Raw genomic sequence first — 144,179 nt, forward strand, 5'->3', positions numbered from 1 at the left:
ACAGGCCATGCCCCATTTTCATATAGACCCCTAATAATTTCATTAATCTCTTATCCATGGTCAAACAATGCAATGCACAAAGTCTCAAGTTTCTCACCTTAACTATGGATTCTATTGTTGCCAAATCCAAATGGTTTTGAGAATAATGACTTCTAGGGTTAACTCTTAAAGCCTTATCATTAGTATATTATATTTTCCTACTTCCCTTTGTGTAGCGCTGTTGAGTGTTGAAATGACCTATTTTTTGGCTGATTTTTGTTGTTTTTGAGAGTTGAATGGTTGATTTTATGAGATGATTGATTGGTTTGGAAGTGTTTTGAGAGTGTTTGGATAGGTTGGAATAGTTTTATTAAGCTCATGATGTTTATTAGTAGAGATGTGAAGTTCAGATGATGTTCTGATATGTTTTGATTGGTCCTAATTGGTTCTATTGAGCTTTTGTTTTGTTTTGTTTTGTTCTATTTTCTCTCTGTAAGAAGGGATGGAGTATTGATTAAAAGGGTTTGAGATTGTTTGAAATATTATTGAATAGTTTTTTATGGTTTGGAATGGTTTTGGTATGAGTTATGTGGTTCTGATGCTTTTTGTTGACCTTTTGTAACTCTCTGGTGAGCTTCTGATGAGCCTCTATAGACCTTCTGTATGCTTCTGTATGTGTTCTGATGGATGAGAGTGTAGCTTGGAAAAGTTTTCTAGCCTTGGAAAGAGGTGAATACAAGTGCAAAAGAGCTAAAAGAAGTGAAAGAAGTAGCTGCTGAAGACTTAAGTAAAGACTGGAGTGAAGTGACAGTGGTGAGCTACGAAAGGACACTGTAGTGGCTCTGGTGCCTCTTCATATCAGACACGCCTCTTGGGAGGGGTATCCACGACCTAAGAATGATTATTTTGAGTGATTATTGAGTGATGGTAGTGAGGATATGATGTATTATTGATGGAGAGAGAGAGAGAGAGTCAGAGATAGTCAAATCTATCAAAACAGAGTGATTGTATATGAGAGATTGAGAGAGAAGACTATGAAGATATTGAAGATAAATACTATGTGATGTATTTCCATTCAAAGATGGTGTATTACTTTTCTTTCTTTGTTCTATTGATGGATTTTATGAAGATATTGAAGAATATGGTTGATTCTATCAAATCTGTGGGAGATCTACATGATGTTGCATGAAGATTTGTGGTGTCTGGTGTTCTTTTCTTCATTGTGATCATATAAAACCTAAAAAAAAAGCTTTTTGATATTACAAGATAGATTTTCTTGTAAGATAATTCCCTTTTCCTTGGTGTTCCTCTTGGGGCTCCATGTTTTTGGTGCGCAGTTGGGGAAACTTGCCATCAACAAGCACCAGAAGAGGCTAAAAATGAAAAAAATGGCATTGCCAAGAAGAGAAGAATTCAATGGATGTTTGTAAAGTTCCTTCTTCCACTGAAGAGTTGGAATTTCTCATAATCAAAGCCACTTTCCACAAGAAGTTCATCCCACAATGGCAGAAACACATCACCATCATGATGCATGCTCTATGTGGTGGATAGTTTCCTCTTCCTGTTGAAGCAGCAGAAACTTGCATCTTGGTGGCAAACTGTTTGGGAATATACTGAAGAGCAGAAACAGAGAGAATGACCATCCATGGAAGATTTGGCATTCATTGAGAATTTTCCAGACATCATCAAGTGGGAGATTGTGAAGAAGCTTCAGGAGTCTTGGTCTGTGGAGGTTCACGAAGACAATAAGGAAAAGAGTTGGAATTTATTCGTGGATGCTCAACAGCAAGATACGTGGGATGCTTGGTGTTCTGACAATATTTTGTTTGTTCAATTAGCAACCCACTGGAAGTTGGTAGACAGAGTGTTTTTCACAACATACACTGTTGAAACCATCAAAATCTGGCATTACTATGATGATGGCACCACCACAATGCTCAGACGTATGCATTTTGACACCTTTAGAACCGAATACCTTCCTCTATGCAGTGGCATGAAAGCACCGACGTTGAAAAGGAAGAAGTATAAGAAATGTTGGTAAGAGAGTCCTCCATAGACCGAAGCCTTCTGTTAACCCTCTGTGGAGCACTAACAACATAGTGGAGCCAACCCCCTGATGAATGACGCAATAAAGAGGCAAGCGTTAGGACGAGTCCAGAGGTACGTGAGAAGAGAGAAAGCAAAAATTAAAGCTGAGAACGAGCTCGCAGCAAAAGCCGCCTTTGATGCCCTTGCGGAACTCTTTACAAAAGTCCCAATGGCACATCAAGCCTTTCCTCCTCCTGCTGGAGGTCCACTTCCAAGCCAGATCCGTCCTGGAAATGTTGATGATAGGCCAGCGAATATAGTCCCGTTGCCAGGTTTTAAGGGAGAGTACAATGAAGATCCTGATCTTCATGTAGCAGAGTTTATGGTAGCATGTGTGGTTAACAATGCCAGAACCCCTGAGCGTTGGTTAGCAATATTCCCCACCACTTTCAAGGGCGCGGCGTTTTAGTGATATGAGAGACAAGCAGCATGAACTTTTGGCACATGGGACGACCTAAAGTTGGCATTCCTCACTAAATTCAGGCGTGAAGGTTTTGAAGAGCGGATGCGAGAGGAATTTATGAACCTAAGTCAGTCCTCTGGAGAAAGAGTAGAAGCTTATGTCTCACGAGTGGAATCCATCCTGAAGAGATTGACTAACCATAATCTAGATGATGGCATTTAGAAGGGGGTGTTTCTTAGAGGATTACAACCAGAAGTCCGTAAGTTTGTGGAGCTGCAAAGACCAGCCACACTGCAAGCTGCAACAGAAGGTGCAAGATTGTAGGATGAAGTGGAAGCTAGATTGGCGATGAATCCAGGAAGAGAAATCCTACCTCCTCTAATGCCAGGAATGATGTACCTACCAAATGCAGTCTCAGGGACAGTCTCCTACCCCTACCAACAGATGCCTCCAGTATCACAGTACAGTGCACCAAATCCACAGTGGCCACAATCCATGCCTCAAATGATGGTTCAACCACAACAACAATGGTCCCAACCAATTTCCCCAATGCCAAATCAGCAACAATAGTGGAACCCTACCAACTGGAGCCAACAGCCAATAGTTCAAACAGGAGCTCTGAATCAGAATCAGAACAGAGACCCCTCTGCACCAACCCAACCTGTTTATGCAGTGATTGCAGAGACTCCTCAAAACCCTACTGCTAGTACCTCAGGAGCAGAAAGCTTGAAGGATTATTTATCCAACTCAGGTTGCAAATATCACAAAGGAGTTGATGGATGTGATTATAGAGTAGCTATAGATGCTGAAAGTGAATACCGGCAGCATATCCAATGTGGCAGGAGCAGGAAGAGATGTGATGCCGTTAAATACTTGGTGTGGTAAGTGTCATCAAGCAAGCCATTTAGCCACTAAATGTACATGAAAACCAACCATTCCTGGAGCTTTCTGTTCCTACTATTTACGGAAGAACCATACAGAGGATATTTGCTCTCTGAAGGAGATGCATGATAGGAGAAGGAAGGAAGAAGACGCAAGATTCAACTTGCTAGAATCCAAAATGCCAACACAGGATATTGGACCTAGAGAGTTTGGTCCTAATTTTGGACCCAGAAGGTTTCCCTCTCAAAGTTACAGAGGAAGACAATCTGGCGGTGGTCAGAGATTAGAAGTAGAGTGTTATAGATGCGGAGAAAAGGGACACATTTCACCAAATTGTCCAAATCCCAGAAGGTCAGTGGATTACAAGCCCTTATGCATTCGATGCAAAGGAGAAGGCCACACTGCAAAAGACTGTCCAAGCCCAGCCCTAGTGAAAAACAGTGCTACTGATAGTCCGGCCAAGGCCCAAGAGCCTACCTCCAATTTAGTGGAATTGGAAGTTGCTGCCATCATGCGTGCAAAGAAGAAGGAACTACCTATCCAGAAAGAAAATCATCCTCCTACCAGAACAGTAAAGTTCAATCTTTCACCAGAAGAACAGAACAGAACAGAGCGTGACAGTGCCGTACAGAGCACCATAGTGCCACAGAGAGTCACAGAAACAGTTCCAGAGATAGGACTAGAGGTCCAGGATATAGAAGAGGAGGAAGTGTCACAAGTGGCATAAGAAGTCCCCGTGATGCCCCTGTTGGAAGAAAGAAGGAAAATGAAAATGGGTATCGCCCCATTTCCTAGCCGGTTAGAGAAGCCAGTGGATCCTATTAAGGAATACGATCTGGTCAGAGATCTGGATACCTTTAAACCAAACCTCACATTTCGACAATTATTGATGTTGTCTCCCAGTTACCGAAAAAGGTTCAAAAGTATACTGACAAGAAGACGTGGATCAAGGATTGCTCCCTCAACAACAACAAAGTCCAACAAAGCTCCAGAGCCTGTAAAAGAAGTGGATATGGCTAACGCCTTCCTAGATCCGGGTACCCCAGAGACTGGCATGTGGATAGAAGGCTACTTCATTGCAAATGCATTGATTGATGGTGGTTCATCAGTGAACATTATGACGGATGTGACAATGAAGGATCTAGGCCTACAAGATGTGCAACCAACCCAATGGCTCATCAGACTGGTGGATGAGAGTAGAATCAAGCCTTTGGGCATTCTCCCATATGTGAAGACTACAGTGGCTAGAAAATATTATTGGCTAACCTATCTGGTGGTGAAGCCAAACTCTTATGGTACATTCTACCCTCTGTTACTGGGAAGACCATAGCTTTTTGAAGCCAGAGTAAGAACGGATTGGTTCAAAGGAACCTTGACCTTGGATAGAGGACCCAACAAAGTGGTGCTGAAGTTATATGGTGCTCAAAAAGGACATGGATCCACCTCCTTGGAATTATCTTCGGATTCCCCTAATGAGGCTACAGATGGAACATCAGCAGACAAAGATGCTATCAAACAAATCCTTCCCAAGAAAACAGTGGCACGTTCCTTAACAGTCGATATTGTAAGCCAACTCCCTCAAGATGCAAAGCCATTATCAATGGGTGAATACTTCCTGCCTGAACCAGGAACGATTTTTGAAATCACCTGTGACAGTGAGATAGAAGCATGGATGTACTGCTCTCCCTGTTACATGGCAACAGCAGAGCCAAAGACAGAGACAGAGCCAGAGACAGAGCCAGAGCCAGAGCTAGAGACACAGACACAGACAGAGATAGAAGAGGATGGAGATGATATGGAAGAAGAAGGTTATGAAAGCGAGACGAAAGAGTCTATCCCACCCAAAGAGGATATATATGAAGAAGAAGTTCCAGAAGCATCAGAAGCAGACGAGCTCATGCTGTGGGATAGAATGGCGATGGTACCATTTGGTCTGGTAAATGGATCTTCTCCAAAATCTTTATAAGAAATGGTTAAAGAAGAATCAGCCGTCTTTCAGCAGTGGCTCATGCCGCCCTCACCCACCTTTGCCAAGAAAAGATGATGATGATGCACTATGCCAACAAGCACCAGTCTCACGATTCCAATCGGCATCATAGGGTCCCTGTTATGTGATGTTCCTGGACGTTCCATCAGAAGATGAGTCTTCAAGCCAAGAGGTAATTAATCGTGAAACCAAACCCGAAACGGCTCTAATCCCAATTCAACATCTCAAGAGGCAACCTAAGTCTCCACCAAAAGAAGAATTTGGTTCTAGTGGGACATCAGATGAGGACACCACCCCCTTGAAGGAGTCAGATCTGTATCCAGAAGCAGTTCGTGGGACCTTCATCCGTGAGGTAGAAGGAGAAAGGCAGTTAACTTTTGTGGATGTAGATGGCACTGAACGCCACTTGAAGGTGGATAGCAGCCTCCCAGAAGAGGAGTTATCAACCTTGTACAACTTGTTGAAAGAGAATTTGGACATGTTTGCGTGGTCCTACAAAGACCTAAAGGAGATTGATCCCACAATATGTCAGCATCATATTGATTTGGAGCCTGATGCTAAGCCAGTACGGCAACGACAGAGGCAAATGAACCCGAATTATTCCACATTGGTAAAAGCAGAGCTGCTGAAGCTTCTGGAAGCCGATTTCATCTATCCAGTGGCAAATAGTGAATGGGTCTCACCCATCGTGGTTGTACCCAAGAAGAATGGCAAGCTTCGTATATGTGTGGATTTCCGCAAGTTGAATTCCAAGACGAAGAAGGATCACTTTCCTATCCCTTTCACAGACCAACTGTTGGACACAGTGGCAGGACATGAGCTTTATTCCCTTTTGGATGGATTCGGCGGATACAACCAAGTGCAGATATCAGAAGAAGACTAATCCAAAATAACCTTCACCACAGAATGGGGGACCTACGCTTATCGAGTGATGCCATTTGGGTTCTGCAATGCCCCTGTTACCTTCCAGTGAGTCATGATGGCTGCATTCCAAAATCATCTACATGACTTTATTAAGGTATATTTGGATTACTTTTGTGTCTATAGTTTGATCCGTGAACATTAGGGACACCTGGAACAATGCTTTGATCGATGCCGGGAGTATGGGATTTCCCTCAACCCCAACAAATGTATCTTTGGGGTCTCTTCTGGAGTTCTGTTGGGCCACATTGTCTCTGCACAAGGGATATTAACAGACCCTGCAAATATCGAAAAGATCGCAGCTCTAACAGCACCCACCAACCTCAAATAGCTGAGGGGATTCCTAGGCCATGTGGGTTACTACAGAAGGTTCATAGCCCATTTTGCTTCATGATGATGGCTCCTGACCTACTATCAACCAGGTATCCATAACCCCTAGGACTTTGCCTAAGATGGGTCATCTTCCATCTCCATCCACGCTCCTGGGCATATCCAAGAGACCCCTGTACATCCGGTGTACCGACGGGGGTAACCTCTCTCGGAGTGGCACTCAAAGGGGTGCCACCAAAAGGGGTGCCACCTGCTGACGGTTGCGCAAAAGCCGGAGTAACTGGAGTCGATGTCCCCATAGGTGTGAAAAATCCTGGAGGTGACGCAGCTCCAGCTGAACGACGAGACGGAGATACCACATCCATGTCTCCACAGCAGCACCCCCTGATCCCGATGCAGTCTCTCTCTCTCTGGCCCAAGTCGTGAGCGTCGAGATCGTCTGCTCGAAGCTGAAGCATCTGATCGGGCTGAAGCAGATCTAGCAGAGCACCCTGACGAAGAACGAGATAGCTCCTGGTCTGCCATCTCTCTGAATCTCGCGAGCTGGTCTGGAGACATGCATGCCATCATGTTCTGAAACTCCTCATCGCTCATCCCTCGACTCATCTTGAAAATGCCACCTGCACAGATAAAAAATGGTGTTAGAATAATCAATTTAAACTATACAAAGCACAGTAATATAGATCATTTTTGAAAAATCCCTCTTAAAATGCATATCTTATGTACCTTTATGGAAGATTGTCCCGGTCTGCCATCTCTCTGAATCTCGCGAGCTGGTCTGGAGACATGCGTGCCATCATATTCTGAAACTCCTCATCGCTCATCCCTCGACTCATCCTGAAAATGTCACCTGCACAGATAAAAAATGGTGTTAGAATAATCAATTTAAACTATACAAAGCATAGTAATATAGATCATTTTTGAAAAATCCCTCTTAAAATGCATATCTTATGTACCTTTATGGAAGATCTAAACAACGAATTGAGTAATACAATTCTCCAAGAATGAAGTATTCTATGGTCCCACGTTAATCTCCTAACACAACTCTGCATACACTGGAAGGTCGATAGACATGTCACCACAAAAGAACGAGTCTGCCTCGTTCTCAAAAAATTCTTGGACTACTGTATTTCCAACATTGTTAGCCGATGCGGGCTCCAAGCTTGCGGTGGCCTCCACCCCTTGTAATATCAACCCCTCTATTTGCATATTATCTTCATCTATGCCCAGAACATCGCTTTGATAATATACTCTTGCACTTCGAGGAGTTGAAGGTATAACATACCACCATCGAGGTTGTCGGGGGTTTGGATAGAAGATTACCTGTTCACAAACACGTTCAAAGTGAGTTCAAACCATTGTGACCTAAACCATGTCGTATTACAATTAGCAAGCAAATGACTCTATGCACCTATTCACAATGGGCCGGCAACACAAAGGTGTCACGGAAATCCATCCATTTTTTTTCGGAATCTATTTCGAGAAATCCAGATGGACCTCGTCGAACTGTTGCTCCAACTCCTCCAAGTACCACTTTAAACCACTGCACATCGAATAGTATCATGGAGAAGCTACGGTAATCCACCGTAATAATACTTTGCAAGTTCCCAAAATACTCCATCTCATCCACAACCGTGTTCGGATCCGTTGCTCGTCGCTGGCTCTCTTGCTCAAACCTTGCCATGACACCACAGTCCATTATGGAGCGCATTTTGTCAATACGCTCCACGCGAAAATGCCGTCCGCGCGACCACGCTGCATTATATATTTTATACTATACATTGAAATACTCAAATTAGATGTCGCATATAAAATTTAGATATGACATATTCTAAACCCCTCATCACCTTTGGACTACATCCCCTCGAGAACTCCCACTCCTCCATTGAGACCTCTGTCCCTTCACTGGATGCTAAGGTCAAGGCTCCATGCAACCATCGTGTTGACATAAACTGTGGCATCTCCTCCATGCCTTCGGGATATCGAATCAATCGATGATGCATACTACGTCGGAATTCAGCTCACGCTTCCTCTCGATCTTGCCTTACAATTTGGTACTTGGCGAGCCACGTCTCCATGGAGGCATGGTGCAACATACAAAACCGATTCACCTTCTCTTCCATTGAGGCATCCATTCTTTTTTCTATCCCATTTCCAACCACCACATCTCCAGTCAGTCTATCATCGTCCTTCAGCATCCATAGCATTTCATTGTCTGGTTCCACCGTTGGTAGCCATTGTGAGATATGCACTAACACCTCTGACACCAACCAAAATTCCGCCATGCTACCTTCTGGACGAGTTCGTTGTCACACAAAGCCTTTCAGGGTTTTCATGAAGCGCTCCAGGAAGAACATCCATTGCGTATGGACAGGTCCAGCAATCTCCACTTCGTCCACAAGATACACAAGAAGGTGGACTTGTATCGTGAGCATGCTAGTGGGCAAGTATTTCTCAAGGAGACAGACCATATCCACTACTCCCCGCCTTGCAGATTCAATAGAGGATATCTTAATCTCTTTCTGTGAGATCCATTGCACCAAAGTCGACAACTTGTAAATGGCCCTACGAATTTCTAGAGTAAGGCATCCTGCGATCGCGATAGGACAAACTGCCACAAATGAGAAAGCATTATGAATAATGGCCACTTTTCAAATTGCAAAATGCCCACGCTAATTACAATCCATTCTGTTCACAAACCTGACATATCTTATGCCATCATGGGATTTTAGCCCCGACAATTGGTCATCTTTAGAAAATGCAGACCTAAGAGAACGCATCATACCCATCGGAATGCGGATAGACTTGATTACTTGCTTCACAATGCACTCTTCTTTGGTGGACAAAACCCAAGGAGCACAAGGAAGTTGCACTCCCCCTTCAGCACTTGACTACGGCCAAAGCGCCTCCATCTTACCTACCTCCTTCAAATCCATTCGTGACCCTATAGTGTCTCTCTTTCCTGTGATGTGGTCCCATAGCAAGCTGCCCACATTCTTGAAAATATGCGTGGGATCCAACAAGTGGTTGACCTGTAAGTGGGTCCCATATGGCAACTCGTAGAAAACTGAGAACTGTCGCATTCCATTTGGATGTGATTCCGCGTTTACCATTTTTAGCTCATACCAGCTTGCAGCATTCATACGTGTTGGAGGTCGTCCAAGAAAACCTTCCCTGAGTTCATGATCCTCCGGAAAGAAAGCAGCGTGTCCTTGATATACACCTTCGGGAGTTTAACTGTGGCCCACACAATGAACATGCATGATAACCTGAGGTAACCAGACCTGTAAGGCGAGCCACGACCTAGTGAATACTTGATTGAATGAAATAAAATATAGATATTACCAGCGAGAATGGAGGTCTGCTCACCTAATCACTCTCCCAATCCAGGAAAGTCATGCATCGTCCACATGAGAATGGCTCGAATGTTGGCTAACCGCCGACCATCGCGCCTGCTCATATCTTGCACAGTGACCCCCTCCTCCCACAAAATCTTAAGCTCATCGACTAATGGACGAAGATACACGTCTATATTTTTTATTTTGTAACGGCCCGGGACGAGCAAGCTAAGGATGAGATGTCCTTTCTTCGTAGAAAGCCATGGAGGGATGTTGTAGTTGACAAGCACTATAGGCTACACACTGTAAGAAGTCAAGCGCAGACCGAATGGGTTCACACCATCCATGGCAAGATCGAGCCGAAGATTCCTTGGCTCTCGCACAAAGCCTGGGAAGGTAGAGTCAATGTGGCTCCATGCGCGCGAATCCACTGATATTTGTTGAACTCCATCCGTGGACCTATTCTGCACATGCCACGTTGTCAAGCTTGCCATGCCAGACGTGCGAAACATGTGGTTTATGTAGGGGATGAGCGGAAAGTGTCTGACAACTTTTTGAGGGATGGTTTGCCCTTGCAAGTCCTGTCGATACCTGTGAGCACCACACTTTGGACATATCTCCATAGTCTCGTATTCATCTTGAAACAGCATGCAGTCGTTGATACATGCATGGATGTTATTGTAGTCCATGCCAAGCTTCCGTAAAACATGTTGTGCATCATCACGAGACTCAGGCATGGTATTTGCAGGTGGTAATATATGATATTTCAATAACCTGAAAAAAATCATAAAACACCTTGAAAAAGCACAAATGTTTGCAATAATATCGTTTAAAAAAAATTCAATGAAGCCTATGTGCAAGGTACCTGAATAACTCAGTTACACTCATATCGCTCCAACCGTATTTTGCTTGCACACTTAAGAGTGCAAGCAATGTCTTCAACCGAGATACTCATCACCCATCATATAATGGTATGGATGCTTCCTCTCTAAGCGGGTCAGATGTCTCAACATCCATGGGAATCAATGCATCGATCATTGCCTCCATCTCAGGCTCCAAGATTGTAGGTAGGTTGTCTGTCTCCTCTGGCATTGATGGTATAGATGGGCCTTGTGAGTGGTGGATTGGCTCCTACAATCCATCCATCGCACATCCATGAACTCTTCTAATTGGCCGCAAAGTGTGCACTCCCCCTTGGGTCGAGACATCACCCCCCTGGATAGAAAATTTGCCAACAAGACCCAATCTTATTGTATATGGTTTTCAATTAGCTTGCGAGTACAATGCATGATTAATATTAACTTCAAATTACCATTTTTTGAAAATCCGCAATCGCCTGATCAATGATCTTAGATTGAAACTTGCCAAATCATCATACGTGGTCTATAGACAATCGATGTTTTTGTCTGATTGCCAACTTGCATTGAGAGCAAGGACATGGGGCACACTGATTAAGATACGTCTCGCGATCTTGAACAATAAGACCTTCTTCGTTTTCCATCTTATCTACATTATAGCAAACGAGGCTTAAATGGATAGCTTTATGGAGATGTACGTGAAGTTGTAAGTTGACCATAAATCTTGCATTGTATATAGTAGTTGAGAGATTTTTTGATGTTATATCTCGGGCTTGTATCATGCTCAAGGATTTGTTTGTCCCGGTAGATAATTATTCATTATTGTAAAAAACTGCACCAGAGGGCTTTGAGTATAAGTAATCCATTTATGAGCATCATTGAGGATCTCTTAGTCTAATAATAAATCAATCTCAACAAAAAACATCTTAGAAATGTGGTTTTTTTGTCCTAGGATCGCGTATTAAAATTAATGCCATCTATGAAATTTATCAACTATAGTAATAAAATTTATTTCAATCAATTCTACTCATAGTCATAAGACTCGAGAGAAAATATCCTATACTCAATTTAAGGGATTCTTCTTCTATAACAATACTTTTGGGTTCATTTTGATGAAGTACCGTAATGACCATTAGCTAGGGTATCATTTTCTTTTAGTCCTTCCGTTGACTAGTTGGCATGATTTCTAATTTTTTATGCCTATAAAGTTAATACAAAAACAATGAATTATGCATATCACAATTAGATCCCCTGCTTGGACATTATGAAAGACATGACCAATTTTAAGCCATCTTAAAGAGTCACCAATGTACGTGGCCCATGGCAAAGCACATTGCATACCATTATCGATAAGTCTATTATCGTGCATCTTAAATCTCCTAATTATACTTTATAAATGGTATGACTAATTTTTAGCCCCCTTAAGGAGTCGATGTAATGGTACCCATAAAAAAAGTAAAGTGGATGCCATTACCATAATCATGGATATGCTATCATTCCAACATATGTTATCTTTCTCTTTCTCTCCCTCTCCCTCCCTCTCTTTCTCTTTCTCTCGTATTTCCTCTCCCTCTCACAATATATCTTAACACTCTCCAAAAGCAAAAGGGAGAGGGAGAGAGAGAATGCACTCTCCCTCCCTCTCCCTCTCCCTCTCTTTCTCTTTCTCTTTCTCTCCCTCTCTCATTTCCTTCCCCTCCCTCTCCCTCTCTTTCTCTCTCTCTCTCCCTCTCCCTCTCTTTCTCTCTTTCTCTCTCATTTCCTCTCCTAAACAAGCAAAAAAGAAAGTGATTCAAACATTAAACAAGCAAGAGGGAGAGTGAGAGAGAGAATGCACTCTCCCTCCCTCTCCCTCTCCCTCTCTTTCTCTTTCTCTCCCTCTCTCATTTCCTTCCCCTCCCTCTCCCTCTCCCTCTCTTTCTCTCCCTCTCTTTCTCTCTTTCTCTCTCATTTCCTAAACAAGTAAAAAATAAAGTGATTTAAACATTAAACAAGCAAAATGGAGAGGGAGAGAGACAATGCACTCTCCCTCTCTTTCTCTTTCTCTCCCTCTCTCATTTCCTTCCCCTCCCTCTCCCTCTCCCTCTCTTTCTCTCTCATTTTCTCTCCTAAACAAGCAAAAAATAAAGTGATTTAAACATTAAACAAGCAAAAGGGAGAGGGAGAGAGAGAATGCACTCTCCCTCCCTCTCCCTCTCTTTCTCTTTCTCTCCCTCCCTCATTTTCTCCCCCTCCCTCTCCCTCTCCCTCTCTTTCTCTTTCTCTTTCTCTTTCTCTTTCTCTCCCTCTCTCTCCCTCTCCCTCTCTTTCTCTCTTACTCTCTCGTTTCCTCTCCTAAACAAGCAAAAAAGAAAGTGATTTAAACATTAAACAAGCAAAAGGGAGAGGGAGAGAGAGAATGCACTCTCTCTCTCCCTTGTCAAGATTGTGGGAGAGAAGGAAGGAGTCTCACTTGTAGCTTTCTTGCTTGCACAATGGGGGAATACACACAAGGGTGGAGGCTGAAAACAGTTTTTCTCTTCTCTTAGTTGTGTAAGCCAAAAGAACTCTCATACAAAGAAATAGAAGAACCCTATATATGGGTCTCAAACCAAACTCAACTAACTAAGGTGGCATACTAACTGAGCCACGAACTAGAGTAGATAAGGATAGCTATCATGTAGCTATTATTCATGGGCGGTGTACCAACCGCGTCTGCAACTGACAAGTCGGTGACATAAATACACAACGGTCACCCTGGCATATCACGAGTGGAGCTCGATATCTCAACACTCCCCCTCGAGCTCAATCCCAATTCCTGCACACCAAGCAGGTCTCTGAACTTGCGCAGCTTCTCTGCGCCCAATGCCTTCGTGAATATGTCAGCTACCTGATCCTCTGTGCTGACATAAACTAGATCAATAAGACCTAGTAAAACCCTCTCTCGCACATAGTGATAATGCACCTCAATGTGCTTTGTTCTAGCATGATAGACTGGGTTATTTGCCAAGTGTATACTACTCATGTTGTCACAATAAATGACAACTGGCCCATCTGTAGACTGATGCATATCATAAAGTAGCTTGTGCAACCAAGCTACCTCACATGCAGCCATTGCTGCACCCCTGTACTTAGCCTCTGTGCTCAACAAGGCAACTGTAGGCTGTTTCTTGCTGCTCCAAGTGACTGCAGCACTCCCAAAAGAGAACACATATCCACTGGTAGATCGTCTATCAGAAATACTACCAGCCCAATCAGCATCAGTGTATCCATGCAACTGTATCTGAACCCCAGTCTCATAAAATAGTCCATACTGCAATGTGGACTTCACATACCTGAGTATGCGTCTAGCCGCATCCAAATGTGGTTTCCTTGGAGCCTGCATAAACTGACTTACCAATCCAACAGCATAGCTCAAATCTGGCCTGGTAATAGTCATATAAATCAAGCTTCCTACTATGCATCTGTACATAGTAGGGTCTTCCAGAAGCTCACCTGCATCTGTGCTCAGCTTCACATTCTGTTCCAAAGGAACTGAAATAGGCTTACAGCCTGTCATCCCATATTTGGACAGCATGTCCAATCCACACTGCCTCTGCAAGAACTGTATCCCACTTGGTGATCTAATCACCTCAATGCCCAAGAAATAACGCAGCTCTCCAAAATCCTTCATCTCAAACTTCTGCTTCAATAGCATTTTCACATGAAGGTTATCTTCATCACTGTCACCTGTCATAATCAAATCATCAACATAAATGACAAGTAGCATAATACCTTTCTCTGTTTTTCTCACATAAAGTGAGAAATCTGCCTTGGAAATCTAAAAGCCAATAGTGACAAGATACTGTCCTATCTTGTCAGACCATGCTCTAGGTGCTTGCTTCAAGCCATACAAAGCTTTCTTCAACCTGCAAACAAACTCAGGATGAACAGCATGCACATAACCTGGTGGCTGCTCCATATAGACCTCTTCTTGCAAATCACCATGCAAGAAGGCATTCTTTACATCCATCTGATGTAAAGACCATCCCTTTGATGCAGCCATAGCAATGACTGCTCTTACGGTTGCCATCCTTGCAACCGGACTGAATGTTTCTTCATAGTCAATGCTATATGTTTGTGCATACCCCTTGACTACTAATCTTGCCTTGTATCTGTTCATAGAACCATCAGCATTGTGCTTCACCTTATAAACCCACTTATAGCCAATTGCATTCTTACCTTTAGGCAAAGGTACCAATTCCCATGTAGCGTTTGCTTCCAAGGCATCCATTTCTTCATCCATGGCTTTCTCCCATTTTTATTTTCCCATGGCTTGCTCAAAAGAAGTGGGTTCTGGTTCCTGTATCACCTTGACCATATATGCATAGTGAATGGCTGTAAATCCATCATATTTCAGCCTATCCATAGGATACCTAACTCTGGTAGACCTGCGCAAAGTGGGTTCACTCCCAGGTGCTCTCAAAACATCCCTAGTCTTCCTTACTCCAGGTGTAACAATAGAAGGAATACCCAACTCATCATCAATGCTCTGTTCTGAGCCACTGGATTCACCATCCACATAAGAGTGACCTGCATTCACATCAAACATGGGTTGATCAACCTTCTCTTTTCCTTTTCGTGATACCTGCATACCACTATCTGCATTACTTTGAGAAGATTCTCCTGATCTCAATCTGCCTGTCCATGGCAAAGAATGTGAACCACTGCTAGAGGACGCTCCAGGTCCACTAATATTTTGTGATTGCTGCTGTGAATTCTGTGCAGCATTACCATTTTGTGCATCTACATCATCAATCACATTTACTGGTTTATACCAGCTACTCATCTCATCAAAAAAAACATCTCTGCTCACTGTAAACTTACGAGTAGAAGGGTTATAGCATCTATACCCTTTTTGCTGCAGAGAGTAACCAATAAAGATGCACTTCTCAGCTTTTGGATCCAACTTGGATCTCAGCTCATCTGGCACATGTACATAGGCAATGCAACCAAAAATTTTCAAATGAGAAATATCTGGTTTCCTACCAGTATACCTCTCCTCTGGAGTCATTCCATGTATTGCTGCAGTGGGAGTCCTGTTCATTATGTAGACTGCTGTAGCAACTGCTTCAGCCCAATAAAAATCTGGCAAGTCTTTTTCATTGAGCATGGCACGAGATACCTCTCCAATATGCCTATTTTTCCTTTCTGCAATTCCATTTTGTTGTGGGGTATAACTGCATGAATATTGCTGCTTTATGCCATGCTCCTACAAGAACTTTGCAAACTCATTTGAGAGGTACTCTCCCCCTCCATCTGACCTCAGGCATTTTATTTGCAGACCTGTTTCTTTTTCAGCCATAGCTTTAAGGGTTTTGAAATGCCCAAAAACTTCACTTTTCTTTTTCATAAAATACACCCAAACTTTTCTGCTATAGTCATCAATAAAAGTGACAAAATAATGACAGCCTCCAAGAGATGCAGCTTTAGTAGTCCACACATCAGAGTGGATTAATTCCAATGGCTTCTCACTCTCTTGAACATGTCTAGGAAATGGTTTCCTTGCCTGTTTTCCAAACTGACAGGCTTCACATACCTTATGCATTTCTGCAACCTTGAATTTTGGCAATCCTGCAACAATATTTTGGGCCTGCATTGATTTAAGTCGCTGTACATTAACATGACCAATGCGTTTATGCCAGATATCAATATCTGCAACTACACCGGTCCCATGTGCAAACATTGCTGCACTCAATTCAGACATGTCTGCATCCAACGTAAACATTCTGCCCTTCTTATTTCCTTTTGCTATCAAGCGACCTTTATTTTTCATATCCTTAACAAAGCATCCATGAGGATTAAATCTGACCTGCAAGCCCTGCTCAACCATTTGACCGACAGAAACCAGATTCTTGGTGATATTCGGGACATGAAATACATCGGACAGGTATTTCTTTTTCCCATCCTGCATAGACAAGGGAATTTTTCCAATCTGCACAATAGGATGTGCAGTATCATCACCAGTCTCCACAAATCCTGGTTTTTCCATTTTCCTTGCATCCTCCATCCATTCTGCATGACCTGTCATGTGGTTTGATGCACCTGAGTCAACATACCATACACCATTGCTTTCTTCTGCACTTGTCACAGAATTGTTCATGTGCTGCACCATGAAAAAATGCTCATTTCTGTCATCACCTTGTCTGCTAGAAGATGCATAATTCCCTTGTTGCAGTTTTCCATTCATGATGTCATTCTGCTTTTTATAGCAGTCTTTAGCCATATGACCCATTTTACCACAGTAGTAGCATTCAACATTACTATTTGCATTTTGACCTCTTTGCCATCCACCACGACCTCTTTGGCTCCCCCTGTCTCTAGAGTTACCACATCCTCCTCCATAGGACTGGTTTTCTTGAGTTTGCTACATATTCTGATTTCTACCACGGCCTCCAAATCGGCCTCCTCTACCTCTGCCTCTACCTCTTCCAGCATTTGAGTAGAAGACAACTTCTTTTGAAGTTCCTCCTGAAGAAGATGCACCACCATTTCTCTGCTCCTCAAAAATTAGAAGAGCAATCAACTCCTCAAAATCAGGAAATCTTTCACGGACGGAAATGGATGTCCGAAACTGTGCATAATCCTTTCCTAGACCATTCAAGGTCACAGAAACTAAATCATCATCTTCCACTGGCGACCCAATGGAAGCAAGTGCATCTGCAATCTTCTTCACCTTCATGTGGTAGTCATTGATGCTTATACTTTCTCTTTGCACGTTATGCAACTCTTGCTTGAGCTGCATTTTCTTGGCTTGCGTATTTGTGCTATACATTTTTGACAAAGTATCCCATGCCTCCTTTGGCGTACTTGCATCCTGAATATGCACAATCATAGAGTCTGAAATACTGATAGACAGCCAGTACATAACTTTCCTGGCTCTCTCATGCCATGCTTTGAATGCTTGCATTTGCTGTTGATTGGGAACATCAGGAAGAACTGGTTCTTCTTGATTTCCTGCAACAAATTCCCAATATCCTTTTCCCATAAGGAAATTCGTCATTCTAAACTTCCATGCTTGGAAGTTGTTCTTGTCAAGCTTTTCAGTGACAATCTGTGAAAGTGAATCAGACGCCATTACAGAACACTGCAAAAAATTTTGTCACTGCAAAAAACACAGCTTCACCCTCACAAGGGCAAATCTGCAAAACTGGCGAAAGTGGTATTTGACCACACAGTCACTTCCTAGTTACAATTTTGCATCAACAGGCAACAGGGATGATTCTGTAACTCCCAATGTCTCTGCGCACAAGCATACGATGCAATTTCTACAGAAACTTTTCACCGACCTGTAGAACAGTGGCTGCACAACATAAAACTGGGCCTTTTCCTGAGTGCGTGCAGAAAACTTCCGCCTCCAAAACAGGCCCCGAAATGGCCTCAAATCAAAAAAACAGGGTCGCCAAGAGCTAAAGCTCTTACCCGCAGCATATACTGCCCTCTTGCTTCACCGTGAAGGGCGTCTCAACCTGAGACAATGCACTCCTGCACTTTCCGGCTGTGCTACCTGCAGAGATCTGCTCCCAAAACAGAAAATGAAAGCAACACTACTCCTCTTACCAGAACACCGCGAGCTTGGCTTGCTTTCTTGAGCTCCTTACCACGAACAAGGCTCTGATACCATGTCAAGATTGTGGGAGAGAAGGAAGGAGTCTCACTTGTAGCTTTCTTGCTTGCACAATGGGGGAATACACACAAGGGTGGAGGCTGAAAACAGTTTTTCTCTTCTCTTAGTTGTGTAAGCCAAAAGAACTCTCATACAAAGAAATAGAAGAACCCTTGTTAGATATGATCAATGCCCCACCCTCATTAGGTGCTACCAATGATCCATGGTGCTCAAAGTTGTAAGGCCCCCATTATGAGGAGAAGCCAAATGTGAGCCCGGACATTGGTTGAATCCTGACTTGTATATCAGATGAGGTCTATGTGACCGGATGGCAAAAAGGTGACTGTTGTGGGTCTAAACTTTGGGTTAGACGGAGTGGTTAAGCTGGTAGCAACTCGAGGCACATTGCATTGAGTTGCGTGGTAAGGGAGTTAAAAGGGGCCCCTATTGTGGGGTCCGGGGGCCGCGGAAGCGGCCCCTGGCTGGGGGGTCCCAGGGGGGCCAGCGGCCCCCCTGGCGGGGGTCCGGGGGCAGCGCCCCCGGCCCGATGGTAAAGGGAATATTCCCTGGAATATTCCCTGGCCGACTAGTGGAGGCTCATATGGTAGGTCGGTCAGCAGGCCGACCTAACGACCTTCGCGGGCTATAAAAGCTAAACCCCTTCGCAGCCATCTCACACTCATCTTTCACCCAGTCAGAGTTGTTGTTCCAGCTAGCCTTAAGCTCTTCACCTATCTTCTGTCTAGATCGCCATCTAAGCTTCATTCATTGGAAGCGCACGGGTGGACAGAGCCATCTTTGTATCAGTTGTTTGGAGTTAAAGAATTTTACTGATTCTCCTCTTATCTGTTGTGTACTCTCTATCTCTTTCTCAGATTCTGTTCGCTGCGCCGTGTAATATTTTACATGGTATCAGAGCCCAGGGGGCTCTAGAGATCGGAGAGCGTGCAAGAGGCAAAGGCTTCAACAGCAAAGAGAAACGATGTCGACTCCGGGAAGCAGTTCTGGCGCATCAGGAAGCGGTGCAGGAGGTGGTGCTGCTGTACCGGCTATTCAAACACTGAGGATTCGTCCACCAACCTTCAGCGAAGGCAAGTTAGATGGTACAAACTACACCTTGTGGAAGTTCAAAATTACTACTATCCTTGATTCTTATGAGCTTCTGGAGACTGTGCTGGGGACTGACGCAGAACCACAGCCTACCCCCGACCCATCAAATCCTAGTGTGATGATTCCTCCGAATGCAGATCTTCTACGAGCTTGGAAACGAAGGAATGCAGATGCATTGTGTGCCTTAGTTACAAGCTGTTCTGACAGTGTTTTGACTCTGATTCAGCATACAACCAAAGCGTCAGAGGCTTGGAATGTACTAAGGAGTCAGTATGAAACACGAAACCAAACAAGGATTCAAAACTTGGAGAATCAACTAGCAGCGGAGAAGTTTGCTGAAGGAGAGACGGTTGAAGCATTCATCACTCGGATTAAGAATCTGCGCGACCAGATGGCTGGCGCTGGGATACAAAAGACTAGCGAAGAGCTAGCTCGGAGGTGTCTTCGGATTTGTCCACAAAAGTTTGATGGACTAGTAACTGCCCTTAATACTCAGGTGAGACCTCAAGCTTTGACTTTTGAGGAGTTTTGTGCATTATTAATGGAGGAGGAGTTAAGGCTGAAAGCCCGAGAAGGAAGCAACAATGGAGATGCTGCATTCTCTGCCAATGCAAAAGGCAAAGGTGTTTCCTCCACCAAAAATGATGGTGACAAAAAGAAAAAGGGCGGCAAGAAGAAGTTTCAAGGAGAGTGCTTCTACTGTAAGAAGAAAGGACATGCAATTGCAGATTGTCGTGTCAAGAAGGCAGATGAAAAGAATGGTACCCTTAAAACTAAAGGGAAAGAGACAGCCAATACGGCTGAAGCAGAGTTGGAATTATTCATGGCGACCATTGAGGAAGTGTGCTCCTCGGCGCAAGAAGAATCTACCACTGACTCTTGGGTGTTGGATAGTGGGGCCTCCCGTCACATGACCAACAAGAAAGGTCTATACAGTTCTATGCAGCCTCTACAAGAATCCATCACTGTGACGGTTGGAAATGATGCTAAATGCCCTGCTGCGGGCACAGGTACTATTTCTTTTGTTGCTGCAAATGGTGAAGTCAAAAAGCTTTCAAATGTGTTGTATGTTCCCGAAATCAGGAGAAATCTCTTATCAGTTGCTGCCATAACTGATCTTGGTCATGAAGTGAGGTTCAAGAAGACAGGTGCAGAAATTATTGATAGTGCTGGCACAATTGTTGGCAAAGGAGAAAGAAGGAACAACCTGTATGAGCTAAGTGCTCTTACAGCCACCGCTGGAGTGGGCACAAGTAAGCTTTGGCATGAAAGGTTTGGACACATCGGATTTGTAGTATTGAAGGAGATGCAAAAGCAAGGTATGGTTGCTCACCTACCTACAATAACTGAATTGAAGGAACCATGTGAAGCTTGTATGATGGGCAAGCAACAGAGAAAGGCATTTCCACAAGAAAGCAAGAATAGAGCACATGCTCCTCTAGAGTTGGTGCATGCTGACTTGTGTGGTAAGATGCCTACACAGGCCTTGGGGGGATCTTCTTATTTTATGTTGATTGTCGACGACTACAGTAGGAAGATGTGGGTGTACTTCCTTCGTGATAAGGCTCAAGCTTTTGGTAAGTTTAAAGAATGGCTAATACTTGTTGAGAATGAAACAGGGAAAAGTGTGAAGAAATTTAGAACAGATGGTGGTGGTGAGTTCAACTCAAAGGAGTTTGAAGGCTTTTGCAAGAGCAAAGGGATCAAGCGTCAATTGACGACGCCTCACACACCTCAGCAGAATGGTGTTGTGGAACGCAGGAATCGTACCATTGTGGAGATGGCAAGATGCATGCTAAAGGGCAAGGGATTGCCTAACCATTTTTGGGCTGAAGCTGTTAATACTGCAGTCTACATTCTAAATCGGAGCTACACAAAGGCTCTCAAGGGAAAAACACCTCATGAGGCTTACACTGGTAAGAAACCATCTGTTTCACATTTCAGAATTTTTGGATGTGAATGTTATGCACATGTTCCAGATGAGAAGAGAAACAAGTTACAACCAAAAAGCAGAAAATGTATCTTCTTGGGTTATAGTGATGAGCAGAAGGCTTACAAGTTATATGACCAAGAGGCAAAGAAGATCATCGCGAGCCGTGATGTGGTGTTCAAGGAGGAGCCGCATACAGTGGAGGAGGAGAAGGCAAGGTCTTCCACTTTATCATCAAGCGAAGAAGTAGTCCACTATGAACCTGTCCCGAGAGCTATCCCTATCCTTAAGGAGGAGGAAGCATCATCTTCAGATGATGAGGAAAAAGTTCACCAACCTGACATCACCCCACCGGAAAAGCCATTGCCGCGCTGGGTGAAGCAGCTCTATGACCACAATAATCCTATGCCTGCATCTGTTGAGGAGAAGGCAGACGGACCAAGGAGGTCTCAGAGAATAGAGGAGCAAAGGAGGGCTTCTGCTCACATAGTCAACATGGCCTTGATGGTTGAGATTATGAGAGAAGTAAAGGAGCCAACTGACTTAGAAGAAGCACTTGCAGATCCATCATGGAAGGCTGCTATGCAGGCGGAGTATGACAGCATAATGAAGAATGACACTTGGGAGCTAGTGGATCGGCCAGCAAAGCGGAAGATTATTGGCACCAAGTGGATCTGGAAGGTAAAGTACAAGGCTGATGGTACCTTAGAAAAGTACAAAGCTAGACTGGTTGCCCAAGGATTTTCACAAGTTGAAGGGTTTGATTTTCAAGAGTCATTTGCCCCAACTGCCAGAATGACCACTATTCGCACGGTACTTGCAGTGGCTGCCCACAAGAAGTGGCCAGTGTACCAAATGGATGTTAAGTCAGCGTTCTTAAATGGTGACCTCAAGGAGGAGGTGTACGTGGCTCAGCCACCAGGGTTTGAGGCCCCCCATTCTGAGAACAAAGTGTGTAAACTAAAGAAGGCATTGTATGGGCTGAAACAAGCCCCCAGAGCATGGTACCAGCGGATAGATAGGTTCTTTTTAAACCTAAACTTCAAAAGATGTGCCTCAGATGCTAACTTGTATGTTTACAGGGATGGTAAAAAGTCTGTAGTGATTGTCCTATATGTGGACGACCTTCTTATTACAGGTGACTATGAAGATATGATCAACCAAACTCGAAAGGCTTTGAGTTTTGAGTTTGAAATGACAGACTTGGGCTTGCTGCACTATTGTTTGGGGATTGAAGTCTGGCAAGAGCCAGGAAAGATCTTCATCTCTCAGAAGAAGTATGCATGGGAGATCTTGAAGGCATTTGGCATGACCGAGTGCAAGGAGATAGCTACACCTATGGAGGTGAATGTAAAGTTATCCGTTGAGGATACATCAGCACTAGCAGACATTGGGAGGTATAGGAGGTTGGTCGGCAGTCTAATCTACTTGTGTAACACCAGACCAGATATCAGTTTTGCTGTTGGTGTTTTGAGCAGGTTCTCAAACAAACCTCATGAGAGTCATTGGAATGCTGGGATGCGGGTGCTCAGATACTTGAAGAAAACTCTTGACTATGGTATCACATACAGTTTCGGAACTTCTCTTGTGGGGAACTGTGACTCAGATTGGGCAGGAGACATTGATTCCAGGAAGTCAGTTTCTGGTTATTGTTTCTCTTTGGGTTCAGGAATTTTCTCTTGGATTAGTAAGAAGCAACCAACAGTGGCATTGTCTTCTACCGAAGCAGAGTACAAGGCAGCTTGTTTTGCTGCATGTGAGGCCGTATGGTTGAGAAGGATTCTATGGCATATGGGAGTGCAGGATGAAGAACCAACTGTGCTGAGATGTGACAATCAGAGTTGCATCGCCATTGCCAAAAATCCAGTGTTTCATGCACGCACCAAACATATAGAGATCCAGTATCACTATGTGCGTGATTTGATGGAGGATGGGATAGTGGAATTGGTCTACTGTCCAACAGAGGAGAATGGAGCAGATATCTTCACCAAAGCACTTACGAAGGATCTGCTTCAAGTTCATCTTCAGAGACTCGGCATTGGGCCGAGGAGATAGTTCACCTATGGGTGGACATTGAGGGGGGGTGTTAGATATGATCAATGCCCCACCCTCATTAGGTGCTACCAATGATCCATGGTGCTCAAAGTTATAAGGCCCCCATTATGAGGAGAAGCCAAATGTGAGCCCGGACATTGGTTGAATCCTGACTTGTATATCAAATGAGGTCTATGTGACCGGATGGCAAAAAGGTGACTGTTGTGGGTCTAAACTTTGGGTTAGACGGAGTGGTTAAGCTGGTAGCAACTCGAGGCACATTGCATTGAGTTGCGTGGTAAGGGAGTTAAAAGGGGCCCCTATTGTGGAATATTCCCTGGCCGACTAGTGGAGGCTCATATGGTAGGTCGGTCAGCAGGCCGACCTAACGACCTTCGCGGGCTATAAAAGCTAAACCCCTTCGCAGCCATCTCACACTCATCTTTCACCCAGTCAGAGTTGTTGTTCCAGCTAGCCTTAAGCTCTTCACCTATCTTCTGTCTAGATCGCCATCTAAGCTTCATTCATTGGAAGCGCACGGGTGGACAGAGCCATCTTTGTATCAGTTGTTTGGAGTTAAAGAATTTTACTGATTCTCCTCTTATCTGTTGTGTACTCTCTATCTCTTTCTCAGATTCTGTTCGCTGCGCCGTGTAATATTTTACAACCCTATATATGGGTCTCAAACCAAACTCAACTAACTAAGGTGGCATACTAACTGAGCCACGAACTAGAGTAGATAAGGATAGCTATCATGTAGCTATTATTCATGGGCGGTGTACCAACCGCGTCTGCAACTGACAAGTCGGTGACATAAATACACAACGGTCACCCTGGCATATCACGAGTGGAGCTCGATATCTCAACATCCCTCCCTCTCCCTCTCTTTCTCTTTCTCTCCCTCTCCCTCCCTCTACCTCTCTTTCTCTCTCATTTCCTCTCCTAAACAAGCAAAAGAGAGTGATTTAAACCTTAAACAAGCAAAAGAAAGAGAGAGGGAGACTCACCGATGAGATATGGCGAGCGTGGGGCGGCTCCTCTTTGTGATGACGGCTCCTCCTCTCCTTCGCGAACAACGGCGGCGGCGGCGGCAAGTTTTCTTCCTCTCCTTCTCTCACGACGGTCGCTCTCTCCCTCGCTCTCGCTCTCAAAACTCACAAGCCGCAAACCGAAATGAAAACCGCGCTTGGTTTCGGCCGCTTTTTTTCCCTGTGGAATAGCGACACTATTAGCGATGCCAATAGCGGCGACACTATCTGCCGTCGCTAATCGGCGCCGCTTCTAGCTCAAATCCTTGTAGTGCTAGCTTCTACCAACTTAGCTTTCAACTTAGAGATTTCAGCTTTCTGAGTATCTACGAGCTTAGTCTGCTGCTCCATTTGTATACAAAGGTCAGAGAATTTCTCCTGAGTAGAGGCTAACTCAGTAGTGGCCTTATTGAGTTCCTCCTTAGACTGCTGAACTTTATCATAAAATGAAGAATATAATTGCTGGATACAAGCAGTCATTGAAAGTTCAATAGAACTCTGGATATCCTTGCACAGGAATGGAATAGTATCTCCTGTTACCAGGCAATGAACAGAAGGAATATTAAGGTCGAGCATCCCATCTCTATGGGCTCTGAAAAGATTTGGTGTCTGAAGGAATGCAAGCAAGCTACTGCAAGACTGGGCAGGAATTGTCATTGGAACTGGAGGAACAGGCATTGAATCAGCCATCCTCTTGAGGCGTTTTCTCTGAATGACCAGGGGAGGAGGAGAATCATCATCCTATATTATCACTTCATCTTCTTCATTATGAGGCAGAGAAGGAACTTCTGGAGGATCAACTAGAGGTAAAGTAACTTCCTTTGCAGGGGTAGCATGTAGCAAGAAGACATAAAGGACCCAAATGTAACATTAGTCACATTTCCTCGAGTAGCTCGGATAAAATGGTGATCCATCTTGGAGAGGAGGTAGGTACTCCAATCAATGGTGATGCCTTTCAAAATCATTCGTGAAGCTGTAAACAACTCCTTGGAAAGATAATGAGATGGGGATTTTGCAGGCATGAACCTGTCCTGAAGGATTTGGCATATATGTTTCCATAAGGGATTGGAAATCATGGAAACACCCACTCCTGATATGGTAATGACCTTCTTCGGATCAAGAGCATCTTGAGTCTGCTTCTGCAACAGCTTCAAAATATCATCATTGGTAAATAACTGTCTGGCAGCAGGGACAGACTCCCCACGATATGGCAGATCAAGAGCCTTGCCTAGACTCTTCGGTGTCAGAAGAACAGTTGTGCCACAAAATGGACCAGACCTCTTGCTGTAAGAGGTTAGAAACTCGTCACAAAGGGAAGGATCATCTGGAACCAGCGGGAAAGAAAGGCTAACGAACTTGGACAAGCCCGCTTTAGCGACAACGTCCGAATCCAGTAATAAATAATAATCATGGACAGCCAAAGGAACATACTGAATCGGGGGAGGAGTACGAGAGGGCGCCATTCAGATGGTTACACACACACCACAAACACAGACAATCAAAGAGAATGCCTGCAAAGCAACAGACAAAAACCAAGGATAAGATATCAAGCAGGGTGATAAAATGTGACTCGACCAACTATCCCCAAGCAAACCACAACCTAGAAAAAATTCGACATGATCTCTACACATATGCGACCGAAAGCTTCATGCTATGCAACATGCAAACATCCAAATCCTCGTATCAGGCTATAAAGAAAAAACTACACACCATACCCTTAACCATAACAAAGAAACTGAACCAAAACATAACAACAACCCACACATATCAAGACCACAACTTTGATACTCAGGTTTGACCATGGAGACAACTCCGAAGACTTCGCATACCCATCCCACAAAACGAGTTCATTAAAAAGGAAAAATAAGTGTAGTGAGGGGGAATTAATTTAATGAAATGTTCATTTTAATAAATTATTAAGAAATGGGTGAATTTTTTTTAAGTGATAAACCTTATCAAGAAAACGGCGGTTCCTTCTTAAAATTTTAATTACCAATTATTAGAGTGAAGTAGTACATTAATCTGAATCCTGGACTTCGATACCCAGACTGAGTCTCTAAATGCAAACTCATTTATTAAAAAATAAGGTGATGTGGAGCGTTTTTTTGCCAGCGCGTGCTCTTGTGACGGCTGGTTCATTTTAATTAAAAATATTAAAGTGCCTCTTAAGCGCACTTAGCACGTGCTAAGTGAACGACGGGTTAATTTTAGTTAAAAAATGGTGTGTTTAGCACGAGCGCGTGTGCCATGGTGGTGTTAATGGTTCATTTTAAAAATTAACCGTGAATTTTGGGGTAGCGAAAATAAATAAAAGGAAAAAAATACCTAGAAGTGGGTGTATGTGTATGCAATAAACGCACACTTCTCAATCCCAAATGGAGGTCAGCAATCCAAAAAGAACCAAGGTATCTGGATTTTTCTAGAATTTTTAGTTTGTGTTTTGAATTAAAGATGTTTTTGTATGAATTGAGCATTTAATGAAATATATTTACCATAAAATATTCATAAAATAAAATGACACATCATTTTCAGCTGAGAAAATATTTCAAAAATAAGTAAAAAATTTAATGGAATTTTTTTGCAATTAAATTGGAATTTTTACCATTTTTAATGAATTGTTTCTCATTTTGTGGGTATTTTAAAAGAATTTTTAATTTTAAAGTGGTCTGATTTTTTTTTCTTAAATTTGCAGTTTAGAAAAATATGGCAATTTACTGCAAAAAGATTGGGAATTTTCAAGATTTTTTTGTAAATTTTTTTAAATTTTCAGTGATTTTTAATGATTTTTTTGTAATTTTGCAATGTAGTTTGAAGGTTTTCGGGTATTGGAATTAAAAATCCGGGAATATACCTAGGAATAGACTGCATGTTAGCTGCGTGTGAACAGTCGGCTGCACACCACCTCACGGACCAGCTGACGCGCGTCCCCGCGCGTGAACATCCGCGAACAGACTCCTGCACCCGCACACGAACACAACCACACGTTCATGTGTCAAGGGGCTGAGAAGAGGTACCGGCAGGTTTTGCGCGGTGTGGCAAGTTTCGGTGGGTGAAAGGGGGGCTTATGGGGGGTTTCTCCTGGTGGGTTTCTACGGGGGGGAACAGGGGCTTATGAGGAGATTTCTGCGGGTGTCTGCGTGGGACTAGGGACTGGGGACTAGGGACACGTGTGGTGGGTTTTGGCGGGTGGGACGGGTTTGGTGGGTTTTGGTAGGTGGGACGGGTTTGGTGGGTTCGGGGGGGGCTTGCAGGGGGGTGGAATGGGATTGTGTGACTTTGATGATGAGGGGAGGAGGGTGATGGCTCGCATGAGAGAGTTGTGCCAACAAGTTTTTCGGCACAACATCTTGGATCATTGGAAGAACATATCGGAAGGGAGCAAGAACTACATAGTAGCATCCTTGCACGAGGAGTTTCCGGTGCCACTCGCAGTAGATAGATTCTCTACGGGCTGGATGATGGATTGCATGCGTGCATACATGTCACATAGACGATCCGACACACGCAAGGCAATCAAGAGTGGGGCTGCAAAGCCCGAGTGGTTAGATGCAGATGACTGGCGCCGACTGAGGGAGGAGACTACAGATTCTCCAGGATGTTGGAGTCAACAGCGGGAGGCGACGAGAGCACGACTCGAGGCCGAAGTGGTTCATCATCTTGGGAGTGGCGGCCACAGGATATATTTGGAGGACTTTGTAAGTTTCTCTTTTGTTTTGCTTGTTTTTTTTTTGAAATATTCTTTGTACTGACAATCATGTTTCTAACAGTTAGCATTTTGTTTTCTTTGCAGCACTCCATTACAAATCGCGATCCGTAAGGCCTTGAGACTCGATATGTAGAGACGCATGGTCTCAATACATTGATCGACCGATTGTATAGACGCGGCGGCCCTGTAAGTCACTCATCTTTCTTGTCCGTAGTTACCATGAGATATTTGAATGCATTATTGTATGGTGGATTGATATGTTGTTTCTTTTTCTGCAGAATCCGTTCGATGCTCCTTTGTGGTGGGACGAGCTTTCCGGGGACGAGGATTTATAGCTCGCCCTTGGATCCTTGGAGCTCACACACCTTTAGTTTTTAGTCGCCTGATCTATGTAGACATTTTCTATATATTAGTGATATCCTTTCATGATTGTACCAATCGCATTTTATGCGATCATGTATTTATTTCATGTATCAGTTTTATGATTTCAGTATACATTCTTTTTGTTTGCAAGTGCTTTGTATGCAGTAGTGTAGAAACTATTTTGTATGGCTCTCATAGCTGCCCTACCACAAAAATTTTTTTCCCCTGTTACTGTCGCTATTTCCGTCGCAAATTTACTGCTTGCATCGCTATTGGCCTCACTATATGCGTCGCAAATTTATTGATTGCGTCGCTATTTGCGTTGCTATATGCGTCACATTTGCGAAACGCAAAAAGCGACGCATATAGCGACGCCAATAGCGAAGTTTCTATGGCATCGTCAATAACGACACTTTTTGCGACGACGGGGGAAAATTTTGTTGTTTGTATTTTCGTCGCTTTAAACGTCGGTATAAGGTCTATATCTTGTAGTGTAGGTCTCAAGCGGTTGCTGTAATGGAGGAGAGGGATAAGCTATAGAAGGAGAGTCAAGAGATGAAGGAGGAGATAGCTGCCCAAGCAGAGAAGTTGAACTCCACCACAACTATTTTAGACCAGAGCAATGCTCAAATCCAACAACTCAAAGATCAGTTGGCTCAATCTCGGTCTAATACGCAGAGTCCTGTGCAGCCAGTTTCTCTTTTATCCCCTGCAGACTTGGCAGCTCTTCAAAGATAGGCTACCTTATGTCCCTTATTCCAGGCCAAGGTGGAAAGATTGCAATCTCGTATGGATTTGTTATGGTTTTCTTTTGAGCAGTATCAAGAATATGTTCAACCAGATCATTCCTTTTTTGTCCATTATCAACAACAGAAGTTGGCCTTCTATATAAAGCTTTCCACGATGGATTTACCTATTCCAGAGGATGGATGGAGTGGAGCCTGGTCATCAGATTTGCTGATCGAAGTCATGAGGATGGTTTTTGAAGACTCTATCACTCCAGATATGATGCTTATGTCCTACATGTATTTGAGGGGTGATTTACTGATTCCCAATGAGGAAGATCTGGCTTGGTATGTCGGCGATGTGGTATTGCAAGCTTCTTTGTATGTCCGACATTTGGAGTTGAGGATTGATGAGATGTTCCAGGGATATTTTTCCAAGGTGACTGAGTGTCCTGAGTTTTCGTGGCACACTATGGTTGATTCTGTAGCAGTATTCTCAGTCTGCAGATCCTTCTGTGCGCTTAACTACTCATTTTACTTGGTACCTGGCGTATATGCATAGGCATTCTCATAATGATTCAAAGCTTATTCCAAAGTTGTGCATGAATGTCAATGTGAGCATTGATTCCCAGCAACTGGATGTATTGTACTTTCATACCCTCTGTTTGCCTAGCAGATACATTGTCCTGTTGGAAAGGATGTGCTGCCTTCAGTTTTTTCAGAATCCTCCCAAGACATTTGTAGATGAATCCTTATCCATGGATCATTTTCGAAATCACCAATCTTTCAAGAGGGATCATCTTCATTGATACCTTTGCCATGTATGGTGGATGATTTTTAATGATAAATCTCTCTTTTTGGAGGAGTCATTCAGATGGTTGTGTTGTGTGTAGTGTTTGTGTTGTGGGTTAATGTATGTGATAAGATCGTGCTGGTTGCCTATTCGATTTGCTTTTGTGCGAGCTACATTTTTGGAGAATTGTGGTGATGGTGTTGCTGCTTGGATAGTTGAAGATGATGATGCAGAAGAAGAAGAAACCTCTTATATCCTTTACAAGCTTGTTGTGATTTCCAGTTTGATAAGAAGTGTTAATGTATAAAGGGTTTCCTTTCGTTGTATTTTTTATATCAGATACAGGTGATAAGTTGGGGTCGTGGTTGGATGGACTGTTTTTAAAGATTTATTGAAGATCAAAGTTGAGCTTTTGAATGAACTTGTATTCCCTTTTTCCTAGGTCGCGAGGATGCTTCCTTATTAAGTGGGGGGATATGTTGAGTGTTGAAATGACATATTTTTTCGCTGATTTTTGTTATTTTTGAGAGCTGAATGGTTGATTTTATGAGATGATTGATTGGTTTGGAAGTTTTTTGAGAGTGTTTGGATAGGTTGGAATAGTTTTATTAAGCTCATGATATTTATTAGTAGAGATATGAAGTTCTGATGATGTTTTGATATGTTTTGATTGGTCCTGATTGGTTCTGTTTTGTTCTGTTTTCTCTCTGTAAGGAGGGATGGAGTATTGATTAAAAGGGTTTGAGATTGTTTGGAATCTTATTGAATAGTTTTTGATGGTTTGGAATGGTTTTGGTATGAGTTATGTGGTTCTGATGCTTTCTGTTGACCTTCTGTAACTCTCTGGTGAGCTTCTGATGAGCCTCTGTAGACCTTCTGTATGTGTTCTGATGGATGAGAGTGTAGCTTGGAAAAGTTTTCTAGCCTTGGAAAGAGGTGAATACAAGTGCAAAAGATCTAAAAGAAGTGAAAGAAGTAGCTGATGAAGACTTAAGTAAAGTATGGAGTGAAGTGACAGTGGTGAGCTACGAAAGGACACTGTAGTGGCTCTGGTGCCTCTTCATATCAGACATACCTCTTGGGAGGGGTATCCATGACCTAAGAAGGATTATTTTGAGTGATTATTGAGTGATAGTAGTGAGGATATGATGTATTATTGATGGAGAGAGAGAGAGAGAGTCAGAGATAGTCAAATCTATCAAAACAGAGTGATTGTATATGAGAGATTGAGAGAGAAGACTATGAAGATATTGAAGATGAATACTATGTGATGTATTTCCATTCAAAGATGGTGTATTCCTTTGCTTTCTTTATTCTATTGATGGATTTTATGAAGATATTGAAGAATATGGTTGATTCTATCAAATCCGTGGGAGATCTGCTGTCAAGATTGTGGGAGAGAAGGAAGGAGTCTCACTTGAAGCTTTCTTGCTTGCACAATGGGGGAATACACACAAGGGTGGAGGCTGAAAACAGTTTTCCTCTTCTTAGTTGTGGAAGCCAAAAGAACTCACATACAAAGAAAATAGGAGAACCCTTTACATGGGTCTCAAACCAAACTCAACTAACTAAGGTGGCATACTAACTGAGCCACGAACTAGAGTAGATAAGGATAGCTATCATGTAGCTATTATTCATGGGCGGTGTACCAACCGCGTCTGCAACTGACAAGTCGGTGACATAAATACACAACGGTCACCCTGGCGTATCACGAGTGGAGCTCGATATCTCAACATCTGCATGATGCTGCATGAAGATTTGTGGTGCCTGGTGTTCTTTTCTTCATTGTGATCATATAAAACCTAATAAAAAAGCTTGTTGATGTTACAAGATAGATTTTCTTGTAAGAGAATTCCCTTTTCCTTGGTGTTCCTCTTGGGGCTCCAAGCGCTCCAAATAGTTAAATTTTCAGCCAATACATCAGTATTTTTATCCTCACCCAACTCCTCTATAGTTTTAGCACTTTCCAAAATAGCACATGTTTCCCATAATTAGCATTTTTGCCTTGCAAACGGAGGTCTTTTTCCATCCATAGCAGTATAGTGTTTGCTGAATCACTAAGAAACTATCATTTTCTATTTACAATGTCAATACTTTCATCATGAAACTCACTCTTTTCAATTCCAAGCATGTCCCAAGGGTAAACTCCACCCAAGGTATCCCAAACAATGAGCAAGCTAGAATGAGTGAGGAAAAGGATGAGGGATATCACTTTTTTTTTCTATAAAGATAGTTCAATACACAATGTGATAAAACTATAGGTCAAGTGTAGTGAAGAACTTTCTCCATGTCATCATTCACCTTGTGAGTATGCAATGAGGAAGGAAAAGTTAGCACATGTAGTTCCATGATTAGTATCCATGTGAGATTAGAGACACAAGTACAATCGAGAAACACTTGAAGAAGTTAAATTTACAAAAATATATCCGAAGTTCTTTCTTTCCCACTTCAAACCCAAGGGCATACACAATACAAAATAATATCATTGTCTTTTATGCTCTCATCATCTAGAAAAAATTATCTTTTATGACAATGCTCCTTCGTTCTCTTATTCTAAGGTAGATATTGGATCATATTCCTTGATATAGTCTCCACATATGGTACTAAAACACTTGAGAAAGGTGCACAGCAAAGGTGTCCACACCACATTGTCACAATGCCAAAATAAATAATCAAAGAACAAGTTAAACTATATAACTTAAAAGCAATATCACTTGTGCTCAAAACCAAACAAAATATCCAAAGAGTGTTTCATTTGCTATCTAATTGTGCTTGAATGATACCAAAGAGGAACTAGCATTTATGCTTTGAATTTCTTTGAATTGTGCTTGATTGGAAGGTAGCATCCTTGCAAAACCTACTACACTAGTGATTGAATCCATGTAAAGGGAGTTCCATCTCTATAGGAGACAAGATCCTCCAAGGGGGATACTAAGTGTGTTGTCTTGTTTTTCCTCCTTAATGTGCAACCAAATCTTTTGAGACCTTCCATATCAAGAGTCCTAAACTTCATAACTATTCAGAATAGCAAATGATGCTTGGCCATAGAGGCCAGATGAATGCCCATAGAGGCTAGATCTATGTCCTGAAGAGACTAGAACATAGAAAAATTATGTATGCTGTAGGAGGAGATGTTCAGAATCCCACATGCACAGTGAGGAGAGTGGTACTATCCAAAAAGCTATAAAGGCATGTACTTGGTTGACACTCATAACAAGATATACGATACAATCACTTTGATTCACTAAAGATTGTGTTTATGAATCCAATCTAATCTATCTTGGAACCTAATTCACTTGACTTTCAATTTCTCATTCTAATCATGTATTGTATGTTTGATTTCCGTCCACCATAGCTAACTAGCTCTAGATCTGTGTTTCTCAACATGGTATCAAAGCCATGGCTGAGCTAGGTAGCTAGTCGTGTGATTTCTTCTTTGGAAGCTCTACAATTTGTCTCTCCTTCATCATTCTCCTTGTACAAGTCAACTTCATTCCAATCTCTAAAGCTATCCAATATCAAGTGTGTTTGAGGTGAAGAAGCTCAAGAAAGGGGTTTGCAACTCTCTGGGGACCAGAACAAAAGGATTGCGATTGATTGTGCTGTTCTGAAGAATCGATCTATTTTACTGCTAGATGAAGTTACTAGTGCCTTAGATGCCGAGTCCGAGAAGGTGGTCCAAGATGCCCGTGATCGTTTGATGAGAGGGAGGACCATTGTTGTGGTTGCACATCGGCTTTCGACCATACACAGTGCTGACTCTATTGCTTTCGACCATACGCAGTGGGCAGGCTGTAGAGCATGGGAGCACCATGATCAGAACAAAAGAAATCCATATCTACACCTAGAGCAAGATAGCCCGTCTCCACTGTTGACAAAATTTTCAGCACTGTTGCAGGAGTAGATTTTGTAGACCACTTCCATTCTTTACCACCATTGTGGAACAATGGAGGCCCGGGGTGATAACGACAGCTATCGTCGGCATTATTGTTCGGACCAAAGGTGGCATTACATCCGATTCTTTGACAACGCTGCTGCTGCCCATCAGACACCATAAGCACCTAATCAGTAAAGTAGAAGGCATGCATTCCAAGCTTGTCAGCTTGCAACAACATGGAAACAGACATCCAGCGAGGTCTACTCAGAGGTAAATTCAGAGCCATGCTGTCGTTGGACCTTTTACAGCAGGTTCGTTGGTCTGGTCTGCCATGGTCGCAATCGCAGTGCTGGTCTGGTCTGCCATCGTCGCAATTGCAGTGCTCGTCTGGACCTTTTACAAGTTCGTCAAGCCCAGAAAAGAAGTTGTACTATTCTCTACAAGTGGAGCCGTTTAACGATTATCTTTTGCTGACGGAGATATCCTCACCGCTCCAGCTCAGCTCCAGCGCGGCATTCAACACAGCTCCCATATTGGATACAGTCAATCATCAGCAAGATCAACTGGAATAAATCTTTTTTGTAATTAAAGGCTTATCTCGTTTTAAGCTATAAAGCCTTTCATAAACCCTGTTCACACTCGTATTCTCAAACTGGTTCTATCCAATCCCATAAATTATTCTGTAAGGAGTTACACACTGCTGAGAAATAAAAACTTGGTAAGACCTCTCCATATCTTGGACATATAGAAGCTGTAATGGATCCCCTAAAAAATGTTCAGAAAAACCATGTGCTAAATCACACCAAAAGTCACAAAGTTCAACTAAAGCGCTGCAATGCCTATAAAATCCTAAATCCTATGATCTATGTACCAGTTCAACTCATGTATGCTAAGAAGCGTCTAACAAGTCAAGGGAATGTACCCACTTATATGCATCTCAAATTCACTGAGAAAGAAGATCAAAAGGACATCACCAAAAGAATGCCAAAGAAGCATGAAGAAGAAGATATTTTTTGCTGCTACAAACAAAATGTTGTGAAAAAAATTCCCATAGTGGATCTGCTTCCCATAGTGGATGTAACAAACCCTATAAAAAATATAAAGTTTCAAGCCTTAACTTGACCAGGCTGCCAAAGAGCTAGTCTCCTAGTCCATGTCATCATGAAGGGGGGGCAAAAGCTAGCAAGGGTAGAGACTCATCATTTGAGGGGGGGGTCTAAAGAGGCTAGAAGATAGACAAGTGATGTATGTTGTAGTAGGAGATGTTCAAAATCCCATATGCACAGTGAGGAGAGTAGTACCATCCAAAAAGCTATAAAGGCATGTACTTGGTGGACACTCATAACAAGATATATGGTACAATCAATTTGAGTCACTCAAGATTGTGTTTATGAGTCCAAGCCAGTCTATCTTGGAACCTAATTCACTTGAGTTACAATTTTTCATTCTAATCATGTATCGTATGTTTGATTTCCATCCACCATAGCTAACTAACTCTAGATCCGTATTTCTCTAGAGTAACGTCAATTAATATATCCAGTCAGCGCATTTATATCCAAACATTGAGCTAAAACATGAGCACAGAGGAATTGGGCAATATCAATCGGTGGTTAAGCCCACTAGTAGTAATGATGAGTTCAACACCAAAAGACAATACCTAAGCTTTGGTGATTTCAAGCACCTAGGCTTTCCACATACACTAATCTTATTCTTAGAATTTATGCACTTGATTCTTCTTAAAAGTACTCTTGATGAAATCTTAATACTAACATGTATCTAAGCTTTGGTGATTTCAAACACCTAGACTTTCCACATACACTAATCTTATTCTTAGAATTTATGCACTTGATCCTTCTTAAAAGTACACATGCTTAAATCATAATACTAACATATACTGATAGGTTGATGCTTGCAGGCTTGGGTGGAAAAAATGGCTTCTCCATAGCATCATAAGTCATATGAGTAGAGACCTTCTTAATCTCAAGAGCACAATACTATTCACAATCACACAATGGAAGCATAATATCTTCTACATTCAAATCATTGTACAAGCTTGCGGTCAAGTTCAACACTATGGCATTAGGAAACAACCTACATTGACACAATCCATCTCTAGGGACTATGTGGATGGGAAGGATACTAGTGCATCTACTTGTATATGGTCCAAATGGTGGATGGGAAGTGTACCATCATGACAACAATAGCCCAACATCATCTACCATGATACTTGCACAAGTCTTTTAAAATTCCAACAACCCTATCGATCATGATAGCAACAATTAAACACTCCCTTGACATCTAGAATACTTTTGCATCCTCCATCCTACAACACTAGTATAACCCTATGAATTAGGGTTTCCACATATAAATTTTTAAAAAATCCATAAATAGTTATATTACATGAACAAACCAATCTACATTGCTTGACACCTTAGCCCCTAATGTATACATCTAAGCTTCACAATAGTATCTACATTCCAAACTATAGGCTATTTCTACTAAAACAATTGCCTATCTATCCATGCATCATTCAATCAATGCCACCATCTTGGCAATCTCTCAAGGCAAGGGTACAAGGCACATAACAGACCAGAAGAAGTGGTGCACATAGAGCTAGTGGACATCTAATGTTTGTGCCACACATCAACATCACTAGAAATAGCCCAAGTGAGTATATGCCTCATATCTCTCTTTTGGAGCTTCAATTTCCCTTTTCCTTGAACTTGTCCTTCCTAGATCAGGACCATAGTTATATACAAATTTAGACCACTTAGTTAATGTGACTTGTTACAAGCCTTGACTTATTCTTTGATGTATTCTTGCTTGGGAGATAGGTCTTACCAAAAATCACTTCTTGGGTCAATATTAGTTTGCAAAGATGGATCAACCTTCACATTCCTAGTCCACTCATTTCCTTTATCCTTTGCGACTCTTTCCAAGAGCTTTTATAAAACTAGAACCACTTGTAGTCATCTTAACCTCTTTGACGAAAAGCTTATTTACCCAAGATAGTGTAAACTCCCAAAAATAGCCTGCATTGCCACAAGCTAAATCATGTATAGTGAATATCAACATGTGTGAGGTAGCGATCCTCTATTATAAACAAAAAGATTCAACCTGCTTCAACAACAATATCAGTGGTATTGGAGGAAGTGAGAAGACATGAGAATATATAGACATTGGACTTGAATCCAAATGCCTCATGAACACAACTTGATACATTATGGCGCTTCAAACAAAGAGAGTTGCATTGTCTTCTTGTGCAATGACTTAATCCACATCGTTTCTAGGACACATCGTAACATAATAGATGATGGTAAGGCCTCTATCTTTTGATTCATGCAAGCTTTGAGATAGCTTAATACATGGACAACAGACACTTCAATTTTTCAATATAAAGAAAACAATTGAAATGCATGTTCAAATGATAGATCGTAGAGCTTATCCATCTAGCAAGATAGACATGTTGAGATAGATGTTACACATGGTAGACATGAGTATGCAATAGATATTGCCATGAAGAAATCCTTCTTCCTGATGGAGTCTATAAATTAAGGAGCAAATACAACTCCTAATGGACTTTGCTCTAAACTAGACCTCATCTCTTATAGCTCTTCCGCAAGCATGCAACTCTACTCCTAAGTAGATCAAAGTTGCTTAAGTGATTGGCAGTGGCCAACAATCAAATTTCTTCATACTAGAGCAAATGCAAATGTGTCTAACATTGAAAAAGTGGTCACGATATTGAAAACCACACAATATGGGGGTAAATAGAATGAGCAAGTAAAAGTTTTCATGGTCACCCCAAGATTGCCTTGCATGTAAAAATACTACTTTCGATCAATTGGATGTGCCTCATGAAGGATCCACAAAATATTATCTATGATGTATTAGTTCTTGCACCTCCACAAACTATAATATCCACAAAATATTATGTAAGACACCACACAAAATAGCAGCTTTTTTTTGCTAGAATTATCCTTTCATAAACAACACCTATCTCGAAGGTGTCCTCGGCTCATGCTAATAATGAGAGGTCTAGTGGGTGGTAGGGTGTAGTGTGAGGTTGGAGAGGGTGCACGACATGTGATTTCTCAATGTTTTGGAAATATTGACACATCAATCAGAACAAAACCACATCGTTTAGCAGACACCAACATCCCGCAAAGTAGCCCGCACTGATGCGGGTTGTTTTGGATGCATGATGTGAAATATACCAAGTTGGCCTGTAAACGGAGCTGATGTTGGAGCTACTAACCATCACCACATTTGTGTATGCTTAGATATTGAAGAAACGAATTATGTGCATGCTATACAACAATGGTAAAATTGGTCATGCAATTGAGAGGGAGTTTCCAGATCTTCAAATGTGGCTTACTTGGTGAGAAGTTCATGCAATAAATTGGAGAAAATGGTTATTGACTCATGAGGAAAATGGCCCATTTCTATATTCTAGCAAAACAAATCACTCTAGTATGAGAGTGGTTGTTGGGTATACAAAGCACTTGACTCTGTATACCCTCACCATGGATGTGTTGTAAACTGTAAGGTAATTTTCCTTCGCATAAAATTTTTAAGAGCTATGTAATGAGGCAAAGATTGGATGCTTTTAATTATACTATATTCTAGCTTCAATCCTCAAGAAATGAAAGCCACAATGATAAACTATTTCATACTAGAGAGGCATTTTATGTTTTTCTAATTATACCCAATGTGTAAGTTTTTACTCATGTAAATTAATCTATGATTTTGTCTTTACCTTATAAAATTTTAGTCTCTTAAGGATAGTGCAAGCATTACAAATTTGTTGGTGTTAATTAAGAGTCACTTATAGGAGCAACGGTCTTACTTAGCAACTTTTGATCATTCTATCTAAGTACTAGATCACAGACTTGAGTGAAATCATAGCAGCATTTTGTTGAATATATGCTTGTTCTTTGGTTATGCTCATGGAATGGGAATACCCATTCCACCTTGCTATTGAGAATACACTCTTCAAGCACTTTCTTTATATCCATCACAGTGTCAATATCAAAGTGTAGCTTATAATTTAGCTTTTTACTCATTTTCTTCCTCAAGTATAGGTATTTGAGTATCACCCATAGGGTAAATCATCCAAAGAGCTATTAATGCCTTCTCTTTCATGTGACCAATCAAGATCCTTCTTTAAGGCAATTAACAATGTTTGAAACATAGATTGCTTGTTGATCCAATTTAGCTCAACAATAATGGATGAGCACAACTATAATGTCTAGTAAAATAAAAATTTTGGGTTATTTAAGGTTTTTGTTGGCTTTGGGCCATCATATCTCCCATCCTCTTTCTTTTTTCAAATACATCCTCCATTACAAGCTCAACATAGGCTAAAAATCGAAGCATTAGGTTGCTCGTGATTTCTACATGTCACTCTTTTTGCAATCCCTATAGTTTCTCCATCCCTCTTTCTCTTATCCTCCAAAATTACATTTGTGTTTTGCAACTTCGCCAAATAAGCATATATTGTGAAGGAATCAAGTGTGGCAACTCCCATCCTATCATGCCACAAATACTTGTACTTACACTAGTTAATTCACTCATTGATACTTTTCCCTTCTTGGCTGTATGCATCATATGAGACCATATTTGAGCTTTTCAAACAACCATAACATTTCCAATGACATTCTCTATTTGCAATCCCAGCTTGCTAGCATGCATTACTGTGCATGCATTTTTCGATAGCTAATTCATTTAACATTTTTTACATTCCTCCTTTCCCAAAGTTCAAAGTAAGAGGAAGACCTATTTCTTTCACATGAATTTCTCCATCCTTCCAAGAGATTAAATCCCTCTCTAGTGCATCTCCATACATTCACTATCATGATGTTGTGGTATTACACATCCATTGGTGAAGAACTGGGAAGGATGAAACCTTGTTAGGATCTCAATGTGCTTTAGACAACATCATTAGACTCTTTTTTGTTGTTTACATATTTGCATGTCCATGTGACCTATCATCTAGGTATTCTTTTTTGCTCAATGTGTTTGAAACCTATCCCAATTTGTTGTAACCTAGGGTAGTACTTGTGGCATTATATTTTGGTGTGCTTGTCTGAATTCCTTTGCATGATTGTTTGTCTTTGTGTATTTGTACATGCGTGCTTTTGAAAAAGATAAAAAAGACACCAAAGAATTTCTCAACGAGTGTGTGACAATGTGTCTATAATGAGATTGAGACTTAAAAAAAAAAGAATCCAAGACCTTGCTATGGGAACAAGGTCTTTTCCATGTGCTTTTGCTCAAGACAGTGTAAATAAGATTAAATCCAAGTTCGTGCAAGTGATTCAAGTGTGAGAACCATAAAATTGTCAAGTGGATTAAGTTGGAAGATTAAACTAATCATTGCCATTGATTAAGAAGAAAATGAATTATTTTTTTCAAAGTTAATCATACTAATATAATGCTACAATCCCTCCTAAAAGTTGTATCACCTCTCACCATGTTTTATTAGATTCAACTTATCGATGGCACTTGTGACTCCTTGATGGGAAAATTGGCCATAATAAAGAAATAGGAATTCTACATTAAGCATAATGTAGAATTACAAATAGTAATTCTACATCAAGTGGATTAAGTTGGAAGATTAAACTAATCATTGCCATTGATTAAGAAGAAAAGGAATTAGCTTTCTCAAAGCCAACCATAGTAATACAATGCTACAATCCCTCGTGAAAGTTATATCACCTCTCACCATGTTTTATTAGATTCAACTTATCGATGGCACTTGTGACTCCTTGATGGGAAAATTGTCCATAACAAAGAAATAGTAATTCTACATTAGATGAAAGGGAAGGGTAAGATATCTCAATTAAGGTTTTCTAACTATTAGATCAGAGACATGTAAGGATTCTCTAGTCAATACCTACTCAGTCTATGCTTATCTAGCAAAGACTCATAATACTAAAGTCATTGCAAAAGAAAAGTAGACAAAAAATTATGATTCTCCAAGTTCTTGAAAGAGATTGGGTGAGCAATATTCTCCTCCTGCAAGATCAAATCCTAAGAAATATATGGAGGATGTGTATAAGAAAGGGATAAGGTAGGAACCTAAACCTAATAAACACTCGAGTTACAAGCTTCATTTGGACATTGACTCTACAATTGATTTGAAAAGAGTTTTGGAGGAGAGGATTTTGAATATAAGGTGGAGTTTACTCTAGATGAGATATTGGGTATCACCAAGAGAGAATTCCATGAAGATATCATTGATATCATGATGAAGATGAAGAGGCAAGTGATCGAGAGTGTAGAAGGGCTTGTCACGTAGGGTATAAAGATTGAGGAGATAGATGAGAATAGTGATTAGTGAGAAATAGAAAAACGATGTATTTTGTAAGAAGAGATGTCTTGAATCCCATATGCATAGTGAGGAGAGTGGAACAACCCAACTACTATAAAGCATTGTACTTTCACAATGATAAATGCAATATCATGATGCTTTCCTCTTTCGGTTAGTGTCATTGTCATTGTCACTCCAATACACAAGATTTTCATTATGACTCCAATCTTTCATCTTGGAACCTAATTCACTTATGTAACAGTTTTTTACTCACACTGTCCATGTCAATATGAATTTAGTCTTCATCTTCCAACCTCCATAGCTCCTTCTATGCTCTAGATCTGACATCCTATCATGGTATCGAGCTCACGTGAGCATGGTCAGCTCCTCACTCTGCTTCTCGAGCTCCCTTTCACTTATGCCCACCTTGGTATTAGCTCAAGTCTTCATTTCCTACTCTAGCTTCACCTTCACCTTCACTAGAGCTTTCATGGGGCTGCCATAGCCAATAGCATCCTATCTGCTTGGAGACCCTAGATCTAGCCAAAGAAGAGGAGATAGCTCATACCTTGAACAAAGAAAATCTTCTCTACTCACCACACTTCAAGCCAACACATGAAACCATGACATTGGCCTTTTCCTTGCTCGGCATTATGCATTTCCCAAGTTACTGCTCAAAATTGCGCCGATTCTAGTCCGTACACAAATTTGTCTACTGCACTATACGATTTACCCTGTGAGTATAGGGATTTCAAAGCTCACTGTGTGAGACTACTCCCCATGCAATATCTCTTGCAATGGTCAACTCCTTGAGCTACACGAGCTAAAAAGATAGCCGCTTGTCAAAACCCTAAAAGAAGAAGCCATAGCCATTGACCTTCAAGGCCATAAACACTTCATTTTCCACTTCATTCCAACACACAGAAGCCACGTCAAATTAGTTTCCAGCAAGAGAAATTCTAAAAAAGAAAATTTGGATCATCAAGCATCAACTATTAAGCTCAACATTGAGTCTTTAAGGCACAATCAAGGCATAGGATCTCTTGATACTCCATTAGTGCTTCCTAGCACTTGGATCATAAGTTCACTCAAGAGAAATTCATTTTTGATCCCATCTCAGCTACTTATTTTAATGCCCTAATTGATCAAATATCTTGTAAGTCTTAACCCCCTTGTAAAAGGATGGACACTGCTTGAGTACGCTTGTGGTAAGACCTCCTTCAAAATGAGTGAACTTGAGTAAATAACTAAATTTAATGGTGAAGGCTTTCATGCCTAGAAGGAAGAGACCATGTACCACCTCATGAGGAAAGACATCTACAATCCTTGCACAGTAGCTCCACCAAAAACCAATGAATGGAAGAAGATGAATAGCAAGGCACTAGTCATCATTGCCTAGGGACTAAGTGATGATGTGCTACATTATATCTTCACATCAAAGAATTCAAAGGTAAAAGTAAAATTACTCATGCAAATTTATAAACAGGATATTAAAGATAGTGCTCCCATGACCATACACATTACCAAGTTCAAGAGCCTAAAAACCCAGCTTGCAACTCTTAAGAAGAATATTGATGAAGATGAAGCAATAGCCGTACTATTTGCAAGTGTAAATAAGGATCCATATGAGAATCTTGTGTCTACCCTAAGTAATGTTCCAAGTCAGTCACTTAAAGATATTGAGCACTCACTACTTGATACAGAAAGTAGAAATAAAAGCAAGGATGCAAAGGAACACACCACCAACAGTAGTCTCTTGTAAACCAAGGGCACTTATGGAACAAAAGGCCGTGGTCAAGGACTCAACACCAACAAAAACAAGGATTAGATTATATGTCATTACTGTGGCCAGACTGGCCATATAGTCAATGAATGTTTCCACAAGAAGAGGTTTCATTTATGTTAGATCAAGAGTAGTATAGAGGGCTGATTTACTTCATCCAAAAGAGAAAAGAGGGTTTTTTTAATGCAAAAAATAGTGCATGGAGTTGATTTACTTTAGCCAAAAGAGAATAGGAATATTCTCATGCAATCTAGAGTGTAGAGGATTAATTTATTTCAACAAAGGGAGTTATGTGTTGTTCATTTACAACAAGAGTTGTTTTTTCTAGAGAAAGAGAATGAAGTTAGAGTGTAGATGAAGTACAAGATAGTTGAAAAGAAAGTGAAGACCATTTTTAGACCACTACCTTTTGACAATGATGAGTACATGAAGAGGGTTAAAATGTAGCCAAATCTCAAGAATCCAAAGCACATTGGGCATAAATTTAGTGTAGAGACATTGGGAGAGCTGAAGAGTGGGAATGAGTAGTTCTTAATTCCTGTAGAGAGAGAGAGGTTTGAGGAGATATTGATGAGACATGGATGGGATTTTTCCTTCTCTTTTCTTGAAATTGGGTTTGTAGATCCAAGGATTGTGGCACCTATGGTGATCTTTACCATTCCTCAAATACCTTGGAATCTACATCCTATTTTAATGCATAGATCCCACATGTCAAAGTTGATTGAGGTATTGAATGAGAAGATTAGAATGAGAATAAATGAGCCATCTTCTACAAACCACATATTTAGGAATTTGGGAATTTTCATAAATTTTGGGAATTCCTAATGTGATTAATATTTGGAAACGTGGTCAAATCTTATCCCCGTACTTGAAGGTTAAATTTTCCCCAGATACTATATAAGCAATCCCCCTAAGTCCCGATTTAGCTAGTTGGTCAAATATTTACTCCTTATTTGAAAGTGGAACTTGAAAGATTCCCAAATTCTCTAATATGATGTTTGTAGCACCTTATTCTAACCAATGGTTTACTATACCTAAGAAGAATGAAGCACTTACACTCATACATGACACTGGGTCGATAAATAGAGTAACTACATGCACTATGGGAGCATTGCTAGTTGTGGATGAGTTTTCTGAGGCTTTTGTAGGATTCATAATCTATTCTCTATCATATCTCTACTTAGCGTATGTCTAGTTTTAGCTAGCATTGGAGAGCAAACATATGATGATGATGGAGCCTCCTTTTTGGGCCTTGTCAAGATGTGCACTTTACCTTAGGGGCCTACAAATTTTGTAGCTCATATGATGGACACCATGAATTGTCCTTAGAAATTTCATCCCTCAACTTACTATGCTATTCTTCTTAATTGATGTGTTGATTAAGGGTTGTGTAAAAGAAGAAAAAGATGAGACATTGGATAATCAAGTTTGTAGGTACTTTGTTACAACACTCATTGCACATGAGACCTAAGTTCCAGAATCAAAGTTTGAACCACAAATATGAGGGGTATCACATATACAAATCTTTTTACTCTTTACTTAGAAGATAATATACGTCGATATTATCTAACATGCTAGAAAATATTTGCAAAAATTTCTACAATGTTGAGTTCTAATGAAGCAATGTTGATATAGAATGATGTCTATGTCAATATTATAATATTTTGAACAATTTTGTCACAAACTATAACAAAATGCTAGCCAAGTAACTTCTTAACAAGTGTGTTTTGGAAAAAACCATTGAAAACAAAAGGCCATGTGATTTCATATCGGAATGAATTTAGGACTTGTGATTTTCAAAAGACTTTTTTCTATGGTGATAACACCTTTTTAGAACTTCTAACTAAAGGATGATATAACAAAAACATGTTACAACTAACACTTTTCCCTAGTGGATGGAGTTTTGATCAATAGAATTGCTATGATTTTCATTGTTTACATTGTAGCTTGATTTCTTCCCTTCTTCACTTTCTTCCAGAAAGAGATAGTTTTAGTATAGCTCTCACTACAACAGAAACGAGGCATAGACGTGCATGTTAGACGTACAAAGTCGGGCGCGTCTATCATTGCATCTATATGTGCGTGTAAAAGAGCATGTAAATAGACGCGAATTTTGTGTCTATATATCCACGTAAATAGACGCCAATATAGACGCGCCACCAAACACACAATTATTTAACCACCTAAATTTGGACTTAATATAATAAAAAAACCAAAGTTAATAATTATTTAACCACCTGAAATTGATTCTTGAGTATGCACGTGTGCGCATGATAAAAACCATGGAATTAAGAATACACATTGAATCATTGAATAAAAAAACCAAAGTTAATAAATATTTTTGTATTGCTCTCTAATGAAGGGCAGTTCCTCCAGTTGACAAGCCTAATATAAGTAATTAGCGACAAGCGACAGAAACCTTATTATACAATTAGTAGCAAGAATTGCAATATGTATCTCGTAATTTCTCTACTTGAAGATGATAAAAAATACTTCCTTTTTATTATGGAAAATTCAATTTAGCTTTAAACTTGACTATTGATTCTTGAGTATGCATGTGTGCACATGATAAAAACCATAGAATTAAGAATACACATTGAATCATTAAACAAATTAAGTATGCTATAGTGAATGATCCATCTCATCTTCAATGAGATCAGCCCTTGCTAAACTATCTACTTCTAGGTCTATGTTACCAAGAGGTAACGAAATAAATAAGTCTATTCCAATATCAGATGTGTTGCTATATTACTCAAAAACTTCATCAATATCATCGACAATCACATTATTGTCTTCTTCTGTGTTTCCTTGAACATCCTTGCGAGGTTAATCTTGTACTATATCACATATATCATCCATTATGGTGTCATTGTGTATATCATCATTAATTGTTGGATTGTCATCTGCTATCTCCATGTCAGTAATATTACCATATATTGGTTTTGAACGATTAGATATAGGGATGACATACCACCATCGGTTATTGTTTACCATTAGATGATACACAACCTGTATTTGAAAAACAAAAGCAAGAAACTTAAATACTTATTATATTGTGTATATGTATCACATGTATACATATTAAAAATTTAGCTTTTGCATATATACCTGCTCGCATTGTTGAGGTAGTACTAATGTGTCATTCTTGTTTTGGTGAAATTTTGTAGAGTCAATGATTACAAAACCACTTGGATGACGTCTGATTGTGCAATGCTCACCATTTGTTACCACTTCTTTAAACCACTTCACATCCAGTACATATATAAATAATCCTCTAAAGTCAAGCTTCAAAATATCTTGGATCAAGCCACAATAACCTTCCATGGTATCATTGGCATCCTCGAAGTGACCAAGGACACCACAATCTTGGGTATTTCTCTTTTCATCTATACGTTGAGTTCGAAGATGTTTACCCTCACACCAAATAGCATTGAATAATGTGCACTAGTAATAAAAGATAAAAGATCAAACATGTCAATTATTTATATAAAATATAACTTATAGAAACAAATTAATTGATAGTATGTCTCACCTTTGATAAGCAACCTCGTGCGTATTCCCACTCTTCTTGAGATATATTAATTTCCTCCTCTTTTTCCATTCTCTCCATTTCCTCATGTAACCAATCTATATCAATATGACATGGGAGCGCATTTAGATGATTTGGAAATGAGACATTACGTCCATATTTGGTACGAAATGCTTGTCTTTGGATTTTTCTTCTTGCCCTTGCTTCATTATATAGTGTCACCCATTTTCTCATTACATCACTATTGTACACACAAAAACTATTTAACTTACGAAGTTCTTCTTTTGTTAGCACTTTACTCATTCCTTTTCCTTGAGGCATTATAGAGGTCATCCTCAAGTCTTCATAATCTTTCCATAGGCGTGGTTGAGAGGGGTCCACTTCAGCAAGATATTTAGAGATATAACCAAGGGATGATTGCACTAACCAACCCTCAGCCATGCTTCCCTTAGGCTATGCTTTATGCCTCACAAAATCTTTCAAGGTTTTCATAAAGCGCTCAAGAAATAACATCCACCTTGCATGAACTACCCCACAAAGTGTGATCTCATCAATCAAATGTACGAGTAAATGTAATTGAGTAGTCAAAATGGATCGAGGAAAAAATTTCTCCACCAAACAAACCACCTCAACAGATAATACTCGAGCATCTTGCAATGTGTTTGGATCAATTTCCTTCGAGCTCACATATCTGTCAGGATGTATTGGAGAATTGTTTATTTTTGTGTAGAAATTCAAATATATATAATGAAAAAATACAATGTATACACACCTCACAAGCTCTCCCATCTTGTAAATGATATCACATACATCTTTGGATACACAATGGGATATGCTAGTAGGAAGTACGAACTGAATGTAAATAATACTCATAGATCAAATGATTAGTTGAGGAAAAAGTCATCATACCCCAAAGTTTACACATAGTTACTCCACTAATTACTATATTCATGGTTAGAGATACCCTTACTTGAATCATTTTGTGCCAATCGTGGGACTTCAAACCATATAGTTGCTCCACACCTCTTTCTTTTTCTTTATGAAGGCTTCCTTGAGACATCTCATACATCCTGTGGATGTTCGAAAGCTACATATTTGTTCCTTCACTATTTTTTCCTCGTTCTTTGACAACATCCAAGGTGCATGGGGTAGCTCAATCTTTCCTCTGGGTCCAATGCATGGCCAGGCTCGTCTCATGTGACCAATGTTATGTAAATCCTCCCTTACATTGACTGAATCATGAGTCCCTATCAAGTGATCCCATAATGTAGATACAACATTTTTGAATATGTGCATGGGGTCCAACAGGTGATTGATCTTGAGTTCAGTCCAGTACGGAAGACGAAAAAATATAGAGAACCTAACAAACAAACAATATATTATGTAAACAATTCATCATTCTAAATACTTTCAAGTCAATCAAGAGAAATGCACTTCTTACCGACTCATGCTGAGTGGAGGGTGGCTGTCGGCATTAATCCATCTCTCCTTTCAATCTCGAATGGTTAGAGATTGTGGAGTCATTCCATTAGTAGGGAGAACATATTTGGGATGGTCAATAGGAAGAAATCGATGATGATTGTCGAAGATATCCTTCTTTAAACATGCCGGCCTAGAGGAAACTAGAGAGGGACCGCAAAAAAGACATGCATGATATCCTGATGTGGTTAAACCTGAACAAACAAGTGAATTAATAAAATGAAATTGATTCAAGTCTTGAATTTCAAATATAGAGTTATATACATGTACCTGAACACTCTCCATATCCTGAAAAGTCATGCATGGTCCACAACAACATGGTCTTCAATGTGAAATCTCTAGAGGATGCAGATGCACTTGTATCTTGCACCTCATTACCTTCCCATAACATTTCTAACTCTTTAATCAAAGGCTCTAAGTAAATGCCCATGTTTTTTACCTTGTGCTTTCCAAGAATCAGAAGGGATAACATTACATGTCCCTTTTTAATTGCCATGGATGGAGGAATATTATAGTTCACCAATACCACTATCCATACACTGTATGATGTGCTTTTGATGCCAAATGGATTGATTCCATCCATACCTAAACCAAATGTCAAATTTTTTGGCTCTTCTTTGAAAACGGGCTACAAATTATCTATATGTTACCATGTCGGTGTGTTTGCTGGGATCCTTTATTTTCTATCACTTGAATGATGACTAGCATTCCATGATATGAGCTTTCCAATAGACTTCCACTTGAACATAAGTTTTATACGTGGAAAAATTGGAAAATGTCGCAAAACCTTACGAGGCACATCCATTGACTTCATGTCCACTTTGTATCTTGATTCGCCACAAACAGGACACTCTTGTGCGAACTCATGAATCCCATGAAATAAGACACAATCATTGACACATGCATGGATCTTGACATAATCGAGGTCTCCCAGAGATGTCAAGTAATGTCTTGCTTGCTCTCTCTTAGTTGGCAATTTGTTTCCTTTTGGAAGCATTTGTGATAATAACCTACATAGATTTTTAAAAGTGAGTTAAAAAACCAACAACATATATTTTTGTGTGATTTCAAAATAGAACAATTAATATTATGATTCATAAGCCAAACTGAATTGATACCTACTTCAATAACGCATCCAAACTGACAATACTCCATCCATAAATTGTTTGCAAGTTAAGTATCTCGAGGGACGCATGAAGAACGGAGTACGTACAACCTTCATACAACGGAGAAGATGATGCTACGTATAGTGGATCATCTAGCTTCGTAGAGTGACCTTCTCCCTGAACCGGTTGTGAAAATAGATGGTGTACCATGTTGTCCAAAATCTCAGCCTCTACGACTTGATGGGGCATTTCATGAGGGCTACTATCATGGTCGTGAGTCTCCACTCTTCTTGAAGACTCTGTCTCCTCGCGTCGACCTTTTGCAGCCTCTCGACGCTCGGGAGGGAGCATATGAGGATGTGGCATCGCATCCTACTCAACCACAAAAGAAAGTTTCATGTACGTTGATATATATTGAGTAACATAGACTAGCAATCTTAGTGTTTAAAAAAAACAATGAATACTGGTGATTTTTCCCAGTCCCATTCTCCATACAAGCTAAGGTGTGACATTGCAATTCGACGTGCTCAAAAAATACACCCTCGACAACGATCACATATGCATTTCATTTTTCATCGTAGCCATGCATCTCGATTATGAAGACGTAATGTTTCATCCTCACTTGAGGATGTGCTCGTTGACTCATCAACATGCACCGTACTAGGTGATGACGACGACATGATTAAACCTAATTTATGACAACATCAAAATATTTGTCATTCATATGTTTACATAAAAACTTCAAGCTAGCGTATTAATTATTCTAAGATCTCAATTTTAAATACACAAAACTCATCATAAATAAATTAAAACTTATGATAAGAATTCACTATCAAAACTTATCTTAAAAACAAAAAATTATGATAAAGCCTAAATGCGTGTCTATATCTGTGTTTACGTACACGTCTAAATTAGCATCTATTTGTGCGTCTATGTTCGCGTCTATATGTGCGTTTACATAAACCTTAGACGTGCATGTGCACGCCAAAATAGATGCACACGTCAAAATTCAAACCATACTTAAATCATTTCTTTTCAAACTGTGCTTTCCTTTCCTACATTTTTTGCGGTTCTGAGGCTCGAGTTTAGCAGACATGCAGTCTCTTCATGCCTCTCCTAGTCTCTTCATACCTCACCTCCTCATGACTCACCTCTTCTTTCATTTCAAACACACAAGAAGGGAAAAAGGAAAGCCAAGGAGAGGAAGAAAGAGAGAACAAGAGAGAGGATAACAAGAGAAAGGAGAAGCAGCAAGCAAGCAAGCAAGTATCAAGGGAGGGTAACTTACCAAGGAGAGGAAGAAGGAGAAGGAAGAAGCACCACCACCTGCCACACCAAACACCCAATGTGAGTCTCTCTCTCTCTCTCTCTCTCTCTCTCTCTCTCTCTCTCTTTGTGTCTCTCTCTTTCTCTCTCTGCTCTGTCTGTGTATTAGGATTTCTGATTCCATTATGTATTTCATTTTGTAAATCATGAATGGTGGTGTCAAGGGACTGAAATTAGCCGACTGAGTGCATTTGTTAGCATGTCTACATTTCAGTGTAGACAAAGGTATAGACGCAAAGAAATGTTTTCTCTCATTGTGTCTGAGGCCGTGTCTCAAAGCACGTGTATTCTGCATCGGAGACGCGAGAATACACGCGCTCTGCACAGAGGCTTTGACTTCAGAGTCGTGTCTCCTGGCGCGTGTGCTCTGTAGTCTACACACAATGATACACGCGCGCGCCAGAGCATTGACCTAGAATACGCGTCTGACAGCGCGTCTATACTGTATCTCAAATGCGGATATAGACGCGCTCTGGACAGAGGGTTAACTTTAGGGACGCGTCTGAGAGCGTGTCTATCCTGCAATTTAGACGCGATCATACACGCACTAGCTCTCCTAGCTCTGATAAAAATTAATATATTTTTGCAATGATGAATGTGACCAATCCCATGTTTGTGTTTATCAGTTTTCTTGTTTATGAGAAGCATTAGCACTTAAGTTTTATGCTCAATGTCTAAAGAAAGCTCTTTGAAAATTTTTAGGTGTGGATAAAGGTAATATATGATTTTTTATATGTAAACAAATTTGTATTTTTCCTGTGTTTTTTTGCAGATGTCGCATCCTGGTTCATCTAGTAATGACCCAGATTTCGATCGCATGAATGATACATTGGCCTCGTTTGACATGGGGGTCAATGCATTTTTTGGAGGTTTTCCTAGTAGGGAAGACTTCATGGGAGAGATCACCAGACACCTTGGCTGCTCTCCCACAGCAGATGAGGTGTTCAGTGTCATGTCTGAAACGCCTCTGACGTTTTTCCCTGGCACTACTTCCCAAACTCCAATTGCAGGTACTCCACATGCAGCACCTTTACATGTATCGACTGAAGCACAAGCGTCAGCTAACACACGTGCATTTGCAGAAGCACGTGCATCCAGCGAGGTAGAGGGTAGTTGACAGAGAGGGAGGAGGGAGAGTCGAGGGGGAGGACGAGCTGGGGGTTGCCTAGGAGGTAGCGAGTGATCATCCTCACTAGTAGATCACGCAAAGGAGCCTGTACACTAGTACTATAGAGTTACATATACTGGTGTCATCTTCCATGATGATGAAGGAAGGGATGTAATGACGTACATGAGGAGCGTCGTGCATGCAATGTATAAAGATTGTTTCGTCTACTTCAAAAATCAGAAAAGCGGCTTGTGGCAGGAGGTGTTGAGGGCAGTCCATAGGAGGTATCCAAATCCTGAGGGTCAACGATTCTCGAATGATTGAGGACGCACAAAAGTGAGGGATTTGCTTCACAACAAAAGATCCCACCTCATGACACGCGCCAAAGACTCAATGCGGAGGCAGGAGGAGGGGCGTGGAGCCTATAGCCAACCACCTATGTGCCACCGCATAGAGTGGAAGAAAGCCAAGAAGAAAGCAGCAGAGAAAGTGAAGAGTCACTAGCATGAGAGGCGCAATGGATCCAAATAGAAACCATGGGATCGTCGCATTACGGATCGGGCGGGAGAGAGTCATGGGAGGTAGAGTTTGTAAGTATATTTTGATTTCTAGTATTTTAAAATTTATATTTCTTTCAATTCTTTATATAATTTATTCTAATACATTGTGTCTCATAATTGTTTGTATATATCATGATAGTTTTGTAGACTACTATCGTTGGTAGGATACCTACTCCTAGAGAGGTAGGTTACCATCGAGGCCATAACCGCACAGCCACATGGCTTCACTTCTATGAGGAGGGTCTCATCACTGAGGACCAATACAATCAGGCTATGAGGATTTGACAGCCAGAGGAGATATGCGTTTTTTACTTTTCTATTAAAAGTATATCTAATTATAACTTTTTCTCCACCATGTCTACGTAAGCAACCTTGATCTTTTGTGTGTAGGCGAACCCGGATGTGGAGCATAGCAAGGAGGGATAGTGACGCTAGTATCCATGGTGGTGCTAGCGAAGATGTTTCTTCTTCAGATTCGTAGAGGAGCACCATGCCTCCTCTATGGCCTTGTTTTCTTGTATATGTATTATCCATCTTTAAGCCTACTGCTTGTGGCCACACTTTAGGTCACAAGCACTTAAACTCCCCATGTAAATGCTTTTGATCTATAATGAATACATGGACTTTTATTTTCAATTCTCGTGCTTTTAGATCCATTGTCTTTTTTTCCAAATGCACAATCTGATGTATGGGAGGGGAAAATTAAATATTTTTTAAAAAGGATATTTAAAAAAGAAATTATTTTTTTTAAAAAAATGAGATTTTTTGTTTTCCGTTCGCATTTATGGGTGTTTGAAAAAGTGCGCCTACGGGCGTGTCTATATGCCCGGCTAATTGCCACATAGACGTGCTGGTAGATGCACAGAATAAATTAAATAAATAACCAATTTGGTTTTTTATGTGCTTGTATTCATGTGTGTATATGTGTGTCTATTGCGTGTCTATTTTTGCGTGTAAATTCGTTCATACATGCAATTATAGATGCGACACTGTAGATGGGCGGATACTAGACGCACCCGTAAGATTTTCTCTATATTTAAAATCGCGTCTAAAAGTGCGTCTATGAGGCCTTTTTGTTGTAGAGTCTTAACAAAGTTCAAGTGAATAGAGGTGTTTGCTCTTGAACACCTTCAAAGGAGCATTGAGTGAAAAAAATTGGGACTAGCAAGAAACTATTTTGCGTAAGCAAATTTTATGCTTGCATAATGGGTTTGGATACATGAGAATATTGGGAATATGCAAATGGTAATCTATGCCCATTCAATAAGGTCTAAGTAGATGGATTTATAAATCAGTCCAACAAAATTGTTTTTATAAATTGGCATAGATTACCACTTACATTCTCATCTATCCAAGACCTCCTAATTACACACATGCGACCAGGTGGGCTTAAAGCTATACACCTTTTTAGATGTATAATGATAAATGTGCCAACGTCCCTACCTCCAAGAATGGCATTCTTGGCTGTGTCACAAAAATGTTGCACCACTGAAGGTATCTCATTCAACTCTAATTAGGGATATTGTTGGGAAAACTCTCCTAGCATACCGTTCAGTATCACACTGCAAGGTGGGGGGACTCTTTATCTTCTTATTAGTAGATGACAATGGTGGATCGCCATTTGGCTGATAGGCTGTACACATAATGACAAGGTGGGGGGTTCTTTATCTTCTTATTGGTAGATGACAATGGTGGGTTGCCATGTGGTTGATGATAGGCTGCACATATGACAAAGAGCAGACGAATAGGCTTTTAGATTTGGAACCCAACATCAAAATTGAGAGAGAGAGAGAGAGAGAGAGAGAGAGAGAGAGAGCGCAATCCTACATAATTGCTAGTTTTAAAGCAATTATGTAAGTGAGAGGTATACATAAAGTGAAATTGTAGCTAGATTGGCAATATGAATATATGCAGAGCTAGTGATCATACCAGAATAATTGGAAACACGTCCCACATTCCATAATTGTCAATAGCATCCACATCACGCACAACAAACTCTAGACCACTTACTATATAGAAAGTTCACACTATGACTAGGAAGAATAGCAACCAAACTAGGAAGAATGTAGAATTTTCTAGTTATAACTAGATAATTTTGTCATCACGAATCTCTTCTAAGTAGTAAATCCCTTTTTCTAGATAGTATCTAGAAAGTTGAAGCCTTATCTAGTAACATTATCTAGTAAGTTATTGTATATGTAGTAATAATATCAACATAACTAGGAAATTTTTGTTTTCACTAGTCATAACTAGCAAGTACTATCATCTAACTAGGAAATTATGGATAGTCTTTCAAGTTAACGTAGACTCACGATTTTTCTAGGTAAAACTAGTAAATAAATATTAGTTTATTTGAAATTTACATTTGTATATTACTCACTTATGAGCTAAGCTTTCGATTCCACACTTATGGCTATACTCACTAGTTTGTGTAGCCTATGCTTAGTCTAGCCTATCCATAGTTTATATCTAGCCTAGCTTATACATTAGGCTTAGGATAAGCACATGCTAGGTTAGGCATTGGCTCAATAATATAAAATAGGAACATTATATGCTATGCATAAGAATAAAACTTATATCTGGCATTTTCTAGGCACAAGGTAACCATAGAATAGAATAGGGTTGTGTTAGGTGTTGGCTCCTAGCATATGTTTACCCTATGTCCAAACTCTTCATAGAATATGCTTAGACTATGTATGCACATAGGATTGGCTTATAGTATGCCTAGTATTTGCCTATCTTGCCATATGTGTACCCTATGCCTACCCCTTGTGTATTTATGTTAGAAATACCTATGTCTAGCCACTCTATAGCCCCTATCAATTTGTCTGTATGAGGAGCCTATGCATATACCTTGCCTATATCACTAATCGAATCTAAACCTAAGCCTAAGCTTAAGCTCTATCTTACTGCGAGCCTAGCCCTAACACTAACCTTTAATGTAGTATAAGCCTAGTATATATTGAGTCTAATTCTAATTTAAGGTAAAGAATATAGAGAGTAAGATAGGCTTATACATCATGTGTTACTTCTATAAAAATAAGTAGTATTTAGTCATTTTGTGGATTCTCATTAATTTTGGCCTATTTGTAGTACAATTCTAACTTTTTATATGTGTGATGATCATATTGTGCTAAACAAAGGATAGTAGGCAATTAATTTGTTTTACTTTTGGTGAGCAAATAACTAGACAAGTATAGAGATGTAATGATTGTAATATTGATCACTAGTGAAGTGCAATGTGAAATTATTACTATTATGGAGATTGTTATCACATAAAGCTATTTATATGCTTTAGCTTTAAAGCGATTGTACTCATCTATTTAGAGTGCATTGTTGTCTCTATTTTCTTTTATGTTATTCATATTCATTATTAATTGTAATTATAATATTAAAAATAAAATATTAGAGCTAAGTTGAGGCTTATGTTAGAACTAATCATTTCGAGTGCGATTGAGTCATCCTCATTTACACTGTTTGCTAGTTATAATATGCTTTTGTAATTAATTTAGCTCAATTTTCCATTGCAATCATCACTCTGATACCATCGAGTTGATTCTTACACATGGTCTATGATCATAACAACAAAGTAATGGTTGAAGTATTGGTGTAGTGAACCACTAAAATATTACACCACATACTTCATAGATTATCTTAAGGGACTGAGAATTAGCAAGATTAGTTGAAGAAGTTGATATCTCACTTGTGCACAAGTAATTAGCTTATTAACGAGTGGAGTGTTGTCCCCATTGCATCGAGTAGCATTTTTCCCACTTGGCTATAGGTTGAGGTGTACATGGCATCTCCCCTACATCATAAGTACCTACATGAGTCTCATCTTGCAACATATCTACAAGCTATCAATATTGTATGGGTATATATTTGCATCAACCATGGCTATGCATGAGCATTCACCACATTGGTTAGTACCCTTGAACCACACTATCTTTTCCCTCTTCATCATGCGGACCACACATTGCCTTTTTTACCCAACCACTTAAGCACCTTAGTCCACTCAACTACTATGTAGATAGACCACATGATTGTTTAGCCACATTGGAGAACTCGATCACTTGAAGCACATCGTCCTAACTACTTGGAGCACTTTGGCTACATGTTTAATCAGACAAAAATTCAAGCACACTCTTCCACGTGCACATACTCAATCACATAGTCACATAGTTGCACTTTATTTCAACTAACTTTACCATCTCCACTCTCTTACCCTTGATCACGAGGCACCCTCTAACCACATTGAGAACTTCATTTTTTTATGACAATAACCTCACTCAACAATTTAGGCCACATTAGGCACTCATGAATCACTCTAGGTAGCATTAGCACATGATTATATAATACTTAGACACTATAACACCATCACACTCTACTACTTAGTGCTCATAGCATAGTGATGTGGATGGTTTTGGGAATGGGAATGGGAATGGGGATGTCGACTAGAATTTCCCTCCTTTGTCACCATCAAAGAAGGCTCTTATAAGTGGATGGGATTGGGATGTGGGTTGGTTTGAGGATAAGCTAGGCCTAGGATGGCAAGCTAGAAAATGGCCATCCCATGTCATTATGGCTCATAGCATTTTGCTAAAAGAACACCTTATCCATTCGATTACTTAGACGTATTGAAGCAGATAATTACCTTATGCATTTAGGTAATATATAAGGCCAAATTTGCACGATTCTTAGACAAGAGTGCAAATACTTTCACACATTGTAGATGCATTTGTACACACACTTTCAAGTACCTTAGGATAAGAACTAGGGTACAAGGTCTTTGGGGAAATTTGTACATGTGTGAGAGTAAGATGCAATACATTAGTCCACTTGTACATATCGTTTCTGGAGAAATTGAAGTGCGAGTGTGGACACACAAGTACATTTGTATAGAACATCTAGTATGCATTGTGTAGAACATACTTTTATTTTATTTGAATTCTTCTTCAAGCTTCTATGTGGTTCTTTGAATATGAATTAGCTCTCTTATAGATTAGGAACCCTTCACATTAGCAAATCTTATAGGAAAAAGGATAGTATGCAATGTATTGATTTTGGTGGGGATTAGAAGAATAAGGGTATATAGCACATGAAAGACACTGTGGAAGAAGAGGTTTTACTAATGGCTAGTAGGGTTTTGCATGTTTTCTACCTAATTAGCTATGAAGCCAAAGAAGCTTTGTAAGACCTCCATTGAGGCAGCATGATGCATATAGATATCATCAAGATAAGGTTTCTTAAAAAGGACATCTGTGTTGGTGTTGCCTAGCTCTATGTGTATTCAAAGTGTGTTGCACTCGCAAAAGGAAAAGAAGTGTTTGACAAGTTCCGAGTACCAAACAAAGTCTCTTGAAGTGCCTTGATCACTAGAGATAGGCAAGCATGGACATGCTGTCGAAGCTTTGAGATGTTTTGGTAACATCTCAGAGGTGAGTGTCTACAAATTTGGTCACCCATACTTGCTGGGGCTTATTTAGTCACTTTTGGTTGCATCTTCAAGGCATGTGGATGCATAGAAGTGGCATAGAAGGGCTAATAAATACACATGATATAGTAGTTATGGCATTGTATTGGTAGATATGTGCGTTGAACTTAGCTTGCTTGAAAAAGCACAAGAAGTGTTTAATAAACTTGTATCAAAGAAGGGAGAAAATATACATACCAAGGTACACAAGCTGGGGCTTATTTAGTCACTTTTGGTTGCATCTTCAACGCATGTGGATGCATAGAAGTGGCATAGAAGGGCTAAGAAATACACATGATATAGTAGTTGTGGCATTGTATTGGTAGATATGTGCGTTGAACTTAGCTTGCTTGCAAAAGCACAAGAAGTGTTTAATAAGCTACCAACTCAAAATTTAGTCAGCTTACTAACCAAGCCGATGAAAGCCAAAGTTGGAGGCTTTGATCATATATTACATGACTCTTTACATATTGGAGGGATTTTGGAGCACTAAATATTGGAGGGATTTTGGAGCACTAATTAATGGTGCCAGGTTACCATCATTGATCTAGACAAGTTGGCTAAAAAAGATCATTCACTGTGGAGGTTGAGGCATAAACATGAGTCAACACTTGGTCACTCAATTCTCACCAACTGTTGAACTCCATTGCTAGCCCCTTTTCCTCTATACATGCTTCTTCAGCAATACATCTATAATATTTTTACTTGACAAATGTCACAGAGCATATCAGGCTCTAATACCATGAAGAAACTGTAAGCAAGAAGGGAATAGAGACGGAGCAAATAGAGATGGAGCTAGATGCGCTCATCCTCTTCCATTGTTCTCCAACAATTCTTCTATCTTCACAGTCTCACACACTACTAATAAGATGACTAGGTTATACAACCAAACCATAGTTAACTAATACAAGTTAGTTTACCTCCAAGATTTTCAAGATTTTCTCACCTTTTGAGGCCTTCGGACAAGGTTTAGGAGGTCTCTTTCTCTGCATCTAGTCAGCAAGAGGGTGAAGGTAGGCTTGGAGAATTTATTGTTGATCAAATAGTCACTTCACTTGCTCTCTTCTTAGTGCTTCCTCAAGTTACCTAATTCTTGGCTACCCAAAAGACCTTACAGACAAACCCTCCCTCCAGAGTTTCTCTGGAGATAGCGACCTTACAGACAAACCCTCCCTCGAGAGTTTCTGACCTCTTGGCAAGAAGCATCAAGCGAAGACAGCCCCAACATCTGGATCACGCTCTCGCAGAATGGAGTCGACTACCTCAAGGACGCGATGCTTGACCAGGTTTTGTAGAGCTCCATCCCCCTTTCACTCCCAAACGTTATCAAATCCGTCGGATTCCCTTTTGGCGGACAGATGCACATCGCCATCATGAATGTCACCCTCATTTGGCTCGTTGTGCGTGAGCCTGTCATCTCCCTTGGCAATACCAGTGTGGCCGTGTGGGCCTCTAATGTCCAAGTTGACTTGACTCTGGATTGGAGATACTCGTATAGCAACACATGGCTTCCTCAACCCTTTTCCGATGCAGGTCAAGTTGACATCCAAGTGCTTGGGATGCAGGCAAGGGTCTCAACAAATATCAAAGAGGAAGGAGGATCATTGCAATTCACCATTCCTCAATGTCAGACTTACATTCAAGATCTGAATGTGCAATTGCATGGTGATAGTTCCTGGTTTTACCAATGGTATGATATGTCAACCATTTTTTGACCTGTTTTCTGTAGCTGTTTCTTCAAACAGGGAAATGTACTTTTTTCTAGTTACATATATTAGCTTACATTTTACGGATCTCCCATATTTATGTCCTTATGTAGCTGAAGTACTTATAGCTACTACAGTGGGTTTGTGGCTAACTCTCTAAATAGGCATGCAAGGTGAATGAACATCGAGACATTTGGTGCATAAGACTAAAGTCAAAGATCTAAGATCCAAGTGAGTTGTCATATCAAGGGCTTTGGCCTTATCAGGGTTAGTCAGTGACAATAGAAGCAGTTGGATGCAAGAGTAAATGCAAATACATTATTGAGTTTGGCAGCTGAATTTTTAAAGATTATGTCGGGTATGTCATTTGTATTCAATCCAGGGTATAAGGTGAGCCTGCCATGATGGGAGATGCCATGAGTTCCATCCTATTATTAAATCTCTTAGATTATTTAGTCTGGCACCTGAAGTGGTAGTCACATTGGACACTTCAGTTTTTAAGTCGGTTTAGGCATTTTGGGTGGCAACAAGGCCAATCCTAATAGAGGCAGGAGCCACAACAACAGATTTTAGTAAGCTACATGATTGAGAGGATTCAGTTAGATGCAGTTAGATTGTTGTAGGTTTAAGTTGGTTGGGCATCCGTATTTTATATCATTCTTTAATGATTCTTGTAGATTATTCAGTAAGGTAGCTAAAATGATGGTTTTTTTGCATGCAGTTTGTTTTGTATTTTTCACTCTGGACTCATATTGGACCTATGTTCTTGCAAAAACTGTTCTACTTATTGAGCTATGTTAATATAAGTGAGCTTTTGGTGTGAACTCGATGGAGAAGGTAGGCATCTAGTGGGTAGCATCATATCATGATGTGGGATACATTTTACTTCCATTGTTAATCTCCTTTGGTCATAGGAGAATTTGTATACTATGGACTTGGGTGTACTCTTGTTTGGCATAATGGAGTACCTAGATGGGTTGATTGTTCAGGATTGTTGGATTGCTTTAGTTTCTATGGGTGCTGAGTTGGTGGGTTGGCACAGCATAGTCTGGAAGTGCAAGGACAACAGTTGAGCGCCCAAGCACAAGGGCCACCTAGAAGAACATCCCCAGGCGCAACAAGAGGCCAGGACACTCTGATGTCTGGCAAGCCCTTGGTCAACTCACATTTGGGGATATCCTGAAATACTTGTAAGCTTCTTCGATGCACTACTGTTGCATTTTATGATCCTTGTAGTGCATTATGACAATTTTGAAGAGCCCCTCTCATGCATTTTTCTAGGACACTCTGATGTCTGGCAAGCCCTTTGTCAACTCACACTTTGATGTCTGGCAAGCCCTTGGTCAACTCACATTTGGGGATATCCTGAAATACTTGTAAGCTTCTTCGATGCACTACTGTTGCATTTTATGATCCTTGTAGTGCATTATGACAATTTTGAAGAGCCCCTTTCATGCATTTTTCTAGAACTAGCAACTTCTCACATTTGGGGATATCCTAAAATCCTTGTAAGCTTCTTTGGTGCACTCCTGATGCATTTGTGATCCTTGTAGTGCATCATGACAATTTTGGAGAAGAGCATTTCTCATGCATTTTGTAGAATTACCAATTGCCTTGAATGAAATAATGCCTAGAGGCATTGGAGGTCTCTAATAAGCATAGAAGAGGGGACATCGATTCACACCGAAAATCATGCAAAAGATATGTAAGCAAGGTCATTCACCTTCTTATGTGCAACCAGATGGTGCAAAGCTGTAGAGCAAGAAGGATGTAGTTCCTCCGGTGCTGCCATCTTCATCAGCCTAAATTGGTGCAATGTCATTCTTGTGATATCATTGTCATCCACAATATGAAAAATAGTCATTCAAAAAAGGCATTGCAATGCTATGTTTTGCAAAAACTTAGTTTGGTAGTAGACCTCACTATGTGGCTCTTACTCAAGTCTATTCTTATAATTCCTCTACAGACAAGGGAGTTGAACCAAAAGTAATGATAGTTTCGAATGAGTCAAGCACTCCTTCATACTCATGTAAGGGCTTTCGTTTGTTAAGTGTCAACTTAGATGGTCATTATTTAGCAGTTGGTGATTGGAATAGCAATCTTCATGTATATGATCTATAGTCCGATCAGATTGTAAACTTCAAGGTAAACAATGGTTGATCAAATGTGTTTATTTTTTCTGTAAGCATCATAGTTAGACTTAAAGGTGCTAGGAAGACACTACTTAAAAACATTATTTGACAGGTGGTTGGTGATATTGTACTGGAACTTGTGGTAATACTTGGCATGAAGCCCATGATGCAGGGATTCTTACTCTGAGCTTTGGAGTTGTGGCCCTCATGGGTGCTAACATTAATGCCATTCAAATTCCCCTTTTGGAATTTGGTGCTAGAGACTGTCTTGTACATATATATGATGTTTTCAGCTATTGTGACTTGTACATTCATAGTCTATCATTCCTTTGTTAACATCGTGGTCATTTAATTCACTTTCAAAGTTCATGTTTTGGAGGTAGATATATTTTTTGTCTTATGCTATTGAAGAGTTTGTCTTATAGAGTACTTCTTTGAGCACGCTTGATTTTTGAATTTAGGAACTTTGATGTCATCGAGACATGAGATGATCATTCAGCTTCAATCAGCGCAGCCAAATTTGCTTGTGGTGGTTTCAATTTGCTGAGCCCTAGTGCGGACAAGTATGGCTTCCTCCTAAAGTCATGGTTTTTACTTTGAATTTTTAGATTCTCAAGTCTATTTTGTTTTGGCTCAACTGTAAAACCACTTACCTGTAGATCAGTGGTGTTTTGCAACATAGAGGCAACAACAATGGGCATCAAGAGTACACATTATCATCAAGAAATGGCTTCTCGTGGCATAGTTTATGATATGAATATTGATCCATACAACAAGATAGCAGTAATTGTTGGACAGGTTGGAAGTTCTTTTCATGGAAGGTTACCACAAGTTTTATATTGAAACATGATTGGCTAATATGTTAAGTTATTTGTCTTGTATAGTTTCAGGATAAGAAGCTGAATATGCTCAATCTTGCTAGTGGGAAGTCTGTAAGATGCTTCAAACCAGAAGGAGAAGTTGGTGAGCCCATAAAAGTATGAACAATGAATTCCTTGTTTTCACCTGCTCAATTTACTGCTGTCTGATGGTGTAAAGAACAGGGAAAAAAAGGTATGTGTGTTTTGATGTTTTACAAATGGTGCATAAGATCAAATTGATGTTGTTTTCACAAGGATTTCTACTCTCTTCAAATAAGAAAGCTCAATATAATAAGGATTGAACCTTGTTCTTCTTAAGGTTGACCACTTGAAGATAATTGGCAAAGCCACATCTCTTTATATCTCACTTTTTCTGTCTGTAGATTTGCTACTTTTGATCTTTAAGACATTGGGTTTGTGTACAATATTTGTCATCATAGTTTCCGATGTCTTTTGCCCCTTTCTGTGGTAGGTTCGCATTGATCCTAGTGGGTCATAAGTAGTTTGATCACATTCTTATAAGAGCATGCACATGTATGACATATCAAGTGGAAGCATTCTATCCCTGGGGCAAGGTCATGCTGAAGTAATAACAGGGATAGCTTTCATGCCTGATTGCAAGAGGCTAATATTGATAAGTTTAAGGTGGCCTTTAGAGTTGTATATATGCTGACCTTGGCTTCTTTACTATAACTTTTTCACTTGGTGATGCTAATTTATGGTTTTCAAAGAGTTCAATGGAGAGAGTTGCATCTTTGTTTAGAGGCTTCCTAATCTTCTGACTAAGATGATGTGGAAGTGCTGTAGTTCTGACTCAAAAGGGCAACTAAACAATACTTCTTTAAACCCCTTGAGACGTGACAAGTCTCAGACACAAGAGTTGGATGCTTTTGGTACTCTTGTTACTACTAGACCTCGGTTTGCAAGCAATACAACTCCTGCATTTAAGTTTAGTGTGTCCCTCTTGCCGCATTGGGCACAGGCCAAGGTTGCAGAGACCATTCTAGAAAATGATAAGGGTGAATCAGAAGATTTAAGTTTTTGTTATTTTGAATCAATATGGGAGGCCAAAGTTTGTAGTGCAACATGTTTTTGAAATATTGACATCAACATATACGTTAATAGGAATAAATATGGAAACTCCAGCTGAATTTTTATTTGGTGCCCAAGAAAACATCTTGCTTCAGCTGGATTTCCATATGATGGTTTAGTTTGCCTCTGGGATTTCAAGTCTGCAGCATTGATAGCCAAAGTCAGAGCAACAACTATATCCATGCCAAAAAGTGGGATTCATGTTGCTTCAGATGGAAGTTTTTTTGTTACAGTAGGTGCTATTCACTTGAAACATTGGACTATCAGGTCAAATGCAGGACATCAATGATCTGGAATAGGCTCAGGTCTTGTCCTAGATGGGAGAAATGTTCATCTTGGTAGTTTGTGTGAAAATTCTTTTGCGGTAGTAACATCTTGAGAAGATTCACGAGATGGAGATGTCCATTTGCAACATCACACAAGCTTGGTAAGTTTTATTTTGAGATAGCATTAGTGAGTCCTTACATTGAGAAGAAACTTAAAGCTGTTAGGTGTAAAGTGCTTCATTTATGATAATACATTAGTCAAGTTTCTCTTCAATCACTATTTTTACATCAAATATTTTGGTTCTTCCAGTTGTTGTATATGTTGATCATAGTTTCTTTGTTTGGGATATTGAGAACTTTTCAAAGGTTAGGACCTCTATTCCATTATTGTTCAGGCCTATGCTTCTTAGAAGTTGTTAAGTTCTCTATTGAGTGGAAGATTAATGGTATCTGTAGCCTCTTTAACACTGTCTCTTTTGTGACCTTGGGAGGGTTTGTAGTGCTATTAAAGAACTTGTAAGTAACAACTTAAAAATGCTTGGGACATTAGAGGACATATTTGAATGCATTGCATGTATCCTCTTTGTCATAGGTTAGATCTGGCATGATACATAGCATGTATCACTTCTCTATTGCTGAAGTATTTTTGAAAAAGGCCATGGTAGTTATGCATCGTAGTTCAAAAGAATCATACTCTATCCTTTGATATGGTCATGTGGGGAATCTCCCCTAGCACACTCTACCCCCCTCCCTTGTTGCTTATAAGCACATATCCCACTCATGTGCTGATGAGTCACCTCCTTTCTTGAAGGAAACAGGGAGTGGAAAGAAATCACCTCATATTTAGACCTAATCCCACCCTCCCGACTGATCAATGCCAAGTTTGGATTAGTTTTGGGTTGCATGAAAGTGTATCTTCCATGTTGGGTTGTTTTTCACCCATTTTGGGTTGTTTGGGGGCAGATCTGAAGGATAACTTAGTTGTGAGTAAGGGATAGGTGCTGAAGCTCTAGGATAGCAGGGCAACTTGATGTTGAGCAGATTCTAGGACTGCAAATGACTGGATGCCCTAAAAATGAGGTTATTGACAAGTGTTGGTGCAGAAATTAGGGTTTCAGACAATAGAACCCTAATAACCAGCAAGTGACCTTATTTTTTATCTTTGAAACAACAGAGGTTGCTGTTACAACACTTTCTTGGTAGCATATTGAATTTCTCTCTCTCCTCTACTATGTTCTGCCCCATCTTAGCAAATCTGAAGATATTCAACATTGTTTTGCTGAAATCAGGCCTTATTATTGCTGTAATTAGGGTTTTTTCTGTTGTCTCAAGAAGTGCACCATTGAATATTGGCCATTCTCAGTTTTGCTCACATGTTTGAAGGTGGACAACTCTTATATGCTCTTGGAGGTTTGGCAACAATGATGGGTCAGTGGCTTCTTTTGCTTGGCTGGCAAGCATTGGAGAAATATAATCTTCAAGTTGCACTTAGTGTACAGTGGCTCATGGTGCAAAAACAAGTTATAATAAAAGATATAGTCATTGGAAGATTAAGCCTAGATAATGTTAATGTAGTAGAATAGAGACAATTTGGATTTCTGTAATATTCCCAACCGTGAATATTGACTTCCCGCACACTGCATAAACCTTGTACCAAGATTATCCCACATATTGGATATACCGGCAGTTTAATGTGTAACCTGCACATGAGAAATCGAGACCATTCGCATTGGCAAAGCAAGCCGAGGTTCAAAATCGAAATTCTCGCGTAAACACCCTCTTGGGAGGGGCAATTTGAATATTCAAGGCAAATTTTTTTTACTTTAATCCCTTTTCCCCAGCCGATGCATGGCTGGAGAAGAGGGAGTGTGGGGGAATGGGTTATGAAGGAGTCGTGGCCTGCATGGGAGGGGGGGGGAACCCATGCAAGGGGCCACATGTGTGGAGGCCTTCTCTTCCCCCCCCTAGGCCTATAAAAACCCCCTCCCCAGTAAGTCTGGGAGGGAGGAGTAGCGTGAGAGGAGGAAGTGACGGTGCTGTGAGAGGGAAGAAGGGACGTTGCTGTTCCGCCGTTTGGGGAAAGGAGGGAGACCAGGGCTGCCATCGCCGCCGAGCAGGAAGCCGCCAGCCGCCACAGTCCGCCGCCATCCTTGCCTTCTTCACGACCCCTTCCCAATCATTGGTACCCCCCCCCCCTCGACGTTGCTGCAGGCCCCAGAAGCTTCTTAGAAGCTTCTTAAGAAGCTTCTAAGGATTAAGGCCATAGGCTTTGATCCTATGCGACTTCTCGGTTTTTGAATCCGGTTAGGGAAATTCCTATTCCCAAGCGAGGAGAAGATATCGATCTCCTAGCTGTCTCGAAAAGCGAGAGTAAAGGAGTCCGTAACCACGACTACAATGGCTCCCAAGAAGTTGCAAGGTGCGGCTGCGGGAGGTTCATCTCCAAGCATTCAAGTGGATATCTCCCCGAGCCCACAGACCCAGGTTTTTATGATTTCGATTCTACGCGAAAGTAATGCATTAGGTATGATAACTCTTACGGGGTAGAAAGCACCTATGCATGTTCAAATTTATCAAGCCGAATAAAAAGGAAATTGAGGAAAATTTGTCTATTATCTCGTGACATGAAATGGAGTTATTAGTAATTTCAATATGATGAACATGAGTTGTCTTTCCATCTTACGACTTAGTATTATGTTGCCTTATCATGCATTTCAAAGAACGAGCCTAGAACACCTACCGCCTATCGTTATAAGGCGAAGTTTTAAGTGTATTTTTTTTGACTAGACATGGGAAGAATAAGCTTATGTCGCAATTTAGGGAAAATCTTTATTGTAATGGTTCATGGCGAAAAATTGTTAACACCCGTAGGAGGTTATCCGAAAAGTAATGGTGGCGTATCACAAATTGAATCTAGGGATTGGCATGTGGCATGTGCTTGCAAGAAAGAATATACCAACACTAACTCTACAATAATCTCAATTAACTACGTTGTAGTTATGTAAGGGTTGCATGTTGCACTTTCATCGTGCATAAAAATTCATTCATCAAGTGTTGCCTTTGGGAAAGGTTGTAGGATTTAAACAAGCATGAGATTCTAAAGTGAAGATAACAAGGTAGCAGACATGATTATTTGAAGTAAGGCCTAGTAGGTCCTAAGAAAGTTGGTATCCAACTTATCATGTATTTTTTTACTTACCAATAAAAGATAGAGTGAGTCGCATGTTTACATGTATTGTGGTAGTCGAAGCCATTTTTCTTCTTTAGATCTAGTTTATTATCTCTAGGAAGGATTCATCCTTGTCGCGAGACAAGCATAGTGAATTACCCAAATCACCTAGCCACAAAGGATTCGTATGGGCACGGTTCAGTCAATACGATAGATACCCCAAACACTAACTAGGGGTTAGCACGTTAAGGATTCGGCCAAGTTTTCCCATTGTCGCTAAATCGGAACCTTCAAACCCAATAGTCCTAACCATATTCCCAAAATGTTAAGCTAATGGGATGCTCATGTAAACAATAATCTAGGATTCCTACCTTAAGGACCAAGCGTTTAAAATGATGAAACTCGAATTGAGTTGGAACCCTAGGACTAAACATTGTCGATTTAGTGAAATTAAGGATGGGGTGGGTAAAAAGACACCCTAAACCCTCCTTCTCGTCTGAAGTTAATTCTGTGACCTGAATACGCCATTCATTAGGCGAAATGATCTCTTGGAATGGAGGCAACACTTGTGCAATAAGTTGCAACGTCACTTAGCCTTGCGGGTTGATCGTAAGAAGTTTTGCCATTCCTTGGAATAAGGTTGGCAAGTTCTTGCACAAGTTTAACTTGCAAGGGGAAAGGGTAGTCATCCTCTTGCTCTATCCTCATTAGGGAAAATTTGCCAAGTTAAGGGGAAGCTAGGTATTTGCTTGGACGCAAATGATTAGTCAATAAACTAAAGCGACATGGTCGCCGGAATCTACCATTAACAAAACCTAAAAGTATTGACAGGGTATGACCCTAACCCAAAGACGATAGGAATCTTGCCATGTTGCAATTGATTCCGGATCGAATGCGGGATGCATTCGGAGAGAAGGAGTCACTCCTTAACAATTTGCCAGCTAAACGTCCACGGGAATTGATTGTGCTTGTAACAATTTAGAAAGCACTGTTTGCATTGTTTGTTCAAGGAACTAAAGGATGAAAGATATATAAATGCTTCAGGTTGAAGGCCTGAAGGGAGTGGCAGCTCAGTTACCCCCGACTGCCTGCCTGACCCTAACCAAGGGGGTTGTTGACCGCGCCGGGAACGTGACTGAACCCGCCGTGTGAGGTCTTTTCGTTGAGCTCTACTTGGAGCAGGAGGACGCTTGGGTGCCAGGGGGGGCTCTGGCCGTAAATCCCTCGCCTTCCGGGTCCTGCACAAGAGGCTAACGTGACTCGGGATTGGATCTCGAGGCCCGCATACTAGTCTACGGGCAGAAGCTTGGAATAGTGATCCCTAGCAGATTACTGGATAGCCTTCGGGCGGAATATAGACAAGCCTACGGGCGGAACTCCTTGTATTTCAAAGATAAAAGGATAAAATGATAATAAAGAAGTTGTTTGACATTGTTTTCTTTATGTCCTGTGATAAGATTACGTGAAGGAACCAGTGCTTAACAGGGCTAATCAAAGAAGCTGTTTGTTATATGTCAAATTAATGTGGTAGGTAATTACATAACTAAAACAAACCGAGGAAAGTGCGGAGGATGGACCATGGGTCCGTCCTATGGATGGGTGGTCCCGGTTAGCCGGGAACTTTTCTCAAAATCTTCGACGAACAGAGGGATGATCATCATCGCCGAAACAAATAACGAGAACGATGACTTAGAATTACCTATTACCCGATTCACGCTGTTTTAGGGGAATGGAATGGGACTATGCCTTATGGCAGAGAGGTCGAGCCTTGCATCCCTCTCGTTTCCCATTCTCCTTGAACCAAGTGCAGCGTGAATCCGCTTCGGACCTGGCGTTTCTGCGTAAAGTAGTTCGCTCGGGTCTGACGCTAGTTGCTGCTAGTTAATGACCAAACAGGAAAAACCTTAATTCCGGTCGATCCTAGGTGGGAAACGGCCAGGACACTTCTGCTACGTGGCAGACGCGGGGAGACCTAGATTGCAAAACCCGTAACATTCCATGGGAGTGCCGGGTGGAGCTCTCTAGACAGCCTTTCCGATGGACTGCCAAGACGTGTCCTAGAGGATTCTAGTGGACACGTTACAGTTGGTATCAGAGCCGACCAACAACGGAATTATTTTCATGAGATTTCATTAAAAATGAAGTAAAGAAATTGTTGCTGTCCAAACATTTCCTCATCTTCAATACTGTCTTGCAGAATTACGAAGCGTGGAACAAGTTTTTGGTGTTTCGGATCATGTTTATGACTGCAATGCATTCTCCGCATTATAGGCAGAGAATTGAAATGATGAACATCCTGGAGCAGATTTATAATCCATCACCTTTATATATAGAACGAAGGTGGACTGGGTCATCAGGAATCTACTACATAGCTGCCCACCGGTTCGCTTATCTACAAACCAACCTGAAGAGGATCAAGTGGTTGGAAGATTTGAAAGTCGTGAAGTTGTTCATTTTTGTGGAAGCTCACGTAAATTCGACTTTGCATATTCGAGGTCGGAGAGCTGAATTGAACTCATATGTATATGAGGAAGTAACCCATGTAATTCCAGCTGATAGGATTAAGGTATTGGGCCACCATGGGAAGTATGGATTCCAGCGGAAAGGATATCCTGAGCTTCCAATGAGTTATCGATTCCTAAAGATTCATGACCCAAAACCCTACTATTACACAGTTCCTGTAGACAAATCCAATACAATGTTGTTCTCCCCAAACTAAATGTAATGATTGGATTATCATCACACGAGATGTTGTATAAGGCTACGCCATGTAAATATAAATAAGGATTTCTTTTATCAATAGCCGATTGTGTATCAGGGTTGTTACGGAAATTAAGTAGCTTCATGATTTACGAGATAGATGAATTAAAGATAAGCTAATGTCAATTATCATACAATAATGTTAAGAAAACTTTTACCCAGGCACAACCCCAGGTACAGGGTCCAAATTCGCCCCCTACATCAAGTACTACTGTGATCCAGGAGAAGAAGTTCCTCCTCAAACAGATAAAGCCACCCGAGTTTGACGGGAGAGGCAGATTCGTCCAGTCGGATGCTGAGATTTGGATTGAATCTATGGAGGACTACTTCGAAGCAGCTGGTACTGCACCTACCAATCAGGCCATGCTCGCCAAATTAAAACTCACCGGTGAAGCCAGACTATGGTGGAAACAATGGTGCAGGGATCAAGGGATTTCAGAGGGGTCCGTTACCTGGGAGAAGTTAAAGCAAGCCGTGCAAGGCAGATATTTGCCACCTGCATATCGTACACAGAAAATGAATGAGTTCTATGAGCTAAAACAGTTAGGACTCACCCTTGACGCATACTACTCTAAGTTTGTCTCACTGTTAAAGTATGCGCCACAAATGGACACGACACAGTAGGTGTCCAAATTTTGCGCAGGCTTAAATCCACCTGTAAATACTCGTCTCGAATCTATGCGACCATCAGATCTTCAGGATGCACTCATTCGAGCGGCACCTATAATTTAGGAAGTGCAAGCTAAACCAAGGGGTATTAAGAATTGGTCTTATAGCGACCCGAACAGAGGGGCATTCAGACCCCAAGTTAAGAGAGTTCAAGGCCACAATCAGGGACAAAGGAAGAAAGTAAGGACAAATAACGTCAACAACTTTGTTCCTACTCACAATAATGGCCGAAACCTCCGATGTTTCCACTGCAATGAACTCGGTCACTTCAAAAGGCAATGTCCCAAGCTTAGCGAAGGACTCCGTCAAGGTGCAGGCCGCGGTCAGGGAGCCGCCACCCGTGGTAGAGGAAGAGCTGCCTGCATTACCAATAGGCAAAGATGTGAAGAAGAAGAAGAGGAAAATCCGACTATGGAAGTAGAATTTGGAAGAGCGACGGTCCATGCCGCTTTACACAAGAAGGGGCCGAATCGCCAGTTCTCGGTGATTCAAACACCGTCGGACTATCAAGGTAAAGGTTTCAAAACCTTGATTGATTGTGGCAGTACACATTCCTTTATCTCACCAGCGTGTGCTAAGAGATTAGGAATAGCCACAGTAGAAGCACCTACCCTACTTGTGGAATTGGCAAACGGTCGTGAGGTAACTTGTACTAGGCAAACTGCTAAGGAGGAGTTCTATCTGGGAGGAAAGAAAACCTCAGTCAAATTCAGAGTCATGAATTTAGGTATCCATGAGTGCCTACTCGGGATGGATTGGCTTAAGCCTAATGACGCTCACATCCACTGTGGAAAGGGTCAAGTTTCCTTTCGAAACTCTGAAAGAGAGTTTGTTACAACTCAAGGTGAGGCAGGAGTGCCAAAGATCCAGTTAGCCAAAGTATCGCGGATCATAAAAGGGGTTAGGAAAGGATTACCTGTTTACTTGATCAAACTCAACAAGTTAGATCAAAAGCAAGAGTCTCATGAGGGACCCTCTTGGCTAAAAGAATACGCTGACGTATTCCCTGAGGAATTAACTGAACTTCCACCTCCAAGAGAAGTTGATCATGAAATAAGGCTATTACCTAGAGCTGTGCCAATTGCAAAGAGACCTTATAGAATGTCCATTCCGGAAGCTATTGAGTTGAAGGAACAACTCAAGCAACTGTTAAACCAAGGCTACATCCGGCCTAGCAACTCACCATGGGGAGCTCCAGTACTATTCCAGAAAAAGAAAGATGGGACACTTCGACTATGTATTGATTACCGTGGGTTGAATCAATCAACAGTCAAGAACAAGTATCCTATTCCTAGAATAGATGAGCTTCTTGACCGCCTTCAAGGTGCAAAGATCTTCTCCAAAATTGATCTCAGGTCAGGTTACTATCAAATCAGGATCAAGGACGAAGATATTCCAAAAACGGCCTTCAATACAAGATATGGGCACTTTGAATTCTTGGTTATGTCATTCGGGCTTACAAATGCACCTGCCACCTTCAATAGATTAATGCAGGATATTTTTAGACCATATCTTGATGACTTCGTGCTTGTCTTCTTCGATGACACTTTAGTTTATTCTAAACAGGAAGAAGATCATGAACCTCAACTTCGGATTGTCCTTGAGACAATGAGGTCTCATAAGCTATATGCAAAAATGAAGAAGTGTGCATTCTTCAAACGTCAGATTGAATATCTAGGATTCATAGTATCATCAGAAGGAATATCAGTAGACCCAGCCAAAGTCAGAGATGTGCTTGAATGGCCAATACCAGTATCCGTCAAAGACATACGTAGTTTTCTTGGCTTGACAGGATGGTATAGGGTCTTTATCAAAAACTATGCTTTGATTGCAGCACCTCTTACCGACTTATTAAAGAAGCAGACTTCTATTACATGGTCAACTCCCGAGCAAAATAGCTTCGACCAATTGAAGCAATGTTTGGTATCAGTACCTATTCTGAAACTTCCTGACCTCAATAAGGAGTTTGAGGTAGTAACTGATGCCAGCATTCTTGCCTTGGGGTGTGTTCTTATGCAGGAAGGTCATCCAGTAGCATATTCTTCAAGGAAATTGAAGAGTCATGAAAGGAATTATGCCACGCATGATCTGGAGTTATTAGCTGTCATCCATGCTCTAAAGCTTTGGAGACACTACCTGTTGGGTAACAAGTTTACTCTAGTAACCGATCATAAGAGTCTCAAATGGATTTTTACCCAGAACGAGCTCAACATGAGGCAACGTCGATGGATTGAAGTATTGGAGAAGTATGATTTTGAAATCAAGTATCGACCAGGGAAAGAGAATGTAGTTGCCGATGCACTCAGTCGCAAGGCATTCCTAAACTCCCTAATCTTGCAGAATCCATCAACGGCCAGATCTCTGGCTACAAAGGTATCTATGCCAAGCAACCCTATACTCGAACTAGCTAGAGAGGAGGCATGCCATGACTTAGCCTACCAAGCAATGATAAAAGAAATATCTACCAAGGATCAGAATCTGAAGTTACAGGCCAAGTATCATGAATTTTCTATTGACAATGGACTTATTTACTACAGAACAAGGTTATGTATACCAACAAGCCAGTCACTTAAGCAAAAGATATTATGGGAAGCTCATGATTCCCCTTTCGCAGGACATCCTGGCTATGCAAAAACTCTTAATGCAGTTAGGAAGAGCTATCATTGGGAGAGGCTCAAAGGTGACGTCCTCAAATATGTCACCGAATGTTTGTCTTGCCAACGTATCAAGGCCGAACATGTCTTGATGCCAGGAAAATTGCAACCACTTGACATTCCCCAAATGAAATGGGAATTCATCAGTATGGATTTTGTGGTGGGCTTACCCCAAGTCCAAGGAGGATACAACTCCATTATGGTTGTAGTTGACATGCTTACTAAGGTTGCACACCTGATTCCAGTAAAGACAAACTATAAAGCCTCCGACATTGCTAGAGTGTTTATCAAAGAAATATTTAAGCTACATGGGTTACCTAGAAGGATCATTAGCGATCGAGATTCTCTTTTCACCTCACACTTCTGGAGAGCTATCTTTGAAGCTATTGGAACTCAACTCTGTTTTAGCACTGCCTACCATCCCCAAACGGATGGACAAACAGAGCGAGTAAATCAAATCATTGAGGATATGCTTAGGGCTTACTGCTGTCGAGAGCCGAAGAGATGGATTCAGTTCTTGCCGTTAGTAGAATTTGCCTACAATGCTTCTTACCAGCAGAGCATTCAAATGACCCCTTTTCAGGCATTGTATGGTCATGATTGTCGAAGTCCCCTAAATTTTTCTGATCCTACCCTAAGGGTGGAAGCTTCAAGACAAATGTTGGAGGACATGGATGACCAAATAAGGTCAATAAGACAAGACATACAAGCAGCCAAAGATAGACAAAAGGCATATGCGGATTTGAAACGCCAAGAGAGGGTCTTCGGAGAAGGAGACATGGTTTTCATTCGTGTACGCCCAAAAAGGAGTTCTCTATCTCTAGGTGAATGCAAGAAGCTAAGTCCAAGGTATTGTGGTCTGTATAAAATCCTCAAATGCCTGGGACCCAATGCTTATAAATTGCAACTTCCGGATAACCTAAAAGTTCACAATGTATTCCATATTAGTCTCCTAAAAAAATATGTGCCCAACCCAAATCATGTACTTGATGACCAACAAATTGTAATGCCTAGTCAAGGAGTCCTTGAACTAAGACCGGAAAAGATTTTAGATGTCAGGGAGAGACAGTTAAGATCTAGAACCTTGAAAGAATGCCTCGTCCAGTGGAAAGATTATCCCGAAGAGGATGCTACCTGGATGGATGAAAGCTCTCTCAATCTTCAATATCCCCAGTTTATCTCGAGATGAGGACATCTCGATTCTTCTAAGGGGGAGAGAATGTAATATTCCCAACCGTGAATATTGACTTCCCGCACACTGCGTAAACCTTGTACCAAGGTTATCCCACATATTGGATTTACCGGCAGTTTAATGTGTAACCTGCACGTGAGAAATCGAGACCATTCGCATTGGCAAAGCAAGCCGAGGTTCAAAATCGAAATTCCCACGTAAACACCCTCTTGGGAGGGGCAATTTGAATATTCAAGGCAAATTTTTTTTACTTTAATCCCTTTTCCCCAGCCGATGCATGGCTGGAGAAGAGGGAGTGTGGGGGAATGGGTTATGAAGGAGTCGTGGCCTGCATGGGAGGGGGGGGGAACCCATGCAAGGGGCCACGTGTGTGGAGGCATTCTCTTCCCCCCCCTAGGCCTATAAAAACCCCCTCCCCAGTAAGTCTGGGAGGGAGGAGTAGCGTGAGAGGAGGAAGCGACGGTGCTGTGAGAGGGAAGAAGGGACGCTGCTGTTCCGCCGTTTGGGGAAAGGAGGGAGACCAGGGCTGCCATCGCCGCCGAGCAGGAAGCCGCCAGCCGCCACAGTCCGCCGCCATCCTTGCCTTCTTCACGACCCCTTCCCAATCATTGGTACCCCCCCCCCCTCGATGTTGCTGCAGGCCCCAAAAGCTTCTTAGAAGCTTCTTAAGAAGCTTCTAAGGATTAAGGCCATAGGCCTTGATCCTATGCGACTTCTCGGTTTTTGAATCCGATTAGGGAAATTCCTATTCCCAAGCGAGGAGAAGATATCGATCTCCTAGCCGTCTCGAAAAGCGAGAGTAAAGGAGTCCGTAACCACGACTACAATGGCTCCCAAGAAGTTGCAAGGCGCGGCTGCGGGAGGTTTATCTCCAAGCATTCAAGTGGATATCTCCCCGAGCCCACAGACCCAGGTTTTTATGATTTCGATTCTACGCGAAAGTAATGCATTAGGTATGATAACTCTTACGGGATAGAAAGCACCTATGCATGTTCAAATTTATCAAGCCGAATAAAAAGGAAATTGAGGAAAATTTGTCTATTATCTCGTGACATGAAATGGAGTTATTAGTAATTTCAATATGATGAACGTGAGTTGTCTTTCCATCTTACGACTTAGTATTATGTTGCCTTATCATGCATTTCAAAGAACGAGCCTAGAACACCGCCTATCGTTATAAGGCGAAGTTTTAAGTGTATTTTTTTTTACTAGACATGGGAAGAATAAGCTTATGTCGCAATTTAGGGAAAATCTTTATTGTAATGGTTCATGGCGAAAAATTGTTAACACCCGTAGGAGGTTATCCGAAAAGTAATGGTGGCGCATCACAAATTGAATCTAGGGATTGGCATGTGGCATGTGCTTGCAAGAAAGAATATACCAACACTAACTCTACAATAATCTCAATTAACTACGTTGTAGTTATGTAAGGGTTGCATGTTGCACTTTCATCGTGCATAAAAATTCATTCATCAAGTGTTGCCTTTGGGAAAGGTTGTAGGATTTAAACAAGCATGAGATTCTAAAGTGAAGATAACAAGGTAGCAGACATGATTATTTGAAGTAAGGCCTAGTAGGTCCTAAGAAAGTTGGTATCCAACTTATCATGTATTTTTTTACTTACCAATAAAAGATAGAGTGAGTCGCATGTTTACATGTATTGTGGTAGTCGAAGCCATTTTTCTTCTTTAGATCTAGTTTATTATCTCTAGGAAGGATTCATCCTTGTCGCGAGACAAGCATAGTGAATTACCCAAATCACCTAGCCACAAAGGATTCGTATGGGCACGGTTCAGTCAATACGATAGATACCCCAAACACTAACTAGGGGTTAGCACGTTAAGGATTCGGCCAAGTTTTCCCATTGTCGCTAAATCGGAACCTTCAAACCCAATAGTCCTAACCATATTCCCAAAATGTTAAGCTAATGGGATGCTCATGTAAACAATAATCTAGGATTCCTACCTTAAGGACCAAGCATTGAAAATGATGAAACTCGAATTGAGTTGGAACCCTAGGACTAAACATTGTCGATTTAGTGAAATTAAGGATGGGGTGGGTAAAAAGACACCCTAAACCCTCCTTCTCGTCTGAAGTTAATTCCGTGACCTGAATACGCCATTCATTAGGCGAAATGATCTCTTGGAATGGAGGCAACACTTGTGCAATAAGTTGCAACGTCACTTAGCCTTGCGGGTTGATCGTAAGAAGTTTTGCCATTCCTTGGAATAAGGTTGGCAAGTTCTTGCGCAAGTTTAACTTGCAAGGGGAAAGGGTAGTCATCCTCTTGCTCTATCCTCATTAGGGAAAATTTGCCAAGTTAAGGGGAAGCTAGGTATTTGCTTGGACGCAAATGATTAGTCAATAAACTAAAGCGACATGGTCACCGGAATCTACCATTAACAAAACCTAAAAGTATTGACAGGGTATGACCCTAACCCAAAGACGATAGGAATCTTGCCATGTTGCAATTGATTCCGGATCGAATGCGGGATGCATTCGGAGAGAAGGAGTCACTCCTTAACAGTTTGCCAGCTAAACGTCCACGGGAATTGATTGTGCTTGTAACAATTTAGAAAGCACTGTTTGCATTGTTTGTTCAAGGAACTAAAGGATGAAAGATATATAAATGCTTCAGGTTGAAGGCCTGAAGGGAGTGGCAGCTCAGTTACCCCCGACTGCCTGCCTGACCCTAACCAAGGGGGTTGTTGACCGCGCCGGGAACGTGGACCGAACCCGCCGTGTGAGGTCTTTCCGTTGAGCTCTACTTGGAGTAGGAGGACGCTTGGGTGCCAGGGGGGGCTTTGGCCGTAAATCCCTCGCCTTTCGGGTCCTGCACAAGAGGCTAACGTGACTCGGGATTGGATCTCGAGGCCCGCATACTAGTCTACGGGTAGAAGCTTGGAATAGTGATCCCTAGCGGATTATTGGATAGCCTTCGGGCGGAATATAGACAAGCCTACGGGCGGAACTCCTTGTATTTCAAAGATGAAAGGATAAAATGATAATAAAGAAGTTGTTTGACATTGTTTTCTTTATGTCCTGTGATAAGATTACGTGAAGGAACCAGTGCTTAACAGGGCTAATCAAAGAAGCTGTTTGTTATATGTCAAATTAATGTGGTAGGTAATTACATAACTAAAACAAACCGAGGAAAGTGCGGAGGATGGACCATGGGTCCGTCCTATGGATGGGTGGTCCCGGTTAGCCGGGAACTTTTCTCAAAATCTTCGACGAACAGAGGGATGATCATCATCGCCGAAACAAATAACGAGAACGATGACTTAGAATTACCTATTACCCGATTCACGCTGTTTTAGGGGAACGGAATGGGACTATGCCTTATGGCAGAGAGGTCGAGCCTTGCATCCCTCTCGTTTCCCATTCTCCTTGAACCAAGTGCAGCGTGAATCCGTTTCGGACCTGGCGTTTTTGCGTAAAGTAGTTCGCTCGGGTCTGACGCTAGTTGCTGCTAGTTAACAACCAAACAGGAAAAACCTTAATTCCGGTCGATCCTAGGTGGGAAACGGCCAGGACACTTCCGCTACGTGGCAGACGCGGGGAGACCTAGATTGCAAAACCCGTAACATTCCATGGGAGTGCCGGGTGGAGTTCTTCAGACAGCCTTTCCGATGGACTGCCAAGACGTGTCCTAGAGGATTCTAGTGGACACGTTACAATTTCACATTATAGTTTGCTACTTAATTGGAAAAAATTCTATTATTCACTTTTACTTTATTAAAATCACTTTTTAAATAAAGTATTTTTCTATTTATTTATATAAAAAATATTAAAATGACATTCTATGAGATTTGATTATGTCATTATATGCCTCCTATATGCTAAGTTTATATGATAAAGTTACTACATAAATGTGATATGTTATAATTTCTTATATGGTAACTTTTTCGATGAAGTTACTATATAGATACTGTCTATTTCTGAAGTTACTATATAGTAATTTTTTAAATAAAGTTACTATATAAATAGCTATGATAATAAACTTCCTATATAGTAAGTTAACCAAAAAAAGCTTTCTATATGGTAAGTTAACTAGAAAAATGTTTCTATATTGGAAACTATGTTTCTAGATTGGCAATCTAGTAAAGTTTGATTTTTCCTATGTTAGACTCTTTCTAGTTATGTGGAAATCTAACTAGCAAAATCTCTTTTTTTTCCTATATAGTAAGTGGTTTAGAGTTTCTTGTGACGGATCAAAATTGAGATAGAGAGAGAATCCAGCCTGGGGCCTGGGGAGGTGTCGGAGATGGCAATGGACTCGGTACTGATGAGGAGGGTGGTCGGGGAGGCGCCGACTACGATCGTCATAAGGAGATCATAAGATTATATTGTCGGGGGACTGGGGAGCGGGGGTTTCTTTTGCTTTCTTCTTAGCGTTGCTCCATTATTTAATCCGGGAACTCGCGCAAGGAATCCACCACCCTTTCTTAGCATTCATTGCAAAGTTCGGGCCACTTTATGTCTCTCTCAGCACACGGCACGCCAGTCATAGATGAACAACCCAAGATTTTAATGTGAAGGGTCATACTTAGTTAGTACTACTAGGCAACCCGAAATTTTCAATTTGAATTTTGAAGGGTACTACAACCTTTAAAGGCTTCTAAGACCTCATTAATTGATGGCTCAAATAAGAGGTAAAGTTCCAATAAAAAACTATATAGAATGGTGAACTCCCTAAGGGGTATAATAAGCATCCAAGTCTATGTTTCAAGCAATGTTGATGTAACGTCTAGGTATGGGTAGGTGTTCAAATCAACTATTAGTAAAGGACTCAATTCCCAAATCAATACACGTTTTTTGCAAGCTGGTAGGAGTTCAGGGAAAATTTCATTTGTGAATATCCAATCCAACTATATTAGAGAAAGCCAAACATGAAATTAGTCAAAATAACACTTTGTATATGAGATCTCCCTTGGGATATATACCCATGACTAGCATTAGCATGCTCTAGGAAGTTAACAATAGAGGGTGATAAACATTGGTAGTATGCTCAAATGAATACATGGATGAGCATGAATGGTCTATGGATTGATAGATTATGTCCTTATAATTATAGCACTTAGACTGACCTACAGTAAGCTTAGCCAATTGAAGCTAAATCATGAGATCAAAGTAGACGTATTGCGACTAGATACACAAATGAATTAGATTAGACCCCTTTCTTGGCACACACGGCATGAGAAAGCCACAATACTAGAGAGACATTTCCTTCAACTTCTTGACCAAGAAGATGGGCACTTAGTTATCACATGGGCTACATATAACTATTGGGAATGTCTACATCTTAACACATCATCTAAGAATTGAAATTAGAAAATGGGAAAATATGGAGGCAGAGGATTTCATGTGCCAACTTTGTGATAGAGAGCCAGAGCTAGAGGAGCATATATATGTTAGTATACAACATGTTATGATATTTAAGGCAAATACCACTATCTCTTTTGTGAGGCTTTTGGTTCTTTGTGATAGCTAATGTAATTTGAGGATCAAAGATGTTTAGGATTATTTATTTTAGAGCTTTTGAAATGCAGAGTTGTATTCTTTAGGATACACTACAATAGAATCAAACCAAAGATGAGGGATCGTGATGTGGATTTAGACGTGCATCAACATTTGCATGGAGAATCCCATTCAACCCTCTAGAACTAGTGAGGCTCTAGAACCCAAAAAAACACACATATATTTGCAACAAGTTATCTCTACACTTAAATTTTTATGAATGTGAACTTAGAATTAGGCATTTAAAACATGTACTTTCATGCAAATAACTCTGCATAATAAATGATCACACAACTATGCAATCTAGCATGACAACACAAACTAAAATAAAATATGCCACCTTCTTTTCGTTTCAAATCCATATTTTTCTTTTGAGTGAAACATGGCGAGAGAAGGGCCGAGAGAGCACTGTGTGATAGATGAGATACATGACAAGACTATGAGCTCTTATGTGAGAGATATTATGGTTGAGATGTTTGATGGAGAGAGGACATTTGACTCCTCACCTCCTATTCTTCTCCACACACATAAAGATGAGTTCATTTTTAAAATCCTTCCCTCCCCTCTTCATTTCTCTTTATTGTGTGCTTATTTTTCTTCTTCCTATTTCTCTTCTTTGTTAAAGGAGGTGATCCCTATATTTTTGAAAAGAGGTAAGGCATGCTCAATTTTAAACAATGTAGGTTCATCTTGAGGCATAAACTCTTCTCCTTTTGCTTTACTCTCTTTATATTAGATCTATTTTTTGTGTCTTACTATTATAGTTGGTTTAATCTATTTTTTATTAGCATGATATTAAAAGAGGTCTCCTCTAGGATGTAGGCACCACATGTCCTAAAGCATAAGAAAATGCATGAAGTCTACAGAGATTTAGTCAAATGCTCACTTTCGCACATCCATACATGCGATTTTGGACCTCTATGTTCAAATAACTCTAAGTATAATACAGATCACTAGCGAGTAGGAACACCTCTTTCTATAGTCAAGACAAGGAGAGTGTCACAGAATATATAAAAGCATGGGTACATTGTAGATGAAATGCAAACATACATGTGTGACACCATGTTTGTGAAAAAAGAACTATTGCAAGCTATGTGGATATTAGCTTAGTTAACTTCAAATATAATTAGATATACTTTGAAAGTGTTTGTAGAAAGTTCTAAGCTCTAATTATTCTCATTTTCCAAATTTTTAACTATGCCATTTTATTTGTGTATGTAGGCACACAAAGGGCAACAATGAGAGAGGAGAAAGAAAGAGAATAACAATGAAGATTGGATCATGAGTACCTCAAACCTTTTGGTTCTAGGAGTTGTGTATATGCATGCACGAATACAAGAGTAGATGTAATGTTGAGTAATGTATGTGTGTAGAGAGGTGTGTATAAGTATATAAAGAAGGAGCAAAGATAAGTAGTATGTGACATGTGACTATGTACGTACTATGTGTATGAGTACATATGTACATGTGGCTAATGTTTCTATATGTATCCCATAACTTATAAATATTGTGAAAAAGTTAATATATTTCTTTCAGTATTTGTTTCACATGAATAGCGAAAGAGCCTTCGAAATCTCGATATACCTCTGAAATGTTGGCAAATAAAAACATTTGGAGTTATAACTCAACCTACTCGAGTTTCAAAAAAAAATCTAAAAAAATAAAAGTATAGCCATTTGGTGACATATAGCCACTAAAATAATCTATGAAAGGGAATATCCCATACATGTAGGTGACTAGCACCTCATCATATACACAAATAGAGCACCCCTTAGGTGATTTCTATGGCTCCTATGGCAGCTCTCCTACACATCAGGGATTGGCCCCAAGATGTGTTGTCTCAAACATAAAGAACAAACGTGACAAAATCCTCTCATGATATGTATAACAATCTAGGAGATAGATTTATTCCCTGACACAAATGTACCCAAATATTTCTATACTACCTTATAGCAAAGAAACCTCACATCCTAAGAATAGGTTACAACCACCATACACGTGCTATGTATCTAGGAGTTTTACTTTTTATACCATGCTCAAGTTCATATGCAACATGTATGAAACATTGTGCTAAAAAAATTTCAACTATAAATCAACCATGTGTCATGCAAAAATATCATTTTCATGATCTCATTTCTTTAATGTTATGCTACGTTTCAAAGGGACAGTACTAGGCTAACCCATGCTACAATTCCTCTTTAAGCTTAAATAAATCAAAGCCTGAATGCCATAATGTGCAATGAAACTAGAACTCATTCCACTACAAGATATAGACCTTATATCGACGTTTAAAGCGACGAAAATACAAACAATAAAATTTTCCCCCGTCGTCGCAAAAAGCGTCGTTATTGACGATGCCATAGAAACATCGCTATTGGCGTCGCTATATGCGTCGCATTTGCATCGCTATATGTGTCGCATTTGAAATAGCGACACAACCAGAGAATTTGTGACGCGCATAGCGAGGCAAATAGCGACGCGAGCAGTAAATTTACGACGCAAATAGTGACGGTAATAGGGAAAAAAGAATTTGTGGCAGGGCAGCTATGAGAGCCATACAAAATAGTTTCTGCACTACTGCATACAAAGCGCTTGCAAACAAAAAGAATGTATACTGAAATCATAAAACTTATACATGAAATAAATACATGATCGCATAAAATGCGATTGGTACAATCATGAAAGGATATCACTAATACATAGAAAATGTCTACATAGATCAGGCGACTAAAAACTAAAGGTGTGTGAGCTCCAAGGACCCAAGGGCGAGCTAGAAATCCTCGTCCCTTGAAAGCTCGTCCCGCCGCAAAGGAGCATCGAACAGATTCTGCAGAAAAAGAAACAACATATCAATCCACCATACAATAATGCATTCAAATATCTCATGGTAACTACGGACAAGAAAGATGAGTGACTTACACGGCCACCGCGTCTATACAATCGGTCGATCAATGCATTGAGACCTTGCCTCTCTGCATATCGAGTCTCAAGGCCTTATGGATCGCGATTTGTAATGGAGTGCTGCAAAGAAAAAAAAATGCTAACTGTTAGAAACATAATTGTTAGTACAAAGAATATTTTAAAAAAACAAATAAGCAAAACAAAAGAGAAACTTACAAAGTCCTCCAAATATATCCTGTGGCCGCCACTCCCAAGATGATGGACCACTCCGGCCTCAAGTCGTGCCCTCGCCACCTCCCGCTTCTGCTGACTCCAACGTCCTGGCAAATCTATAGCCTCCTCCCTTAGTTGGCGCCAGTCGTCTGCATCTAACCACTCGGGCTTTGCAGCCCCAATCTTGATTGCCTTGCGTGCGTCGGATCGTCTATGTGACATGTATGCACGCATGCAATCCATCATCCAGCCCGTAGAGAATCTATCTACTGCGGCTAGCACCGGCAACTCCTCATGCAAGGATGCTACTATGTAGTCCTTGCTCCCCTCCGGTATGTTCTTCCAATGATCCAGGATGTTGTGTCGAAAAAATTGTTGGCACAACTCCCTCATGCGAGCCATCACCCTCCTCCCCTCATCATTCATGATGATGGCTCCTGACCTACTATCAACTAGGTATCCATAACCCCTAGGAGTCTACCTAAGATGGGTCCTCTCCCATCTCCGTCCATGCTCCTGGGCATATCCAGGAGACCCCTGTACATCCGGTGTACCGACGGGGGTAACCTCTCTCGGAGTAGCACTCAAAGGGGTGCCACCTGCTGACGGCTGCGCAAAAGTCGGAGTAACTGGAGTAGACGTCCCCACAGGTGTGACAAATCCTAGAGGTGATGCAGCTCTAGCTGAACGATGAGACGGAGACACCACATCCGTGTCTCCACAGCAGCACATCCCCTCGAGAACTCCCACTTCTCCATTGAGACCTCTGTCCCTTCGCTGGATGCTGCGGTCAAGGCTCCATGCAACCATCGTGTTGACATAAACCGCGGCATCTCCTCCATGCCTTCGGGATATCGAATCGGTCGATGATGCGTACTGCGTCGAAATTCAGCTCGCGCTTCCTCTCGATCTTGCATTGCAATCTGGTACTTGGCGAGCCACGTCTCCATGGAGGCATGGTACAACATACAAAAGCGATTCATCTTCTCTTCCATTGATGTATCCATTCTTTTTTCTACCCCATTTCCAACCACCACATCTCCAGTCAGTCTATCATCGTCCTTCAGCGTCCATAGCATTTCATTGTCTGGTTCCACCGTTGGTAGCCATTGTGAGATATGCATTAACCCCTCTGACACCAACCAACCTTCCGCCATGCTACCTTCTGGACGAGCTCGTTGTTGCACAAAGCCTTTCAGGGTTTTCATGAAGCGCTCCAGGAAGAACATCCATCGCATATGGACAAGTCCAACAATCTCCACTTCGTCCACAAGATGCACAAGAAGGTGAACTTGTATCTTGAGCATGCTAGTGGGCAGGTATTTCTCAAAGAGACAGACCGTCTCGACTGCTCCCCGCCTTGCGGATTCAATAGAGGACGTCTTAATCTCTTTCTGTGAGATCCATTGCACCAAAGTTGACAACTTGTTAATGGCCCCGTGAATTTCTAGAGTAAGGCATCCTGCGATCGCGATCGGTAGGACAAACTACCACAAATGAGAAAGCATTATGAATAATGGCCACTTTCCAAAGTGCAAAATGCCCACGCTAATTACAATCCATTCTGTTCACAAACCTGACATATCTTATGCCAATCATGGGATTTTAGCCCCAACAATTGGTCATCTTTAGAAAATGTGGACCTGAGAGAATGCATCATACCCGTCGGAGTGCGGATAGACTTGATTACTTGCTTCACAATGCACTCTTCTTTGGTAGACAAAACCCAAGGAGTGCGAGGAAGCTGCACTCCCCCTTCAGCACTCGACTGCGGCCAGAGCACCTCCAGCTTACCTACCTCCTTCAAATCCATTCGTGACCCTATAGTGTCTCTCTTTCTTGTGATGTGGTCCCATAGCAAGCTGCCCACATTCTTGAAAATATGCATGGGATCCAACAAGTGGTTGACCTGTAAGTGGGTCCAATATGGCAACTCGTAGAAAACTGAGAACCGTGGCATTTCATTTGGATGTGATTCCGGGTTTACCATTTGCAGCTCGTACCAGCTTGCAGCGTTCATACGTGCTAGAGGTCATCCAAGAAAACCTTCCCTGAGTTCATGATCCTCCGGCAAGAAAGCGGCGTGTCCTTGATATACCATCTTCTTCATGGTTTGTGACCTTCGGGAGTCTAACTGAGGCCCACACAATGGACATGCATGATAACCTCAGGTAACCAGACTTGTAAGGCGAGCCATGACCTAGTGAATACTTGATTGAATGAAATAAAATATAGATATTACCAGCGAGAATGGAGGTCTGCTCACCTGAGCACTCTCCCAATCCTGGAAAGTCATGCATCATCCACATGAGAATGGCTCGAATGTTGGCTGACCGCCGACCATCCCGTCTGCTCATATCTTGCACAGTGACCCCCTCCTCCCACAAAATCTTAAGCTCATCGACTAATGGACGAAGATACACATCCATATTTTTTACTTTGTAGCGGCCCGAGATGAGCAAGCTAAGGATGAGATGTCCTTTCTTCGTAGAAAGCCATGGAGGGATGTTGTAGTTGACAAGCAATATAGGCCACACACTGTAAGAAGTCGAGTGCAGACCGAATGGGTTTACACCATCCATGGCGAGACCGAGCCGAAGATTCCTTGGCTCTCACACAAAGCCTGGGAAGGTAGAGTCAATGTGGCTCCATGCACGCGAATCCACTAATATTCGTTGAACTCCATCCGTGGACCTATTCTGCACATGCTACGTTGTCAAGCTTGCCATGCCAGACGTGCGAAACATGTGGTTTATGCGGGGGATGAGCGGAAAGTGTCTGAGAACTTTTTGAGGGATGGTTTTCCCTTGCAAGTCCTGTTGATACTTGTGAGCACCACACTTTGGACATGTCTCCATAGTCTCGTATTCATCTCGAAACAGTATGCAGTCGTTGATACATGCATGGATGTTATTGTAGTCCATGCCAAGCTTCCGTAAAACATGTCGTGCATCATCACGAGACTCAGGCATGGTATTTGCAGGTGGTAATATATGATATTTCAATAACCTGAAAAAAATCATAAAACACCTTGAAAAAGCACAAATGTTTGCAATAATACTGTAAAAAAAAAAATCAATGAAGCCTATGTGCAAGGTACCTGAATAACTCAGTCACACTCGATCGCTCCAACCGTATTTTACTTGCACACTTAAGAGTGCAAGCAATGTCTTCAACCGAGATACTCGGCACCCATCATATAATGGTATGGATGCTTCCTCTCTAAGCGGGTCAGATGTCTCAACATCCATGGGAATCAATGTATCGATCATTGCCTCCATCTCAGGCTCCAAGATTGTAGGTAGGTCGGGAAGGTTGTCTGTCTCCTCTGGCATTGATGGTATAGATGGGCCTTGTGAGTGGTGGATTGGCTCCTGCAATCCATCCATCGCACGTCCACGAACTCTTCTAATTGGCCGCAAAGGGTGCACTCCCCCTTGGGTCGAGACATCACCCCCCTGGATAGAAAATTTGCCAACAAGACCCTATCTTATTGTGTATGGTTTTCAATTAGCTTGCGAGTACAATGCATGATTAATCTTAACTTCAAATTACCGTTTGCTGAAAATCCACAATCGCTTGATCATTGGTCTCAGATTGAAACTCGCCAAATCGTCGTACATGTTCTATAGACAATCGTCGTTTTCGTCTAATTGCCAACTTGCATTGAGAGCAAGGACATGGGACACGCTGATTAAGATACGTCTCGCGGTCTTGAACAATAAGACCTTCTTCGTTTTCCATCTTATCTACATTACAGCAAACGAGGCTTAAATGGATAGCTTTATGGAGATGTACGTCAAGATGCAAGTTGACCATAAATCTTGTATTGTACATAGTAGTTGAGAGATTTTTCGATGTTACATCTTGGCCTTGTATCATGCTCAAGGATTTGTTTGTCCCGGTAGATAATTATTCGTTATTGTAAAAAACTGCACTAGAGGGCTTTGAGTATAAGTAATCCATTTATGAGCATCATTAAGGATCTCTTAGTCTAATAATAAATCAGTCTCAACAAAAAGCATCTTAGAAATGTTGTTTTTTTGTCCTAGGATCGTGTATTAAAATTAATGCCATCTATGAAATTTATCAACTATAGTAATAAAATTTATTTCGATCAATTCTACTCATAGTCATAAGACCTGAGAGAAAATATCCTATACTCAATTTAAGGGATTCTTATTCTATAACAATACTTTTGGGTTCATTTTGATGAAGTACCGTAATGACCATTAGCTATGGTATCATTTTCTTTTAGTCCTTCCGTTGACTAGTTGGCATGATTTCTAATTTGTTATGCCTATAAAGTTAATACAAAAACAATGAATTATGCATATCACAATTAGATCCCCTACTTGGACATTATGAAGGACATGACAAATTTTAAGCCATCTTAAAGAGTCACCAATGTACATGGCCCATGGCAAAGCACATTGCATACCATTATCGATAAGTCTATTATCTTAAATTTCCTTCCCCTCCCTCTCCCTCTCTTTCTCTCCCTCTCTCTCCCTCTCCCTCTCTTTCTCTCTTTCTCTCTTTCTCTCTCATTTCCTCTCCTAAACAAGCAAAAAAGAAAGTGATTCAAACATTAAACAAGCAAGAGGGAGAGTGAGAGAGAGAATGCACTCTCCCTCCCTCTCCCTCTCCCTCTCCCTCTCCCTCTCCCTCTCTTTCTCTCCCTCTCTATCTCTCTTTCTCTCTCATTTCCTAAAAAAGTAAAAAAAAAGTGATTTAAACATTAAACAAGCAAAAGGGAGAGGGAGAGAGACAATGAACTCTCCCTCTCTTTCTCTTTCTCTCCCTCTCTTATTTCCTTCCCCTCCCTCTCCCTCTCCCTCTCTTTCTGTCCCTCTCTTTCTCTCTCATTTCCTCTCCTAAACAAGCAAAAAAAAAAGTGATTTAAACATTAAACAAGCAAAAGGGAGAGGGAGAGAGAGAATGCACTCTCCCTCCCTCTCCCTCTCTTTCTCTTTCTCTCCCTCTCTCATTTCCTCCCCCTCCCTCTCCCTCTCCCTCTCTTTCTCTTTCTCTTTCTCTTTCTCTTTCTCTTTCTCTTTCTCTCTCTCCCTCTCCCTCTCCCTCTCCCTCTCTTTCTCTCTTACTCTCTCGTTTCCTCTCCTAAACAAGCAAAAAAGAAAGTGATTTAAAAATTAAACAAGCAAAAGGGAGAGGGAGAGAGAGAATTCACTCTCCCTCTCCCTCTCCCTCCCTCTCCCTCTCTTACTCTTTCTCTCCCTCTCTCATTTCCTCCGCCTCCCTCTCCCTCTCCCTCTCCCTCTCCCTCTCTTTCTCTTTCTCTCCCTCTCTCTCCCTCTCCCTCTCTTTCTCTTTCTCTCCCTCTCTCTCCCTCTCCCTCTCTTTCTCTTTCATTTCCTCTCCTAAACAAGCAAAAGAGAGTGATTTAAACCTTAAACAAGCAAAAGAAAGAGAGAGGGAGACTCACCGATGAGATATGGCGAGCGTGGGGCGGCTCCTCTTTGCGATGAAGGCTCCTCCTCTCCTTCGCGAACAAGGGCGGCGGCGGCAAGTCTTCTTCCTCTCCTTCTCTCACGACGGTCGCTCTCTCCCTCGCTCTTGCTCTCAAAACTCACAATGGAGCAAACGCGAAATGAAAACCGCGCTCGGTAGCGACGGAAAGAGCGATGCCGCTATCCGCCGTCACTAATCGGCGTCGCTACTAGCTCAAATCCTTGTAGTGTTCAAGTTTTCTCTCTTTTCAATCCTTTTTCTCCTACCATTTAGGTTTGCTTTCGCACATAGGTGTAAAAGGGTTTCGTCATCTTTTTGTATAAATAAGCAATAAATATGTACATTTCACACATAAATGGAGGTAGGCTGAGACAAATCCTCATGCCCTACCCTCATTATACATCCACATACACTCTTTTAATTTTTGGTAACTTTTTGCACATTAAAACTAATGTTTGCACAAAATATCATTTTAAATAAAAATTAGGGCATTGAAAAAATGGTGCCCTCCTTCATTCACTGAAGTTTTAGGGATCTTGGCTCTCTTAAGCATAATTAGCATGTAAGTTACCAAATAACTTGTTCAACCCCATCACATTGACACTATTTGGAAGTGGTTTTCATCCAAAAAGAGGGGCAAAACAACTTCAGATTCACAATCCAACTAGGTGAGTGACTTCCTAGCATCGAAAACTATTACCCTGACATCTATCAGTTACTTTTTGGCTTCCACATCAAGTAGTTGGTTTATAATACCAAACCTTGTGGCCATTAAATGGGGGGGTTAAATGAACTCTAATTGATGAACTGATAGTTGCCTTGGATTCTTGGTGTCAAAATGCACCTAGAAAACTCTAGCTCCTTGATCCATGATCGACATATTTTTCACCAAAAGCACCACTTTTATGAATCTCATGCCACTTTTGTACTTTAAATTTTTCCTGAAAATTACCTCCCATTGGTGACTACTGAATAGAGAAACTTAACCCGTTGAATCCATGAACCGATCTATACACACATAGAAAACATAAAGAGCATCAAGTTGCTACAAGTAAAATATATAACATGGCACAACACATCTCTCGCCCCACCCCTTGAAACAATTCAGGCACGAATTCCACAAGGGATAGGCCAAGAATAAGCTAACAAAGAAGTCAAAACCTAGTTTCTAACCAATTATTCCAACACAGACTAGCTAAAAGAGCTATCAAAGAGGTCATCCTAATAAGTGGTGGTCTATGACCTATCTACTTGACCTAGAACAACTAGACTAGGAACTCCTACTAGCTGAGTACTTCTATAGCTTGTCTTATTTATATTTATTTTCTTTTAGCACAAGCTTTAATCTTCATTATTTTGGACTCGAAAGTGTAAAAAGGGGAGAGCTGAGCAAATTATGACCCACGAAGAATAGGACATTGGTCTCAGCCAATCTCGGTACCCAATAACCTACCAAGCTCTCGCGAGGAAACACGATTTTTCTTTTTGTTCTCACTCAGTTTTATTTTCCCTCCAAGTATACTTATTTCCTTATTAGAAAAATGCTAGCCCTAGGAAGACAAGGCATTGGTACCAAGTTTGGACTCATTCCCAAGAACTTACCTAGCATTTGCAAGGCAATGAATATCAACCCTTTCAAAATTTTCTTTATTTGAATTTCTTATTTTAGGGAGCTAGAGTCAATTTTTACACACATCCATACTCTACATATTTCAGATATATTTATTTATTTTCTCTTTTATTTATTAGGATTCCCTAACTACCTCATAACATAGATTCTTAGAACCACCTTCCTAGTAGGCTTGAAGGACGGGTTACTAGGATTACCCTCTAAAACAACTCTTTACATGCCGGAAATGTCTTCACAAGAGGCAAAAAATTGCTCAAACCTTCCAAAAAATACCTAATCTAATTGTGGGACTTTATGCCTTGACTACTAGTCTTGAGTAAAAGAAAGAAAATCCTCCACCAACACATATACATTTAGATAAATAGATAAAGGAGGAATAACACCTAGACTTGGCCACAAGAAGCTTCTATGCAGTAAGAGGCTCCCTCTAGGCACTTCTTCAGACTTGTCTGGTGCAATGCTAAAACCAAAAAACATCAAATGCATCTACACTAAACAGACACATGGCCCTCTTAGCCTAAAAATATAAAACATTTCTCGATAAAAGAAATGGTTATGTTGGCTGAATGAAATATAACAATAGAGCATACTACTTAATAATCTACCCTACTGAAAGCAAACCCTTGGTCCCCATGTAAACCCTACTAAAGCATAAAGTTGGACCAAGGGGATGGGCTACCTAGCCCTATACTAAATGCATAAAATTATTAGTTAAGTCTCTTGCATAAAGGTCAAGGGGAGTTTGACAAATATTTTGTTGAACAATACGATGCATCCATGAAAGAATAAGTAGATGGTCAATCACTACATGGCTCATAATTTGTACTAACCATCGATGGACAAAACATGAAATGTCAGCAACCTTGGGCTGATATCAAAAGGCAATTATAAAAGCCTTGCAAGACCATAATTGAGAAAGATATCCTCAACAAAGGCATAATTAGCCAAGGATTCTACAAAGCGATTCCAATGGCAGAGAATTAGTTGGCAAGTAAGTTCCTCAAAGATCTCAAACATGTCCATGGCTACACGATGGTACATCCATAGAATGGGATCTCTCACACTATAGGTCTTACTCAATTGGTTGATCACTAACTGCGAGTTGCCTTTCATCAATAACTAGTGAATAGCTAGAAGAGATGTAGAGCCATTCTTTCCTATATGAACAATCTTATAAGGGCCATCCCACTTGGGCTCTAACTTGCCAATGAATAGCTGATGATAGGTATCGTAATATAGGACCAATAGACCCTTGGCAAATTTATACTTATCATGAAGCATTTTCATCCCCTTCTTCCCTACTTCGTGATGTAAAAATGCTTATAATCTTACAATCTCATCAACATGTGCAAGAGAAGTGAAACTTTCTTACAATTCTTTCTCTTCACCCAAAGAATGTTTTAGAGCAAACCTCTTGGCAAGTAGCTCAATTTCCAAAGGTAAAACACACTCTTTTCCATATACTAATTTGAAAGCCATTTGGCATGTAGCTCTTTTAAACATCATATTATAAGCCCAGACAACCACATATAACTTTTTATCCCAATCACACTCTCGTGATGCTATACGGACATAGTGTGAAAAAGCATGGAATGCATCATCATCCTAATTATTTATTGATCTAGAGAGTCAATGTGATTTGAGTCATTAGTACTAGTGTGTTGCATGTATTATCCAAAAATACTAAATTTTTGGACAATTTTAGCCTATTTTTGATATTATTTATTGTAAAAATCCACAAATTTTAGAAATGCTTCTAGATTATGATGGCATGCAAAAAGCAAGTTGCTTTTTCAGCCAATTATGGGATTTTCATTTTTAAAAAAATCACTAAAAACTGCAGTTTGTAGTGGAAGAAGAAGAAGGAGTGATCTGGGAGATTTGTGATCAAGTGTCCTCGAGTTTTACCCCCCTTTCGGTGCCAACGGAGCCATCAAATTTGGGTTCCAAGCAACAGAGAAGGAGCTGTAATTTTGATGCATGTTTTGTTCTACGAAGAAGCTCCAGGAGATCTAATGCCTAGACATTGCTTCTGAGTAGTGCAAGGATTCCAGGTTCTTTCAATACATATGGATTCAATTCATTCTGCTTTGTCTTTATCATGTTTACCTCTTGTGTATTATTTATCTTCTCTTTCATTTCCTATCTCTACTTCCTTCTACCTCTAATCCCCGGTGGATTCGACCTTTCGACAAAAACTAATCTAGAGCTAAATCGGCTACGGTGGATGCAAGTCAAACACACGATACATTGTTAGAATGAGGAATAATAACTCAAGTGAATTAGGTTCCAAGATAGATTAGCTTGGACTCATAAACACAGTCTTGAGTGACTCAAATTGACACTACCACTACAGTGAAATGAGGGTCGAGTACATGCTTATATATCTTTTTTGGATAGTACCACTATTTCTTACTGTGCTTATGGGATTTCTGACATCTCTTCCTAGAGCATAAGTCTTTGTCTATCTCTCATACAATGCCTCTTATGGGTAGTCTCTTTTAGGCATACACCCAACCTCTACAGGCATACATGCAAGCATCATTTGCTATTCTCAACAAATTATGCATGGTGCCCTTTGGATTTCTCATACCTGGCTATCTAGCGACTATCTCATATAACCTAGCACTATCAAATGGCAATGGCATATCAATAGGCATGATCATTTTTTCTGTAGTCTTGTATTTTATATTAAAAATTGTGTCGGCCCATTTTTTTAGCCATGAATCTTTTTGTTGAGCAAACTCCTCTATGACTTGGAACAAGTCCAAAAAGGAAACATGTTGTAACTATTTTCAACCACATTTTTAGAACTTATCATTGCTCCAATTGCTAGTGTCTACAAAAACAACCCTTCATATAGGCATGAAATGCTCTCATTTCTAGCCAATAAACCATACCCTTTTAGCTCATTTTCAAGATTACATATCTAAACTCTTTCAACCCTCCACATGGAATCCATCCTCCTAAAATATATTAAACATTTTAATCTAAACTCTTTAAAACCAGTAGAACATACATATTTTTTCCAAATTATGAGGTGAAAGATTCCTCCAAGCATCACTATTGTAGGCCCGTATTACATTAGTGCCTATTGAGAATCCAAATTCTTAAATTCCTTTTCATTTGGAGACTATAGATAATGTCTTACCATGTCTCTATTTCTCAACTGATTGATACATATAATGAGAAAGTGGATATCCATTTTTCCATCTTTGCTTTTGACTCTAGCACTGGCTGATCTGCATGTCATCTAGCTCTTTGTCTCCATACAAAATGTTGTGATGCATGGTTGTCCCAAAATCACTGGATAAGAATAATTGTTCTATACAAAAACAATGTTTCTCCTCTTGCATATCACGAATGGCTATCCTAACATTTGGACAAGGAGTGGTTTGTTTTGAGAATAATGACTTCTACGGATAACTCTTAAAGAATTATCATTAATATATTATATTTTCCTAATTCCCTTTGTGCAGTGCTCCAAATAGTTAATTTTTCAGCCCATACATTAGCATTTTTATCCTCATCCAACTCCTCTATAGTGTCAGCACTTTCCAAAATAGGACATGTTTCCCATGTGCCTTGCAAACTGAGGTCTTCTTCAATATATAGCACCATAGCGTTTGCCGAATCACTAAGAAACTATCATTTTCTATTTACAATGTCAATACTTTCATCATGAAATTCACTCTTTTCAATGCCAAGCATGTCCCAAGGGTAAACTCCACCCAAGGTATCCCAAACAATGAGCAAGCTAGAATGAGTGAGGAAAAGGATGAGGGATATCACTTTTTTTCTATAAAGATAGTTCAATACACAATGTGATAAAATTGTAGGTCAAGTGTAGTGAAGAACTCTCTCCATGTCATCATTCAACTTGTGAGTATGCAATGAGGAAGGAAAAGTTAGCACATATAGTTCCATGAATAGTATCCATGGGATATTAGAGATACAAGTACAATTGAGAAACACTTGAAGAAGTTAAATTTACAAAAATATATCCAAAGTTCTTTCTTTCCCACTCCAAACCCAAGGGCATACACAATACAAAATAATATCATTGTCTTTTATACTCTCATCATCTAGAAAAAATTATCTTTTATGACAATGCTCCTTCGTTCTATTATTCTAAGGTAGATATTGGATCATATTTCTTGATATAGTCTCCGCATATGGTACCAAAACACTTGAGAAACACCCACAACAAGGGTGCCCACACCACATTGTTACAATGCCAAAATAAATAGTCAAATAACAAGCTAAACTATATAACTCGAAAGCAATATCACTAGTGCTCAAAACCAAACCAAACTATATAACTCGAAAGCAATTTCTTCTTTGCAGGCTCTACAATTTGTCTCTCCTTCATCATTCTCCTTGTACAAAATCAACTTCATTCCAATCTCTAAAGCTATCCAATATCAAGTGTATTTGAGGCGAAGAAGCTCAAGAAAGGGGTTTGGAATTCTCTCGGGGCCAGAAGCAAAGGATTCTGATTGCTTGTGTTGTTCTGAAGAATCAATCTATTTTACTACTGGATGAAGCTACTAGTGCCTTAGATGCCGAGTCCAAGAAGGTGGTCCAAGATGAGTGGGATCCTTTGATGAGTGGGAGGACCACTATTGTGGTTGCACATTGGCTGTCGACCATACACAATGCTGACTCTATTGCTTTTGAACATACACAAGGTTGTAGAGCATGGGAGCACCATGATCTGAACAAGAAAAATCCTTGTCTACACCTAGAGCAAGATAGCTCCTCTCCACTACTAACAAAATTTTCAGCTACACGAGCTGATTTCGTGTACCACTTCCATTCTTTACCACCATCGTGGAACATTATCATTGGCATTATTGTTTGGATCAAAGGTGGCATTATATATGATTCTTTGACAACGCTGCTACTGCCCATCAGATGCCATAAGCACCTAATCAGTAAAGTAGGAGGCAAGCTTGTTAGCTTGCAACAACATGGCTCATTTGGTCAAGGCCAGAAAAGAAGTTGTACTATTCTCTACAAGTGGAGTCGTTCAATGATTATCTTTTGTTGACACAGACATCCTCACTGCTCTAGCTCAACTCTAGCGTGACATTCAACATAGCCCCTAGATTGGATATAGTCAATCATTAGCAAGATCAATAGGAATAAATCTTTTTTTAAATTAAAGACTTAGCTCTTTTTTAAGCTATAAATCCTTTCAAAAACCCCATTCACACTCGTATTCTCAAACTGGTTCTATCCAATTCCATAATTTATTATGTAAGGAGTTAGTCCATAAGACCTCTCCATATCTTGGACATGTAGAAGTTGTAATGGATCCCCTAAAAAATGTCCAAAAAAGCCATGTGCTAAATCACACCAAAAGTCACAAAGTTCAACTAAAGCATCGCAAAGCCTATAAAATGCTAAATCCTATGATCTATGTACCAATTGAACTCATGCATGCTAAAAAGTGTCTAACAAGCCAAGGGAATGTACCCACTTATATGCATCTCAAACTCACAGAGAAATAAGATCAAAAGGACATCACCAAAATAATGCTAAAGAAGCATGAAGAAGAACATATTTTCCACTGCTACAAACAAAATTTTGTGAAAAAAATTCCCATAGTGGATGTAACAAACCCTATCGAAAATGTAAAGTTTCAAGCCTTAACTTGACTAGGCTGCCAAAGAGCTAGTCTCCTGGTCCATGTCATCATGAAGGGGGGGCAAAAGCTAGCAAGGGTAGAGACTCATCATTTGAGGGGGATTTTTGAGAAGAGCAAATGATGCTTGGCCATAGAGACCAGATGAATGCCCATAGAGGCTAAATCTATGTCGTGAAGAGGCTAGAAGATAGACAAGTGATGTATGCTATAGGAGGAGATTTTCAGAATTCCATATGCACAATGAGGAGAGTGGTACTATCCAAAAAGCTATAAAGGCATGTACTTGGTTGAAACTCATAACAATACATATGGTACAATCAGTTTGAGTCACTCAAGATTGTGTTTATGAGTCCAAGCTAATCTATCTTGGAACCAAATTCACTTGAGTTACAATTTCTCATTCTAATCAAGTATCGTATGTTTGATTTCCATCCACCATAGCTAACTAACTCTAGATCTGTGTTTCTCAACAATAACATCCAGTAATATATCCACTCAGTGGATTTATATCCAAACATTGAGCTAAAACATGAGCAAGGAGAAATTGGCCAATATCAATCGGTGGTTAAGCCTACTAGTAGTAAGGATGAGTTCAAGACCAAAAGAAAATACCTAAGCTTTGGTGATTTCAAGCACCTAGGCTTTCCACATACACTAATCTTATTCTTAGAATTTATGGACTTGATTCTTCTTAAAAGTACTTGTGATGAAATCTTAACACTAACATATATCTAAGCTTTGGTGATTTCAAACACCTAGACATTCCACATACACTAATCTTATTCTTAGAATTTATGCACTTGATCCTTCTTAAGAGTACTCATATTGAAATCTTAATACTAACATATATTGATAGGTTGATGCTTGAAGGCTTGGGTGGAGCAAATGGCTTCTCCATAGCATCACGAGTCATAGCGAGTAGAGACCTTCTTAGTCTAAAGAGCACAATCCTATTCACAATCACACAATGGGAGCAAAATATCTTCTACATTCAAGTTTTGATACAAGAGCAAAATACTATTCATAGTACAATCGGAGCATAATATCTTGCACATTCAAATCATTGTATAAGCTTGTGGTCAAGTTCAACACTATGGCACTAGGAAACAACCTACACTGACATAATCCATCTTTAGGGACTATGTGGATGGAAAGGATACTAGTGCATCTATTTGTATATGGTCCAAATGGTGGATGGGAAGTGTACCATCATGACAGCAGTAGCCCAACATCATCTACCATGATACTTGCACAAGTCTTTCAAAATTCCAACAGCCCTATCTATCATGATAGCAACAATTAAACACTCCCTTGACAAGCACACTATTTTTTCTTCATTTAGAAGGCTCTTGCATCCTCCATCCTACAACACTTAGTGTAACCCTATGCATTAGGATTTTCCACATATATATTTTTAGGAAATCCATAAATAGTTATATTACATGAACAAACGAAACTACATTGCTTGATACCTCGGCCCCTAATGTATACATGTGAGCTTCACAATAGTATCTACACACCAAACTATAGCCTATTTCTACTAAAGAAATTTCATATCTATCCATGCATCAATCATTGCCACCATCTTGGCAATCTCTGAAGGCAAGGGTACAAGGCACATAGCAGACCAGAAGGAGTGGTGCACATAGAGCTAATGGACATCTAATGTTTGTGCCACATAGCAACATTACTAGAAATAGCCCACATGAGTATATGCCTCATGTCTCTCTTTTGGAGCTTCAATTTCTCTTTTATTTGAAGCTTCTTGTCCTTTCTAGATCAAGACCATAGTTATATTCACATTTAGACCTCTTAGTTAAAGTGACTTGTTACAAGCCTTGACTTATTCTTTGATGTATTCTTGCTTCGGAGATAGGCCTTAGCGAAAGTCACTTCTTGGGTCAAGATTAGTTTGCAAAGATGGATCAACCTTCACATTCCTAGTCCATTCATTTCATTTATCCTTTTTAACTCTTTCCGAGAGCTTTTATAAAACTAGAACCACTTGTAGTCATCCTAACCCCTTTGATGAAAAGCTTATTTACCCAAGATAGTGTAAACTCCCAGAAATAGCTTGCATTGGCACATGCTAATTCATATATAGTGAATATCAACATGTGTGAGGTAGCAATCCTCTATTATAAACCCAAAGATTCAACATGCTTCAACAACAATATCAATGGTATGGGAGGAAGTGAGAAGACATGAGAATATATAGACATTGCACTTGGATCCAAATTCCTCATGAACACAAGTTGATACATTATGGCACTTCAAACAAAGAGAGTTGCATTTTCTTCTTGTGCAATGACTTGATCCACATCATTTCTAGTACATATCCAAACATAACAGATGATGGTAAGGCCTCTGTCATTTGAGTCATGCAAGCTTTGAGACAGCTTAATACATGGACAATAGACACTTCAATTTTTGAATACAAAGAAAAAAATTGAAATGCATGTTTAAATGATAGATCATAGAGCTTATCCATCTAGCAAGATAGACATGTTGAGATAGATGTTACACATGGTAGACATGAGTATGCTATAGATATTGCCATGAATAAATCCTTCTTCTTGATGGAGTCTATAAATAGCACAAGTTAAAGAGAAAATACAACTCCTAATGTACTTTGCTCTAAACTAGACCTGGTCTCTGATAGCTCTTCCACAACTATGCAACTCTACTCCTAACTAGATCAAAGTTGGTTACGTGATTGAAAATGGTCAACAATCAAATTTCTTCATACTAGAAAAAATGCAAATGTGTCTAACATTGAACAAGTGGTCACGATATTGAAAGCCGCGTAATATGGTGGTAGATAGAATGAGCAAGGAAAAGTTTTCATGGCCACCCCAAGATTGCCTCGCATGTAAAAATAATGAGAGGTCTAGTGGGTGGTAGGGTGTAGTGTGTGGTTGGAGAGGGTGCACGGCATGTGATTTCTTAACGTTTTGGTTGGAAATCTTGACACATGAGTCAGAAAAAAGCCACATTGTCTGGCAGATGCCAACATCCTGCGAAGTAGCTTGCACTGATGCAGGTTGTTTTGGAGGCATGATGCGAAATATACCAAGTTGGCCTATAACGAAGCTCGTGTTTGAGCTACTAACCATCACCACATGTGTGCATGCTTAGATATTGAAGAGATGAATTATGTGCATGCTTTATAACAATGGTAAAAAAGGTAACGCAATTGAGAGGGAGTTTGCAAATCTTGAAACATGGGTTACTTGGTGAGAGGTTCTCACAATAAATTGGAGAAAACAGTTCTTGACTCATGAGGAAAGTCTCCCATTTTTATATTATAGCAAAACAAATAACTCTAGCGTGAGAGTGGTTGTTGGTCTTACCTAGCAACTTTTGATAATTCTATCTAAAAACAAGATCTCAGACTTGAGTGAAATCATAGCAGTATTTTGTTGAATATATGCTTGCTCTACAACTCCTTGTTCTTTGGTTATGCTCATGGAATGGGAATACCCATTCCACCTTGCTATTGAGAATACCATCTTCCCTTTTCATTGTAGATGAAAGGGAAGGGTAAGATATCTCCATCAAGGTTTTCTAACTATTAGATCACAGACATGTAAGGATTCTCCAGTCAATACCTACTCAGTCTATGCTTATCTAGCAAAGAATCATAATACTAAAGTGATTGCGTAAGAAAAGTAGACAAGAAATGATGCTTCTCTAGGTTCTTGAAAGAGACTGGGTGAGCAATATTCTCCTCCTGCAAGATCAAATCCTAAGAAATATATGGAGGATGTGTAGAAGAAAGGGATAAGGTAGGAACCTAAACCTAAGACACAATCCAGTTACAAGCTTCTTTTGGACATTGACTCTACAATTGATTTGAAAAGAGTTTTGGAGGAGAGGATTTTGAATATAAGGTGGAGTTTACTCTAGATGAGATCTTGGTTATCACCAAGGGATAATTCCATGAAGAGATCATTGATATCATGATGAAGAGGAAGAGGCAAGTGGTCGAGACTATAAAAGGGCTTGTCATGTAGGGTATAAAGGTTGAGGAGATAGATGGCAATAGTGCTTGTTGAGAAATAGAAAAATGATGTATTCTCCAAGAAAAGATGTCCTAAATCCCATATGCATAGTGAGGAGAGTGGAACAACCCAACTACTATTAAGCATTGTACTTTCACAATGATAAATGCAATATCATGATGCTTTCCTCTTTCAGTTAGTGTCATTTTCATTGTCACTCCAACACACAAGATTGTATTTATGAGTCCAAGCTTTCATCTTTGAACCTAATTCACTTGTGTAATAGTTGTCTACTCATTGTCCATGTCAACATGAATTTAGTCTTCATCTTCCAACCTCCATAGCTCCTTCCATGCTCTAGATTTGACATCCTCTCATGGTATTAGAGCTCACGTGAGCATGGTCAGCTTCTCACTCTACTTCTCTAGCTCCCTTTCACTTTTTCCCACCTTGGTATTAGCTCAAGTCTTCATTTCCTAATTTGGCTTCACCTTCACCTTGACTGGAGCTTTCATGAGGCTGCCATAGCCAATAGCATCCTGTCTGCTTGGAGGCCCTAGATCTAGCCAAAGAAGAGGAGATAGCTCATTCCTTGAACTGAGAAAATCTTCTCCTACCTACCGCACTTCAGGCCAACACATGAAACCATGGCACTGGCCTTTTTCTTGCTCGGCATTACGTATTTCCTAGGTCGTTGCTCAAAATTGCGTTGATTCTAGTCTGTACACAGATTTTTCTACTACACTACATGATTTACCCTATGAGTGTAGGGCTTTGGAAGCTCACTATGTGAGCCTACTCCCCATGCAATATCTCCTGCAATGGTAAACTCCTTGAGTTGCATGAGCTGAAAAGATAGCCGCCTGTCAAAACCCTAAAAGAAGAAGACATAGCCATTAACCTTCAAGGTCATAAACACTTAATTTTCCACTTCATTCCAACACACATAACCCTCAAACACTCACATTAGACTAGTTTCTAGCAAGAGAAATTCTCAAGAAGAAGATTTGGAGCATCAACCATCAACTATTAAGCTCAACATTGAGTCTTCAAGGCATAATCAAGGCATAGTATCTCTTGATACTCCATTAGTGCTTCTTAGCACTTGGATCATAAGCTCACTCAAGAAAAAGTCATTTTTGATCCCATCTCAACTACTCATTCTAATGCCCTAATTGATAAAATCTCTTGTATGTCTTAAACTCCTTGTAAAAGGATGGACACTGCCTGAGTACGCTTGTGGTAAGACCTCCAAAATGAGTGAACCTGAGTAAATAGCTAAATTCAGTGGTAAAGGCTTTCATGCTTGGAAGGAAAATACCATGTACCACCTCATGGGGAAATATTTTTGGGACCCTTGCATAGTAGCTCCACCAAAACCCAAAAAATGGAAGAAGATGAATAACAAGGCACTATGCATCATCGCCTAGGGACTAAGTGATGATGTGCTACATCATATCTCTGGCATCAAAGATGCTAGAACTACTTGGGAGGAACTTGACATGATTTTTCCAAGCAAAGGATTCAGAGGTAAAAGTAAAATTACTCATGCAGATTTATAAATTGCATATTAAAGATAGTGCTTCCATGACCATACACATTACCAAGTTCAAGAGCCTAAAAACCTAGCTTGCAACTCTTAAGAAGAATATTGATGAAGATGAAGCAATAGTCATACTATTTGCAAGTGTAAATAAGGATCCGTATGAGAATCTTGTGTCTACCCTAGGTAATGTTCCAAGCCTCTCACTTAAAGATATTGAGCACTCACTACTTGATAGAGAAAGCAAAGTTAAAGGAAAGGATGCAAAGGAGCACACCACCAACAATAGTCTCTTGTAAACCAAGGGCAATTTTGGAACAAAAGGAAGTGGTCGAGGACTCAACACCAACAACAACAAGGACTAGAATATATGTCAATATTGTGGCAAGACTGGCCATATAGTTAGTGAATGTTTCCACAAGAAGAGGTTTGATTTATGTTAGTCAAGAGTAATATAGAGAATTGATTTACTTCATCTAAAAGAAAAAAGGGTTTTTTTAATGCAAACAATAGTGCATGGAACTGATTTAGTTTAGCCAAAAGAGAGTAGGAATATTCTTATGCAATCTAGAGTGTAGAGGATTAATTTATTTCAACAAAGGGAGTTATGTGTTGCTCATTTACAACAAGAGTTGTTTTTTGTACGGAGAGAGAATGAAGCCAGAGTGTAGACTAAGTACAAGATAGTTGAAAAGAAAGTGAAGACCATTTCTAGACCACTACATTTTGACAATGATGAGTACATGAAGAGGGTTACAAGGTAGCCAAATCTCAAGAATCCAAAGCACATTGGGCATAAATTTAGTGTAGAGACATTGGGAGAGCTCAAGAGTGGGAATGAGTAGTTCTTAATTCCCATAGAGAGAAAGAGGTTTGAGGAGATGTTGATGAGACATGGATGGGATTTTTCCTTCTCTTTTCTTGAGATTGGGTGTGTTGATCCAAGGATTGTGGCACCTATGGTGATCTTTACCATTCCTCACATACCTTGGAATCTACCATTAGGAAAAAAATGAACTCACAAATGGGCCTTTTAACCCCCCCTCTCTCCTCCTTAAAACAAGGAGAAGAGAAGAGAAGAATAGTAAAATAATCCTCCTCTCTTTCCACTTTTGCAATCTCATTTTGCCATTTTTATATTATCTACAAAGATATACTCAGATTCCTTCTCTCTTCTCATTGAAGAAGTCTTTATCAACCAAATTTTATATTAAAAAATGAGTTAGTTAAGCGAGTGTGGTGCTTCGTTTTCAATGAAAAATGATTAGTAGATACGAGGTATTTGATTTTTTAATCGAGAACAAGGAAAATGAAATTTCGAAAGTTCCTTCTAAGATATTTTGGGGATTTTTTATATCCTAGATTTTGGTCAAAAAACAAACCAATTGGTCAAATTTCGTGTTTTTTGGAGATCTTTTTGGATGTAAAATAGAAATATCTAAAATATGAAAATTCTTAGACATCCCTACCCTCTGAGCTATTTCCCCCCATATCTATAATCTCTCATGGCTCTATTGTGACCTCTTCTCTGTGTTTATTCAACCTTCATTAACAAAGTGAATTACCTACACCCTCCTTTTCCTTGGCACCTTTGTGTGCCTCTCTGTGCGTCTCCACTCTACCTCTTGTGACAACCAAGTAGGCTTCCCATTTCTATTAATAGTAAAATGAATACAGGAAAGAAGGAGGTTGATATTGAGGTAGAGATTGAGTATGCCCCATTATTCAAAAGAACCCAACGTACCAGTGTCAACCCTCACGTTTTGCAGAGTTACATGCAAATGGTATTGAAACATGTGGATTTGTGGGTTGATGGGGGAATCTACCCAATTGACCCCTTAAAAAATAGACATCCAACTTTCTTAAGAATCACAAATTTGTTGAAGTATGTGTGTGAGGGTGAAAATGGGTTACTTGGTTATACTAGGTGGCTCAATGATCAGGCATTCATAGTGTTTACAACTTGCCATGCAACCATAAAAAATTGCCATGATGTGATCACTGCACATCAACTTCATATACAACAACTCATAGGACAAGTGGTACAACTGAATGACACTGTAATTCAACAAAACAATAAAATGATTTCAATGCAGGACACTATCCATGACATTGGTATCTCATATGAGGAGGCAAAGGCACAATTGGAAGACTTGAGAAAGATCAACAACAAGCTAACACAAGAGTGCAAATAAAAGAAGAAGCCAATCAATGAGTTAATTGTGAATAGTGGCCAATGGAAGCAACGTATCAAAGCATGTAAGGTACCTCAGAAAGAGAACCTAGGTGAGGGTGAGGTTGGATCGTGTATTAGTAGATTATTGAAGGAAAGTACACTGGAAAATGCTTTGAGCAACCGTAAGTTTAAGGTTGTGAAGAAAAAGGTGATTGAGTGTACATTAAAAGATGTGTCAAATGAGTTCTCAGCTGTGGATGCACAATCTCTTTGTGGCAAGGCTGGCATTAGCACAATGACTTACTCAAAGATAATCAAAGGTGTGAAGGTTGGGTTTGGTCGTGTGCTGAAGAGAAATAGAATCATGCCTCTTCCTCAACCTTCAAAGTTAATAGAGGCCCAATGAAAACTTAATACAAAGGTTTTGGAGTTAATAGGAAATCTCGTGCATGTTCAATGTGTGGAAACACTAAAGGTTGGGACCAAAAATGCATATGAGGTGAAGTTCACTGAACTCAATAATTGCTATTTAGATTTGAACAAGGTGCAATCGGCAATGGTAATGTACTATAATATGTTTGTTGAGTAATGTAATGGTAAATTGCAATTTGTTATAAAATTAGATGAAAGTGAGGTCGTCAAAGGAGTAAAGCTTGAAAGAGTTAGTTTATCTCTAATGAATAGAGCTTTACAATTCGACAAGAACAACCCAAGGAACTTTAGTGTTCAATCTAAGTGCCATATGTGGTGGCTTGCTGCATTTGAAGTTCCTAAGGAAACATTTGAGGTGTTGTAGCTATTCTTTATGCACACAAGCATTCCAAGCATCATCGATCGTTAGGAACATGGTGAGATGCTCTCAGTTTGAAGGGTATGGTCAATACTTGGTTGAATGGCATCTTGCAGGAGACTTGAAAACTTTAAAATGCATGTGTGGAATCTCCAATGGTGCAAATACAAAGAATCCATGCCTATATTTCTTGACACAGAGGGTGGAAGGAAAGGACGAAAAGAAGAATTGGTGAAAGGTGACAAGTGTTGCACCGACTCACAATAGATAAGATCCCAAATACAAAGAATCCATGCCTATATTTCTTGACACATAGGGTGGAAGGAAAGGACGGAAAGAAAAATTTGTGAAAGGTGACAAGTGCTGCACTGACACACAATAGAGAAGATCCCACTTGGAAGCCCATCTTCAACATTCCCTTGGATTATATTCACATTTGTTCATTGCATGCTTTTGTCAGAATCATGGAGAAACTTGTATATGAATACATTTTCTTTGCTTATAGGATGCAACGAGAAAAAGAAGACATTGCGACATGTAGGAATGTGGAGTGAGTGCTATCAGAAATTGGGCTACACAAGCATCAAGTGACGATTGAAAAAGACGAGAAGAGATCAGGAAAATCTGGTAACTTTTCAAAAAATCTTTGCTTTGGAGGAGCAAAGGCTAGGAAGTTTCTCTCAGTACCCATCAATGAGGAAGGGAATGACATGGTTCGTAGGCCGCAGGACTATGATGGGTGGAAAAAGTTATATTTTGCAGTTCTTGATCGAAGTAATGGAGGAAAAGAAAGATTGGCCAAAGCTAAGGTTTGGATAAGTCTTAACAAATTGGCTCCCTTACTTCGCAAGATGGTGTTTAACAATGAAGATAAGCAAGAACTTATCAATGTTGTGCATAGCTTCTATGAAAACATGGTGGAAGCATGGGACAAAAGCTCTATCACACATTATATGGTGCGTACTAACCCTCCAGCCACGCATCGGCTGGGGGAAATTAGCAAAAAAAAAGAGCATTAAATTGAACATTATCCATTTAGCCCCCCTCCCAAGAGGGTGTTTCCATGCAGTTTTGTGGATTTGAACCCCTTGGCTCAATTTTCCAAAGCGGAGGTCCCGTTTTTGCGCGTGCTGTTTACGAATCAAACTGCCGGCAACTACAATGCAGAAGATAACCTTGCACAGGGTTTCACGCGGAGTGCAGGGAGTCAAGTTTGGTAATATTTTGAGCGAGAATATTACATTCTCTCCTCCTTGGAGGAATCGAGATGTCCTCATCTCGAGAAGAACTAGGGGTATTGTTGGTTGAGAGTGCCTTCATCCATCCAAGTGGCATCCTCCTCAGGATAATCTTTCCACTGGATGAGGCATTCTCTCAAGGTTCTAGATCTCAATTGTCTCTCCCTAACATCTAAGATCCTGTTAGGCCCTAGCTCAAGGACTCCTTGGCTATGCATTACAACTTGTTGGTCATCGAGTACATGGCTAGGATTAGGTACATACTTCTTCAGTAGGCTGATGTGGAATACATTATGAACCTTTAGGTTCTTAGGGAGTTGCAGTCTATAAGCATTGGGTCCTAGGCACTTGAGGATCTTATATGGTCCACAATACATTGGGCTTAGCTTCTTGCAATCTCCTAAGGATAGGGAACTCTTCTTTGGGCATACACGAATGAAGACCATGTCTCCTTCCTCGAAGGTTTTATCTTGACATTTCAAATCCGTGTATGCCTTCTATCTATCCTTGGCGGCTTGGATGTCCTATCTTATTGACTTCATTTGGTCTTCCATCTCTTTCAGCATCTGCCTTGAAGCTTCAACCCTCAAGGTTGGATCTGAGAAGTTTAAAGGACTTCGACAGTCATGCTTATACAATGCTTGGAAAGAGGTCATCTGAATACTTTGTTGGTAAGAAGCATTGTAGGCAAACTCAACCAGTGGTGGCAAGTATTGAATCCACCTTTTTGGTTCATGGTAGCAATGTGCCCTTAGCATATCCTCGATGACTTGGTTGACTCGCTCTGTTTGACCATTGGTTTGGGGATGGTAAGCTATACTAAAATAGAGTTGAGTCCCAATGGCTTCAAAGGTAGCTCTCCAGAAGTGTGATGTAAAGAGAGGATCACGATCACTAATGATTCTTCTAGGCAACCCATGTAGCTTGAATATCTCCTTGATGAATAACCTTGCAATGTCTGAGGCTTTATAGTTTGTCTTAATAGGAATAAGGTGTGCAACCTTAGTAAGCATATCAACCACGACCATAATGGAGTTTTATCCTCCCTGAACTTGGGGTAGGCCAACAACAAAGTCCATACTGATGAATTCCCATTTCATTTGGGGAATGTCAAGTGGTTATAATTTTCCTAGCATTTTGACATGTTCGGCCTTAATACGTTGACAAGACAAACACTCAGTGACATATTTGAGAACGTCACCTTTAAGCCTCTCCCAATAGTATCTTTTACTAACTGCATTGAGGGTCTTTGCATAGCCAGGATGTCCTGAGAAAGGGGAATCATGAGCTTCCCAAAGTATCTTCTGCTTGAGTGACTAGCTTGCCGGTATACATAATCTCGTTCTATAGTAGACAAGTCCACTACTGATAGAGAATTCATGATACTTAGCCTATAGCTTTTGGTCCTGATCCTTGATAGGGATCTCCCTTAGCATCTTATGATAGGTTGGCTCACAGCATACTTCTTCTCTAGCTATTTCAAGTATTGGGTTGTTTGGCATGGATACCTTTGTGGCTAGAGATCTAGCTATTGATGGATTTTGCAAGATTAGAGAATTAAGGAATGCCTTGCGACTGAGTGCATCGGCAACTACATTCTCCTTTCCAGGCCAGTATTTGATTTCAAAATCATACTCCTCCAGCACTTCAATCACCCGTAGGCTTGTCCACAATCCGCCCGAAGGCTATCCAGCAATCCACAGGGATCACTATTTCAAGTTTTCACCCGTAGACTAGTATGCGGGCCTCGAGATCTAATCCCGAGTCACGTTAGCCTCTTGAGCAGGACTCGGAAGGCAAGGGATTTATGGCCAGAGCCCGCCTGGCACCGAAGCATCCTCCTGCTCCATGTAGCACTCAACGGAGAGACCTCTTGTGATGGGTTCGGTCCACGTTCCCAGCGCGGTCAACAACCCCCTTGGTTAGGGTCAGGCAGGCAGTCGGGAGTAACTGAGGCTGCCTCTCCCTTCAGGCCTTCAACTTGAAGTATAGATACTTAATTATTTTGTAATTCATTGGTCAAACAAGTCAAACAGTACTCTAAAATCTCTAGCAAGCACAAACATTTCCATTGATCGATTTTGTTGTTGGCAAACTGCTAAGGAGGGAATCCTTCCTTTCGAATGCATCCAGCACTTGATCCAGGGTGTCTTACAACTTGGCAAGATCCCTTATATTCTGGTTTAGGGCGTACTCTATTAACCCAACTTGGTCAAACCCTAAAGTTCATTGGATACTTCAGTTTCTGGTTTTTAACCTTCCTTACTCAGAAGGATATCAAAGTATACATCCTCTTGCAAGATAACTTGTGTAAGGATCCGCCATCCTTGTGGCAAGAATTTAGCCTTTCTTCTTGTGATTCAATCACAAGACCATATGACTTCGTACTTGCAGCGCAAGTCTTGCATCGTACTATGCGATAATGGAGTTACGAAACAATCTGTTTCAGTTTCTTTAAGCTAACATTTGTCAGACCTAGGGTTTCCTAGCTTTATTATTTTCTTTTAAGAAACTCAAGGACAAACCCTAGTTTCTTTTACAAACCCTAGTTTCTTTTAAGAAACTCAGGGACAAACCCTAGTTTCTTTTACGTTTACAATTTGCTGACCCTACAATCAGGGAATGTGGGCAAGTATTTAAGGTATAAAAGTTTCTTGGATTTTAAATCATTCCAATGAATATTTCGCTGTATAGGTATTTCTAAGTCTACATTAATTTGGTTAACTTTAGAAGGTAATATCGAGATCACGTCCGCATGATCTGTTATCTATGTGTCAATTAATCTTTCAATCCTAAACTTTATCGATTTGAGGTTAGGTAAATTCAATTAATCTTCCTTTTTCCTTGCGAACAAAACTCATGCAAAATAAGCAATCTTTCCCTTACTAAGTTATGCAGTTAGCAATGATAACTTCCTAGAGTTTAAGCATCGTAAGAAACCTTCCATGATGATTCGCTATAAAAAGAATAGGGGTTAATAGTGCAAGATGCAGTTTTATACCTTCTAGGCTTAACCAAAGTATACTACTTTAGTGGGTAAATAATCTTGCTCATAATTTATTTCAATGCATAATGCTATTTGAAGAGAAACTATGTTTATACTTTATTAATTTTTCATGTTCCATTAAACTAAATTCCTTCATCGTGCATAACTAGGACAAAATATATCTTATCCCTAACAATTCATCTTGCACAATTGAATTAAAACTGATATAAAATTAAGAAGGAAAAACCTGGGTTTGGGGTGAGATATCCACATGGATATCGGGAGATGACCCTCCCACAGCTACTCCTTGGACTTTCTTAGGAGGCATCGCAGTTTTAGTCCTTCGAATGTGGAAACCGCTTTACACTCCTTTTCAGAATTCCACCGTCGCTCCCTTGCACGTTAATACTCTTCTTCTCTTTTTCGAGTAGGGGAAAAACCAAGTCCCAAGGGTATTTTGGAAAGGCAAGGAACCGTTAAGGGTTTAACCATGAGGAGGGGGTAATAAGACCTTTAAGGCCTTAATTATTTTGGGAGGGAAAGACATACAAAGCCCAAGGAAAAGGCCCTATAAGGGTTTATACACAGGGGGAAAAGGGTGTGTGTGTGTGGTTCCAAAAGGCATAGTAATTTGCTTGGGTCCGACGCTAGTTGCTGTTAGGAAATGACCAATTAGGAAAACCCTAATCCAGGTCGATCCTAAGTGGGAACGGCCAGAATACTTCCGCTACGTGGTAGACATGGAAAGCCCTAGATCACAAATCCTATAACATTCTGTGGGAGTGTCGGGCCGAGCTTTCTAGGCATCCTTTCCGATGGACTGCTAAGACGTGTCCTAGATGATACTAGTGGACACATTACAGGTACCATGTTGAGAAACACGAATCTAGAGTTAGTTAGCTATGGTGGACAGAAATCAAACATATGATACATGATTAGAATGAATGAGAAATTGAAACTCAAGTGAATTAGGTCCCAAGATAGATTATCTTGGACTCATAAACACAATCTTTAGTGACTCAAATTGATTGTACCATATATATTGTTATGAGTTTCAACCAAGTACATGCCTTTATAGCTTTTTGGATAGTACCAATCTCCTCAATGTGCATATGGGATTCTATACATTTCCTCCTACATCATACATTATTTGTCTATCTTCTAGCCTATTCAAGACATAGATTTAGGCTCTATGGGCATTCATCTAGCCTCTATGGCCAAGTATCATTTGCTATTCTCAACAATGATGAAGTTTACGACTCTTGGTATGGAAGGCCTCAAAAGACATGGTTGCACATTAAGGAGAAAAAACAAGACAACACACTTAGTATCCCGCTTGGAGGATCTTGTCTCCTATAGAGATGGAAATCCCTCTACATGGATTCAATCACTAGTATAGTAGGTTTTGCAAGGATGCTACCTTCCAATCAAGCACAATTCAAAGAAACTCAAAGCATTTCTCTTTGGTATCATTCAAGCATTCTTAGATAGCATATGAGACACTCTTTGGATATTTTGTTTGGTTTTGAGCATAAGTGATATTGCTTTCGAGTTATATAGTTTAGCTTGTTCTTTGACTATTTATTTTGGCATTGTGACAATGTGGTGTGGGCACCCTTGTTGTGTGTCTTTCTCAAGTGTTTTGGTACCATATGCGGAGACTATATCAAGGAATATGATCCAATATCTACCTTAGAATAAGAGAACGAAGGAGCATTGTCATAAAATATAGTATGCCCTTGGGTTTGCAGTGGGAAAGAAAGAACTTTGGATATATTTTTGTAAATTTAACTTCTTCAAGTGTTTCTATATTGTACTTGTATCTCTAATCTCCCATGGATACTATTCATGGAACTATATGTGCTAACTTTTCATTCCTCATTGCATACTCACAAGTTGAATGATGACATGGAGAGAGTTCTTCACTACACTTGACCTACAATTTTATCACATTGTGTTTTGAACTATCTTTATCGAAAAAAAAGTGATATTCCTCATTCTTTTCCTCACTCATTCTAGCTTGCTCATTGTTTGGGATACCTTGGGTGGAGTTTACCCTTGGGACATGCTTGGAATTGAAAAGAGTGAGTTTCATGATGAAAGTATTGACATTAAAAAAAGAAAATGATAGTTTCTTAGTGATTCGGCAAATGCTATGCTGCTTCAAATGGAAGAAGACCTCTGTTCGCAAGGCATATGGGAAATGTGTGCTATTTTGGAAAGTGCTAACAGTATGGAGGAGTTGGATGAGGATAAAAATGCTTATGTATTGGCTGAAAATATAATATACTAATGATACGGCTTTAAGAGTTATCCCTAGAAGTCATTATTCTCAAAACCATTCGAATTGGGCAACAATAAAAACCATAGTTAAGGTGAGGAACTTAAGACTTTGTGCTTTGCATTGTTTGACCATGGATAAGAGATTAATGAAATTATTAGGGGTATATATGAAAATGGGGCATGGCCTATTGATATTGATCATGGGTGGAGAATGGAGGCAACAAACAACTCCTTAAGAGATCTTTACGCAGCATGTTCAAATGTTAAGATAGCCATTCATGCATGATATACAAGAGGAGAAACATTATTTTTTTATAGAACAATTATTCTTATCCAGTGATTTTGGGACAACCATGTATCACAATAGTTTGTATGGAGACAAAGTATTAGATGATAGATCAACCAGTGCTAGAGTCAAAAGCAAAGATGGAAAAATGGACATCCACTCTCTCATTATATGTATCAATCAGATGAGAAAAAGAGACATGTTAAGACATTATCTATAGTCTCCAAATGAAAAGGAATTTAAGAACTTGGATTCTCAATAGGCACTAATGTAATACGGGCCTACAATAGTGATGCTTGGAGGAATCTCTCACCTCATAATTTGGAAAAATATGTATGTTCTACTAGTTTTAATGAGTTTAGAGTAAAATGTTTAATATGTTTTAGGAGGATGGATTTCATGTGGAGGGTTGCAAGAGTTTAGATATGTAATCTTGAAAATGAGCTAAAAGGGTATGGTTTATTGGCTAGAAATGAGGGCATTTCATGCCTATGTGAAGAGTAGTTTTTGTAGAAAATAGCAATTGGAGCAATGATAAGTTCTAAAAATGTGGTTGAAAATAGTTACAACATGTTTCCTCTTTGGACTTGTTCCAAGTCATAGAGGAGTTTGCTCAACAAAAAGATTCATTGCTAAAAAAATGGGCTGGTGCCATTTTTAATATAAAATACAAGACTACAGACAAAATTATCATGCCTATTTCTATGCCATTGCCATTTGATAGTGATGGGTTATATGAGATAGTGGCTAGATAGCCAAGTATGAGAAATCAAAAGGGCACCATGCATAATTTTTTGAGAATAGCAAATGATGCTTGCATGTATGTCTGTAGAGGTTGTGTGTATGCCTAAAAGAGACTGCCCATAAGAGGCTTTGTATGAGAGATAGACAAAGATGTTTGCTCTAGGAAGAGATGTCCAAAATCCCATAAGCACAGTAAGAAAGAGTGGTACTATGCAAAAAAGCTATATAAGCATGTACTTGACTCTCATTTCACTATAATGGTACTATCAATTTGAGTCGCTCAAGACTGTGTTTATGAGTCCAAGCTAATCTATCTTGGAACCTATTTCACTTGAGTTACCATTCATCATTCTGAAAATGTATCGTGTGTTTGACTTGCATCCACTGTAACCAATCTAGCTCGAGATTCGTTTTTCTCAACATGGTATCAGAGCCATGGGTGAGCTAGGTAGCTAGTGGGCATATTTACCAAACTTTACCTCTCTCACTCTTATCTCTACTCAAGCCATCAAATAATCTACTTCATGGATGCAATCTACATCACCTCCTAGATGCAATCTGGAAGCTACTTGAGAAGATTTGTTATGTGGTCTAAGTGTTGCAAGGAAAAGGAAAGACAATAGTGTTGTTTGCATGTTAGAGAGAAACTCCAAAGGTTGAAGGTGCATTCGTTTTGGCTTAGGGGCTGTTATCCGTCCCCTTTTCTCTTGTCCTTTTTCATTCAATTTTGCAACCTTCAATTGAAGATTCCGCGTGCCTTTGACCAATTCCTCTAAGACATCTTCCCTAATAGATGGAACAGTAGCATGTACACTCATAGAGTTAGCCACAGAAGTAGGTGACTTACTAGATACATCAACTATCTTGCCTGTAACAATGGGTAAGCTAGAGACATGCAATCTTTCTCTTATTCTGTGCTTCTTCACAAGTGTAGTAATAGCTTACTTGACATGTCTCCGCTTTATTTTAAGACCTGTCTTTGTAGTCTGATCCTCTAGCAAATCATCAAGCTTCTCTTGAAGCTCAGGATCAGCTACCTGTAGAAACAATTCAATTTTATGACTTGCAAGAGCTTGCTATTCTACAAGATCCAACTGCTCAAATGGACTTTCAAATTCTCTTAACAATTATGTAGCCACAAGACCCTTATTAGGTTGTAAAACCCACTCCTGAAAAGTATTGCACGTAATCAAATCGGTATCTTCAATATAAAATTCTTCCCTTAGTGTCTTCTTGAAGGCTACCTAGTCAACATCCTACATGTACAACTCGATAATCCGTGCTTTTTATTCATGTACAGTAGCACATAAAATACCGAATCCATGCAGGTTGAGCTACCCCAAAGAATTCCATCTTCTGAGCATAGGTATGTACATATGCAGATACATTCCTGCCATTGAATAACTTCACCTCACACTCAATTGCTTGCAAAGCATTCATCAAAACACTTTCTGTTTAAGTAAAAGCTTGTATCACCTGTTGTTGTTGTTGTACCTACATAAGCATATTCATATTTTGCACCAACTGTTGCAAAACATCACTTGAGATTGTGTTCAAAGTTTCTCCCATCTTGTATTTCCTTCTTCTGATGAGCTTTCACGTCGGGTTCACTAATGTTAGAGGGGTTTTTGTCAAAAGGTCGAATCCATCGGGGATGAGAGGTAGAAGGAAGTAGAGATAGGATATGGAAGAGAAGATAAATAATACACAAGAGGTAAACATGATAAAGACAAAGCACAATGAATCGAATCAATATGTATTGAAAGAACCTGGAATCCTTGCACTGCTCTTCGTAGAACAAAACATGCACTAAAATTATAACCCCTTCTCTGCTGCTCAGAACCCAAATTTGATGGCTTTGTTGGCTCCGAAAGGGAGGTAAAACTCTAGGACACCTAATCACGAATATCCCAGATCACTCCTTCTTCCTCTTCCAGTTCAAACTGCAATTTTCAGCCTGTTTACAGCGATCGCGATGAGTGCGATTTCGTCAATCTATTTTTTTAATGAAAATCCCGTAATTGGCTGAAAAAGAAACTTGCTTTTTGCATCCCATCCTAATCTAGAAGCTTTTCTAACTTTTTGAAATTTTACAATAAATATTATCAAAAATAGGCTAAAATTATCCAAAAATCTAGTATTTTTGGATAATCCATGCAACTCACACTAGTACTTATGTCTCAGATCACATTGACTCTCTAGATCAATAAAGAAGTGGGATGATGATGCATTCCATGCTTTTTCACACTATGTACACATAGCATCACGATGGCGTGATTGGGATAAAAAGCTATATGTGGCTGTCTGGGCTTATAATACGATGTTTAAAAGAGCTACATGCCAAATGCCTTTCAAATTAGTATATGGGAAAGAGTGTCTTTTACTTTTGGAGATTGAGCTACTTGCCATAAGGTTTGCTCTATAACATTCTTTGGGTGAAGAGAAAGAATTGCAAGAAAGTTTCACTTCTCTTGCACATGTTGATGAGATTAGATTATAAGCCTTTTTACATTAGGAAGTAGGGAAGAAGGGGATGAAAATGCTTCATGATCTTTGCACTAGGAAGTATAAATTTTCCAAGGGTCTATTGGTCCTATATTACGATGCCTATCATCAACGCGCAAAAATGAGGCCTCCGCATTGTGAAATTGAGCTCGGGGATTCAAGACTACATAACCACGGGGAAACACCCTCTTGGGAGGGAGAAAAATGGATAATAATAAAATTAATATAAATTTTTTTGCTAATTCCCCTAGCCAATGCATGGCTGGAGGGAAGGGAATGGGAGAAGGAGATGATGTGTAGTAGTTGGTGTATGGGGGAAAAGCCATGCATGGCCATGTGGTGGCTTTCCTCCCCCCCCCCCCCCCTTAAGCCCTTATAAGAACACCCCTTAGTGGGGGATAGGAGAAAAAAGGGAGGAGGAACCCTGCTGTCAATGACCATCTGCCGCCATGATGTGGAGAGAGGAGGAGGGACTGCTACGCCGCTGGTTGAGAAGCGGCGCGCCACAACGCTGCTGCTACCGCCATTTTCCCCTGCCACCCCCGTCGACAATCTCTTCTTTTTCCCAATCATTGGTCCTCCCCATGACGCCTCTGCTGGATCCTCAAAAGATTCTTAGAAGCTTCTCGAAGAAGCTTCTAAAGGGATAAGGCTTGGGCCTTATTCCTACGCAAGCCCTCATAAAGCTCCATTCCCACTAGCCTTCCCGAGTTTTTAAAGAACCCCATTTTGGTGGAAGTTTTTCCTGCACATGGAGGGGGATAAGATCTTGAGGTTGCTTACCAAGGCTGGAGGAAATTCACCAATAGCGTAAGGATAAAGGCAAACCGAAAGTCCGTAATCACGCCTACGATGGCCCCCAAGAAGTCGCAAGGTGCACCTGTGGGAGGCTCTTCTCCTAACATTCACGTGGACATCTCCCTGAGCCCACAAGCCTAGGTTTTAGGATTTTGATTCTACGCAAAAGTAATGCATTAAGTACGATAACTTTCATGGAATAGGAAGCGCCTATGCATGTTCAAATTCACCTAGCCTAGTTAAAATGCAATTGAGGAAAAATTGCATATTTGATCGATTACTAGAATTAGTTCATGACATGCAATTGGGTTATTGGCATTTTCAATATAATGAACGCAAATTGTCTATCCATCTTGCGACCTTAGTAGCATGTTGCCTTGTCGTGCATCTCAAAGTGACGAGCCTAAAACGCCTATTGCCTATCATTATAAGGTTGAAATTATTAAGTGCATTTTTGACTAAACATGGAAAGGATAAGCGTATGTCCCATTTTAGGAAATATCTTCATTGTAATGATTCATGAGGAAAAGTAGTTAACACCCCTAGGATATAGATGAGCACGAAAAAGATTCTATGGACTTGCATGTGGCATGTGCTTGTAAAATGAAATAAGTTAACACTAGTTTTAGTTTTCCATGAACTTCATTAACTACACTGTAGCTAGGAGAAGGTCTCTTGTTGCATATTCATCATGCGAAAAAAGTTCATCAAGAGTCGTATTTAGGAAAGGTTGCATGGTTTATTAAAGCATGAGATTTTAAAGCATAGACAAAAAGGGTTGTAGGCATGATTTCTTGATGAAAACCCTAATAGGCCTTATGTAAGTTACTCTCCTTTTTATCATGCGTAATGGATTTAGTAAGAAAAGCTAGGGTTGTTGCAAACCTTTTGGTGCGTAGAAGTAGTGATTCACATGTTTACATGTATTGTGACGTCTTGCAAACAATTTTAGCCTCTCTAGGAGAGAATCGTCCTTGCCGCAAGACAAGTAGATTGAATTATCTAAATCACCTAACCCGCAACGGATTAGTATAGGCATGGTTCAGTCAATACGATAAATACCCCAAGTGCTAAATAACTAGGGTTTAGCACGTTAAGGATTCAACCTAGTTCGCACTTGTTGCCAAGTCGAAACCCTCAAACCCAAAGGTCCTACCCACATTCACGGAATGTTTAGGTCAACTGGATGCTCATACAAATAACGATCTAGGGTCTCTACCCTAAGGATCGACCGATTTATGTTATAACTCGGTTTGAGTTTGGAATCCATAGGACTGAACGTTGTTGGTCTAGTGCAATTAGGATTGGGTTGGGTAAGAAGACACCCTAAACCCTGCTTCTTGTCTAAACATAATTTCTTGACCAGGAAATGCCGTCAATGGGTGAAATGATCCCATGGAATAGATGCAACACTTGTGCAACAAGTTGCAACGTCGCATGGCCTTGTGATTTAATCACAAGAGAGTTTCCCCATTCCTTGGAATGAGGTTGGTAGGTTCTTGCACAAGTTTAACTTGCAAGAGGATGGGTAATCATCCTATTACATCACCTTTCTTGGGACAATTGCCAAGTTAAGGGAAGATATGTATTTGTAAAGTACCAATCAAGTTAGACATGCTCGCCAAGATTTACTGTTAATTTATGAAACCTAAGGTGTTGGTTAAGTTGGATTAACAGGGTATGGCCCTAACCCAAGGACAAAAGGGTGAACAAACAAACCCTTGGGGGATCTTGCCAAGTCCTAATTGATCCCGGATCGAATGTTGGATACATTCAGAGAGAATGATTCACTCCTTAGCAGTTGGCCAAATAAATGACCACTGGATTGATTGCGCTTGTAACAGTTTAGGAGCACTGTTTGCATTGTTTGCTCAAAGAACTAAAAGATGGAAAGTTAATTAATGCTTCAGGTTGAAGGCCTGAAGGGAGAGGCAGTATCAGTTACCCCCGATTGTTTGCGCGACCCTAACCAAGGGGGTTGTTAGCCGCGCCAGGAACGTGAACCGAACCCGCTGCGTGAGGTCTCTCTGTTGGGCATTACTTGGAGCAGGAGGATGCTTGGGCGCCAGGGAGGGCTCTGGCTGTAAATCCCTTGCCTTTCGGGCCCTGCACAAGAGGCCAACATGACTCAGATTGGATCTCGAGGCCCGCATACTAGTCTACGGGCGGAATCTTGGATTAGTAATCCCAGTGGATTGCTGGATAGCCTTCAGGTAGATTATGGATTGCCCTCGGGCGGATTATGGATTAGCCTATGGGCTGGACTTTATGGATGTATTACAAAGATATAAATAAGATAACCTATTGAAAAGGAACTTGTTTGGCACTGTTTTTCTATGTCAAGTGCTAAGATTACATGAAGGAATCAGTGTCTAACTGGCTAATTAAGGAAGCTGTTTTATGCTTGTCCAACTAATTGTGGTAGGTAATTAGACAATTAAAGCAACCCTGGGGAAAGTGCAGTGGATGTGGCCATGGGTCCGTCTTACGAATGGGTGGCCTGATTGGCTGGGAACTTTTCTCAATCGAAATAGATAGCAAGGAGCTCTTCTCAAAGGAAATGAACAACAAGGGTGGTGACCTAGAGAATTAGGTTACTAGAATCCCGATTTATGCTATTTTAGGGGAACGGAATAGGACTATGCCCTATGGGTAGAGAGGTCGAGCTTTGCATCCCTCTCGTTTTTCATTCTCCTTAAACCAAGTGCAGCATAAATCTGCTTCGTCTCTGGCGTTTTTGCGTAAAGTAGTTCACCTGGGTTCGACGCTAGCTGCCATTTAGGAAAGTGACCATTAGGAAAAACCCTGATTCAGGTCGGTCCTAAGTGGGAACGGTCGGAATACTTCCACTACGTGGCAGACGCAGAAAGTCCTAGATCGCAAACCCCGTAACATTCCATGGGAGTGTCGGGCGGAGCTTTCTAGACTCTCTTTCCGATGGACTGCTAAGACGTGTCCTGAGAGGGAACATGTGGACACATTACATTTGTGTTATCATGTTAGATTGCATAGTTGTGTGATCATTTATTATGCAGAGTTCTTTGCATGAAAGTTCATGTTTTAAATGCCTAATTTTAAGTTCAGATTCATAAAAATTTACGTTTAGAGATAACTTGTTGCAAATATATGTATGTTTTTTCAAGTTCTAGAGCCTCACTAGTTCTAGAGAGTTGAATGGGATTTTCCATGCAAATGTTGATGCACATCTAAATCCACATCACGATCCCTCATCTTTGGTTTGATTCTATTGTAGTGTATCCTAAAGAATACAACTCTGCATTTCTTAAGCTCTAAAATAAAGAATCCTAAACATATTTGATCCTCAAATTACATCAGCTACTATCAAAAAGAACCAAAAGCCTCACGAAAGAGATAGTGGTATTTTCCTTAAATATCATAACATGTTGTATACTAACATATATATGCTCCTCTAGCTTTGGCTCTTTATCACAAAGTTGGCACATGCAACCCTCTGCCTCCATTTTTTTTCCATTTTCTAATTTCAATTCTTAGATGGTCACTACAAGAGAAAGGCCCTATAGACGCGCACTGTACATGCAAAATAGCGGGCATGTTTATCAGCACGTTTATCAGCACATCTATTGGCGCTAGTATATAGAATGCGTCTATATACCCGTGTTTTTAAACACGCTTATAGATGCAAAAATAAACGCATATATTTTTCATTTCACATAAAGTTCCTAAATATGACCAAACATCTTAACAGCTAGTATTTTTTTGAATACATTACCAACTTTACTTTTTTTTTAGTATTACAAATATACATCCAATCATTCAAAGCTAATTATATATGCTACAATGAATGATCAATCTCATCTTCAATGAGATCGGCCCTTGCTAGACTATCTACCTCTAGGTCCATGTTACCAATAGGCAATGAAATAAATAAGTCTATCCCACTGTCAGATGTATTGCTATGCTCAATTTCTTCATCATCATCTGCAAGCATATTGTTATCCTCTTCTGCGCTTCCTTGAACATCCTCACGGGGATCATCTTGCACTGCATCATGTATATAATCGATCATGGCATCATTATATGCATTATCATTGATTGTTGGATTGTCATCAACTATCTCTATGTTGGTAGCATTGCCATATATTGGTTTTGAACGATTAGATATGGGGATGACGTGCCACCATCGATTATTGTTTACCATTGGGTGATACACAACCTGCATTTAAAAAACAAAAAGTAAGCAACTTAGATATTTATTGTATTTTGAGAATGTATCAAGAAGTAATACATATGAAAATAAATAGCTTCTAATATACCTGCTCGCATTGTTGAGGTAGTACGAATGTGTCATTCTTGCATTGGTGAAATTTTGTAGAGTCAATCACTACAAAACCACTTGGCTGACGTCTAATTGTGCAATGCTCACCCGTTGTTACTACTTCTTTAAACCACTTCACATCTAGTACATATATAAAAAATCACCTAAAGTCAAGCTTCAAAATATCTTGAATCAAGCCACAATAACCTTCCATGGTGCCATTGGTAAGCTCGAAGTTTGCAAAGATACCATAATCCTGGGTATTTCTTTTATCATCTATACGTTGAGTTTGAAAATGTTTTCCTTCACACCAAATAGCATTGAACACCATATTGGGGAATATGGAAATTTTTCATAAGTTTGGGACACATGGTCAAATCTTTGGATTTGTCATAACTTGAATACTATAACTCCAAATCGAGTGCTCTATAGCTCAATAGATTCCATTTTTCAAGCGCTTTCCAATGATAGGTCACACTGTATGGTTTTGAGAAACTTATGGGTATGTTATCTGGGTAATACATTTTTAGTATTCAAAAAATAAAAATTGGGAGATTCTCAAACTCACTAATATTGTGTTATTGAACAATGTGCACTAGTAGTACATTGTTGAGATCATATCAATGATTTAGTTAAAGGTGAAACATGTGAAATTATTATATCATATATAACTAAAGATAATTTAATTATAAGTATGTCTCGCCTTTGATAAGTAACCTCGTGTGTATTCCCACTCCTCTTGCGATATATCCATTGCCTCCTCTTTTTCCATCTTCTCAATTTCTTCATGTAGCCAATCTATATCAATATGACGTGAAAGCGCACTTAAATGTTTTGGATATCGGACATTACGTCCATGTCTAGCACGAAATACTTGCCTTTTGCTTACTCTTCTTGCCCTTGCTTCTTTATATAGTGTCACTCATTTTCTCATTACTGTTAGAAATGCGGGATCTAGAGCATGACATAACCGGAAGCTATGGAGGATGGAAGGAGAAGTGTAGACTCATGATGGAATGGACACTGTTTGTTACACAAGTGAATTAGGTTCCAAGATTGAGACTTGGACTCATAAACACAATCTTGTGTATGTGGACAATGACATTGACACTTTACTGAAATGAAAAGAGTACTATCATTGCATTAAGAAAGGAAGCAAGTACAATGCTTTATAGGAAAGTAGGAAACTGCAGTAGGCACTATTGTGCATATGGGATAAGTTACCCTGCATATCCTTGACCCTGAGATTCCATACAAAGAGGCTGTTTGAGTGTGATTGCTGATTCTCAACACCCCTCCTCAATCACAACTAGGAAAGGCACAAAGTGTGTAGAGGCTGTAATGAGAACCACCTGCAAAGTGTGGGTATACCACAGACATGGCAAAACACCAGAGGCTGTTGCAGAAAAAGCTAAGTGTGGGTACCATAAACATGGTGGACATCCAGAGGCTGTAACAGGGGCCTCACAAAGTGTACAGGGACTGTAATGCCAAGTTACATAAGGAGTTTACAAAGCTTATGGCAGGAAACATTAGGGCAAGGAAAATACAAGGCTATTAAAACAGTCTATCAGAATTATGAGAGTACAAGGACTGATGAGTCTTGTCCTTCCGATCCTGGTGATCTTCATCTTCTTCTTCCTTTGCTTCATTTTCTTCTTCTTCTTTGACTGCGACTAGATAGGCCTTTTGGGATCTCTTTCTTGCGTGGCAGAACTTCTCGGTGTGTCCGGTCCTTTTGCAGAAGTCACAAAAGAGCTGATCTTTCTTGCCTTTGTACCTGTTGCCAACATATAATGCATGCTCATCTCTAGAGGTACTTGGTTCTTCTTTAGTTTTTAGCTTCTTTTCTTCTTCTAACAGTGATGCCTGGATATCAACAAGTTCAGGATTTGGCATGTTGATTAAAGTTGTTGATACATTATTATATTCAGGAGGCAAGCTCTTAAGTAGAACACCGATGCAAACATCTTCATCCATTTTAATGTTGATTCCTGCAAGTTGGGTTAGGAGTCCTTCCATGTAATTAAGATGTGTGGCAAGTGATGTGCTGGACTTCATTTCAAGCCTGAAGAATTCAATTAGGAGACCATACTTTGATGATTTAGATTGTGCACCGAACAGGGTGTCAAGTCTTTTCCATGTATCCTGTGAGGTCTCACAGTTATCCACGTGATGGATATAACTGTCATCTAGCTCCAATTTGATAATGGCCTGAGCTCTATCATCATTCTTTTGCCAAGTAGTTGCAAGGTCCACGTCCCGAGGTTTCTTCTCTTTGCCATTTGTGATGGCCCAGAGACCCTTCTTCATCAGGATGAGCTTGATGCGGGTTTGCCAAGTGTGGAATCCGACTCCTTTGAATCGAGCATTTGGCGAGTCTTTGCCCATGTTAGATTTACGGGAACAGTAGCAAATCAACTTCAGACTTTATTAGATTTGAGCAACAGAAGAATTGATTGAGAGACACAAGTGCTAAAAAGCACTAACTGAGTGTCAATGAATACCAAATCTGCAAAAGTCTTTTACTCCAAGTGATCTTCCCCTTCTTGATTTGATGCTGATGTCGTCAGATCTGAGTGACAGTACTTTAACGAACTTCAGAGAGTATTGCTCAGTGATTAAAATCACTGTTGATAACTTCAGTGAGAGAAACAGTGAAAAATGTCAAGATTTTGAAGCTTTTGGCTATGGTGGATTTAGGGTTTCTGAGACAGGGGCCTGGTTTTTTTGCTTATTGCAGGAGCTACAGTGCATCATTTTTAAAACTTTTTTACATATCTAGAAAGCTTATGTCATGGGCTACCAAAGCCCCATGAAGATTGTGCAGATCGTGGTCAGTATAAGGCGCGCAGGTGCCGCGAACAGATTCGGCGCAGATCTGGACAGCGTGGTCGAATTTCTGCAATGCTGGAGCCAGGGAGCATCAATGTCATTGATTGTTGTGCCAAGATGAAACGCCTTGAGCAGAGGAACAACTCTCCAGGAGAAATCATGGGCTGAAATGGCCTGGTTGAAGAGTTATGGAAGCTCCAAGCAAGGTAGGTCCTGTCTGGCTATGGCAGACACAGAACAGAGATTTGGGATTTTCACAATGCTGAGCTCCAGATGGTCCAATGTCCTGGATTGATGTGATACAGAGAAGCTTTATGAGTGGACCTACCTTGCTAAAGCGCTCTAGAAAAAACATACATGCTTGTATGAACTACCCCACAAATTGCAATCTCATCAATCATATATGCGAGTAAGTGTACTTGAGTAGTCAAAATGGAGCGAGGAAAATTTTCCTCCACCAAACAAACCACCTCAATGGACAATACTTGAGCCTCTTGCAACGTATTTGGATCGATTTCCTTCAAACTCACAAATCTACCAACATGAAATTGAGAAGGATGATTAGATTTTTCCATAAATTCAAGTGGGTTTACTATGTGATATACGTAATATGTAAACTAAAAAATAAGTATAAAGTATACATACCTTGCGAGCTCACCCATCTTGTAAATGATATCACGCACATCTTTCAAAACACAATGGGATATGCTAGTAGGAAGGATGAACTGTATGTAAATATTCATACATTGTTAATTAGTCTACATAGTTACTCCACTAATTAATATATTTATGGCTATGAAAAATCTTACTTGAAATATTTTGTGCCAATCATGAGACTTCCAATCGGATAGTTTCTCCACACATTTTTTCTTTTTCTTTATGAAGGCTCCCTTGAAGCATCTCATATATCCTGTGGGAGTTCAAAAGCTACATATCTGCTGCTTCACCATCTTTTGTTCAGTCTTCCACAACATCCAAAGTGCATGCGGTTACTCGATCTTTCCTCTGGGTCCGATGCGTGGCCAAGCTCGTCTCATACGTCCAATGCTACGTAGATCCTCCCTTACATTGACAGAATCACGAGCCCCAATTAAGTGATCCCATAATGTAGAGGCAACATTCTTGAATATATGCATGGGGTCCAACAGGTGATTGATCTTGAGTTCAGTCCAATATGGGAGATGAAAAAATATAGAGAATCTAAGGAACAAACAATTTATTTCTCGTTCTCATAATGGAGTGTACTTTAAAGACAAACAAAAGAAGTAAACTAGTTATCGACTAATGCCGAGTGGAGGATGATCATTGGCGTGTGCCCAAGTGTCCTTCCAATCTTGAATGGTCAGAGATTGTGGAGATCTTCCATTGGTGGGGAGTGCATATTTGGGATAGTCAATAGGAAGAAAACGATGATGATTTTCATAGATAACCTTTTTCAAGCATGTCGATCTAGAAGAAACCAGAGAGGGACCGCAAATTGGACATGCATGATATCTTGATGTAGTTAAACCTGTAAAAACAAGTGGGTTAATGATGACATGTAGTTCATTAAGGGTAAGAATGAATAAAATAGAGTATGCAACTACCTGAACACCTTCCATAGCCTGGAAAGTCATGCGTGGTCCACAACAACATGCCCTTTAAAGTGAAATCTCTAGAGGACAATGATGCACTCACATCTTGCACCTCAATACCTCTCCATAGCATTTCTAGCTCCTCGATCAAAGGCTCTAAGTGAACGTCCATGTTTTTTACTTTGTGTTTTTGAGGAATCAAAAGGGACAACATTACATGTCCTTTTTTTATTGCCATGGACGGAGGGATATTATAGTTCACCAATACCACTGGCCATATACTATATGAGGTGCTTTTGATGCCAAATGGATTTATTCCATCTAATCCTAGACCAAATCTCAAATTTCTAGGCTCTTCTTTGAAAGTAGGCCACAAATTGTCTACGTGTTGCCAAGCTGGTGTGTCTGAAGGAATTCTCCACTTTCCATCACTTGAATGGTGTGACTAGCATGCCATGACATGAGTCTCGCAATAGATTCAAACTTAAACATAATCCCAAGAATTCACAATTCTCAGACGATTGGGAATGGTCAAAGGTGAGAGATGCGCTTCATAACAAGAGGTCATACCTTATGACGCGCGCCAAGGAGTTACTGTGGAGACAAGAGCAGGGGCGCCTTGGATATGGCCAACCAGCCGATTGCCATCGTAGGGAGTGGAAATAGGCCAAGAAGAGAGTAGCAGAGAAAATGAAAAGTCGCAAGCATGCAGAGGTGCGACATATCCAGATGGCAACCATGGGATCATCGCATTATGGATCGGGTGGCAGGGAGTCATGGGAGATTGAGTTTGTAAGTATTATTTGATTTTTCTTTTAAATTAAATTTTTTAATTTGTTTCAATTCATTATGTAGTGTGTTCTAATACATTGTATGTTAAAATTTTTTTGTAGTATCATATCGTTGGTAGGATGTCTACTCCTAGAGAGGCAGGCTACCATCGAGGTCATAACTGAGCGTCCACTTGGCAGCATTTCTACAAGGAGGGACTCATCACGGAGGAGCAATATAATCGTGCCATGAGGATTCCACAACCAAAAGAGGTATGTTTTATTTTTTACATGAAAAGTATAGGTAACTCTAATTTATTATTTGTAATGGTATTTATATATCTTAATCCTTTGTGTAGGAGAACCTTGATGCAATTGAGGATAGCGAAGGGGGGACTAGCAGTAGCGGTGGCGGTAGCGGCACCGGCACCGGCACCGATAGCGGTGGTGGTAGCGACGATGATGCCTCTTCTGAGGAGATGAAGAGGAGCCCCATGCATGCATGCCTCCCCTTGGCTTGTAGTTTTCATTTTTTATATGTATTACTTTCAGCTAGTGCTTGCGACCATGACCATGCTTGAGGTCACAAGCACTAGAACTTGTCACGTAAAAACGTTTCATCTATATATATGAAATTTCGTGTTCTACATACATTGTTTTGTTTTCAGTACAAAAATCTTCGAAATATGTACAAATGTTTCAGCACAGTACACTCATCATGTGTTATTATCAATAAATGGACTTTGGCTCTCCACATTCTTTTGCTTTCTGTATAATAATCTTTCTTTGTTTTCCCTAAGCATACAATTTGATGTTGATGGGGGAAAAGAAACCAGAGAGCTTGTGGCTTGCAAAGACATATACTCTCTAGTTTTTTTTTAATACCGTTGTTTTGCGCGTCTATCCGCGCATCTAAATTGCAGGAAAAATGCGCGTCTATTATCGTAAAAAATTTGCAGAGTACACACCTTTGTAGACGCGTAGTTATACACGTGTATAGACACAGAATATGAATATATCTACTTTTTTATAAATATGATTATATATTTACGGAGTGCGTCAATAGACGCATCTATATGCACATGTAGGTTTCACTATAAGCACGCTTGTAGACGTGGCAGTAGACGCGGTAATAAACGCGGCTGACATTTTTAAATACAGTTCAAATATTGCATCTACAAGCACATCTATGGAGCCTTTTAAGATATAGATATTCTCAATAGTTATATGCATGTAGCTCATGTGATAACTAAGTGTCCATATTCTTGGTCAAGTAGTGTGTGCTAAGATATAGATATTCTCAATAGTTATATGCATGTAGCTCATGTGATAACTAAGTGTCCATATTCTTGGTCAAGAAGTTGAAGGAAATGTCTCTCTAGTATTGTGGCTTTCTCATGCCGTGTGTGCCAAGAAAGGGGTCTAATCTAATTCATTTGTGTATCTAGTCTCAATACGTCTACTTTGATTTCATGATTTAGATTCAATTGGCTAAGCTTACTGTAGGCCAGTCTAAGTGCTATAATTATAAGGACATAATCTATCAATCCATAGACCATGCATGCTCATCCATGTATTCATTTGAGCATACTACTAATGTTTATCACGCTCTATTGTTAACTTCCTAGAGCATGCTAATGCTAGTCATGGGTATATATCCCAAGGGTGATCTCATATACAAAGTGTTATTTTGACTAATTTCATGTTTGGCTTGCTCTAATATACTTGGATTGGATATTCACAAATGAAATTTTCCCTGAACTCCTACCAGCTTGCAAAAAACGCGTACTGATTCGGGATTTGAGTCCTTTCCTAATAGTTGATTTGAACACCTACCCATACCTAAACGTTACATCAACATTGCTTCAAACATAGACTTGGATGCTTATTATACCCCTTAGGGAGTTCACCATTCTATATAGTTTTTTATTGGAACTTTACCTCTTATTTGAGCCATCAATTAATGAGGTCTTAGAAGCCTTTAAAGGTTGTAGTACCCTTCAAAATTCAAATTGAAAATTTCGGGTTGCCTAGTAGTACTAACTAAGTATGACCCTTCACATTAAAATCTCGGGTTGTTCATCTATGACGGGCGTGCCGCGTGCTGAGAGAGACGTAAAGTGGCCCGAACTTTGCAATGAATGCTAAGACACGGTGGTGGATTCCTTGCGCGAGTTCCCGGATGAAATAATGGACCAGCGCTAAGAAGAAAGCAGAAGAAACCCCCAGTCCCCAGTCCCTTGACAATATAATCTTATGATCTCCTTATGTTAAGAGCTATACTAACTATCTCTTTCTGGAAGAAAGTGAAGAAGGGAAGAAATCAAGCTACAATGTAAACAATGAGAATCATAGCAATTCTATTGATCAAAACTCCATCCACAGGGGAAAAGTGTTAGTTGTAACATGTTTTCGTTATATCGTCCTTTAGCCAGAAGTTTTAAAAATGTATTATCACCATAGAAAAAAGTCTATTGAAAATCACAAGTCCTAAATTCATCCAGATATGAAATCACATGGCCTTTTGTTTTCAATGGTTTTTTCCAAAACACACTTGTTAAGAAGTTACTAGGCTAGCATTTTGTTATAGTTTGTGACAAAATTGTTCAAAATATTATAATATTGCCATAGACATCATTCTATATCAACATTGCTTCATTAGAACTCAACATTGTTGATATAGACATCATTCTATATCAACATTGCTTCATTGGAACTCAACATTGTAGAACTTTTTGCCAATATTTTCTAGCATGTTAGATAATATTGGCGTATATTATCTTCTAAGTAAAGAGTAAAAAGATTTGTATGTGTAAGTTAAACAAATACAGTAGTAATGCTATACCCCTCATATTTGTGGTTCAACCTTTGAGTCTAGAACTTAGGTCTAGACTCAACAGTAGATATTTGAGGGTGGGATATATTTATATAGCTAGCTAATTATTCCCTATGTATCACCTATCTACCATAGCTACACTATCATCATGATCCTCTAACTTCGATCCTCATCCTAATCATGTCACGCCCTATTGACCTTTTGGAAATTATGGTATCTCAATTGATATCTTAGTTATCGTCTATATTGATATCTCAATTATATTCATCCTTATTACCCTTATCACTTTCCTTTATCCTGCCTGAAAGCCATTTGTACTCAATTTGTGTTGCCGTGAATCGTAGATTACTACCTATATTATGAAGCGGAGTTTCAAATAATTTTGAGGGTGGGATTGTAAGTTGCTTAAAGACTCAATGAGGATGATTATTCTCATATGGTTTTTCTATACAAAAATTAAAAAATCAAGATATACTTGAAATAGACACTTTGTGTTCAAAGTTATTGTTGGCCATCTTGATAGGATACATGTAAGTTAGATTGCATGAGTGTTAAGTCTTAAGAAGGTTTGAAAGCATGAAAATTATCTATATTTTTTACCTTGCACGCTATGAGATTAAAATTGGGGCCATTGCATGCACCCCGATTCATTCAAGGGTTCAACACATGAAGCCATGGCTCTCTCTCACCTAGCCTACTCACACATGCATATGAATCCAATAACTCAATGAGATGTATCAAGGAAACTTACCAATATTTACCACATCATCATCATTTGCATTGACAAGCTATGCTCCACCATCCATACACATACTCACTCAATGAGTCAATACCATGAACATAGTAGACAAAGAGATGGAGAAGAGCTATCAAATGTTTAATTGATTAACACAATATCTACTTTTCAAAAATTATGGAGCCTTTTGCAATTGCAATTAAAATTATGCACCCTCCTAGACAAGTGCTAGTCCCATGGTGCTCACATCAAAGATAGCTTGTTGTAGCGGGCATTAACGGGAAGGAATGTTAGGACGATAATGAGAAAGTCCAAGTAGAGGACCAATAGTCATTATTATTGTAGGGTTGAGTAAATATGGATGAACTTGTGGGTTAAAAAATTTATTGTGATAAATAAGGTTGCATTGAAGAGTAGGAGGGTGCTGGTTGTTAGGTAAATGAAGGCATGATGGATCATGATTGACATAGGTCACTACTATTGAAGGATTTGCAAGAAATCCATTGTATCTGTCATATCAATTGTGCTCTCCCCAAGGGCTCTATCTATCTTAGTTGTGTAGTGATCTATGCACTCGGGTAAGTTACTCTTGAATATATGTGTGCATCACGTGGGCTCAAAATAAGGTATTTTTAAAATACCATTTTTATACATTTTTTACATATATAAGGGTGTAATATAAAGGGGTCATTTATAGATTGAAAAGAAAAGGGTTATGTTTTATTTAAGAAAAAAATCATAGATAAGGATATTTATAAATAGGCCTTGAACGCACGTGATGTAGAGGATATACATATAGTAACTTCGACGAGTCTATGCATGCACTTGTGCAACTCGGAGTTAGGTTGAATTCCAAGTAGACTTGGAATCTCCAGGGGGTCACTCATGAATATATGTATATATAACGTGAGTTCAAAATAAGGGATTTTTAAAACACCATTTGTATACATTTTCTACATGCAGAAGGGTGTCATATAAAGGGGTTACATATCGAATAGAAAAGGGTTGTTTTTTATTCAAAAAAAAAATCACAGATTAGGATATTTAAAAATAGGCCATGAACACATGTTATATAGAGAATATATATAAAGTGAATCTCCCGAGCTGCTTGGAATGTTGTTCCATACATGAGGACCACCCGATCAGTGTGAAATTGTTATGATATATTGACATGAGAGTAACAAGTCATTTGAGAAAATCTGGGATGCCATATGCTTTATATGCCATTAGATTGTGATATGGGGGTTTATGGGCTGGGAGGTTAGGCCAACCAATGTCGCTAGATGCTTCTAATCTTAACAATATCTAGGTGCAAAAAAAATGTGATGTGATTTTCTTTTCTTTTTTTCTTATTTTTCTTTCTCTCTTTTTTACTTGAAATTTTTAGAATTGAGTGTGCATAGAAATGGTCTTCACTTTCTTTCCAACTATCTTGTACTTAGTCTACACTTTGGCTTCATTCTCTTTTCTTAGAAAAAACAAATCTTGTTGTAAATGAAAAACACAGAAATCCCTTTGTTGAAATAAATTAATCCTCTACACTCTAGATTGCATAAGAATATCTCTACTCTCTTTTGGCTAAAGTAAATTAGTTCCATATACTATTGTTTGCATTAAAAGAACCCTCTAACTACAAGATATAGGCCTTATACCAATGTTAAAAGTGACGAAAATGTTCATAAAGAAATTTGCCCCCATCGTCGCAAAAAGCATCATTATTAGCAAAGCCATAGAACAGTTTGTATTAGCGTCATTATGAGCATCGTTATTTGCGTCAGTATTAGCGGCGCAAATGCACCGTTGATACCGACACAAATAACGATATTGATAACAACAGTTTGCGATGCATTTTGTGACACTAATAGAGACGTGTGCATTAAATTTGTGATGATAATAGCAACGGTAACAGGAAAAAAAAATTTGTGCAAGGCAACAGGTTGCCTTGCCATATATAACACTATGTGCTTTATTTGGGCCATACAAAATAGTTTCAGAAATGTGAATAACTCTTGAGAATAGCAAATGATACTTGTCCATAGAGACTAGATGAATGCCCATAGAGGCTAAATCTATGTCCTGAATAAGCTAGAAGATAGAAAAATAATGTATACTGTAGGACGAGATGTTTAGAATCCCAAATGCACTTTGAGGAGAGCGGTACTATCCAAAAAGCTATAAAGGCATGTACTTGGTTGACACTCATAACAAGATGTATGGTACAATCAATTTGAGTCACTAAAGATTGTGTTTATGAGTTCAAGCTAATCTATCTTGGAACCTAATTCACTTGAGTTACAATTTCTCATTCTAATAAAGTATCGTATGTTTGAGTTCCATCCACCATAGCTAACTATCTCTAGATCTATGTTTCTCAATAATAACATCCATTAATATATCCAGTCAGCGTATTTATATCCAAACATTGAGCTAAAACATGAGTAGGGAGGAATTGGCCAATATCAATCGATTGTTAAGCCCACTAGTAGTAAGGACGAGTTCAAGACCAAAAGACAATACCTAATCTCTGGTGATTTCAAGCACCTAGGCTTTCCACATACACTAATCTTATTCTTAGAATTTATGGACTTGATCCTTCTTAAAAGTACTCATGATGAAATATTAATACTAACATATATCTAATCTTTGGTGATTTCGAACACCTAGACTTTCCACATACACTAATCTTATTCTTAGAATTTATGCACTTGATCCTTCTTAAGAGTACGCATGTTGAAATCTTAATACTAACATATACTGATAGGTTGATGCTTGCAGGCTTGGGTGGAACAAATGGCTTCTCCATAGCATCATGAGTCATAGCGAGTAGAGACCTTCTTAGTCTGAAGAGCACAATCCTATTCACAATCACACAATGGGAGCATAATATCTTCTACATTCAAGTTTTTATACAAGAGAAAAATATTATTCATAGTACAATGGGAGCATAATATCTTCTACATTCAAATCATTGTATAAGCTTGCAGTCAAGTTCAATACTATGGCACTAGGGAACAACCTACACTGACACAATCCATCTTTAGGGACTATGTGGATGGGAAGGAAGCTAACCAAATTGGATGGTCCAAATGGTGGATGGGAAGTGTACCATCATGACAACAATATCCCAACATCATCTAGGATGATACTTGCACAAGTCTTTCAAAATTCCAACAACCCTATCTATCATGATAGCAACAATTAAACACTCCCTTGACAAGCACACATGCTTTTCTTCATTTAGAAGACTTTTGCATCCTCCATCCTACAACACTTAGTATAAATCTATCAATTATGGTTTTCCACATAGACATTTTTAAGAAATCCATAAATAGTTATATTACATGAACAAACCAATCTACATTGCTTGACACCTTGGCCCCTAATGTATACATTTGAGCTTCACAATAGTATCTACACACCAAACTATAGCATATTTCTACTAAAACAATTTCCTATCAATCCATACATCAATCAATAAATGCCACCATCTTGGCAATCTGTGAAGGCAAGGGTACAAGGCACATAGCAGACCAGAAGGAGTGGGGCACGTAAAGCTATTGGAAATCTAATGTTTGTGCCACACAGCAACATCACTAGAAATAAGACACATGAGTATATGCCTCATGTCTCTCTTTTGGAGCTTCAATTTCCCTTTTATTTGAAGCTTCTTGTCCTTTCTAGATCAAGATCATAGTTATATTCACATTTAGACCTCTTAGTTAAAGTGACTTGTTACAAGCCTTGACTTATTCTTTGATGTATTCTTGCTTTGGAGATAGGCCTTAGCAAAAGTTACTTCTTGGGTCAAGATTAGTTTGCAAAGATGGATCAACCTTCACATTCCTAGTCCATTCATTTCATTTATCCTTTTTAACTCTTTCCAAGAGCTTTTATAAAACTAGAACCACTTGTAGTCATCTTAACCTCTTTGATGAAAAGCTTATTTACCCAAGATAGTGTAAACTCCCAGAAATAGCTTGCATTGGCACAAGCTAATTCATGTGTAGTGAATATCAACATGTGTGAGGTAGCAATCCTCTATTATAAACCCAAAGATTCAACATGCTTCAACAAAAATATCAATTGTATGGGAGGAAGTGAGAAGACATGAGAATATATAGGCATTGGACCTGAATCCAAATGCCTTATGAACACAACTTGATACATTATGGCACTTCAAACAAAGAGAGTTGCATTTTCTTCTTGTGCAATGACTTAATCCACATCGTTTCTAGTACACATCCTAACATAACCGATGATGGTAAGGCCTCTGTCATTTGAGTCATGCAAGCTTTGAGACAGCTTAATACATGGACAACAAACACTTCAATTTTTGAATACAAAGAAAAAAAATTAAATGCATGTTAAAATGATAGATGATAGAGCTTATCCAGCTAGCAAGATAGACATGTTGAGATAGATGTTACACATGGTAGACATGAGTATGCTATAGATATTGCCATGAAGAAATCCTTCTTCTTGATGGAGTCTATAAATAGCACAAGTTAAAGAGAAAATACAACTCCTAATGGACTATGCTCTAAATTAGACCTGGTCTCTGATAGCTCTTCCACAAGCATGCAACTCTACTCCTAAATAGATCGAAGTTGGTTAAGTGATTGACAATGGCCAACAATCAAATTTCTTTATACTAGATCAAATACAAATGTGTCTAACATTGAACAAGTGGTCACGATATTGAAAGCCCTGTAATATGGTGGTAGATAGAATGAGCAAGTATAAGTTTTCATGGCCACCCCAAGATTGCCTTGCATGTAAAAATAATGAGAGGTCTAGTGGGTGGTAGGGTGTAGTGTGAGGTTGAAGAGGGTGCATGGCATGTGATTTCTCAACGTTTTGGAAATCTTGACACATTAGTAAGAACAAAGCCACATCGTTTGGCAAACGCCAACATCCCACGATGTAGCTTGCATTGATGCGGGTTGTTTCGGAGGCATGATGTCAAATATACCAAGTTGGCCTATAACGAAGCTTGTGTTGGAGCTACTAACAATCACCACATGTGTGCATGCTTAGATATTGAAGAAAGGAATTATGTGCATGCTATACAACAATGGTAAAAAAGGTCACGCAATTGAGAGGGACTTTCCAGATCTTGAAACGTGGCTTACTTGGTGAGAAGTTCGTGCAATAAATTGGAGAAAATGATTATTAACTCATGAGGAAAATGGCCCATTTCTATATTATAGGAAAAAAAAATCACTCTAGTATGAGAGTGGTTATTGGTCTTACTTAGCAACTTTTGATAATTCTATGTAAGTACTAGATCTCAGACTTGAGTGAAATCATAACAATATTTTGTTGAATATATGCTTGCTCTACAATTGTTTCTTCTTTGGTTATGTTCATGGAATGGGAATACCCATTCCACCTTGCTATTGAGAATACACTCTTCAAGCACTTTCTTTATATCCATCACAGTGTCAATATCAAAGTGTAGCTTATAATTTAGCTTTTTACTCATTTTCTTCCCATCATATCTCTCATCCAGTTTCTTTTGTTCAGATACATGCTCCATTACAAGCTCAAGCAGAGGCTAAAAACCAAAGCATTAGGTTGCTTGTGATTTCTACATGTCACTCTTTTTGCAATCCCTATAGTTTCTTCATCCCTCTTTCTCTTATCCTGCGCAATTACATTTGTGTTTTGCAACTTAGCCAAATAAGCATATATTGTGAAGGAATCAAGTGGCAACTCCCACCCTCTCATGTCACGAATACTTGTACATACATTAGTTAATTCACTCATTGATACTTAGCCCTTCTTGGATGTATGCATCATATGAGACCATATTTGAGCTTTTCAACCAGCCATAACATTTCCAATGACATTCTCTATTTGCAATGTAAGCTTGCTAGCATGCATTGTTGTGCATGCATTTATCGGTAGCTATTTCATTTTAAAAAATTTACATTCCTCCTTCCCCGAAGTTCAAAGTAAGAGAAAGATGTATTTCTTTCACATGAATTTCTCCATCCTTCCAAGAGATTAAATCCCTCTCTAATGCATCGCCATACATTCACTATCATGATGTTGTGGTATTAGCATCCATTGGTGAAGAACTGGGAAGGATGAAACCTTGTTAGGATCTTAGTGTGCTTTAGAAAACATCATTATTCTCTTGTTTTGTTGTTTACATATTTGCATGTCCATGTGACCTGTCATTTAGGTATTCTATTTTGCTCAATGTGTTTGAAACCTATCCCAATTTGTTGTAACCTAGGGTAGTACTTGTGGCATTATATTTTGGTGTGCTTGTGTGAATTCCTTTGCATGATTGTTTGTATTTGTGTATTTGTACATGCATGCTTTTGAAAAAGATAAAAAAGACACCAAAGAATTTCTCAACAAGTGTGTGACAATGTGTCTATAATGAGATTGAGACTTTCAAAAAAAAGAACCCAAGACCTTGCTATGGGAACAAGGTCGTTTCCATGTGCTTTTGCTCAAGACAGTGTGAACAAGCATAAAGGCAAGTTGTTTCAAGTGATTCAAGTGTGAGAACCATAAAATTGTCAAGTGGATTAAGTTGGAAGATTAAACTAATCATTGCCATTGATTAAGAAGAAAAGGAGTTAGCTTTTTCAAAGCTAATCATAGTAATATAAGGCTACAATCCCTCTAGAAAGTTGTATCACCCCTCACCATGTTTTATTAGATTCAACTTATCAATGGCACTTGTGACTCCTTGATGAGAAAATTGTCCATAACAAAGAAATAGTAATTATACATTAATAATAATGTAAGCTTTTTCTTGAAGACAAGGAGTAATAGTTCATGTAACTATGTATGCACAAGAAAATCTAATTATACGGAGGGCTAAAAAAACTTGAGACAAATTTTGGCAAGTTTTTTGGCTAAGACTTACTAAAACTAATCTTACAAACAACTTCACTAAGTAAAGTGTGTTGAGAATCAGGCAATCACCCAATGTAGCCCCTTTGTATGGAGTAGTTGGGCTAACGATATGTAGTTTTGCTCAATCCCATAAGCACAATAGTGGACAATACTACCTATCCTCAAGGTATAAAGCATTATACTTGCCTAACATTTGAATGCAATGTCATAGTACTTTTGTCCTTTCACTCAAGTGTCTATGTCTATGAGTCCAAGTCTCAACCTTAGAATCTAAATCACTTGTGTAATAAATAGTTGCCAATTCTATGTCTTCATGAGTCTTGTTTACATCTATAATCCATCATAGCCTTGCTCTAAATCCATGCATTCTAACATGATATTAGAGTTTTGGACCTTTGCATTGTAGATGAAAGGGAAGGGTAAGATATCTCAATAAATTTTTTATAACTACTAGATCACAGACATGTAAGGATTCTCTAGTCAATACCTACTCAATCTATGCTTATCTAGCAAAGACTCATAATACCAAAATGATTGCGGAAGAAAAGTAGACGAGAAACAATCGAGTTACAAGCTTCTTTTGGACATTGACTCTACAATTGATTTGAAAAGAGTTTTGGAGGAGAGGATTTGAATATAAGGTGGAGTTTACTCTAGATCAGAGCTTGGGTATCACCAAGAGAGAATTCCATGAAGAGATCATTGATATCATGATGAAGAGGAAGAGGCAAGTGATCGAGACTGTAGAAGAGCTTGTCATGTAGGGTATAAAGGTTGAGGAGATAGCTGGGAATAATGCTTGTTGAGAAATATAAAAATGATGTATTCTCCAAGAAAAGATGTCCTGAATCCTATATGCATAGTGAGGAGAGTGGAAAAACCCAACTACTATAAAGCGTTGTACTTTCACAATGATAAATGTAATATCATGATGCTTTCCTCTTTCAATTAGTGTCATTGTCATTGTCACTCCAATACACAAGATTGTCTTTATGAGTCCAAGCTTTCGTCTGCGAACCTAATTCACTTGTGTAACAATTGTCTACTCATTGTCCATGTCAATATGAATTTAGTCTTTATCTTCCAACCTCCATAGCTCCTTCCATGCTCTAGATCCGACATCCTCTCATGGTATCAGAGCTCACCTGAGCATGGTCAACTCCTCACTCTGCTTCTCCATCTCCCTTTCACTTCTGCCCACCCTGGTATTAGCTCAAGTCTTCATTTCCTACTCTAGCTTCACCTTCACCTTTAGTGGAGCTTCCATGAGGCTGCCATAGCCAATAGCATCCTGTTTGCTTAGAGGCCCTGGATCTAGCCAAAGAAGAGGAGATAGCTCATGTCTTGAACTGAGCAAATCTTCTCCTACTCACTGCACTTTAGGCCAACACATAAAACCATGACATTGGCCTTTTCCTTGCTCAGCATTACACATTTCCTAGGTCATTTCTTAGAATTGCGTCGATTCTAGTCTGTACACAGATTTGTCTACTGCACTACGCAATTTACCCTGTGAGTATAGGGCTTTGGAAGCTCACTATGTGAGCCTACTCCCCATGCAATATCTCTTGCAGTGGTCAACTCCTTGAGTTGCATGAGCTGAAAAGATAGTTGCCTGTCAAAACCCTAAAAGAAGAAGCCATAGCCATTGACCTTCAAGGTCATAAACACTTCATTTCCCACTTCATTCCAACACACATAAGCCTCAAACACTCACATTAGATTAGTTTCTAGAAAAATAAATTCTCAAGAAGAAGATTTGGAGCATCAATCATCAACTACTAAGCTCAACATTGAGTCTTCAAGGCACAATCAAGGCATAGTATCTCTTGATACTCCATTAGTGCTTCTTAGCACTTGGATCATAAGCTCACTCAAGAAAAAATCATTTTTGATCCCATCTCAACTAATTTCAATGCCCTAATTGATCAAATCTCTTGAATGTCTTAACCCCCTTGTAAAAGGATGGACACTGTCTGAGTACGCTTGTGGTAAGACATTCTTCAAAATGAGTAAACTTGAGTAAATAGCTAATTTCAGTGGTAAAGGCTTTCATGCCTAGAAGGAAAAGACCATGTACCACCTCATGAGGAAAGACCTTTGGGATCCTTGCACACTAGCTCAACCAAAAACCAAAGAATGGAAGAAGATGAATAACAAGGCAGTAGGCATCATCGCCTAGGGACTAAATGATGATATGCTATATCATATCTTAGGCATCAAAGATGCTAGAACTACTTGGGAGGAACTTGACATGATTTTTGGTGCCCAAGCAAAGAATTCAAAGGTAAAAGTAAAATTACTCATGCAGATTTATAAATTGGATATTAAAGATAATGTTTCCATAACCATACACATTACCAAGTTCAAGATCCTAAAAACCCAGCTTGCAACTCTAAAGAAGAATATTGATGAAGATGAAGTAATAGCCCTTCTATTTGCAAGTGTAAATAAGGATCCATATGAGAATCTTTTGTCTATCCTAGGTAATGTTCCAAGCCTCTCACTTAAAGATATTGAGCATTCACTACTTGATAGAGAAAGAAAAGTTAAAGGCAAGGATGGAAAGGAACACACCACCAACAATAGTCTCTTGTAAACCAAGGGCACTTATGGAACAAAAGGCCGTGGTCTAGGACTCAACACCAACAATAACAAGGATTAGAATATATGTCATTACTGTGGCAATATAGAGGGCTTCATTCAAAAGAAAAGACGCTACAAGGATAAGGAGGCATAGCGACAGAACTTTCTGATGCAAAATAGTGGCGTCGCTATTTGCGTTGCAAACACAAATAGCGACGGTGGCTCAGACAAAAGAAACATGGGCCGAAACCGGAGTGGGTTATTTTGCGTGAGTAAACGAAAGAGAGAGCGAAAGGGAGAGCAAACTCCATCTTGCATTTGAGAGGGAGAGGGAGAGAAAGAGAGAAAGAGGGAGAATGAAAACTTCTCACCGCCGCCGCCGTCGTTTATGAAGAAGAGGAGGAAGTGTACGGAGGGCAAAGAGGAGCCGCCGTCACAAAGAGGAGCCGCCGAATCCATCCTCGGGCCTTTACGTGAGTGCATTGTTCCTTTTTGCTTTGTTTTTGTGTTTTCTCTTTTTCTTTTACTTGTTTTTGTTAAAAATCATGTGTATCGAGATAGGGAATTTCTTCTCTTCTAGTTTGTTGTTGTTGTGGTAGTCGTAATCATGGTCGTAGTCGTCATAGTCCTGATTGTAGTAGTAGTACTAGTAGTAGTAATAGTAGTTTTCTTGTTTGTTGTTGTAGTAGTAGTAGTTTTTTTTTTTCTTTTCTTGTTTATTGTTGTTTAGTTTTCTTGTTTGTTGTTGTTGTTGTTGTAGTAGTAGTAGTAGTATTTTCTTCTTTTCCTGTTTGTTGTTATTGTATTAGTAGTAGTAGTTGTTGTTGTTGTTTTTTTTTTTCTTCTTTTCTTTTTTATTGTAGTGATAGTGGTTTTTTGTTGTGATAGTCGTAGTCATCGTAGTCGTAGTCGTAGTCGTCGTAGTCGTGATTGTAGTAGTAGTACTACTAGTAGTAATAGTAGTTTTCTTGTTTGTTGTTGTTGTAGTAGTAGTAGTTTTTTTTTCTTATTTATTGTTGTTTAGCTTTCTTGTTTTTTGTAGTAGTAGTAGTAGTAGTTTTTTTTTCCTTTTCCTTTCTTGTTTGTTGTTACTATAGTAGTAGTAGTAGTAGTTTTTTCTTCTTTTCTTGTTTATTATAGTGGTAGTGGTAGTGGTTTGTCGTAGTCGTAGTCGTAGTTGTCGTTGTAGTTGTAATCATAGTTGTGGTCATAGATGTAGTCGTAGTCGTCATAGTCGTGGTTGTAGTAGTAGTAGTTAATCAGGTACCTTGTACGTACGCTTCGTTGATTTCTTTTTGGCACTATCATTAAAACCATTTGTGCTTTTTTAAGGTGTTTTATGATTTTTTTCACATTACTGAAGTATCATATATTACCACTTGCAAATATCATGTCGCATGAGTCTCGTGATGATGTACGACATGTTTTACGAAAGCTTAGCATGGACTAAAATAACATCCATACATGTATCAATGATTGCATAATTTTTCGAGGAGAATACAAGACTATGGAGACATGTCCAAAGTGTGGTTCTCATAGGTATCGACAGGACTTGCAAGGGCAAACCATCCCTAAAAAATTTTCTTAGACACTTTTTGCTTATGCCCCGCATAAACTACATATTTCGTACGTCAACATGGTGAGCTTGACAACGTGGCATGCATAGAATAGGTCCACAGATGGAATTCAATGAATATCAGTGGGTTCACCCGCATGGAGCCACATTGACTCCACCTTCCTAGGCTTTACTCAAGAGCCAAGGAATCTTTGGTGCGGTCTTGCAATGGATGGCGTGAACCTATTCGGTCTACGCTCAACTTCTTACAGTGTGTGGCCTATAGTCCTTGTCAACTACAATATCTCTCCATGGCTTTCTATGAAGAAAGGACATCTCATTCTTAGCTTAATTCTTCCCAGCCACACTACAAAGTCAAAAATATAGGTGTATCTTCGTCCATTAGTCGATGAGCTTAGGATTTTGTGGGAGGAGAGGGGTCGCCATGTAGGATATGAGCAAGTGTGATGGTCAACGGTCCACCCGTATTTGAGCCATTCTCATGTGGACGATGCATGCCTTTCTAGGATTCAGAGAGTACTCAAGTAAGTAGGCTTTCGTTCTCATTGGTAATATCTATCATAGCTCGTTCAAGTTTGTATTCACTAGACAGAGGTGTTTGGATAGGTTTGGTTATCTTAGGTTATCATGCATGTCCATCGTGTGGGCCACAGTTAGACTCTCGAAGGTCACGAACCATGAAGAAGATGGTATATCAAGGACATGCCTCTTTCTTGCCAGAGGGTCATGAACTCAGGGAAGGTTTTCTTGGACGACCTTCAACATATATGAATGCCCAAAGTTGGTACGAGCTGAAAATGGTGCACATGCAGTCACATCCAAACGGAATGTGACGGTTCTCAGTTTTCTACGAATTGCCATATTAGACCCACTTACAGATCAACCACTTGTTGGATCTCATGCATATTTTCAAGAATGTGGGCAACTTTCTATGGGACCACATCACACGAAAGAGAGACACTATAGGGGCATCAATGGATTTGAAGGAGGTAGGCAAGATGGAGGTGCTTTGGCCATAGTCGAGTGTTGATGGTTTCTTACAGCTACCTCACGCTCCTTGGGTTTTGTCCACTACAGAAGAGCACATTGTGAAGCAAATAGTCAAGTCTATCTGCACTCCGATGGGTATGATGCATTCTCTCAGGTCTTTATTTTCTAAAGACAACCAATTATCAGGGCTAAAATCCCATGATTAGCATAAGATATGTAAGGTTTGTACTACGAATGGATTGCAAGTGGTCTCTCTATTTTGCTATTTGGAGTGTAGTCATTGTTCATAATGCTTTCTTATTTGTGGCAGTTTGTATTACTGATCAGGATCACAGGATGCCTTACTCCTGAAATACGTGGGGTAATTTACAGGTTGTCGAATTTAGTACAATGGATCTCATAGAAGGAGATTAAGACGTCCTCTATTGAATCCACGAGGCGGGGAGTAGTGGAGATGGTCTATCTCTTTGAGAAATACATGCCTACCAGCATGCTCATGATACAAATCCACCTTCTTGTGCATCTTGTAGATGAATTTTGGACCTGTCCATACGCAATGGATGTTCTTCTTGGGGCACTTCATGAAAACCCTAAATGGCTTTGTGCGACAATGAGCTCAGCCAGAAGGTAGCAAGGCTGAAGGTTGGTTGGTGTCTGAGACACTAGTGCATATTTCACAACGGCTACCAATGGTGGATTCAGACAACTGTATGCTATGGTTGCTGAAGGACGATGATAGACTAACTGGAGATGTGATGGTTGGGAATGGGGTAGAAAAAAGAACGGATACTGGAATGGAGGAAAAAGTAAATCGCTTTTGTATGTTGCACCATGCCTCTATGGAGATGTGGCTTGCTAGGTACCATCGATCGATTTGATATCCAGAGGGCATGGAGGAGATGCCGCGGTTTATGTCAATGCGATGGTTGTATGGAGCTTTGACCGCAGCGTCTCACGAAGGGGCAGAGGTCTCAACCGAGGAGTGGGAATTCTCGAGGGGATGTAGTCCAAAGGTGATGATGTGTTTAGTGTTTATCATATGTACATTTTATATGTGACAAATAATTCACTGTTTCAATGTATAGTACAAAATATATAGTGCAACGTGGTCACGTGGATGACATTTTCACATAGAGTATATTGACAAAATGCGCTCCACAACAGATTGTGGTATTATGACAAGGTTCAAGCAAGAGAGCGGATGACGAGAAACTAATCCAAACATAGTTATAGATGAGATGGAGTATTTTGGGAACTTGCAAAGTATTGTTACAGTGGATTACCGTAGCTTCTCCATGATCCTATTTGATGTGCAGTGGTTCAAAGTGGTACTTGAAGGAGCTGGAGAAACAGTTCGATGAGGTCCATCTAGATTTCTTGAAATGGATTTACGCGAGACCTTTGTGTTGTCGGCCCATTGTGGGAACATGTGCATAAATTCATTTGTTTTTTAATTGTATTACAACATGGTACATGTCATAATAGTTAAATCTCTCTTGTACATGATTGTAAATAGATAATCTTCTATCCAAACCCTCGACAACCTCAATGATTGTACATTATACCTTCAGCTCCCTGAAGTGCAAGAGTATATGATCAAAGTGATGTTCCAAGCATAGATAAGGACAATATGCAAATAGAGGGGTCAATACTGCAAGGGATGGAGGCCACCAAAAGCTTGGAGCATGTAGAGGAATTAGGTAACAATGATGAAATTACAAGAGTCCAAGAGAATGAGATAGACTCATCCTTTTGTGGTGACATGTCTATCAACCTTCCAATGTATGCGGAGTTGTGTCAAGTGATTGACATGGGACCATAGGATACTTCATACTTGGAGCATCCACCTACTCAATTCGTTGATGAATCGCTTATAAGGGTATATAAGATATGTATTTTAAGTATGATAATTTTTTAAAGATTTATATTATCATGCTTTGTATGATTTAAATTGATTATGCTAACATCATTTTTTGTCTGTGCAGGTGACCTTTGTGGATATTTAGATCATCAAGATGAGTTGAGGGATGAGCGATGAGGAGCTGCAGGAGATCTTCACGCGTATGTCTCCAGATCAGATGGCAAGATTCAGAGACATGGCAAACCAAGAGCTGTCTCGGACACCGTCATGCGGCTCTATTAGATTTACTTCGGCGTGATCTGATGCCTCGGTTTCAAGTAGACAAGGTCGACACTCCAAGCTTAGGCCAGATGGAGGGAGTGGTTCAAGGGAATGTTGCAAAGATCCGGATGTAGTGAGCCTGCGGTCGACTCAAGATATAAGTGCTATTCCTCGCTCTTGTGGCGGTTTGAGAGAGCGTGGCTCAGGTGGTTGCTTTGGAGGCACGGATGCGGTATCTCCGTCTCATCGTTCTAGTGGATTTGTGTCACCTCCGGGATTTGTCACACTTGTGGGGAGATCTACTCCACTCACTCTGGCTTTTGCTCAGTCGTCCGTAGATGGCATCCCTATGGGTGCTACTCCGATAGATGCTACCTCGGTCGGTACACCAGATGTAAAAGGGTCTCCTAGATATGCCCAGGAGTTGTTGCAGGTGGAAGAGGACCCATCTTAGGCATACCCCAGAGGGGCATGCCTACCTTGTAGATGATAGGTCATGAGCCACCATCATGAATGATGAGGGAAGGAGGCTGATGGCTCACAAGAGAGAGTTGTGCCAACAAGTTTTTTAGCACAACGTCTTGGATCATTGGAAGAACATATCGGAGGGGAGCAATGACTACATAGTAGAATCCTTACATGAGGAGTTTCTGGTACCAGCCGCAACAGACAGGTTTTCTACAGGCACTCGATGATGGAGTGTATGCGTACATATATGTCACACAGACGATCGAATGCGCGAAAGGCACTCAAGAGTGGAGCTTTAAAGCTCGAGTGGCTAGACGTGGACGAGTGGCGTCAACTCATGGAGGAGGCTATAGATTCTCCAAGATGTTGGAGATATCAATGCGACGCGGTGAGGGCACAACTAGAGGCTAAAGTGGTCCATCATCTTAGGAGTGGCTGTCACAAGACATATCTGGAGGACTTTGTAAGTTTTTCTTTTGTTTTTCTTGCTTATTTTTTTGCAATATCCTTTGTACTTAAAATCGTGTTTCTAAGAGTTTTATTTTGTTTTCTTTGTAGCACTCCATTACAAATCATGATCCCACCGACCTTGAGACTCAATATGCATAGAGGCACAGTCTCACTACATTGATCAACGGATTGTATGGACGCGGGGCCCTATAAGTCACTCATCTTTCTTGTCTGTAGTTACCATATCTAATTACAATGCATTATTGTATGGTGGATTGATGTGTAGTTGTTTCTTTTTTTGCAGAGTCTATTCGATGCTCCTCTACGGCGGGACAAGGTTTCCAATGGCGATGATCTATAGCTCACCCTTGGATCCCTAGAGCTCACACACCCTTCTTTTTTGGTCACGTGATCTATGTAGACATTTTCTATGTAGTAATAGTATCTGGCCATGATTGTACCGGTTCCTTTCATTATGCGATCATGTATTTATTTCATGTATTAGTGTTATGATTTAAGTACACTTTGTCTTTATGTGTGTTATTTTATTTTCATGTGTGGTTCATGGTGTATTGTCGAATATTTGAATGTTTCAAGTTGTGTTGTGCATCCGACAAAGTCAATTACCCCAACCGGCACTCCTTAAAGTCACGTTATCGGGTTGTGAGTGAGGCCTGCTATCGATCACCGCTTGCGTAACAATGTAGTCGAGGAGGAGGCAACTCCTATTGTGGAGATACAGATGCAGTCTCTCCCACTCACACTACCACCACGGAGTCGACATCGTCTTTCATTGGCGGTGGCGGGCAGACGTCTACTACTCCCACTCCTTCATACACCCCACCGATCACTCCTAGGGCCAACAAGAAGTACACGAAACCCACTCCTCCAGGTATGTATTTTCGCATCCTTTTTCGCAGTAGCACTTATCAATTCAAGTTGTGTTTGACACATTCGTATTAATGTCATGAAAGTACCCGTTTGCAAAATCTTGCAAGTTACTCGTATATCATAGATAAGGCCTCTGGCCATTTATACATGAATGATGATGGAAAAGCCGTCATGTCTAGGATGCATGAGTTGTGCCAACAAGTATTTCGGCACAACATTACAGAACAGTGGAATGAGATCCCAGATGCCAGCAAGGAGTACATAATCGATACA

The sequence above is a fragment of the Lygodium microphyllum genome, chromosome 9 (genome assembly GCF_053477565.2).
Source record: "Lygodium microphyllum isolate KBCC chromosome 9, Lygodium_microphyllum_v1.1.10, whole genome shotgun sequence".
Lineage (NCBI taxonomy): Eukaryota > Viridiplantae > Streptophyta > Polypodiopsida > Schizaeales > Lygodiaceae > Lygodium > Lygodium microphyllum.